Raw genomic sequence first — 135,019 nt, forward strand, 5'->3', positions numbered from 1 at the left:
TCTGCCTCCGGGCACCTACATGCCAGGTGGGAAGAGGGGGAAAGTCCAAACATGATACTCTCTCTTTTATCAGCAAAACAAAAACTTCCCGGGAAAATCCAGTTGCTAGTTTTCAGCTTCTGTCTTACTGCTTAAAATTGGGTCACGTGGCCACCCAGAGGTAGGATGAACGTCCTTACTTGGGTCATGTGCCATGCCGTGGCAACACAGGGTCTCAGGTGGTGATGCGGTACAGAGAGTGACGCCCACCTCTTCGCCTTCTGTCTTCTGGCCCACACACTTCCCCTCTGATCTCCTGCTGACTCTGGAGTCTAAATCCATTCAGGACGTCTCCGGGTTCTACCATCAGCAGAAAGAAGAATGCGGATGGGGTGGGTGGAGAATCAAAGCACACAGCTTCTCCTAAACTCTTTTTACCATCTTTTTTTTTTTCAATTTTGGGGGCGTAATATTTATTTATTTGGCTGCACCGGGTCTTAGTTGCGGCGTGTGGATTTATTTCCCTGACCAGGGATGTGGGGAGGGCCGAGTCTTAGCCACTGGACCAACAGGCAAGCCCAACAGATGTTACATCAGGAAAAAGGTAAGCTGTTTAAAACTGCTGAAGAACCTAGAAACTACTCCAATACTTATCCAAAGTAAAAACGAGTAAGTTGAAGCACGTTTACACGATAACCTACAGGGCAACGGTGAGAAGGAAACGTTCACATCTGTAGACAAAAATCTGGGTGAACTGAGAGCAAATACAGTATTGAAGTCTGGATTCTGAAGACCAAAACTCCTGTCCCCAGATGTGTCTGTTTCCTCGACCGCCACACCCTGAAGCCTTCTCAGGGGCACTACCCCATGGGTTGCTGCTGAAGGTTGGGTGATGCATTGCTTGGCCCGTACTAGTTGGCCCCACCTCCTTAACCATAGCTGATTGGATCCAGAGTCAGCACCTGACCCAAGAGCAGCCAATCAGATTTTTTCCTCTCTGTTGACTGAACTAAGACACCCAATCACTGGAGCCAGTTGTCCCAGAAGTGATGAGAAAACAGAGGAGGCCCCTTGCAGAGAATGAGAAGAGACCATGAGAGCAAGATGCATGGGGAAAGAGTGAGCCGTCCTAGAGCTCACTATCCGTCCCATCGTTTTCCAACTGCAAGTCATGGACATTCTGTTGATAACGCACCTCCCTTTTTAACTTTGGCCAATAAGTTTTGTTTTCCACCAATATCTGGAATGAACTGCTTAGCATTGTCACCAGCCGGCCTTAAAACCTCTGGTGGCTTCCCAACCTTTTAGGGAAACAAACAAACCAGCTTCCAGGTATATTGGTCTTCTTTGCGTTCTCAGAAATACCCATCCTATCACCATCTTGCAGCCCGTGCACTTATCCTTTTATCTGGAATTCCAGGTCCCAGACATTCACGGGGCTGGTCACTTTTCATCTCGCATGCTGTTGTTAAGTCGCTGAGTCGTGTCTGACTCTTTGGGACCCCATGGACTGTAGCCCACCAGCCTCTTTGGTCCATGGGATTTTCCAGATAAGAATACTGGAGTGGGCTGCCATTTCCTTCTCAGGGGATCTTCCCAACACAGGGATAGAACCTGCTTCTCCTGTGTTAGCAGACGGGTTCTTTACCATTGAGCCACCAGAAAAACACTTCATCTTGCAGATCTCAGCTCAAATGCCTCCTCCTCTGAGAGGCCCTTTACATTAGTTTCTTGTTGCTGATGTAACAAATGATCACAAACTTAGTAGCATACAACAGAAATTACTGTCTTACGGTTCTGGAGGTCAGATGTTCACAGTGTTGTCTCACTGGGCTAAAATCAAGGCACTGGCAGACAGGACTGAATTCCTTTTGGGAGCTCTCAGGGAGAATCCGTTTCTGAGCCTTTTTCATTATCAGCATTCCTAGGCTCATGGCCCCTTCCTTCATCTTCAAAGCCATCAGTAGCCATGAAATTAAAAAACGCTTACTTCTTGGAAGGAAGGTTATGACCAACCTAGACATCATATTAAAAAGCAGAGACATTACTTTGCCAACAAAAGTCTGTCTAGTCAAGGCTATGGTTTTTCCAGTGGTCATGTATGGATGTGAGAGTTGGACTATAGAGAAAGCTGAGTGCCGAAGAACTGATGCTTTTGAATTGTGGTGTTGGAGAAGACTCTTGAGAGTCTCTTGGACTGCAAGGAGATCCAACCAGTCCATCCTAAAAGAAATCAGTCTTGGGTGTTCATTGCAAGGACTGATGTTGAAGCTGAAGCTCCAATACTTTGGCCACCTGATGTGAAGAGCTGACTCATTTGAAAAGACCCTGATGCTGGGAAAGATTGAGGGCAGAAAGAGAAGGGGACGACAGAGGAGATGGTTGGATGGCATCACCGACTCGATGAACATGGGTTTGGGTGAACTCCGAGAGTTGGTGATGGACAGGGAGGCCTTGTGTGCTGAGGTTCGTGGGGTTGCAAAGAGTCGGACATGACTGAGTGACTGAACTGAACTGATTCCTAGGCTCACGGCTCCTTCCTTCATCTTCAAAACCATCAGCATAGCATCGTCCAGTCTCTCTCTCATTTTGACTCCCTACCCTGCTTCCTTCTTATAAGGGCCCTTTGGATTGTATTGGCCTCGCCCTCTCAAAATCCTTGGAGAAGGCAATGGCACCCCACTCCAGTACTCTTGCCTGGAAAATCCTATGGATGGAGGAGCCTGGTAGGCTGCAGTCCATGGGGTCACTAAGAGTTGGACACGACTGAGCGACGTCACTTTCACTTTTCACTTTCGTGCACTGGAGAAGGAAATGGCAACCCACTCCAGTGTTCTTGCCTGGAGAATCCCAGGGATGGGGGAGCATGGTGGGCTGCGTCTATGGGGTCGCACAGAGTCGGACACGACTGAAGTGACTTAGCAGCAACAGCAGCAACATCCTTTCCCATGTAAAGTCATGAAGCTCCCCTGGTGGCTCAGACAGTAAAGAACCTACCCGCAATGCTGGAGACCTGGGTTCGATTCCTGGGTCGTGAAGAACCCCTGAAGAAGGAAATGGCAACACACTCCAGTATCCTTGCCTGGAGAATCTCATGGACAGAGGAGCCTGGTGTGCTTCATGCAGTCCATGGGTCGCAAAGAGTCGGACACGACTGAGCAAACTGACACACACATGAAGTCACATATTCACAGATTCCAAGGATTAGGATGTGGACACCTTGGGACGAGGGTGGGGGTGGCTACTGCTCCCCCACACCCTTCCGACCATCCGGTATAAATACGCCCCTCCCCCAACATTCCTTTTCTTCCCCCAGGCCTGTTCTCCTTATACTCATATCACTTACACACTTATTAGAGTACAAAATGTGTTTGTCTATCTTTTCTGTTCTGCCCGCTGTAGTATCCGCAGCATGTGGACCCATTCCTGGCAGGAAATCGTCAGTTGATCCGCATTTGTGAATAAACTGAAAAGCTGATTGAAAGAATCTCTGTTTCCTGCAGTCTCGAAGATGACCCAACAGAGCAAACAGCAGTGCAGAGGGGCCAGTGACTTGTTCCTGGCCGCCCGTCCATTCAAGGAAGAGACTACACACGGAGCCCGCTTCTCAGATGCTTTATTTCTGGGATCAAATCCGGGTCACAGCTGCAGAGAAGGTGGACTCTGGACTTGAGGAAGGAAGCGCTGGGGAGACTGAGGTGCAGCCTTCACCCTGGGTGTTATGGGGACTGAATTCAGGATCCGACCAGAAGGACTGGTCTCTCCACTGCCCGAGAAGGGGGATCTTGACTCCAGGTGGAGGGCAGCGCTGGAGGGATGAGCAACCTCAACATTTTAGGGAAGGAACTGGGGTGTGGAAGGGGACTTGTGGGGGGATCGGGGGGGGGACGAGGGGAGTCCAGAATGCCCGGTCCAGGAATGAATCACGAATTGCACTTGATAGTGTCCTGGATCCACTTGGTGAAGCGACAGAGGTTGGTGTAGACGCCGGGTCTGTTGGGCTGGGCGCAGGGGAAGTCTCCCCAGGACACGAGGCCCTGCAGGGACCCGTTGCAGACCACGGGGCCCCCGGAATCACCCTGTGGAGGAGAGAGGGAGGCACAGAGAGGCAGCGATGCGGGGAGGTGGAGGGGGGGTCACACAGATGAGGAAGGCACCAGAGGGCGGGACACAGGTAAAGAGACACACGGAGAGCATATTACTCTTTCACCCCCAAGCCCACCCTTCAGAAACCCCCTTTGTCCCTCTCTGGGCTTCCCAGGTGGCTCAGATGGTATAGAATCTGCATGCAATGCAGGAGACCTGGGTTTGATTACCTGGATCAGGAAGACCCCCTGGAGAAGGGAATGGCTACCCACTCCAGTATACTTGCCTGGAGAATCCCATGGACAGAGGAGCCTGGCGGGCTATAGTCCATGGGGTCGCAGAGAGCCGGACATGACTGAGTGACTAATACGCGCTGACCCTTTGTCCCGCTCTACCCAAAGCCCAACCTCTTTTCTGTCTCCCTCACGGCCTGTCTCTGTGTTTCCTTCTATTTCTTTCTCCCTCTTCCCTCCAACCTTGGAATCCTGAGTTTCTCCTCCTGGACACGCCTTCCTTTCCCTTCCTCACTCTTCACCCATCCTCGACACCAATCCGCCTTGTACCTATACCCCACTTTTGCAGAGGAGCAGTCGTTAACCCCTGGGTGAAGCTTTTTCAGCCTGGCACTGCTAACATTCTGCAGGCTTGCTCAGTCATGTAGTCGTGTCTGACTCTTTGCGATCCCATGGCCTGTGGCCCGCCAGGCTCTTCTGTCCATGACATTCTCCTGGCAAGAATACTGGAGTGGGTTGTTATTTCCTCCTCCAAGGGACCTTCCTGACTCAGGGATGGAACCTGGGTCCCCGGTGGCACCAGGGACCTGCCGGTGCATTCTTTACCACTGAGCCACGTGGGAAACCCACTGGGACCAGACAGTTCTTCACTGTGGGCGGCTGTCCTGTGCATTGTAAGACCTTTAGCAGCAGCCCTCCAGCCACTACACATCAGGAGCTCCCTCCCTCCCCAGACACATTGAGCCGACCAAAAACATCTCCAGGCATTGTCACACATTCCCCGGGGGTTCAGAATTGAGGATCGCTCTCGTGGACTAATTTGGTTTGCCTGTGCATAATTCCCTTAGCTCCCTGTAATTACCCTTCCTATTACTCGGCATTTTTCCTGTCACTTCTTGTTTATGTTTATGCAAAATCCCTCCGACCTGACTTCTTCTCGTATTATAATGCAGATGCTGTTTTCTAGGCAAAAAAAGCTCTGCTGCCCCAATTGCTAAATTTCCACTTATTTTGTGGTTTAATTTCTCTTTTTCTTGTTCGCTCTTTCTTAATATCCCTGTAGAGTTCCTTTCGCTCTGCAGTGAGTTAACTGCTCTGAGCCTTGGCTCCTTGTCTGTAAAACAGAGTTAATAATAGTGATTAAATGGGTTAATTGAGCTGATGCTTCTGAACCACTTAAAAAGGGTGTCTGGCAATTAATTAGCTCCTATTATTATAGTATTAGTATGATTGTTATTACTTCTTGCTTTTAGCGGCCACGCCCAGACCGCATTCGGGTATGAAAAAGCCACTTGAGGTTTAGGAAAGAAAAAAAAAAAAAACCAAGGTACTACCCTTGGCTACAGAAAGGCTACGTATTTTACGATGTTGACATCTGGATACTGAGTGAAGTAAGACAGACAGAGGAGTAACATCTCTTTTATGTGGAATCTAAAAAGAAATGATACACAGGATCTTATTTACAAAACAGAAAGAGAGTCACAGGCTTAGAGAACAATTTTCGCATGCCAAGAGGAACGGATAGTTAGGGAGTTTGGGATGGACATGTACATGCTGCTTTATTTCAAACGGGTAACCAATAAGGACCTATGGGAGAGAATGCGGAACCCAATGTCATGTGGTAGCCTGGATGGGAGGGGAGTTTGGGGGGAGAGTGGATACATGTACGTGTGTGACTGGGTCCCTTTGCTGTTCACCAGAAACTGTCACAACATTGTTGATTGGCTCCACCCCAATACAAAATTTAAAGCTTTTTTTTTTTTTAAGATTTTGGTATCTGAATCAGATGTGCTTTCTTCTCATAAAAACCCCTCCATCCAGATGTGTGTGCTTCTAGGGTTAACTGGGAACAGAGCTTAAGCTGTTGGACCCGGGCAGTTTTTGCAATTGTTACATTTGTAAGATTTTTGGGGTAGGGGAGCTTTCCCCAGACATCAGAATGGGTCTGGAGTGCTGTCTGAGCCCACAGCTTACTAAACACCAGTATTACTGAACATACATCCTGCCAGCAGAGAGCTTGTTAATTTACATTCCTTTAGAGGGAGGAGGGCTCCTTTGGAGGGGGGTTTCCCAGGAGGCACTAGTGGTAAAGAACCCACCTGCCAAGTTCAGGAGACAAAAGAGATCCAGGTTTGATCCCTGGGGTGGGAAGATACCCTGGAGAAGGAAATGGCAAGCCACTCCATTATTCTTGGCCTGGAGAATCCCATGGACAGAGAAGCCTGGCGGGCTACAGTCCATGGGATCACACAGAGTCAGACTAGACTGAAGCAACTTAGCACGCATCCAGACCCTTTGGGGACCTGACTACAGGGAAGGGTCCTGAGCTGTAACATTAATTTCTGTCATCCTCAACAAATAGAGTGGCCATGAGAACATAAAGAAGCTGCGTCCTGGGAATCAAGGAGTATTTGCTGAACACTGGGTTCCACTCATCCTTCCACTCTCAACCTCTGTCCCCTAAACATGCTGGCTCTTTTTTTTATTCTTTGAATCAGTAGAACTCCCGCCTGCCTCAGGGCCTTTGCACATGCTTTTCTTGCCATTAACTTGTGGAAGGCTGGTTCCTGTGTGTCATTCAATCTCTGCTCAGATGTCACCTCTTCAAGGTCCTTCCAAAAACCCTTCCGTATGTCGCTCCTCCATCACTTGCTGTCATAAAACTACATTTTATTTTCTTCATGGTCCTTACCACTTTCTGAAATTACGCTGTTTATGCAGTTTCTTGACCATAGAACTGTTTTTAAAAATTTATTGACTACACCAATAACTTTGTGATCACTCTTGTCTATTAAATACTGCCTTTAAAAAAATACCCCTAGTTCCTGTTTTCCGTTTTTGAGATGTTTTATGAGCATCTGTCAGAAAACATTCCTGCTACAGATTTTGTGGGGATAAGACTCTTAAGACTGCACTTGCCTGAAAAGTGCCAACATAAATAAGACAAACCTGTGGTGTTTATCAGGGCTTCCCTGGTGGCTCAGATGGTAAAGAATCTGTCTGCTGTGCAGGTGACCCGGGTTCAATCCCTGGGTGGGGAAGATCCCCTGGAGGAGGGTGTGGCAGCCCACTCTAGGATTCTTGTCTGGGAAATCCCATAGACAGAGGAGCCTGGCAGGCTACATACAGCCCATGGGGTCGCAAAGAGTCAGACACGACTGAGCAACTGAACACACGTGATATATGTGGTACGAATGGGATGTGGGATCGTTTTTCTGGGCACACCCTGCCTGTCCATACAACACAAGCTTGATCTCTCCCTTGAGACGAGTGCTGTCTGACGCAGTGGCCACTAGCTAGCTACATGGTGTTCTTGAGCACTTGAGACATGGCTAGCCCCGACTGAGATATGCTGTCAGTGGAAAAGGACACACTGGTGCAAACAAAAAACAAACAAGAAAAAAAAAAAAAAAACAGGAAAAAGAAAAACCATTGAAAAACATCCAAACTAGCTTTCAAAGACTTACTATGAGACTCAAAGGATGTAAAACACCTTATTCCTAATTCTTACATATTAATTACACTTTGAAATGGTGGTACTTAGGATAGATACATAGGAGAAGGCAATGGCACCCCACTCCAGTACTCTTGCCTGGAAAATCCCATGGACAGAGGATGGTAGGCTGCAGTCCATGGGGTCGCAAAGAGTCTAAGCAACTTCACTTTCACTTTTCACTTTCAAGCATTGGAGAAGGAAATAGCAACCCACTCCAGTGTTCTTGCCTGGAGAATCCCAGGAACGGTGGAGCCTGGTGGGCTGCCGTCTACTGGGTCGCACAGAGTCAGGCACAACTGAAGTGACTTAGCAGCAGCAGCAGGGTACATGGGATGAAATAGGGTACATTATTATTGCACGTGGCCCACCAGGCTCCTCTGTCCATGGGATTCTCCAGGCAGGAATACTGGAGTGGGTTGCTATTTCCTTCTCCAAGGAATCTTCCCCACCCAGGGATCAAACTTTTGTGTCCTCACTGACAGGCGCATCTTTACCACTGAGCCACCATTATTATTATTATCGTCATTATCATTATTATTATTTGCTGGGTCTTCATTGCAGCATGAGGGCTTAGTTGTCCCTCAGCATGTGAGAGTTTATTTCCCGAACCAGGGATCAAACCCATGTCCCCTGTGATGCAAGGCAGATTCTCAACTACTGGGCCACCAGGGAAATCCCAAACTATATTATTAAAATAGTTAATTTCACCTGTTTGTTTTTACTATTTTTTTTTACATGTAACTATGGGTGAAAGCGTTACTCATTCAGTTGTGTCTGACTGTGTGTGTGACCCCATGGACTGTATCCCATCAGGCTCCTCTGTCCATGGGAGTCTCCAGGCAAGAATACTGCAGTGGATTGCCATGCCTTCCTCCAGGGAATCTTCCTGACCCAGGGATTAAACCTGGGTCTCCTGCACTGGACGCAGATTCTTTACTGTCTGAGCCACCAGGGAAGCCCAGGAAGTTACATGTAATTACCGGAATGTTTAAAATTACCCGTAAGGCTCGCATGATGTTTTACTTGAAAGCGTTGCTCCAGAATATGAGCTCTGTGGCAACAGAGGGTCTCACTGATTTGATCATCACGGGGTCCCCAGGACACAGCAAGGTTCCAGGTACATAGGTGGTTTCGGTGTGTATCACCTGAATGAATGGGGAAGTCTCCAGCCTTACCTGGCAAGAGTCTCTGCCCGCCTGGTCCCCAGCGCAGAACATGGTGTTATCTATTTGATTTGGATAGGCCTTCTTGCATTGCTCGTCACTCAGCACCGTGATGTTCAGGCACTGGAGGGCTTTGGGGAAGGTAACTGTGGAAAAGAGAGACCGCAGAGTGGAGGCAGGTGGTGAGGAAGACGGGGGAGGGGCAGAGTGCTCAGAGATGGAGAAGGGGAGAAGGCAGACATAGGTGGACATTGAGAGAGAGACCCGAACACTCACCCTGGGGACTGCTGGTTGTTCCCCAGCCAGACACCAGGCAGCTGGTCCCGGCAGAGGGGCAATGGGAGGCGATGTTGATGGGCCTGACATACGGAGTCTCGTGGATCCTCTTGTTCAGTTTGATGAGCATGAGGTCGTTAGAATGGCCGGGGTGGGAGTAGCCAGGGTGGGGGATGGATTTGATGCCCTGGAACAGCTGCTGCCCGGACTCATACATGGGTGACAGCGAGTGGTGGCCAAGACGGACTCTGAAAAATCTGAGGAAGGTGGGTGCTGATCACCCCACCGACTCTGATCCCGACTCCCATATGCAATACCAAATCCCATGCCAAACCTACCCCCAACTTCACAGCCATCCGCAATCCATCCCCAACACCATCTTTGCCTCCGACCCTTTGCCTAACCCCGCCCCAGTCACAATGGCCAACGCATCTCCAGCCTGTCCCCAGCACTAACTCTAATCTTTTCCCCACAGAAAGTGAAATGAAAGTCCCTTAGTTGTGTCCGACTCTTTGCGACCCATGGACTGTAGCCCACCAGGCTCCACTGTCCATGGGATTCTCCAGGCCAGAATACTGGAATGGGTGGCCTTTCTCTTCTCCAGGGGGTCTTCCCAACCCAGGGATCAAACCCAGGTCTCCCGCATTGCAGGAGGATTCTTTACCAGTTGAGCCACAATGGAAGCCCCCCACAAAAACCATGAACAAACGCATTCTCAACCCCTAATACAGCCATCCTCAACCTCACATCTAACCATTCATGCTAAGCTGCTCAGTCACGTCCAACGATTTGCAGCCCCATGGACTGTAGCCCACCAGGCTCCTCTGTCCATGGGATTCTCCAGGCAAGAATACTGGAGTGGGTTGCCATTTCCTCCTCCAGGGGATTTTCCCTACCCTGGGATAGAACCCACGTCTCCTGTGTCTCTTGCTTTGCATTCATAACCATCCAGCGCTTGCATTTCTAGCCTTAAATCCAGCTCATCCCTAACTCCCATCCCCTACCACAACCCCCTCCCAGTCTAACGTCATCCCCGCCCCACTCTCCTCCCCAGCTCCATTCTAAATCCCATCCCCAACTCTGCCACCTCCTGCTCCCTCAACCCCATCCCATCCTCACCGGACCCCCCATGCCCCTCCCCCAGCCCTCCTCTTGGAGCCCCCACTCACTGCTTGTGGCAGTGGGCAGCCGTGAGCAGCCACTGCGGGTCCACCAGCACGGCCCCACAGTAGAGCTTGTTGAATCTCAACAACAGCGCACCCTGCCACGGCTGGCTGTTCCTCTCGCAGTCGGTCCCATTCACAATGCGGCTGCTGCTCTCATCCGCCCGGGTGTCCTCTGTCGCCCAGGGCCTGAGGTCCTGGGTGCTCCCAGAGGGCCCGATGGCAGACGGGTTGTCGCAAGAAGCCACATCGTTTGCAAGAACCGGGTCTGGGGGCAGAAAGTGGGCGTGATGGAGCTCGGGGGCGGGGCCAGTCGACGGATGAGGGGCGGGGCTAGGGCCCTAAGGGGTGGGGCCTAGTTTCCAAAAGTGAGGAAGTCAAGCCTTCGAGAGAGCCAGGTCTGGGCTTGTGTGGGCAGGGCCTGAAATGTGGATGGGGCTTGGAATCGATTTGGGCGAGGCCAAGGCCAGGGTCACGTGAAGGAGTGATTCTATAAAGAGTCCTGACGTTGGAGGAACAGGCCAGGGCTGGGTTCTAGGAACTGTGGCCAGGACTGGAGGTGGAACCTGGCCCAAGGAGGTAAACCCAAAGAAGCTGGGGCTTTCTTGGTGAAGGGGAACAGCCAGAGTGTGGATAAAGTCTGGACCAGGGGTATGGTTGAGGAAAAGGGGCAGAGCTAGGAAAAGTGCTCAGACTGGGGCAGGGGGAAAGGGTTCATCGGAGTGGGGCGGTGGAGAGCAGGGCTGTTTTGTGAATTCAAAAACACAAATGTGCACCCTTCTTCCTCACACAAACCTGCACGAAGAGACCCAGATACCTTACTCCATCACCGGTCATCCATCGCCTGTCTGTGACGGCTGTCACAGACATGCACACACACAGCGACATGAATCATCCCCACACGCAGCTCTGCCTCGTGGTGCCCACGCTCCCCAAGTACACTCATTCCGGGGAGGCTGACACTTTGCCAGTGGTCATGTACGGATGTGAGAGTTGGACTATAAAGAAAGCTGAGCGCCGAAGAATCGATGCTTTTGAACTGTGCTGTTGGAGAAGATTCTTGAGAGGCCCTCGGACTGCAAGGAGATCCAACCAGTCCATCCTAAAGGAGATCAGTCCTGAATATTCACTGGAGCTGGATATTCATGCTGAAGCTGAAGCTTCAATACGTTGGCCACCTGTTGCGAAGAACTGACTTATTGGAATAGACCCTGATGCTGGGAAAGATTGAAGGTGGGAGAAGGGGACGACAGAGGATGAAATGGTTGGATGGTATCACCGACTTGATGGACATGAGTTTGCGTAAGCTCCGGGAATTGGTGATAGACAGGGAAGCCAGGTGTGCTGTAGTCCATGGCATTGCAAAGAGTCGGACACGACTGAGTGACTGAAATGAACTCACACCATCTCACTCACCCACACACAGTACCTTAGTGACCTGTATATATATATATATATTTACCCTGTGCACAGACATGTAGAGACTGCCCCTCACTTCTGCACACAGCACATTAGTATAGTGACAAGGTTAGACGGGCTCTGTGGACCAAGCATGACACAGGGCAAGTCACCCAGCCTCATTCACTGTCACACAGCCACTCTCTCACGGTGACAGCCTCTTCTGCACACTCGGTCTGTCACAGGAGGGATGGGAACTCCACACACACCACTGTGTGGTCACACATACAACCCCTATAAACATGCAGTCATGGGGACTTCCCTGGTGGTCCAGTGGCTAAGACTCTGAGCTCCCGATGCAGGGGGCCCAGTTCGATCCATGGTCAGGGAGCTAGATCCTACAAACACACGGCCACATACAGTCATCCATACATGGAGCCTTAATCAGCCACACAAACTTGTTGTTGTTCAGTCACTCAGTCTGGTCTGACTCTTTGCGACCCTATGGGCTGCAGCATGCCAGGCCTCCCTGTCTCTTACCCTCTCCTGAAGTTTGCCCAAGTTCATGTCCATTGCATCAATGATGCCATCCAGCCATCTCATCCTCTGTCATCCCCTTCTCCTCTTGCCCTGAATCTTTCCCAGCATCAGCGTCTTTTCCAATGAGTTGGCTCTTCGCATCAGGTGACCAAAATACTGAAGCTTCAGCTTCAGCATCAGTCCTTCCAATGAGTGTTTCAGGGTTGATTTCCCTTAAGATCGACTGGTTTGATCTCCTTGCTGTCAAACCAGTGAGCAATACCTGTAGCCATCACAAAGAGAGCCACCCATAACCACCCATAACCTTGCACCCAGCCACAATCACACAATCACAGATGGCTACCTGAAGGCCCCTAGCCACACATTTTCACGGCGCCAAGCACTTTTGTCAGACACAATCCTGTGATGCAGGGACAGAAACCAGCTGGCATCCATACAGCCGAACAGCCACACACAGCCACGCACGCAGTAGCTCTCACAGCGCACACACAGCCACGCACACAATCACTGAGACACACACATCGTCTTAGATGCACGCACTCAGTCACACGATCACATGTACAGTCTCAAAGGGTAGTCCCACCTGTCACAGAGAGTCACTTGATATGGGAAAAGGCAACACACACACACACTTACACTCACACACATACACACACACACACACACACGCACGTACGTAGCAGTCCCACCGCCACACACAATCACAAATGCAGATTTGCAGTCACCCGACCCTGGGGCCATAACTAGTCACACGGAGTCCCCCTGGGTCACAGAGTCCCTGACAGCTCCCCACCCCGCCCCAGCACAGTTGGCCTGTGTGCACACACTGGGGTCCTGGTTACCTGTCGCCCCCAGAATCAGGGCTGCGATTAGGGCAGGGACCATCCAGGACCGGGGGGCTCCTGCTGCGGCCATGGTCTTTGCACCTGATGGAGGTGGGTGGGGGAGAAGAGGGTGGGCAGGTGATTCTGGGACCACTTATCCCACCCCCATCTCCTTCTGCACCCTGTTGCTCAGAGCAGAGACGGGCCATGAGCACGTGGTCCACCCAGCGTGCTGAGTTGAGGCCAGGGGGAAATTCTAGACTTCGGAGCATCCTCCCGTCCCCGGTCTCCAAGAGAGGATACACATGGGATGGAGAGGACCCGGACTCATCCTTCCCAGACCAGAGCCCACCCGAAGCCGTCTCTGCGTCCCTTCGCCCCTCCCCAGGGCTCACCTGCCGCGTCCCCCAGGTGGGGGGTGGGGGGTGGGGACCCGGCTCCCGGCTCAGCCGCAGACTCTCAGGCCGCCGCCGCCGCCGCGGTCCTGCAGCCGCCACCTCCTCCTCCTCCTCGGCTCCTGGCACCGGCCTGGGTTATAACCACCCACTGATCCCCGGGGCGCATTCCCGGGTAGTGAGGCGCCCTACCGGGCTTTAGCAACCACTCCTCCGGCCTTGCCCCCACCTCCGCCCCCAGAGCATTCCCCCCACCCAGTCCCAAAAGCCACTCCCTGCCTCCCTGGCCCCGGGATGGGGAGGGGTCTCCAGAGTTTTGGCCCCGGGGCCTCCCCGAGCCTCAAACCCAGCGCCTCGCCCTCTCGGAGGCGCGCTGGGCTCGGTTTTCCGTCTTCCCCGCGCCTTCTCTCGTTCGGTTTCCCCTGCTCTCCTCCCTCTGCTCTAGGCTTCTCTCTGTGTTCCGCTTGCCTTGGAATCTTTCTGAGCCCCTTTCAGTATTAAGGCGCCCAACCAGTGTCCCTTTCTGCTTTATTTCGTACAGCTTTATTGAGGTACGACGGAGCTACAATAAAGTGCTCATGTTCAATATGTACAACGTGATGCGTTCTGACCCACATTCATCCAACCATCACCCCAACCAGGATAACAAATGTGTCCATCACCTCCAAAATTTGTTCATGCCCTTTTATGTGTTTCTGTGCTTCTCAATTAACCTCTCTTTCTCCACATCCTGGGTCTCTTTCTGTGTCTTTTCTGTTACCTCTCTCTTTTCTGACTCTACCCTTCCCTGTCTCCTATCTCTATTTCTGTCTCTGCATCTTCTTCATCTTCTTCTTCCCCTTCCCCTTCTTCTTTCCCTCCTTCCCTCTCTCTCTCTGTCACTGAGTGCATATATCTCCGCATCTCTCTGTCCCCCTGTCTCCCTCGCTGTCCATCTGGGGCCAGGAAGACTCCGGCCACGTTACCGAGGGACCCCCTCAACGCCTCCTCCTGACCCGCATCCAGGACCTGGTGCCTTGGGGGCAGAAAGGGGCAGGGATCTGGTCTAGGGGCCCCCGCAGATGCCTTCCACAGACTGCTGTCTACAGCCAGGTGTGGGTGAGAGTTGGGCAGGGCCACCTGCCGATGGGGAAGGAAGCCAAGAGGCTGGGAGAAGGGGTGGGTGGCTCCTGGCCCCTCAGGAAATGGGGCGCTGGGTGGGGACCTGAAGGGTGCCTACTCCCTCCCTGGTTCCAGGCCATCCGGGGCTGCCTCTCCTGGCCTCTTACCATCCAGGCTCTTCTTTCGGTCTGCCCCCCAGCTCTCTGCATCTGTCTTTAACTGTGTCTCCGAGTCTCTGTCTCTGCCAAGGACTCATCCAACACCTACTTCCTGAGCACCTACTGTGTGCCAACTCAGGTCTCTCTGTGAACAAAACCAGACAAGGGCGTCTGGAGATGCTGCTTTTGCAGAGCTCACGTTCCTTGAGCTGTCTTGTCCACCTCTGTAATCCAGAACCGTTGACTGGGAGGATTTAGAGCCCGAAGCTGGTTTCAGTGTGTAGGGGGAAAAAAAGTCAAAACATAAGAGTCTGAGGCTTATTTTGCCTATTGCAATGAATATTTCTTGCATTAACATGACAAATCCTGCATCCTACTTCTTTCTTAGTCACTTAAGCTTAGCTCACTCGCCTTTTTAATTCCAAATTCCAGAAAGGTTTTTTGTTTGTTTGCTCTGGTTTGAGGGGAGTTCTTTTTTTTGCATTTTAATTTATTATTGAAGTAGAGTTGATTTACCATGTTGTGCTAATTTCAAATTTTGCCTTGATAAAATTTCACCTTCCTTTGGTTCTTGAGACATCTGAGTGTGCTTTTTCTCAGCTCTAAAGATCTTTAGGATCTAGAGACTGTCTGGAATGGCCACTCTGATGATTTCTGACATCATTCTACTCTGCAGGGCAAAACTAAGGTTGCCATTCATGTTGGCGAAGCAGATGGACCATGGTTTCTGACCCTCCCTCTGATCCTAACTTCTGCTCCAAACTTCAGCTCCCATATTGGACCCTCGTTTCCCTTTTTCTGGGGACCCACTTACTGTTCCGTTCAGCTTCCCGGGAGGATTGCTGGCTTAGATGGCCTTTTGTCTTTCTCAGAGCTCATGCAGTGGGCCTAAGTGAGGAGGGTCTTTCTGAGGACAGGGCGTGAACGTCAGTGTGGGGTCGTGCGCAGTGCCTGCGGGTGGAAGAAGCCCAGCAGGCACATGCAAGCCTGGGTCCTCACCCAGCTCTGCCTGTCTGCTCCCGTCATTTGGGGGGAGCGTCTCTGGTCTCTCCACTTCCCTGCGCATCCCCCTCCTCTCCCCTCAACTGGACTGCAGCGCGATCTTTCGCATATCTGCCTCCCGATCCTGTCTGTCCTTTTCTCAAGGCCCTCAGGATCAAGGTCAAGTTCTTCCGCCTGACACTCAGGACCCAGCGCCATCTTCCACTGACCTACATTCCCAGCCCCATCACCCACTTCTCCAGCCTCAAACCCCAGCCCCTACCATCCTGGATAATTTACCATGTGAAGGACACATCGGAAGTTCTCACCGCTGCCTCCCTGCCCTGCCCAGATTTTTCTACAGGTCGTTAGCATCCTGAGAATTGCTCCCGACCCAAGCACCTCCATACTGCATACTCAAATTCAGCCTCCCTTCTCCAGCCCTCCCAGCCCCAGCCCCTGCTCACCCCGCATCATCTCTCCCTTCTGGTCCATCCTGCATGTGGTCCCAGAGCTGCTCGTACTCACACTCTTTCCATGGCTCCCCACTACCCTCAGGAGAAGCCCCAGACTCCCAACCTGGGGTCTGAGGTCCTCTGGGATCTGGTCCCTGCGCTCTCCTCTCATCTCCCATCACTCTCATCCACTCACAGTGGGCTCCCAGCCCTCTCATCTCCCTACTTATGCTGCTACAAGGGGAGTTTGTGGAGAAAGCCACCTTCGGGCAGGGCTGGCACAAGGTGGAGGAATCAAGGACATCTCCCCTGAGGGGGAGGAAGATCAAGTTGGGTTGTGAAAGAGAACTAAGGATATCCGAGCTTCAGAGGGGCAGATGAGGCATAAAAGCAAAAAAGCACCGCAAATAATACATTTCACTCTTTTATTGTTCACGTGGGTGTGCCAGGCACTGTTGTTTGTGTTTCACACTTTCACAACCTTCAATCTCCCCCACCACAGCCACTGCCTTATGAGGCATGTATGATTCTTGTCCTCATTTTTACAGGGGAGAAAACCTACACAGTGAAGGAAGGCAGTTCCTGTGGGTACATGGCTAACAAGTGGGGGAGCTGGGACCCCCCAACTCGACTTTGGCCAGAAAAGAGACCACTTCTCTGTAGGAAGAAATTGATCCCATGGGGTCATCAAGGGAGGGAGAGATCACTGGAAGGGAATTGTTTGTATTCTGTTAGCGGCGGGGGTAAGACCTTAGCCCGTGTCCACCATTCCCCCTAGTGATGAGAGGGTGGGGCTGGGGTAGCATCAGGAAGGGTTTGCACTGTGGTGTCACGGCTTTTTATTAAGCATTAGGATCGGGTGTGGGGAGGAGAGGGGGAAGAGGTCAAGAGGTGGAGGTCACAGGTCAGGATCAGTTGGCCTGAATGACTCTTTGGATCCAGTGACCGTATCTGCAGACATCAGTGTAGACGCCCGGCTTCTCCTTGGAGCCGCAGGGGACATTACCCCAAGACACGAGGCCTCGGAGGCGGTCGCCACACACCAGCGGACCCCCAGAGTCGCCCTGTGGGTGAAGAGGGGGACAGAGTCAGACACAGACCCGCAGGAGAAAGAAAAAGAGATGGCGACTTCCCTGGGGGTACAGTCGACCAGGAATCCTCCTGTGCAGGGGATGTGGGTGCAGTCCCTGTTCTGGGAAGAGTCCATGTGCCACGGAGCCGCTAAGGCTCTGCTGCAACTAGTGAGCCTGCGTGCTGCCACTCCTGAAGCCCGTGTGCCCAGAGTCCGTGCTCCACAGCGAGAGAAGCCACCGCAATAAAAAGCCCAACCACAATGAGAGAGCAGCCCCCGCTCACTGCAACTAGAGAAAGCCCCAACGAAGACCCAGCGCAACCATAAACAAATAAATAACTTTAAAAATCTACTCTAAAAAAAAAAAGAAAAACAGACAGAAGGAGACACAGAGAGACATACAGGGGGGTGGGGGGGAAGATACTCAGAGATGGAGAGAATGACTCATATACAAAGAAAGAGAGACAGACAGACACAAAGTCACAGTCAGGGGAATAGAGACTGAGGGAGACTCAGAAACACAGACATCTCTAAAGGGAGGATGGACAGTCTCAGAAATGCGACTTCTCTTCCTGCCCTTTCCTTGCATCCAAGTCACTGGGCATCACCTTTCTCTAGCTTTGTCTCCTTCTCCCTCTTGGGTGGTCTCTGCAGATCCTCCGACGCAGAGGGGTCAGTTTGGGCATTGGAAAGAGAGATCCAATGGACGATGTGGCAGGAACCCAAGTTAAAGGTATCTGGGAGAGAGGATGGGGCCCCTTTGCTCCCTGGCTACGGTCTCCCTTCTGCACAGCTTGGCTGTTTCCAAGCAGGATGGTGGGGGCTCTGTTGGAGGAGGGACAGTCTCCTGGCACCATCTGCCTCCTGACTGTGTCTGTCTGGTTCTTGATCTCTTCATCTCCATCCTTGTCTCTGCACTTCCTGTCTCTGTTAATTGGCTTTTTGTCTCTGCCTGTCCCTGTCTGTGTTTCTGTGTATGGAATTGAATCTCTCTCTCTCTTTTCATGCCTCTGATTCTCACCCAACCTGGCTCTATGTGTGTCTGTCCCTTCCATTTGGTCTATGTGTCTGTCTCTTCCTGCCTGTCTACGTCCTTGGCCGTGTAGCCGATGGGTCCTGGCGTCCTCACCTGGCAGGAGTCCTTCCCATGCTTCTCATCCCCGGCACACACCATGTTTTGGGTGATCTGGCCAGGGTAGGCATGTTCACACTCCTCACGGGACACTAGGTGGATGTACGCACATTGGATGGTGTTGGGGTATTCACCTGCAAAGAAAGATGGGCCATGATTACTTCACAGTCCACCCTTCTCATTGATCCTCCAACATCTATAAATCCTCCCTCCCCTAATGGTTCCTATTTCCCACTGGTTCCATTATTCCTGTTTGTCACTCATGCTCAACACCCACTTCCACTGCCTGACTCCTGACTAGTCCTTCTTTCCATCACTCTTCTCTCCCATTGGCCTGTCTTCCTCACTAATTACCCTTCTCTCAGTCAGGTTAGCCGCTCAGTCATGTCTGACTATTTGCAACCCCATGGACTGCAGCATGCCAGGCTTCCCTGTCCATCACCAACTCCCGGAGCATGCTCAAACTCATGTGCATTGAGCCAGTAATGCCATCCAACCATCTCATCCTCTGTCGTCCCCTTCTTCTCCTGCCTTTAGTCTTTCCCAGCATCAGGGTCTTTTTCAGTGAGTCAGTTCTTTGCATCAGATGGTGAAAGTATTGGAGCTTCAGCTTCAGCATCAGTCCTTCCAATGAATATTCAGGATTGATTGCCTTTAGAATTGACTGGTTCGATCTACTTGAAGCCCAAGGCATTCTTAAGAATCTTTTCCAGCACTACAGTTCAGTCTTCATTTCCTATTGGTTTTTCCTTTCTCTTAGGTCCCGCCTCCACGTGTCACTTTTCCACTGGCCCCGCCTTCTTCAGTATTCTCTTCCTCTATTAGTCGCTCCTCTGTTATATCCTTTCCTCCTTCACTGGACCTGTTCTCCCATTGGCTCATCCTGATTGGTCACCACTTGACTGTGTGCCTTTCCTAATTGGTCCCGTCTTTCCTCGTTAGTTCTCCCTTCCTATTGGCCCTTTATTCAAAGCTGTGCTCCCTCATTGGTCGTTTCCTAAATGGCCTCGTGTTCCCCTGTTGATTCCCCCTTCTGTTTTGGCTCTTCATTCCCGGGCCCACCCTCTATGGTTCCTGGTGATCTATTGGGTTTATTTCTGCCTCTAGTCCTTTATCTACTGACCCCTCTTGACCTTTGACTCTTCTCTTCTCTCCTCCACCATCAGTTTTCTCTACACTGTTCGCTTTCTTGATCAACATCCTTCAGCTGGCTTCCCTGCTTTATTGATCTCTCTCCTTCCATTAGTCCCTCCTCTGTTTATCCTTTCTTGATCATCCTGATCAGTCCTTTTTGACACTTGGCCCCCTTCCTGATTGATATCTCTGCACCGACCTTCCCTCCTCACTGACCCTTCATGGCATGTCCCACAACTCCATTTCAACCAGCTGTTGGTCTGCTCTCTTCGCTGACTGTTCACTTGTTAGCCCAGCTCTCATATTTGCCCTCCCTCCCCATTGAACTTTCACCCACTGATTCACTCTCCCACTGACTCTCACCATGAACAACCACCCCCCCCCCGCCCCCATCACGACCCATCACCCAGTGATGACAGCTCACTGCATCATTCTCCCCCTACTGACCGTCTGCCATCTTGCCCCAGCCTAGGATGTGGCAGCTCGTGTGGTTGGCTGAGCAGTCTCTTTCCAGGGCCAGAGGCTGGATGTGTTCAGAGAACCTGGCTGGCTGTGACAGACGCAGCAGCATGATGTCCTGGTCGTGGGTGGCGGCGTTGTAGCCCGGGTGGACCACGGTCCGGATGACAGGGCTCTCCTCCTGGAAAAGCTCCCTTTGCTGAAGGTTGTGCTTTCCCAGGTAGACCTGCAGATTCCTGGGAGAGGAAAGGCTGGGGTCTCACCTGGAGCCCTTTGGACTGCAGCTGAGACTCCAGAGGGGGCTACGGTGGGAGATGGGGTAGCCTGGTGCACGAACCATCTGGCCTGCTGCTTGCCTCACAGTCTTCCCAGCTCAGCAAATGACAAATCCATCCTTTCAGAATAACCCTGGAGGCTATTTGCGACCCTTTATGTGTTGCTTCATATCCAAGCTGTCCAGAAATCTTTTTGTCTCACCAAAGCATATCCAGAAACTGACCACTTCTCTCCTCCCCCACTGCTTGGTCTGAGCCACCATAATCTCTTACCTGGACTGCAGCCTCAATGGACTCCTGGTTTCTACCTTTGGTCCTCTCTAGTCTCTCTTCCACAAAGCAGCCAGGGCTATTTTAACAATACAAGCCAGCCGTGTACTTCCTGTGCTCAGCACCCTCCCATGACTCCCATCTTGTTCAGAATAAAGGCCAAAATGCCCACTGTGGCCCATAAAGTTCTGCACAATCCGTCCCCATTATCTGTCAGCTGTGTCCCACTCTTGTTCTCTTTCTGCTCCAGCCACACAGGCTTCCCAGCCTTTCCTTGGACACAATAGTCATCCTCCCCCCCCAGGACCTTTGCACTGGTTGTTCCACCTGCCAGCAACTCTTTCTCCCAGATACCTGCATGCCTCACTCCCTCACCTCCTTCAAATGTCACCTTCTCAGTGCAGCCTTCCCTGGAGACTCAATCACAGGGCAAATATTCAGACTTCCCTGGTGGTCCGGTGGTTAAGAATTCATCTGCCAGTGCAGGGGACACGGGTTCGATCCCTGGTCTGGGAAGATCCTACATGCTGCGGAGCGACCAAGCCCATGCACCACAATTACTGAGCCCACAGCCACAACTAACATCTGAAGCCCTCACGCGCTACAGCCTGTGCTCTGCAACAAGAGAAATGGTAGCAGTGAGAAGCCTTCCCACCGCAGCTGGAAAGTAGCTCTCACTTGTGCAGCAATGAGGACTCAGTACGGCCAAAAATAAAAAACATATATATTATGTTTTTAAAAGATGAGATTTTTGTTTTAGTCAGATATATCCTCCTTAGCACCTAGACCAGTGTCTGGCCTATGACAGACATTGAAAAAAATATTTGTGAAATGGATCAAAGCGTTGCTCCCTTGCTCAGAAACTTTCTGTAGTTCCCTATTACCCTCGGAATAAAGCTCACGTGCCTAATCCCGCTATTCTCTGACCCTCAGTGAACCGGTCATTTTCCTTAGAGCTCTCTTCAGAGTGTTGCCACCTCGGGTCTTTGGGCCTTCATTTCTTCCGCCCGGGATGCCCAGCCTGCTTCCTCATTTGGTCCCCCTTTCTCGTTCATTTTCTGTGCCTCCGCTTAAATTTTATCTCATCAGAAAGTCCTTCCTGATACCCTCTTCAGTCTAAAGCAGGTACTTCTGTTCTTTTCTCTCATGGAGCCACCCCTGTTTTCCCCTTTCATTGGGCTTAGAGTAATTTGTGATTATATATTTCTCCAAGGATTCGACAACTGTCTTCCGGTGCCTTTCTACTCCAGCGTCCCGAAGGGCAGAGACTCTGGGTAGCTCGCTCCATCTTTGCTGGGTCCTCATGGCCCAGCTCAAATCTCGCATTTGTGGCTGCCCTTGGTCAACGTGCACTGAATGAATGAATGAGGATGGTGAGAGTGAAGGTAGGTTTCCCTGTGTTTGGGGGAGACCACCCTGGAGGTCCTTGAGTCCTGCAAGGGGGGGAGACAGGTGTCCCCGTGACGCCACTGGGGCACGACACCTCTTGGTTTATCACTTGTTACTTCTCTGAGCTTCAGCTTCTACATCTGCAAAATGGGTCTGAAAAGTCTGTTACTGGGCTTCCTTGATGGCCTAGATGGTAAAGTGTCTGCCTGCAATGCGGGAGACCCGGGTTTGATCCCTGGGTCGGGAAGATCCCCTGGAGAAGGAAATGGTAACCCACTTCAGTATTCTTGCCTGGAAAATTCCGTGGACGGAAAAGCCTGGTAGGCTACAGTCCACTGGGTCGCAAAGAGTCGGACACGACTGAGCGACTTCAATTTCTTTCTTTCACTGTGCGGGATTCCATGTGCCTAACTAGACGCATGGTCCATAGTTAGCACTGAAAAAAATGGAGGCTGTTGTTCCTCTAACTACTGATTATTAGTGTCCTGAGGATTGGTCCTGGGCCTGTGGTTGTTTAGTTGCTAAGTTGTGTCTGACTCTTACGACTCTACGGACTGTGTAGCCCGCCAGGCTCCTCCGTCAACGGGATTCTCCAGGAATGCATGCTGGAACGGGTTACGTTTCCTTCTCCAGGGGATGTTTCTGAGCCAGGGATTGAACCTGTGTCTCTTGCGTCTCTTGCACTGGCAGGCGGGTTCTTTACCACTAGTGCCACCTGGGCAGCCCTTTCCAGGATGCTCCTAAAACTGTAAACCGGAACTTGCTGCTTCCCTGATGAAAACCCTAGGCGGCTTCCCCCTGCACTTGGAGTTAAATCCACCCCTCCCTACAGGGCCCGGTAAGGTCCTCCTTCCCCATTTAGAAGGTCGGTTTATTAAAGCAGGAGTTTTGCTTGTTTTCCTCACCGCTCTGTCCCCCCCACCCCCCCGCCGCCCCCAGGGCCCCAGACACTGCCTGGCACGGATACTGTACTCAATTAAATACTGGCCAGTTGAGCTGCCGTCTATGGGGTCGCACAGGGTCGGACACAACTGAAGCAACTTAGCAGCAGCAGCAGCAGTAGTTGAGCCTGGTTATCAGACAGCGTCATGACATGGGAGTCACGCAATTCTGCAAGAACCCCGCGGGGCCTAGCGGCAGCGAGGACACTCACGGTTTTTTGCAGTGGGCAGCGGTGAGGACCCACAGCGGGTGAATGAGGACGCCTCCGCAGAGCAAGTGGCCCGACGTGTAGAGGGCAGCTTGGTAGGGGTGAGACGTCTGCTCACAGGGTCCACCGTGGAGCACCTTGTTCTGCTCCTCTGCTTGGGCTGAGGGAGGGTCTGAGTGAGAGGGGAGGTCTGGAGGTGTCGGCAACAGCCCCCCAAGCTGAACCCCATTGCTGCCTTGATCATCAACTTCATCTCCATCCCCACCGCCAGAGCCAAACCCATCCCTAAACTTTCCTGTCTTTAAACCTGTGCGTGCCTGCTAAGTCGCTTCAGTTGTGTCTGACTCTGCAACCCCATGGACTATAGCGCACCAGGCTCCTCTGTCCTTGGGATTCTCCAGGCGAGAATACTGGAGTGGGTTGCCCCACCCTCTTCCAGGGGGTCTTCCTGACCCAGGGACCAAAGCTGTGTCTCTTATGTCTCCTGCATTGGCAGGCAAGTTCTCTACCACTAGCGGCCACCTGGGAAGCTCATCTTTAAACCCACCTCCGACCAATTTCCCCATGTCCCAAACCAACCTCAACCTCTTCCGCATCTTGAAGCCCACTTCCTACCCCTTCCCCACCTGCATCCCTCATCCCTAACTTAAACTCCCCAATGTCTTCCTCATTCTAAGCCCCCTCCCCGGCATACCCGTATGTGTCCCCATCCCCAATTCCAATCGTTTCCCCCATCAACCACCCCCCAGCCCCCGCCCAACCTGACTCCCTCACACCACCGCCCTTTTGCCCACCTGCAGCGACCAGAACCAGCGCTACGACCAGCATCTTCACGGCCATTCCTGAGAAGGGAAGCCGGATGCTGCATTAGCCCCAGCCTCAGAGTTCGCCCAGGCTCCTCCCTCCCCATCCTCCCCATCCTCCCCATCCTCCCCATCCTCCCCATCCTCCCCCGCTGGCCGTGCTCTTCTGCCCCTTGGCTTCCGTCCTTCCCATTTAGCCTCCCTGTTTCTTATCTTCCCAACCCTCGCCTTCCCTCTGAGGGTCCCGCGAAGGCGGGTGCCAGGAGGCCCCAGGACCTGCCCTTCACTCTGCCCTTCTCCTTATGTTTCTGCACTCGTTCTGTTTCTCCTCTTGGCTCTAGTTCGCCTGTTCAGTAAACAGGACGGAGGGCCCCTGACGCTCTTCCCTTGCCCTGGGGTTTCTCCCTCTCCCCTTGGCTCTGAGCTTACCTGTCACTCGCCTCCACACCTGGGGCTTCTGCTGGGGCCGGCTGCGGGGGGCCGGGGTTGGGATGGGCTGGTTCTTGGGTTGGGGTCAGGGACAGGAGGTGTCCCGAATGGATGGATGGACAGGGAGACGGAAAGAGTCAGAAGTGCAGGGAGCTGGGCAGAGAGAAGGCACGCTGAAAGCAGAGGCAGGCAGAGATAGAGGGCTGAAAGCAGAAAATGTGGGTGCCCAGGGCCTGGCGGACAGACACCCCAGCACCCTGGCCTGCCTGGAAGAGGCCCGTCCTGTCCTCAGATGCTCCCATGCTTCCTTTTAACCCCTCCCGCCCCGGGCCCCTGGAGCAGGAGGCGGCCCCGCCCTTTCCTCCTTCCCGGGGCCTCCCACACACATTCCTCCCACCCCCACAGAGCTGCTCCTGCTAACCCTTGATCCCGGGTTCAAGGGAGGGGGGTGCAGGTGCCTGAGTGCACCAGGGGGGCGATTCCCCGACTCCTGGGTGGAGGAAGGAGGGCCTGGGGGCTGAGAATTCTGGACCTCCAAGGAGAAAGGGGCTGGAAGTCTGCACACCTGGATCTAAAGGCAGGAAGGGCAGGAGCTTGTCCTCAGTTCCTAGACTTCTAGGTCCTCTAGCACGACAGGGTAGGAGGACCCCAGAAGGCCTGCATCCCCGGCAAGCACGCAGTACCCCCTGCCTCCAGAACTCCCACCGCTCCTGTGAGCGCTCTGGGGCTTGCGGGCCGTCAGTGCCCCAGGGCTCGGGCCACCAGGCGGCAAGGGTTCAGTAGGGTTGGGGTGATTCACCCACCTGCCCTTAAGTCGCCTCTGTGGGTGTTCAAGAGCCTCCGTGTCCCCGCAAGACAGAGCAAGCCGACCAGCAAGAGAGTGTGTGTCACCAAGCCGGTCCCCACCCTGGCCCCAGGCTGGGGTGCAGAGCCAGGCGCTGTGCGGGAAGGGCCTTCGAACAATCGGGCTTTGTCCACCCCCAGCACCCTGTGCCATGCTCCTAGCACCTCCATTTCTCAAGCTTTCTTCCGGGCAGGCGGACAGACGGCTTCATCAATAACTTCCCTTTGTCCCTCTCCGACTGTGCTTTGATTGTCCGTCCACCTCTGGCCGGATACCAGGGCTCTTGACCCTCCTGGTCCCCCTCTTCCATGCCTCTGTCTGTGCATCTCTCTCCCTGGCGGTGGTGGCGGTGCCTCCATCTCTTTTTCTCTGTCTGCTTGTGTCTCAGCATCCTTTGCTCTTTATCTTTTTCTCGGTATCGCTGTCTTCCCCCTCGATTTTCTGTGTTTCCACTGACATGCTAAATCTCTCTTCTTACCTCTCCTAGCTTCCCCCCTGCGTTGCCAGGAGAAGCGTGTGTATGCACAGAGGGGTGTTAACTCCTGGAGAAGCGGCAACCTGGAGGTGGGAGCCCCAGGGGAGCTAGTGGGACCCAGGGGGACTTCAAGACTTGATTCACATGTCTGTGGAAATAAGCATGGGCCATGGAAATAGGCAGGGACACAGGAACATTGGGGAGCCACGTGGGAACGTGATAAGTAATGGGGATTCAGGAAGCCATGGAGGCGTCCAGGGAAGATTTGAGGAGGTGTCTTTGAACTTGAACTTGGGATCAGGAAGAGAATGGGGGTAGTTCAAGGATCTGGCCCAGGTGGGGAAGCAACTGACTGGTGATGAGCTGGAGCCCTGAGGGTGTGTGTGGCCACGTGGCGGGAAATGGGTGTGGTGATCAGATGGGAAGGGTGGGATGGAAAATGGAAGCTTTGGGGAAAGTCATTGGGTAGTAAGTCCAACTGATATGAATAATGTCTACCTCAGAAACCAGCGTGGGCCTGGCAGTACAGGTTAACATTTAATTCTTGCATTAAATCAAATTGTCACCACCTTTGCTCGGGCCCCGTCACCTCTGGGATGAAAACCGATTTGGCATTTGATATGCTCTCTCTTGCCTGGAGAATCCCCAGGGACGGAGGAGCCTGGAGAGCTATGGTCCATAGGGTCGCAAAGAGTCGGACAAGGTGGAAAGCAACGGAGCAAGCAGGCATGCTCTCCAGGGAAGCTCCTCCCACCCCCACACGCAACCTCCCCCAGCCTCACCCAGCCCTTCTCACTCACCTCCCCACTGAACTCAGCATCTTCTTCTGAGGACCCCCCCATCCTCCCAAATATCAGGCTGGACCATTCACAGCCACTGATCCCCAAGCACTGTCCCCCCGCCTCCTCTCTCTGTGTGATCCCCTCTCTCCATCCCCATGTCCCTGGTCCCAGGTCAAACCTGCTCCTCTCCCATCTGGACCATTATCGCAAATTCTTTCCTTTCTCTGTATCCTTCATGTGACCTCAGAGGCATCTCCCTGTGTCCAGAGCTGACCTTGCCTCTGTCCTGCTCGCACCCCTGGCGTGGGTCCCCCAGCATCACCAGGACAAAAGTCCCAGTCCTTCAGCATTCAGGGCAGCTTTGGCCAATAGGAATATAATGCCAGGGACACGTGCACTCTTAAATATTCTAGCAGCCACCACAATTTTTTTTTAAGTAAAATATTCATTTTAATATCTCATTTAGCTCAGTGCATCCAAAACAATACCATTTCAATGTGACATCAAAATACGATTTTAAGGAGGTGGTTTGCTTTCTTATTTTTTGCGTAGTAAGTGTTTGAATCCCACGTGTCTTTTACACATATGTGCATGCTAAGTTGCTTCAGTCATGTCTGACTCTTTGCGACCCCATGGACCGTAGCCCGCCAGGCTTCTCTGTCTACGGGATTCTCCAGGCAAGAACCCTGGAATGGGTTGCTGTGTCCTCCTCCAGGGGATCTTCCTGACTCAGGGATCAAACCCGGGTCTCCTGTATTGGCAGGTGGATTCTTTACCCTTTGAGCCACCAGGGATGCCCCCTTTACGCTTACAGCACCCCTCAATTGGAACTTGCCACATTTCACGAGTCTGGAGACACCGAGGTGAGTGGCTGCCTTATGGCCTGGAGCAGCTCCGCTCCACTTGTCTGCTAGGGCTGCAGCCATGGAGACTAGCAGTGTTCCTGAACCATTCATTACATGTCTTCCAGCCTCTAAGCCTTCGCTTATGCTAGTCCCTTCTCCCACAATGCTCTTCCCACCTCCTCCTGGCAACAACTTGCCATTGCTTCATCATCACCTCCTTCAGGAAGGCGTCCCTGAACACCACCCAACTTCCAGCCCCTTGCAGGTGGGTTAGTCACTCTCATCGGAGTTCCTAGAGCAGGTGGCTCCTTCCTATCACCATCTGGGTCCATCTCCCACACTTGGACCACGAGCTCCTTGAGGGCAGACCCTAGGGCTGACTCATCCCTGTGTCCCAAGTACCAGCACAGGACTTGGCCCAGAGGAAGCCTTAGGAAATGTTGACCAAGTGATTAAATGATTTCATTACACCCACTCCTGTTTTACAGAAAAGAAAACTGAGGCTCAGAGAAGGGAATTTAGTTGCTCAACCTCGAACACCCAGAAAATGATGGAGCCCGAACTGCAACTCAACTTCCAACATGGCCGTGGACACAGCCCATCTCTTGGGTGCCACCTCTGGATCCCCCTTACTACTCCATGGGATGGGCGGATTTTTGAGGAGCTGCAGAGAACCCCTTAGGAAAGGAGGGAGGTGGTCCACAGTGGGGAGTGGAAGAAGCTCTAACAGAGAGTGAAGTGCCCACCTCTAGGCATTTGCCAGTGGCCCTCATGGTTCTGCCATCCCCACACGCCATGCATGCTCATCCTCTGCAAAAGTCTTCAATGAAGAAAATGTCTGGGACTTCCCTGGTGGCCCAGCGGTTAAGATGCCACCTTCCAGTGCAGGGGGTTAGGGCTCAGTTCTTGGTCAGGGAGCTGAGATCCCTCATGCCTTGGGGCCAAAAAACCAAAAACATAAAGCAGAAGTAATATTGTGACAAATTCAAGAGAAGATTTTAAAAATAGTCCACGTTACAAAAAAACGCTTGAAAAAAAGAAAGTGTTTTATTAGAAAACTTTATGAAAGTAGAAGCAAGAAGAAGAGCCAGAAGTCACAAACTGTAAAAATCAACCCTCACTGCAGGCTGACTCTGTGCCAGACACTGTTCATGCACCTTCTGAATATTAAATTTATGCTTTGTAACAGCCATGGGAAACAGATGCTCTTTCCCTCATTTCTGGGGTGAACAGGGGACTTCCCTGGTGGTTAAGACTTTGCCCTCCCAATGTGGGTTCAACTCCTGGTCAGAGAGCTAAGGTCCCACACACTGGGGGATGTGGCCAAAAATTTAAAGAAAAATTAAAAAAAAAAAAAAAAAGGATGAAAGAATTTGAGAAGGAGGGGACGTATGTATACCTGTGGCTGATCCATGTTTATGCATGGCAGAAACCAACACAGTACTGTAAAGCAATCACCATTCAACTAAAAATAAATTAATTTTTTTTAAAAAAGCACAATACCAGAAAAAAAAAAACAAAAACAGAAACAACAACTACTTCTGTAAACCCTTCGTGGAAACACCAAATCTTATAATAAATTCTTCTGAACGTCCCTTTCCTGAGATACCACGATTCCCATTGTGTGCAGTTTCTTCCGTTCCAAGAAGCAATAAAGTTGATTTATTCTACTTCAAAAAAAAAAAAAAGATGAAAGAACAGAGGTGGGGGAGTGATGCACTCAAAGGCAAATAGCTCACAACTGCCACAATGGGACTGGCATCGAAAAGCCATTTCTAGAGTCAGTGTCTTTAATGAATACAGTGTACTGTCTGCCCAGAGAAAAAAGAAGTTGTTTTTTTAAAAAAAATTCAACAAGAGAGACCTCTCAAGTCATTGCAAAATAACCCACCTTCAGATTTGCATAAAGATCCGCCTAGAGGCACAGTCAACTATCCCCAGGCTGACCTAGTGAAACTGCGATGTTTTGTTCTTTTAAAAATGTTTAGATTGAATATGGATTTACAGAGAGGGGATGTTGATGGGGCTTCACAAAGGTAGTGGCCAAATACTCTGTTTGATTTTGGCCACATAGCGTGGCAGGGGAGATCTTAGTTCCCCGATCAGGGGTTGAACCTTTGCTTCCTGCAGTCGAAGTGCAGATTCTTAACCACTGACCCACCAAGGAAAGTCCCTCAAAGCCTTTTGACATTCCTTAAGCTTGACACTTAAACGTGCCAGTAAATTTGGAATGTGAGCAAATTTGGAAAACTCAGCGGTGGCCACAGGACGGGCAAAGGTCATTTTTCATTCTAGTCCCAAAGAAAGGCAAGGCCAATGAATGCTCAAACTACCACACAATTGCACTCATCTCACATGCTAGTAAAGTAATGCTCAAAATTCTCCAAGCCAGGCTTCAGCAATACGTAAACTGTGAAATTCCAGATGTTCAAGCTGGTTTTAGAAAAGGCAGAGGAACCAGAGCTCAAATTGCCAACATCTGCTGGATCATCGAAAAAGCAAGAGAGTTCCAGAAGAGCATCTATTTCTGCCTTATTGACTATGCCAAAGCCTTTGACTGTGTGGATCACAATAAACTGTGGAAAATTCTGACAGAGATGGGAATACCAAACCACCTGACTGCCTCTTGAGAAATCTGTATGCAGGTCAGGAAGCAACAGTTAGAACGGGACATGGAACAACAGACTGGTTCCAAATAAGAAAAGGAGTACGTCAAGGCTGTATATTGTCACCCTGCTTGTTTAATTTATATGCAGAGTACATCATGAGAAACGCTGGGCTGGATGAAGCACAAGCTGGAATCAAGATTGCCGGAAGAAATATCAATAACCTCAGATATGCAGATGACACCGCCCTTATGGCAGAAAGTGAAGAACTAAAGAGCCTCTTGATGAAAGAGGAGAGTGAAAAAGTTGGCTTAAAGCTCAACATTCAGAAAACTAAGATCATGGCATCTGGTCTCATCACGTCATGGCAAATAGATGGGAAACAATGGAAACAGTGGCTGACTTAATTTTTTGGGCTCCAAAATCACTGCAGATGGTGACTGTAGCCATGAAATTAAAAGACGCTTACTCCTTGGAAGGAAAGCTATGACCAACCTGGACAGAGATATTACTTTGCCAGCAAAGGTTTGTCTAGTTAAGGCTATAGTTTTTCCAGTAGTCATGTATGGATGTGAGAGTTGGACTATAAAGAAAGCTGAGTGCTGAAGAATTGATGCTTTTGAACTGTGGTCCAACTGTTGGAGAAGAGTCTTGAGAGTCCCTTGGACTGCCAGGAGATGCAACCAGTCCATCCTAAAGGAAATCAGTGCTGAATATTCATTGGAAGGACTGATGCTGAAGGTGAAGCTCCAATATGTTGGCCACCCGATTTGAAGAGCTGACTCATTTGAAAAGACTGTGATGCTGGGAAAGATTGAAGGCAGGAGGAGAAGGGGACAACAGAGGATGAGATGGTTGGATGGCATCACTGACTCAACAGACATGAGTTTGAGTAAACTCTGGGAGTTGGTGATGGACAGGGAGGCCTGGCGTGCTGCAGTCCATGGAGTCACATAGAGTTGGACACGACTGAGCGACTGAACTGAACTGAACTGAAACTTGACGCAGATTCAGAGGCCGGAAGAGATTGGGTGTCTGAACTCTGGTCTGAGGGAGGAGGGGGCTTTGCGCTGGAACGCCAGAGGAAGTTAAGACATTCTGCAGGGACAGTGGAACTCCTGCAATACGCAGAGGGGTGGGAGAGTGGGAGGTGAGGAGAGAAGGAAAGTGGATGGAGCCTCCACAAGAGGAGAATGCTGACTGGGAGGGAGTTCTGGAGGAGCAACTGGAAAGACTGGCAGGAGAGGATCCCTTTGTCAGCAGCTTCTGATGTGTGACTCCCCCGGGGAGCCTCTGATGGCAGCAGCAGGGGTGTGGCCAGGCTGAGTCACTGGGGCTTCTCCCTCCTCCCTTTGTGAGGCCCCTTCTTGAGGATAGGAGCCCACCTACCGGGTTCCCAGCCCCCCATCTCCCCTGACACCCTGGAGGCTGCGTGTTCACTTTCGGTCACACAGCCCCTTGCGTGACCCAAGGGTCCTGTCTTCCTGCCAGCCTTCTGTTTCCACCTTGTACTCCTAATACATCACCTGTGGAATGCCTAGAAACACTTCCACATCCCTCTACACCCTGATGAAGTGGCATATTCTCTAATGCTGCCCTTTTACTCTCTCTGCCTTATTATTCTTTCTCTCTCCCATTTTACAGATGAGGAAAACTGAGACCTGGAAAATGGAAAAAAATATGCCACTGGGCATGGAGGCAGGACAAGGGGCCAAACATCAGATATATTTTTCTTTCCCATCTCCCTCTCTTCAGGGTGACTTCTCCTCCACTTTGGAGCTCCAGAGCTTCTCCACCTTTGTTTTCCAGGCTATTAAAGTGCACACCCACAGAAAAGTAAGTGGAAGGAAGCAGGCGTCCCGTGACTACCACCGTATGCAGGCTGGTACACGTCCTTTCAGGCTTTATTTTGTGAATATTTTCATTTTACACAGTGAGAACCACATACACATATTTCTGTATATTCCTTCCTTCATTTAACATCATACCACATAAACATGCTCACATGATACTAAGAATTCTGTGTAATTATTATCCTTAACAGCTTCAGAATATCTTTGCCTCAAACCAGCCTACTGTTTGAACAACCCACTGTTTCTAGACACCTTCTGTGTTTCCACTATTTTGTTATGAAAAATAACATTGTGATAAATTCAAACTTTGCTCCGCATTTTGCATTTTTTTTTTAAAGTAGACAACTAGAATTACTAGTCAAAGGTGGAGGACAAAACAAATGTCCTCACTGCCAAATCACCTTCTGTAAAAACTGTATGAATTTACAGTTTCAGTGGCAGAGAGGGCTGGTCTCATTGCATCCTTACCAACATCAAGGTTTTTGTATTTGTTTGGCTTTTAGGTCCTTACTGATTTGATTGGCTTACACACATATTGTTGAGGTTTTGACACGCCTCTGAGGAAAGATAAAGTCAAGTAGGACTGTAGGTCACTGAGGTCCTTATTTCTGTCAATTTCCTGTTCCAGAGCGTAGGGATGGAGAGATGGGAGTGGAGAGATTAGTGATATCTTCTCATGGTCTCTTTTATCCAGTCGACATACTTGCAGACTTGGGTATAGACACCTGGGTCGTTGGGTTGGCCGCAAGGGAAACTGCCCCAGGACACCACGCCTTGCAAGGTACCTTTGCACGTGAGTGGTCCCCCTGAATCACCCTGGAAGGGATAAAGCAAATTAGCTTCAGCTTCGGAGGGAAGATCCTGCCCCCGCCTCAGGTGTCAGTCTTTGTCAGGCGGACCCTGGATTTCCACCACGACTAACTAACGGGGAGAGATTCATTGTTTCTGGGGACCAATGGAAGAGCAGAAATTATGGCCATCGAGGAGAAGAGAAACCACGTTCTCTAAAGACATTGGCTTGAGCCCCAGCCCATGGGACCAATCACAGGGAAAGGGCGGGGCTTCTGGCGGTCAAAGCCCCAATTCTTCCTTATCTTTGGGGATTCTGGCACCAAGCCAAGGGAGGGAAGTGTAATGTCTCCAGGGGATGGATAGATGTGCGAAAGGGGGATGGGGTGGCCCTGGAACCCAGGGGCCAAACTGATGACATAATTCACAAGGCCCAGTGCAAATTGGAAATGCAAAGAATTCCCTGGCGGTCCATTGGTTAGGACTTGGCGCTTTCACTGCCGCGGCCTGGGTTTCAGCTCTGGTGAGAGAGCTAAGATCTCCCAAGTGATTTGGCATTGCCAAAAAAAAAAAAAAAAGAAAGAAAATGTGGGCTCCATAGCTCAAAAAGTATTAAGAATTTCAAAACAGCAACAGGAATGTGTTAAACCAAGCGTGGGGCGCTCCCGAGTGTGGGACCCTGTGTCACAGGACGACTCTCACATTCAAGAAGCTGGCGGTCACTAGGGGAGGAACAGGATGCCTTACTCTTTGGGACACACATTCCTGTCCCATCACCCCATCCCTCACACATATGGTGCCCCCATTCCTGACAGCTGAGGGTGCGGGTGAGAGGCAAAGGAGTAGGGGCAGGGAGGTATGGGGAGAGAGACAAGGAAAGGCAAAGAGTCACAGAGAAAAGGACCTCCGTGGTGGTCAAGTGGCTAAGAATCCACTTTTCAGTGTGGGGGGACATGGGAGCTCAGGGAACTAAGATCCCACATGCTGTGGGACAATGGAGAGAAAAAAAAAAAAAGGAAGAGAAGTATAGCAAAGGATGAAGAAGAGGTTGCCAGTGGGAGTGGAGGGGGCAACACAGATGGAAAGAATGAAATGAAATGCAGTGAAAAGAGAGATGTGGGAAGATGGTGTTCAGAGACAGAGTGAAAGCGAAGGTCACTCAGTCGCGTCTGACTCTTTGTGACCCCATGGACTGTATAGAATTCTCTAGGCCAGGTACTGGAGTGGGTAGCCTTTCCTTCTCCAGGGGATCTTCCCAACCCAGGGATCGAACCTAGGTCTCCCACTCTGCAGGCAGATTCTTTACCAGCTGAGCCACTAGGGAAGCCCAAGAATACTGGAGTGGGTAGCCTATCCCTTCTCCAGGGGATTTTCCCAACCCAGGGATCGAACTGGGGTCTCCTGCATTGTAGGTGGATTCTTTACCAACTGAGCTATCACAGAGAGGGGGTTACAAAGAAGAAGGGAGAGAGAATTCCTGGCTTAAGACTGGGTCCCAAGGGAGGGGAGCGAGACCTTAACTTCAAGCACCCAATCTCAGTAATTGCAATAAATACTATTTTAATGCAATACCTTAAAAATTGAATTTAATGTGAAAAAGTTCATGATGAACACTGTATCCCAATTTCAGAGAAAGGGTCAGGTACCAGGCTGTGCTGAGACTCACTGAAGCCTGAGGTAGATGAGAAATTCAGTAAGACTGAGGCCTCTTTATTGAAAATTCTGATATTTTGTTCATCGTGGACTTTTGCATGAATTGACAAAATATTGCATTAGAAAGTGATTTATCTCGATTCCTGAGTTTTGGGCGCCTCTTCCCCTGTAAAGTTTGTGTTTGGGGGCTGCACGGGTGACTCAGTCAGTAAAGAATCCGCCTGCAATGCAGGACACCTAGGTTTGATCCCTGGGTCAGGAAGATCCCTTTGACAAGAAAATGGCAACCCACTCCAGTGTTCTTGCCTGGAGAATCCCATGGACAGAGGAGCCTGGTGGGCTACAGTCCATGGAGCTGCAAAGAGCCAGACACGACTGAATGACTAAACCACCACCGCTGTGTTCATGGGTTGCGATACTGAACAAAGATGTCAATTTAAAAATAAATACAGTTTGTGTTTGAAGCCAAGGCCACACATGCCTACCCTTTGGCCCACAGGTTCCCCATCCCCAGACCCTCCTGTTCATTTTTCTGCCTCATCCTCAGGGGCACATCAGCCCGCAGTGGGCTCCCACTACTGACCTGAGCAGAGAATGGGGTGGTGAGAGCTAGGAAAGCTGAGCCCGGGGCGGGGAGTGCAGGAGTGATGGAGAAGGCCCCGCACCAAGGTCACGTGCAGAGATTCTGGGTGAAGGGGGACAACGGGGGCTCTGTGCTCAGACGAAGCAGCCAGGGACCCGGGGCGGGGGAGGAGGGGGTCTCACGTTGCAGGCGTTGGTGCTGGAGTTGGGGATGCCAGCACAGAGCATGGAGTCTCCCAGCAAGTCCTTGTAAACCTTCCTGCAGTCTTGTGGGGAGATGAGCTTGACGTCTGTGCACATAAGCTGTGCTGGAAAGGTCACTGCGGGATGGGGAGGGGTGCCAGTCAGAGGTCTGGGGTCTGGATGGGGAGAGGATGGGGGTCCAGGATTCTGGACCCTGAAGGACGAGGGGAGGAGGGGTGGGGGGAGGAGCTCCACATTCGGATTATGAAAAAGGGGCTGACTCCTGTTCTCCTGGGTCTGGGGGAGGAAGGGTCAGGGTCTGGGGCCCCTGGGTCTCCCAGGCAGCCTCACCATCAGGACTGGTGGTGGTGCCCCAGCCGGAAACGGTGCACATGGTTCCGGGGGGATCACAGCGGGAAGGCAGGTTGACTTTCTTCACACTGGACGACAGCTTGGCCCGGCCATTCAGCTTCACCAGCATGATGTCGTTGGCGTGGGTCTGTGTGGAGTATCCCGGGTGGCGGAAGGACCGTGTGGCCTTGATCTTCTGGCCACCTACCAGCCGATCACTGCCCATGTGCACGGTGTACTCACTGCAGGAGGGAGCAGTGCTCAGAGAGACGCTGGGAGTGAGACGGGGGGGGCAGGGACCCAGAGAGAGGGGGACGGGGACCAGAGAGGGGGGACAGGGACCCAGAGAGAGAGAGGAATGGGAACCCAGAGAGAGAGGGGGATGGGGACCCAGAGGAAGGGCTGGAAGTGCTCGCACGTACTTCATCATGCAGTGGGCAGCAGTGAGCACCCACTTCTCGTTGAGCAGCATGCCTCCGCAGTGGAGCTGACTGCCCTTGAGCAGGGCCACCTGCCAGGGCTGGGAGCCTCTGGGACACGGGACTCCATCAATAATCTTCTCCCCACTCTTGTCGCCCTGGTCTGGACAGAGACATGGAGGAACAAGTGGGCAGCAAGCCTTAGAGGAAGACTGAGTCAGCTGCTAAGGGATTTGGAGACAGATGGAGACAGACAGACAGACAAGGAGATAGGCAGAAAAGGAGAACAGTGCAGAAAGAGCAGGAGATGGAGACGGAGACGGAGACAGCCCGCTCAGAAACCCAGGAGGAGCATCTCGTCTGGGGGGCCACTGCCAAAGCTGAAGGGAGAGACGCTGCGTGCGGGAGACAGGGTCTGGGGGGCACAGAGACCCCGGGAGGCAGAAGGAAGCAGGAAGGAAGGAGGCAGAAGGCAGAGGAGTCTTGTCTTCCAAAGGAGGAAGCTGCTGGAGCCGGGGGAGGCCCTGAGCAGGCACAGCCCAGAGAGGAGCCCCTGAGGAGGGTCAACGGGGCTGAAGATGAGAGGTCGGGGGTGAGTGCAGCCCCCACCCCCACTCCCGGGCTGGTCCCCACCTTCCTGTGCAGCAGATCCCAGGGCGAAGGTCAGCAGCAGGATTAGCAAGGGTGTCGTCATGGTGACCCCTCTGAGCCTCTCAGGGGCTGCCAGGCAGGGAGGTGTCTCTTCTGATGCGATGAGGACAGAGTTGGGGAAGCAGGAGTCCTGGCCCCCAGCCCCTCCTCCCTCTGACCCAGGACTCCAGGCCCCCAGACGCCCTTCCCCTGGGGACCCAGGAATCTGGGCTCCCATCCCTCCCCATCCACCAATCTGTATTCCTAGTTCCTTTTCCCATGAGACCTCAAATTCCAGACCTCCAGCCCCTCGACCGTCAGAACCAGGCGTCCAGGTTTCCCTCTGCCCCCTTCCCTCAGGAACAGGAGTCAGGGGTCCAGCCAGCCTCAACCGCCCCCTCTCCCCCTACCGTAGATGAAGCCCCTTCTCAGCTCGGGGAGGTCAGCTCGGGGAGGTCAGCTCGGGGAGGTCAGATCCGACCCGGGCGCCAGACTCGCCTGGGAGCCGGGCGTCTCCAGCCCGGCGCACAGCGGCTGTCTTATACCGAGTCCACCCCTGCACCCGCCCTCGGCGCCCTGGGGTGCAGGTGGGGCCGGCTCTGGGACGCCCCCTCCCGCGTTCGCGGTTATCTCGAACCCCTGCGGCAGCCCAGGCGCTTGCAATCGGCTCTCTCCACCCTCTCACCCCCGCGCCTTCGGCCGGCATCCCGGGTGCAGCTGCAGAGGGAGGACCCAGACGCTCCGGCCCCAAGGGCTGGGGGCGGAGTTCAGGGGGCAGCAGGGCTCAGGAAATGGGCTCTGGCTGGGCCCTCCTCTGGGGCCATTTTCTTGCACCCATCCCCTCTCAGAGATGCCCTAGACCCTACACCCTAATTCTCACCAGTTTGGAAGAATTCGTTCAGGCTGGAACTCGGTCGTCTTTGAACCTGAACCCATTCCCAACCCTCATATAGTGTTAGTGGCTCAGTGGTGTCTGACTCTTTGCCACCCCATGGACTGTAGCCCCACCAGGCTCCTCTGTCCATGGGATTTTCCAGGCAAGGGTACTGCGGTGGGTTGCCATTCCTTTCTCCAGGGGATCTTCCCGACCCAGGGATCGAACCCAGGTCTCCTGAATTACAGGCAGATTCTTTTTAATTTAACCCTCATATAGGGTATGAATTTAAAAAAAAGAGACTCTTTCTTGACTGGATAAATGCTTACTGTTATCAGTATCATCTGTGTTTTCATATTATACCCAGATTTCTATACTGTGTATTTATAACAAAAGCGTCTGTACTAAACATTATCTACTTAATATCACCTCTTTCTTTATAAATTACCTTGAAGAATTTTTCCTCTTAGTATGTTTAGATGGGTTCCCCTTCCTTCTTAAGGGTTGCATAATAATATTCCATATTATAGTTGTATCATGATTTATGCAATCTGTTTCAAATTAGAGTATGTTTGGATAGTTTTAATTGTAATAATGCTGGGTTGCGCTTCCTTGTACATTCATCTTTGCTAATTATGTTCATTCAAGAAATATTTACTGAGCATCTGTTTTGTGCCAGAAATTATTCTGACTCCTGGGGACATTGTGGTCAGCATTCCTTCATACAGGCTCTTGTTCTAGTGGGTGGAGACTGTGAATACTAAAATAAGTGTATAAAATACATGCTTTGTTTGTGAGATGTTGGTTAAGTACTGAAGAGAAAAATAAAAGCAGGGAAGAGGGACAGGGAGATACTGGTTTCCCCCACTGGTTGTATTATTAGGAAGATTCCACATGAAAATGACATTTGAACAAAATCTTAAAGGAGTTGGTGGATGGGTCCATGTGGCTCCTTGGAGGGGGTGAGTTCTAGGCGGAGCAAATGGGCTGCTAAGTTAGGCAAGAGGCATGGATAGAATGTTCTAGCAGGGGAGCCCTTTCGGAAATTTCCATTTATTTCTTTTTGTCTGTGCTGGGTCTCCGTGGCTGTGCAAGGGCCTTCTCTGGCTGCGGTGGACAGGGGCTGCTTTCTGTTGCGGGGCTCCAGCTTCTCATTGCAGTGGCTTCTCTTGCCGCACAGTGCAGGCTTTAGGCGTGGGGGCTTCACTAGTGGTGGCTCGTGGGCTCTACAGAGTGAGCTCAGAAGTTGTGGGCTCCTAGGCACGTGGAACCTTCCCTGACCAGGGATCGAACCCATGTCCCCTGCATTGAAAGGCAGACTCTTATCCACTGCGCCACAAGAGAAGTCCAGGGGAGCCCTTTGACTGGAGCTGAATGAGCAGGAGCACAGGGCAGGTGACAAGGTGATGAGGTAACAGGACTCGGATGACATAGGACCTTGAAAATCAGTGTAGGACTTTGGCACTTACCTTGAGTAAGATGGGAACCATTATACCTGAAGGCCAGTTCCTAAAAGTGGAATTGACCCCAGCTTCTAAATCAGACCCCCAAAATGTGATCTGGTCCTCAACCCTGAGCCTAAATCTTACCTCAATTCTGACCCCCAACCAAACTCTAGGTTTGTCCCACATAGATATTACTGTTGCCTGCTTAAGCATTTACTCCTTTTGCCTTTCTATCAGAACTCCAATTTTGTTTGCTTTATCCTCATCCTGACTATGAAGTTTACCGCACCGAGCAGGAGAACCATATCCTACCCACCAGGGATTGGTTTAGAAATGAACATGTGATGCAGGCCTGGCCAATGAGGAGTGAGGAGGAGACCCCTGGATCTTTCTTACTTTCAAAAAGAGACACTGGCAGAATTCTCTTTTCTTTCTTCTAGATAGTACCCCCTCTGGATGTAAGTTTTGGAAGCATGGCAGCCTTCCTGGGACTGGGGAGAGAAGTGGCTGGTGGACCAAGCCAAAATACCGCAGATGGCCAAGCAGAGGGATGGAGTGATGTAACAGGATTTGTACTTTCCAAATCCACTCTGGCTGCTATATGAAGGATGGATTTTAAGGGGTGTGGAGACATGAGAAAACTATTATTGTTCCAATGAGAGATGATGATGACTTGGATATAAGCCATTTGGGAGGTGGGGATGGTGATAAGTGGAGAGATTCAAGGTGCATGTAGAGGAATCAACAGGTCTTGGCAATGGATTAAATGGAAGCTGGGGAGAGGGAGACAGATGTTAAGGCTTCAAAGTCTCTTGCTTGATGGATGGGACTGCCATTCACTGAGAAGACACAGTCGGATACGATCAAGTGCTCAAGAGAGAGTGGAAAAGACTTCACTCTTTTTCACAGAATGCTGAGGAGGCTGAAGAGAAATCCAGGGACTTCGTGCACAATCCTTACTTTGACACAATTCTTAACGCCAGTCTTGTTTTTTGTTTCTTAATAATGCAATTACTTTATTATAAATAAATCTCACCTAACTCATATTCTAAAATGTTGTATGGGAAACAGGACAAGTAAGCATATTAAAAGGTGGTAGTCCACCTTCTTCTTCACCTCTAGCACTGATGAAGGATACGGTCAAATTATAGACATTTTAAAAGGCAACACACAGATTTCACTTTGAATTCTGACCAAGCTTGGAGCGTGGTATCTGATGGTAGAAGATACAGTTACTAAAGGCTTGTTGCGGAGCACAGGTTCTAGGCGCCTGGGCTTCAGTAGTTGTGGCTCATAGACGCTAGAGAGCGGGCTCAGAGGTCGTGGGAGTTGCCCAAGGCTTGTGGAATCTCCCCGGGCCAGGGACTGAGCCCTGAGTTCCTGTGTGCTGCCTTGCCCCATCCTCCCAGGAAAGAAGCAGCGTCTATTTCTTGTGCACCTACTATGTGCTGTGTTAGGTGCCTTGTGAACCTCATCTCTGTTCCTCTCACGGGTCCAAGCGAGGACTGTCTTCCCCACTTTATAGATGAGAAAAGGGAGGTTTAGAAGAAGTTAGAGGGCTTCCCTGGTGGCTCGGTGGTGAAGAATCCGCCTGCCAATGCAGGAGACATGGGTTAGATCCCTGAAGGTCCCACATACCGTGTGGCAACTAAGCCCACGCGCACAACTACCAAGCCCGGCCTCTACAGCCCAAGGGCCACACCGACTGAAGCCCTCGAGCCGAGAGCCCGTGCTCCACAACGAGAGAAGTCACTCCGGTGAGAGGCCTGCGCACTGCGCCTGGAGAGGAGCCCCCACTCGCCGCAACTGGAGAAAAGTCTGTGCAGCAACGAAGACCCAGCACCGCCAAACAAATAAATAATATATTAAAGAAAGAAGTTAGAACTGAGGCCTCCCTGGTGGTGCACTGGTTAAGACGTTGAGGAAGTTCCACATGCCATGAGGTGCTGCCAAAGGAAAAAATAAGTTAGAATCCTTGTGGGAAAGCAATAGCTAAGGAGTCAGAAGGGTCAGAATTGGAATGCTGAGGATTGCCCAAGGTATCCTAGGTGGTGCTAGTGGTAAAGAACCCGCCTGCTGACGCAGGAGACGGAAGAGACAGGCTTGATCCCTGGGTCGGGAAGGTCCCCTGGAGGAGGGCGTGGCAACCCGCTCCGGTACTCTTACCTGGAGAATCTCGTGGACAGAGGAGCCTGGCGGGCTACGGTCCAGGGAGTCGAAAAGAGTCGGACACGACTGAGCGACTTAGCACACATGCAGCCATCACCGTCACACAGACCCAGTCTGACAAGGAAATTTCCCTGGGACACCATCATCTATGCTCAGAACCTCTCTTGGCTCAAAATGAACTGGGAAACCCATGGACTTATTCACGATGCTCGTCCCCACATTGTCCAGAGCCCGAAATCCCAGCCCTCTGGTGCGTGCCCTTTGTACTTAGTCCTGCTCTTCAGTCCCACCCAGACACCCAGCTCCGTGCTCCCCTTGTCCTGAGACTCATGTCCTGGCCTTCTGCCTGAAGACTCATCGTCCGGCTCACCGTCACACGTGAGCACTGGAACCTTGCTGTCCTGAAGCTGTGCCTTGCCCTAAGGCATCCCGGACATTGTCATCCTCGAACTTTCTGATTCAGCTTCTTAGGTTCTGAAAGCCCATTGTTTCTGAATTCCGGGATTCCCTTCCCTGCTTTTTTCAACATCAGCCCCCCACTTCTTTTGGAAAGCTGCCCCCACATGCATATAGTTCTGGTGAAACCGTCAATCCTAGTTTTCCAAAACCCTCCCACCCATTGGTATAGACACATGGCCCAGTTAAGTCAAGATCATGGTTTCCTCCCTAGAAATAATGATCGATCCATTGGGTGGGCTCAGCTCAAGCTGGACCAATCAGAGTTCTTCCCTGGGATTCATATTAAGATGTTGGAAGAAAAGAGATCTTTGTTTCTGCCGGGTTTGCTGAACTGGGGCTGTCTGAGGCTACTATGTTCCCTGAGTGTGAAGACATTTGTCTATAGAGGCTGAAATGAGATCCACGGGAGAAGAAAAGAGATGAGCCGAGATGAGAAACAGTCCACACGTATGAGAGAGAGAGACAGAGACAGAGACAGCAGGGAGAGAGACAGAGAAATCGTCACAGTGAGACAGAGAGATGGTTGACTTAACTCACCAATTCAGGTGGGCTTCCCAGGTGGCGCTGGCGGTAAAGAACCCACCTGCCAATGCAGGAGACGCAAAAGACGTGGGTTCGAACCCTACGTTGGAAAGATATCCTGGAGTAGGAAATAATAGCCCACTCCAGTATTCTTGCCATGGATAATTCCATGGACGGAGAAGGCTGGTGGTGTTACAGTTCATGGGGTCACAAAGAGTCGGATGTTACTGAGCACATAGACACACACGTCAACTCAGATACTTGAGACTCTGATATCCATGTCACTTCCTCTAATACTGTGAATCATCTCCAAGGCCCTCCTAAGCACCTAAACCAGCCAATCCCCCTGTATGCATACAGCCAGTTTGAATTGTGGCTTAGCCACTTGTATGCAAAAGCTCCTTGACATAAATAGGTCCTTCCAGCTTTTGTGCTGCCTCAGTCTCATGGATGCTCATGGGGGCATATGTTAGCTATTCATATATTTCCTGGACCCTACTTTGCATATCTCACAGTTTATAAGGATAAATCTCCCCATAGTCAGAGCTATGGTTTTTCCAGTAGTCATGTACAGATGTGAGAGTTGGACCCTAAAGAAGGCTGAGCACCAAAGAATTGATGCTTTCAAGCTGTGGTGTTGGAGAAGACTCTTGACAGTCCCTTGGACTGCAAGGAGATCAAACCAGTCAATCCTAAAGGAGATCAGTCCTGAATATTCATTGGAAGGACTGGAGCTCCAGTACTTTGGCCTCCTTATGGGAAGAGCTGACTCACTGGAAAAGACCCTGATGCTGGGAAAGACTGGGGACAAGAGAAGGGGATGACAGAGGATGAGATGGTTGGATGGCATCACCAACTCACTGGACATGAATCTGAGCAAACTCCAGGAGACAGCAAAAGAAAGGGGAGCATGGCATACTGCACTCCATGGGGTCGCAAAGAGTCAGGCAAGACTGAATGACTGGACAACAACAGCATCTCCCCCCAGAGCTTAGTAAGTTTAGCTGCTCAGAAAAACCGAACAGAAACTCTTTTAATGGTCTTTTTCAGGCCAGTCCATTGGACATCTGAAAATCCTTACATCTTCTCTCTCCTCTGAAACTAACCTCCCATTTCTCCAAGTCCTCCCAGAAAAAAAAAAAAAAAAAAAGGGGCAGGGGGGAGGGGAACAATTTTGGACAGTGGTGATGGGCGGAATGACCATGGGGATTCTGATCTCTCCATCTCCAGGGTGCAGACCCTCTGCCCCTCCACCCCTCCCAGGAAGGCCAAAGCACAGACAGGCAGGGAGCCAGGCTGATGCTGTGAGTTTATTGAGGGAGGTTTAGAGCTTGTCTGGGGATCAGCCCCTGCTGCCTATGGTCTTCTTAATCCAGTCCAAGGAGTGGCAGACTTTGCTGTAGACACCAGGTTTCTCAGGCCGCCCACAGGGGTCTGAGCCCCACGATGTGATGCCCTGGAGAACGCCATTGCACACCAGCGGGCCCCCAGAATCTCCCTAGAAGGGGAGAATAGAAGATTTTCACCTAAGTTGCTCAACTGTTACCAGCATATCATGGGTTTCCCTGGTGACTCAGATGGTAAAGAATCTGCCCACAATGTGGGAGACCTGGGTTCAATTCCTGGGTCTGGAAGATCCCAGAAGGGGATCACTACCCACTCCAGCATGCTTGCCTGGTGAATCCCCTGGACAGAGGAGGCTGGCGGGGCTACAGCCCACGGGATCACAAAGAGTCGGACTGACTGAGCAACTAATGGAAACACACACACCAGCATTTGTACCAGCTCTCTCACGTGATTGGTTCCCCGGACGTAAGATCACTGTATCCTGGGACCAATGGTGAGAGAGAGGGGTGGGGCTTCCACGTGTGGGGATACAGACAGGATGTCTAAAGGCAATGGAGGAAATCGTGATCAACGCGGGAAGAGAATGCTCTCTGGAGGGTCCAATCCACAGAGCAGAGAGTAGCAATTGCATCGGGGAGACTGAGCTCCTCCATACTTTGGCCTCCTTATGAGAAGAGCTGACTCACTGGAAAAGACCCTGATGCTGGGAAAGACTGACATCAGGAGAAGGGGATGATAGAGGATGAGATGGTTGGATGGCATCACCGACTCAGTACACATGAGTTTGAGCAAACTCTGGGAGATAGTGAAGGACAGGGGAGCCTGACATGCTGCAGTCCATGGGGTCGCAAAGAGTGGGACATGGCTGAGCGACTGAACAGTAACAACAACAATTCCTGGCCAATCTGGAAGAGATCGTCTAGTTACAAAACACAGGAGAAAGGAGCTGGGTTCTTGTGGATATACACACACCCAAGGGGAAAAGGTGAGTATGTGGGAAGACATTATTGTCTCTAAAGAATCAGCCAGAAAAGACTAGCTTCCACAGCAGCATCTAATGGAAATGATTCTATTCTCGGCCAATAGGAAAGGGAATGATTCTATTCCTGGCCCATAGGAAAGGGAGCACTGAAGCACTGTCTTCAGGGACCAATCCTTAGCAGAAGGGGTGGGGACAAATCCAAGTGGAGCCGTGAGGACTGAACTTGAAGCCAGTAGGCTAGAGAGTTCTGTATCAATGGCAAAGCCCAAGATGTGTCATCTTGAGGATGGGGAGCCCATTGAGGGAGCCCTGAAATCAACGGTGCCATCTTCTGGCCAGTTGGGAGGACAGCATTGCTCCCCAAGGTACCAGTCATAGGAGAAGGTAGCCATGCTAGGGAACCCAGTCAGGACCTGGAGAAAAGTAGCTCACTCTACGCTCATCTAAAGTCTGCACAAACTCCAAGTGCTAACAGTAGGAAGGAGGGCAGGGAGCTTATCCCTCAAGGACTTAGCTTCTCCCTCCCTTTAATCCCCTACCCCTCCCTGCACCTTCCCCGGCTGGCAAGCGTTCCCAAGGAAACAGCAAGGCCGATTCAATTATTCTGATTCCTGCGCTGTGCAGCCTGCAGGGAGAGTGTGCCTCTTCTGAACTCGCTTCCCACTCTGTAGAGACAGGGGTGCTGACTCTTTGGGATCACCCCACTGCCAAGCCTCACATCTCTGCAAGGTGAGTGAGGGAAGAAGGAAGTTTCAGGACTTCCCCAGTGCCCCAGTGGATAAGAATCTGCCTGCCAATGCAGGGGACTCGGGTTTGATCCCTGGCCCGGGAAGATCCCACATGCTGCAGAGGAACTAAGCCTGGGCGCCACAACTACTGAGTTCACGCGCCTAGAGTCTGTGCTCGGCAACAAGAGAGCAATGAGAGGCTCTTGCGCCTCAGTGAAGAGGAACCCACGCCCCCCCCCCCCCACACACACACCCCATCCAGTTCGCTGCAACTGGAGAAAGCCCGAGCAAAGCCACGGAGACCCAGCACAGCCGAAAATAAATAAATAAAAGAGGGAGTTTCCGAAGGCACTCACCTGGCATGTGTCAGCCCCACTGCTGTCGCTGGCACAGACCATGCTATCCGTGACTTGCCCTGGGTAGGCTTTCTCACACTGATGCTGCGAAATGATTTTTACTTCTGCACAGTTGAGAGTGTCAGGAAAATTCTCTGAGGGAGCAGAGGTTGTAAGTTGCCAGAGACAGCAATCCTTTCCCTCCATCCCTGTCGGGATCTAACCTCCCATCTGTACACCCATAGCTGCACAGGGCTTTCTGAGACATCTCACAGGAGGGCACGTTCTCCTCTCATCACAGGAAACAAAGCCATGGCCCCTGCTGTTTCTTTTTCTCCACCCAGAGAAGGACCTTTGGACCCTACTGTTTGTTTCTTGCCTTTCAAATGAGGGGTCGGATGACAGGGGGACCTGGAAGCACCCCTCTGTGACACCTCTGAATCTTTCCAATCTTCCCACTCCCAGACCAGCAAGTCCTCCATCTCAGCTAGGTCCTACTTCTTCCAAATATCACCTCTTCCTAGAAGCCTTCCCTGATTATTCTAACTACAACACCACATCTCCATCACTCCCTTTCCTCTCACCTCCCCCCTACAATATTCCATTATAGCACTTGGCTCCACCTAATATTTCATTTTATATGTATTTGTTTATCGTCTATTCCTCAACCTAGCATGCAACTCCACAAGGCTTTGTATGGTACAATACCTGGGGCATATCAGATGCTCACAAAATAAGTGCTGAATTAGATGATGGGCAGTGGAACTAGTTTTTCTTATTAACCTTTGAAAAACAGACTTCAGAGGGAAAAATTCTACCTGGTACTTCTATGTACCAGAAGCTATATGCCCAGAATCTCATTTAATCCTCACATGAGCTCTTGGAAGAAGAGCCATTCATTCTTTCACCCATGCATTCCCTCAACAAATGTTTGCCGAAGACATACTGTATCCCGGTCACCACCCTGAACACTAGGAACATACAATGAAGAAAACAGATATAATCTGAGTCCTCGTGGAGCTTAGAAACCCATTGAATAATTATGCCCATTTTGTAGCTGAGCAAACTGAGGTCAAGAGATGGGAAGGGACTTGCCCAGAGAAAAGGGGCAGAACCATGGTTTGAACTGACTTGCCTGATTCATGAGCAGGTAGCTTTCCACAGCAGCCCATTGTTTTCTTAGGAGTCAGACAGGCAGGGACCTGAATCCTGATTTTTGCTTTCCTAGCAAATCGCTTCACCTCTGAGCTGAGCCCCAATCTCTTCATTGTGAAGCAGCGCTAAGGGCTCCCTGAACTCTGAAGCCCCAGAGGAAGGACCTCAGTGGAGTCCAGACTTGAGTCAAGAAACAGGAGGGAGCTGAGGATCTAGACTGAGCGTCCTGGGGGAGAAAAGGCCCGTACCCCTGGGTGTGGCGGGATCTGGGGCCAGAATCTTGGGTTCAGGATGGAGAAGAGGGAGCCTATTTTCCTGGGCCACTGAGTCCCTGTATCCCAAGTCTGTTGTGAAGGTTACATAAAACTCTGAACAACAAAATAGGGCTTCCCTGGTGGTTCAGATGGTAAAGTATTTGCCTGCCAGTGCATGAATCCCAGGTTCAATCTCTGGGTCAGAAAGATCCCCTGGAGAAGGGAATGGCTACTCACTCCAGTATTCTTGCCTGGAGAACTCCACGGACACTGGAGCCTGGTGGGCTACAGTCCATGGGGTCACAAAGAGTCAGGCTCGACTAGCAACGAACACTTTGACTTTCTGTACAACAGAAAGTCTCATAACTCTCTAACTTAAAGGTGGAGGGACGCATTCACTCATCCACTATTCATCCCTCCATCCATCCACTTTTCTGAGCCCTATTAAACAATCTGTTTCCTTTTCCCCCATCATGCCTGTCAGTATTCTGGTCCTGAAGGTTTCTAACGTGGACCGCCCATGACTGTCAACCTCACAATCATGTTCCCTTCCTCATCTGCTCTAGAGGCTAAGTGTCGCCAACGGCTTGGGGTCCACTGGGCCAACCAGCTCCTCCTTTCCTTCCCACTACCTCGGGGGCTGGTGACAGTGCCCCAGCCTGAGATGGTGCACTTCTGGCCAACTTGAGGGCAGTGATCCGCCAGCTTGATGGGCTTCACTTTGGGCCCCAGGGGTACCCGGCCACGTAGTTGAATGAGCATCAGGTCATAGCTGTGGTCGTTGTTGCTGCTGTTGTAGCAGGGGTGCGGGATGGACTGAGCCACGGCCCTCTCTTGTTCTGACTCATCCTTATTCTTCAGGCTGTGCTCTCCCACGCGGACTGTGTATTTCCTGTGATGATGGGGGTGGTTGGGCACCCAGGCAGGAATCTGGGCTCCCAGCCCCCTCCTCTCTGAGACCCAGGTCCCCTCTTCTCTCAGACTTCCATTCTCAGAGACCCGCTCCCCAGCTCGCCCTTTCTCAAGAGGAGCCCCAGCCCGCTCTTTCTCCACCACCTCTGCTGCAGGAATCCACTCACTTTTTTTGACAGTGGGCTGCTGTAAGAACCCAGTTGTCGTCTATAAGAACACCCCCGCAGATGAGCCGGACACCCTGGAACAAGGCCGTCTGCCATGGCTGAGAGTGAGGCTTGCACTCCTTCCCTTCCAGCACCTTGCTCTCCTGTGCCCTCAAGTGTCCTGGAGGCAGGAGGGAAAAGTTTGGGGCAGGAAAACACGGTGGGTTCAAACGGATACACACACACACACCCTCCTCCGGCATCTGCCACCCGGCTTGCACTTGCTGCTGCACAGATGCACACGTACACTCGTGGAAGGCCGTGAGTCACCAAACACGGAGCCACACGCCTGAGCCTGCGTGCACCCGCCCCATAGACTCTCGTGAATAACTGCGCCCTTCAGCAGGCAGCCTCGCTGGCTTTGGTGTGCTCCTGCATACCCAGCAGAAACGAACACATTCCTACCAGCTGCCACGTGTACCAGGCCTCCACCCTCTGGACACCCCACAGGAACTCCCACATGTCATCTCACGCTTCCCATCTCCCCACAGGCCGCCGCAGGCACCCACGTAGCCACCATCACGGTGTTCCCCCAGGCTCATGTGCTCCACCGATGCCTTCTGGGCCCCCTCACCTGCCCGGGATTCCGACAGCAAGAGCAGGAGCATCCAGATCCAAACTGCAGCAGGTGAGGGACGTCCCATGGTGGGGCCTGGGAGACAAGAGGACAGGGCTGAGCGGAGGAGGAAAGAGGAGACCAAAACCCTAGTACTCTCAGGATTGGGGTGGGGAGAAGCAAGATCCTGGACCATCCTTCTGGGTCTTGCAGGAAGCAGGAGCTGAGGACCCAGAGTCTTGGTTCTGAAGAAGAGTGAGATGGGGCTCCAGATTGCTGAATCTGAGTTGCTGGGAGCCCAAGGGGTTGGATTCCCACATTCCAAGGAAGGAGGCAGTCAGGGTCTCCGACTCCTGAGTCTGAAGGAAGAGCCAATTGGGAGCTGAGACTCCTAAGTCTTGGAGAGCATGGGGCTGGGGTGCTGATTGCTGGGTCTCCAAGGAGGAAGGGAGCTGAGGCTCTGGGGTAGGGGACGGGGGTCTGATACCCTGTGCCTGAGAACTTTGGCATCTCACCTTATAGAATTCAGGGGGCGGGGTCACCTACTGATTTGGACCCAGAGGAAGAGCTCCCAGTACTTCAGCTCTGCGTGCCTGGTACAAGATCCTGGAGCCTTTTAACTGGAACGGCCCGCCTCCAGCTCCGACTCCTCCCACCCGGAGCCGGCAGAGCACCGAGGAACTGGAACCCTGGGTACGGCTGAGGAGAGGCTGGGGGCCTAAACGGGAAATCTTGAGGGAGGAGGGGCTGGAATCTCCAACTCTTGAGGTCTGGGAGGGAAGGAGGTTAGTACTGTGACTCCTGGATCTGAATCAGAAAGGAATGGGAGCCCAGACTCCTGGAGCTGAGGGAGGAGCGGCTGGAGGCTGAATTCTTACTGTTAATTTTTTTGGAAGGAGAGATTCGGAGACTGGGTTTTTGTGGGAGGAGGGTGCACCCGAATGGGAGTCAAGCCCGTTTTCTGGGTCCCAACTTCTGAGGGCGGAGCGCCCCGCCCGCTGGCTGCCCCCTGCGAGGTCCAGATTCCGGGAAGGCAGGTTTGGGAGGCGCTGTGACCTGGTTTCCCCTTCCCCTGGGGGCGACGGGACCGGCCCAAGCAGAGCCCAGGAGCCTTGCTGCAATAGCGCTGATGGAGCTAGACTTAGGCAGGACCTACTCCGGGCAGCCATGAAATTAAAAGACGCTTACTCCTTGGAAGGAAAGTTATGACCAACCTAGACAGCATACTAGAAAGCAGAGACATTACTTTGCCAACAAAGGTCCGTCTAGTCAAGGCTATGGTTTTCCAGTAGTCATGTATGTGAGAGTTGGACTGTGAAGAAAGCTGAGCACCCAAGAATTGATGCTTTTGAACTGTGGTGTTGGAGAAGACTCTTGAGAGTCCTTTGGACTGCAAGGAGATCCAACCAGTCCATCCTAAAGGAGACCAGTCCTGGGTGTTCATTGGAAGGACTGATGCTGAAGCTGAAACTCCAATACTTTGGCCACCTCATGCGAAGAGTTGACTCATTGGAAAAGACCCTGCTGCTGGGAAGGATTGGGGGCAGGAGGAGAAGCGGACAACAGAGGATGAGATGGCTGGGTGGCATCACTGACTCGATGGACATGAGTTTGAGTGAACTCTGGGAGTTGGTGATGGACAGGGAGGCCTGGTGTGCTGCGATTCATGGGGTCGCAAAGAGTCGGACACAACTGAGCAACTGAACTGAACTGAACTCAGGGCTTATGGGGAATCGCAACGCAGCGGCCGTGTTCCCTCTCTGCCGTCCATCGCCCACCCGATGCCCATCTTTTATCCTACAAAACCGGCAGAAGGAAGGCCGGACTCCGCACGTTTAATGCAAAATTGTCCCTTAGATCGGCGGGGACTGAGAGCCTCTCCCAGCTTCTCTCCTCTCGGTCGGTCCCCGCCAGGATGAACACCCTGGACACGCCCAGGAAGGGGCCATGGTGCAGGATGGTGGGAGTAGGCAGAGACTGACCCACTGCTTGAGTTCCACGTGGGGAAGGGACCCTCCAGTAAGGCGGGGTCGCTAGCGAAGGAGGTGGGGCCGTAAGGGGAAATCTCATTGGACAAAGCTCTGGAGGGAGACGCTATTTATTAATTAACTTATTTATTTGGGGCTGTGCTGGATTCTCCTTGCTGCCTGGGCTTTTCTCCTGTTGTGGAGCCCGGGCTCTCGGTGCCCCAGCTTCTGTAGCTGCAGTGGACGCAGTGGGCTCAGCAGTTGTAGGCCCTGGACTCCAGAGCGCAGGCGCAGTAGTTGTGGTTCCGGAACTTTGGTTAATCCCGGGCACGTGGGATTCTTCTTACCAGGGTAGGGATCGAACCCGCGTCTCCCGCATTGGCAGGCAGATTCTCTACTACTGAGCCACCAGGAAAGCACCTGAAGCTGTTTAGTAGATGTCTTTCCCGAGGTAGACCGCAGGGAACGCTATTTTATGGGGGCGGTGCCAGTTCCTGGTAACTCAGAGATGCGGCCAAGAAGGGCGGAAGTGTCTTCCCGCTCCTTTCAACTGGGGGGCAGCTATACAGTTCACGCGGAAACCCAGGTCTGAATATCCAGAAACTGGGAACTTGAATATCCAGAAGTCGTCTCCAGGCCAGCAGAGGCCAGGGGCTTAGACCGTTGAGACTGGAGTCTTGCAAATCCACCTGCCCTGCCCCACCCTCCTCTTCCGGTCATCCAAGGCGCGAGGGCTCAGTTGTCCTCCATGGTTTCTTGAATCCAGTCCAGGTAGTGGCACACACTTGTATAGACGGCAGGGCGCCGGGGCCTGGAGCAGGGTTCCGAGCCCCCAGACACTACACCGGCCAGGGTCCCGTTGCAAACCAGGGGGCCCCCAGAGTCACCCTGCACGCGGAACAAGAGCAGAGAAACTGTTAGGCCGATCTACTCAGGACCTGACACAAGGCATTTGCTCCCTCCGAGGAAGCTTCCAGTTCCCTTCTCCTCCAGTACCCAGGCATCCTGGTCTCCAGTCCCTCCTCCCTCAGTCTTGTCCAACCGCTTTGTGACCCCATGGGCTGTAGCCCGCCAGGCTCCTCTGTACATGGAATTTTCCCAGCAAGAATACTGGAGCGGGTTGCCATTTCCTCCTGGAGGGGATCTTCCCCACCCAGGGATGGAACCCACGTCTCCTGTGTCTTCTGCTTTGACAGGCAGATTCTTTACGCTGAACCACCCGGGAAGGCCGTAGACGCAGGAGTAAAATCTCATGGCCTCCACCTCCCCCAAGGACCTAGCATCGTGGATCCTAACCCTCTTCTCCCAGGACATAGAGTCCAACCCCCAGTGCCTTCCTCTTTTAGGCCCAGGAATCCTGGCAGGACTGGCCACCCCCCACTGCCCTTCTCAGGACCCAGGTATCCCAGATCCTTCCATGCTCGGTTCTAGGAAGTCTGGGGCTCCAACTGCCTTCTCCACCAGGACCCTAGAGCTGCTGCAGGATGCCCACCGCTGTCCTTCCCAGAGCAGTCTCACCTGGCAGGAGCCCCGGCCCCCCTCCCACAGGCCTGCACAGAGCATGCTGTCGGAGATGTGGCCTGGATACGCCCGGCGGCAGAGTCGGGGCTCCAGGATGCTGATGTTGGCACACCGCAGCGTCAGTGGGTACTCCACTGTGGGGAAAGCAGGTCCGTGAAAGGTCAGCAGCTGTTTCCATCTCAACTCAGCACCGCCCCCCTCCCCCGATTTCCCAAGGCAGACCCACCGTGCCACAGCCCGAGACTCTCCAAGACAGGAACAAGTGAGAAAGCAACAGAATCACAGCGTGGAGGAGAAACAGATGGAGACCAAGTGGAGAGGGCCGAAGAGAGAGAAAGAAAGAAAGAAAGACGCAGAGAGCCAAGAGATAAGAGATATGTATAAAACTCACACAGAGAAAAAGAGGGACCTTGATGGGAAGATAGACCACTGAAGGGGAAAGAGGATTCTCAGAGGAGGCAATGAAGAAATAGGGAGAAACAGACTCAGAGGTGGGAATTCCCTGGTGGTCCAGTTGGCTGAGACTTCACATTCCCAGTTCAGGGGGCCCAGGGTCTATCCCTGCAGGGAACTAGATCCCGCATGCTGCAACTACTGAAGACCACAGGCTCTGGAGCCCAGGCTTTGCCTGGATCAGCCACCACAATCAGAAGCCTGAACACCATAGCTGCAGGGTAACTAACTCCCCTCTCTCTGAAACCAGAGAACGCCCACATGCAGCGACAGAAACAAATAGAATAAAAAGATTTCTTTAATAAAGAAAGAAAGAGACCAAGAGACATCCAGCGAGAAAGTAGTGAGATCAAGGGGAGGAGACATTTACAGTGAGATGGCTGTCGCTGGAGACTGAGACAAAGACGCGGAGAGACTAGAGATGGGGAAGTGGGGTAGGGGCTGTCTAGGGAAACAGCGGTTCTTGGGGGAGAAACGTGTTGTCTGAAGGGCACAGCCTCCACTGAATTCTGCCGAATTCTGCCCAACAGCGGTCGTTATTTTAGAAATACGGACCCAGCATTGTCAGTTTTGAATTTTTCAAGCAAATCAAGAAACTTGGCTTTTATATCACATTGCTCAGGTTTTAACTGTTAGCAGCCACAAACCGACGTTTTTGTTTTTGTTTATTTTCACGGCCCTTTGAAAGCCAGTACTGCCGTGGGAAGCCAAATTTGACTAATGGATGTGCTGATTTCTGACTCTGAGTGACATAGACCTTATTTCAGTTCTGAGATGCACGTATTTTCACAAGTAAACATCTCTGAAATCAGGATGTGCCTTCCAGTAAATGATGTCATACAGGGATGGATGGGGACTTCCCTGGTGGTCCACTGGTTATGAACCCATCTGCCAGTGCAGGGAACACGGGTTTGATCCCTGCTCTGGGAAGATTCCACTTGTTGTGGGGCAGCCAAGCCCATGCACTACAACTTCTGGGCTGGCTCTCTAGAGCCTGCGAGCCGCAGTCACTGAACCCACGTGCCCGAGAGCCTGCGCTTCGCAACAAGAGAAGCCTGCACAGCACAGTTAGAGAGGAGCCCCAGCTCGCCACAACTAGAGAAAGCCCTGGCACAGCAAGAAAAACCAAGTGCTGCCAAAAATAAATAAGAAGGAATAAAATTTTTTAAAAAAGAAGATAAGTGAAAAAAATTGCAAGCAGGCCCTTTCAGTTATAGGTACTTCCGTGTATTTTGTAGGAAAAGGATGGCTGAAACCTGTTTTTCTTTTTCTCATTCCTGGTGGGTTGTAAGATAATGGTGCATCTTATCATTCATAGCATTTAGATCTGATGAAATAAATGGATGCATAGATAGATGATAGAACATAGAGGTGAAAAAGCAGAGACAGGCAGAGAGGGGCTTCAGACCCCTGGCATGAGACATCAGGGTGTCTTCAGTGGGCAAGGCTGTACCCTTAGGACTAGACACGGCCCCCCAGCCTGAGATGAGGCACTGGGTGCCTGGGGAGACGCAGGTCTGGCTGAGGTTGAGGGGCTGCACGGCAGGGCCTAGATGTGCCTTCCGGGGCAGACGAACCAACATGATGTCATTGTTGTGGTCCTGGGCAGTGAGGTCCTGGTTGAACCCAGGGTGAGGGAAGAAGTCTGTGGCCCGGAACAGCTGCTCCGGACCCTCCCATTTCCAGAGGTGGTGCTCCCCGAGGCGGACCCACAGATACCTGTTGGACAGGTGTCAGAGGTCAAGGTGGGAGAAGGCGAGGTGTCTTCTCGGCCCTGATCCTCTTTATTCTGACCACCAGGATGCTGTGTGACTCCGCAAGCCACACACCCTCTCTGGGTCCCTGTCACCTGTCGGTGACCCACAGGGCTGTGTGACTTTAAGCAAGGCACACACCCTCTCTGGGCCCCTGCTTCCCACTCCAACCCTTTGCCTCTACCTTCGTAGCTTTCCGCCAAAGCTCACACCTCTTCCTAGCCCCATGTCAAGTAAACCACCTTCCTCTCTGCCCCACCTGGAGCCTCAGTGGTGACCTGGGTCCCCTGGAACCATGGAGGCAGGTGAGGCCTCCGCCCACCACACAACCACAGCCCCACAACCTGCACCCACAGGTCTGGTGGCTTCTGTGGGGAGTGGCGCTGTGTGTGTATGTGGAAAGGGTGGGATATGGAAAATCCCCAAGCTAGGCTCATTTGCGGCCTCAGACTTTTCCTGTCGGCTACATCCCTGATCTCTCAATGCACTTCTTCCTGAAATCTGGTCTCAGACCCTCTCCCTGCAATGGCAGAACCCACTTGCTCTGCTCTGGGTTCCTGCCCTGAACAGCCAGGGACCCTCAGGGTGTCTACATGTCCATCGCCCAATGCCTGACCTCTGACATTAGGGACCAGGCTAATGACTGAGAACTCAGGCTTTGAGGAACGTAAGGTGTTAGTTCTGCCTTCTCCCTCTCTGTCACACTGTGGCCTTGGTTTCTGTGTCTGGGAAGTCAGTCCCGACCCCATCCTGCAGCCCCGACTTGTCCCTGCTCCTGAATCTCCTGCTCCTCCATGTTTCTGCTTCTCCCCTCTGTCTCTGGTACTGAAATGTGGCCCTTGTTTTCCTAGCCTGATGTACAGGCCTGAGCTAAAGAGGCTCCAGCATGGAGTGATGTATGATGGGAAATTCTCACAGAGCAGCCTCGGTGGCGCCTAGGCTTCATTCTAGAGGGAAAATATCCAACAGGAGTCACGGCTCCTTTCCCCAGATAATATAAAAAGGATTTCTGCATCAGGTAGATTCCAGAATTCTATCAGAATGCCCAGAATCTAAGATTCTAAAACTCTAAGGTTCTAATACCCTGGAAACCCACAGTTTTAGAATTCTATGAGGCTCAAGCCCTAGTATCTTAAGAATTTGTGATTCTAATGCTTTTGATTTCCCTGAATCAAAAAGTCTAAGATTTTTAAATTATCTGAATTAAATCTAGGACATAAAAACCTAGGGTTCTAATATTCTGGGACAGTAAAACTAGAATTTCATCATTCTAGAAATCTAGAAATCTTTGATTTTTACAAGTGTAAGAATTTAGGTTTCAAATAGTTTGAAACTCTAGAATTCTCTTGGTTAACACGTTGGGGAGTTTAGAAATCTTGAATGATAGCATGCAGGAATAGTAAATCCACCAGATTCTAGACATGTATAAACATAAGTTTCTAGAATTCTCTTGGTTCAAGATTCTAGAATTTACAAGCCACAGTATTCTAGGACACTGTAATTCAGACTATAAGCTTCCCTACTCCATGAACCTAGCTAGCTAGAACACTTTGAATCTAAGATCCTAGGGTTGTGCTATCTGACACAGTGATTGAGTGCTTAAATGCGACTAGTCCAAACGGAGATGCAACATACTTGTAAAATGCAAGCCTGGTTTCAAAGACTTAGTATTAAAAAAAAAAAAAAGACTAAACTATGTCCTTCATAAGTATTTAAAATTGATTACATGTTGAAATAACATTTTGAGTATGGCAAGTTAAATCTATTATTAAAATTAGTTTTACTCTTTTTTTTTTTTGGTGTGTCTGCTAGAAAACTTAAACTTTCCTACATGGTTAGGGTTCTATTTCCATTGGATAGTGCTGCTCCAAACTACTCAGCTTCTACCTGTCCCTGAATCTACGTTTCTCCAATTCAGCAACATCACTAATGTAATTACTTACGTACATGAGTGTAAAATCTGGATGCAAGATTTTAGGAATGTACAGCTCTGGATTTCTCCAGGTCAGAGTCTAGGCGTCTAGGAGTCTGAGTGAGTGAAGATGATCAGTAATGTCCAACTCTGCAACCCCATGGACTGTAGCCCACCAGGCTCCTCTGTCCATGGAATTCTCCAGGCAAGAATACTGGAGTGGGTTGCCTTCCCTTCTCCAGGGGATCTTCCCGACCCAGGGATCGAACCAGGTCTCCTGCTTTGCAGGCAGATTCTTTACCGTGTGAGCCTTCAGGGAAGCTCATCTAAAAGTCAAAGTTTCAAAATCTACACCCTGAGGACCAGGTTCTTTGGGATGCTAGGATTCAGAGTCAGCTCTGTGTCATTCGAGGAGTTGAACTTTGGGGAACAGAAGTGGAGGCTTGGCCCTTCCTGCCCATGGCTCCCTCCCTCCTCTACAGAGGTCGCCAGCCCTCTCTCTCTTTCCTGACCTCCAGCCCCCTCTGGGTTACTCACCGTTTGCGGCAGTGGGCAGCTGTGAGCAGCCAGCGGTCACTGATGAGGGTCGCCCCGCAGAAGAGATGGGTGAGGTGGAACAGCCCAGCCTGCCAGGGCTGCGAGTTGGGGCGACATTCCTTGGCCCCGATGGCTCGGGTGTCTGCCCAGCCCTGCCCTGGGGTGGGGATGGGAGGCAGAAGGGTTATCGGAGAGCCAGGTGGGAGGGCTCGGGGAGAGACGCTGGACAGAGGGCCTGATGGAAGGGTCCCGGGGGGGGGGTGGGCCACGGAGGGGAGCATGATGGAGGGAACCTCACCTCCCAGGAGTGAAAGCAGAGCACAGAGGAATGCCAGCCTCATGGCCTCTGCGGTGCCTGGATCTTCGAGCCTGTGCTCAGTGGCCCTGCTTCTTTATGGTAAGCCATGCTGTCTTCCTCCTTGGGGCCGCCCCATGATTAATCTGGGTTGGGACATGTCCCGGGAAGGAGGGGGAAGCCCAGGGGCCTTGACTGGGGGCCGTGGGGAGGCAGACCGCACCGGTAGACCCTTCGTCAGGATGAGCCAGGGGCTGGCAGCATCAGGGGTCTGGCGCAATGGGGGAGGGGCCCTGGGTGAGACTGTCCTTCTCAAGTGGGCTTTCCAGAAAGGGCAGCCCTGATTCACCCTGACTTCAGGGTGGCAGCATCTGGTTGCAGGATATTCTGTGGCCTGGAGGAGGAAGAGAGAAAGGAGGAAGGTCCCTAAGGCGGAGTCCTAGGGTGGAAGCAAGTTCATTTTGAATGAAGTTGCAGTGGGCTAGGACCAATGCACTGGGCAGGCTGGAGCATTCCCTAGCAGGACCTCCCAAGAATCAGGCTAGGAGTGGGAGAAAGAATCAGGACTCAGAGGGAAGAAGGCAAACCACCCGGCAGGATGGGGGTGAGGTAGGGAAAGAGGGAGAAAGAAAAAACAAAAAAACAAAAAAAAACAGGGAGACAAAGACACTGAAGGATGCAGGTGAGAAAAAGAAAAAGAGACAGAAACACTGCCTGGCCTGGCAGAGACTACAAAGGGACCTGCACACCCACAGAACCCTCCCTGCCACGGGGACCTGGGCCCCTTCCCGCGAGGATAGAGGCCTCTCCCAGGAGGTTGAGCAATATGATCCCGTCTGGGTTGACCTACTCTTGTCATAACCTACTTCCGCTTCCACATCTCTACCACCCCAAGGATCCAGGTGCCCAACCCAGCTGGTACTAAGCACTTTTCCCATTAATACCACCAGCTCTTGGCTAAGTCCTGAGAACATGGTCTTGTTTCTTTTCCACCCATCTCCATCTTTCCAGTGTTCTTCATGTCACCCCGTGTGCCTTGCCTCTCTCCCCATCCCTCCTTCTCACCAGATGAGCAGTCCCTTGAGAGCCAAGCCCAGATCCGACTCATCTCTGTGTTCCCCGCATCACCCTGTTCAGGAGTGGGCTCATGGGAGGCCTCAGGAGATGTTAATTGAGTGAGTGAATGTCTTTCTCCATATCCTTGTTAGTAGTGAGCTCCTACTCATCCTTCACAACCCAACCTAAATGCCCCCTCCTCCAGGAAGCCTTCTCTGATTCCTCCAGGCAGAGTACATCTTTTCCACACTGGGCACTTCCCCCCTGGCCCTTCGACTTTCTGTTGGTGTAAGACTGATTATCAAACTGGGTCTGGGCTCCCTCGAATGTGTATACTTCATCATGATGTAGTGGTTTGGAGCATGGACTCTGGAACTGGACCATTTGGGTCCAAACCTCAGTGATGGTAATTGTTAAGTGTGTGATCTTGGGCAAGTCACTGAACCTCTCTCAGTTGCTCCATCTACTAAGTAGCAATAATAACTGGGGTTGTGGGAGGATTAACATATATGAAGCACAACAGTGGTAGGCATTCAAAAAACATGCCTGTCCCCTTTCTACAGAGCCCTGCGCTGCCTCCATCACGACTGCAGTTGCCTTTATTCTCTGCAGGCTGGGAGGTCCTTGAGACCAGAGACTGAATACCTACTATGTGCTAAGTGCCATACTAACTGCTTTATAGAATATTTTGATAGCTAGCTTTTTTTTTGACTATTTACTCTTTGCTGGCAGCTGGGTCAACATTTCACGTATGTTTTCTCACTACATTCTCGCAAGAGTCTAACCAATCTCTATTTCACAGTGGAGATAGCTGAGGTAGAGACAGCACTCAAGAATTTTGCTCAAGTCACACAGTCAGTGAGTTACAGAAATATATTTCCTTCTCTACCTGGTGAACTCCTACTTATCCTTTAAAACCCCATGCATATGTCCCCTCATCTGAGAAGCCTTCCCTGATTCCTTCAGAAGGAGTCTTCAGGCCCTCTTGGGAAACCCTGGGCCTTCTTCTGTTACAGCATTGATCATTTTATGTTATTTGTTTATTTGGTGATGTGTTGAGTGCCTTCTATGTGTCAGGCATCAGACAATCACAGTGAATAAATCAGAGTCCCTGCCCGAATTGACTGGGTGAGGGGAAGGAGACAGACCATTATGGAGTAAACAGATACTGAGATCATTTTTGCTATAACAAGGGCTGCAAAAGAAATAAACGATGGATTAGTGACCAGTGTAGAAGAGTACAGTGGGGAGAAGCTTTCAGCCAGGGAGATCCTGGAAGGCCTGCTTGAGGAAGTGACTTTGAGTAGGGACCTGAATGACAGGAATGTAAGGCTTGCCTGTCTCCTGGACCAGACTAGCAGCTCCTTGAGGGTAGAGCCTAGTCTGATTCACCTCCAGGACCTGGCATGGCACACAGCTCAATAGACACTTATGATGTGACTAAACGAATGGGTGAACTGCCTTTAAAAATGAATCGAGTTTTTGAGTTCCCACCTACTTTGCTCCGATTCTTGCATAATAAGCTCAGCTGATATGCTTCATTGGCGTTTCCTGGGTGTGCTAATAGGGCTGGGGAAACAGTGGAAGAGAGCTGTGTAGACTCTGCTCAAACGCTGTGCCCCAATCTTCCATGGGCTCTGTTGGGGGGGCAGGGACCTTTTGGTCACCACTGGGTTCCCAGCACGCAGTAGTGAGCCTGCCATACAACTGGTGCTCAATAAATTGATGTTGGAAAGAGAAAACAAAATAACCTGTGCAGGTTAGAAAATTTCTATCGTGCACGTGTTCCGCTTGCGTTGCCACTCTAAAGTCCAGGCTCAGTGGAGGAGACACCCAGACTTCTGTTAGCTTTGCTTGGATTCTGTGTATAATAGCCCCTGTTCTGTGTGCTCAGTTATGTCCAACTCCCTGTGGCCCCATGGACTGTAGTGCCCCAGGCTCCTCTGTCTGTGGGATTTCCCAGGCAAGAATATTGGAGTGGGTTGCCATCTCCTCCTCCAGGGGATCTTCCTGCTTTGGCAGGTGGATTCTTTGCCACTAGTGCCACCAGGGAAGTTCCATTTAGCCCCTAGCATGGGAATATTTACACTGTAACAGTTTCAGGGAGAGGACAAGAACCCCTTCGTCCCAAATTTTCAGGGCAAAAAGCTCAAAGCCCATTTAGGTGAGGGGAGGGGATGGAGTTGGAGTGTCTGGTTGTCAGGTCGGCCAATGAGAATGGATTTGTGCTAGAGATGGAATTGGATGGGGATGGATCTAGCCAAGAAACCAAAACATTTCCCTTAAATGTCAGAGGGTTTCTTTGCGTAAACTTAGCAACTGAGGTAGGGAGAGGTCCTCTCATCTTAGAGGCTAAGATGGCTGTAATTGAGGTCCCTTGAGTTTCAGTGGCCCTAGCCAGGCATGGAAGGTACCAGATGACTCAGAGACAGCCCAGTTCCTGGGACAGGAGGAACAGGTGTTGGGTGGACCCCAACATGGGAAACAGTGGGAGGGAAGAAGGAAGTGGTTAAGAGGTGCTCTACAGAACTTGACAGGAAGAAAGAAATGCGATTCTCCCATCATTCCTGATGGACGGGGCTGGGAATGCAAAGGGTGGTTAGGATTAGAGGCTACCCCTGCGCTTTTCTCCCCAGGTCACAAAAATCACACACATGCCCACCAGGACCTGGGGCCATTTAGTCAGAGTTCACCACCCACCATGTTAATACTCGACGTGGCAATTTCCATGACAATCTACACACGCATGTTATAGTCTCCTCGTGACATGTTTTATGAGGTAAGCACTTCATTGTTCCGGCTTTCCAAGTGAGGCTAAACTGAGGCTCAGAGAAGGTACTTGGCTTGCCCAAGGTCACACAGCAGGCAGCGGTGAAGAAAGCCAGGTCAGGTGATGGATAACTTCTCTCAGAGACTAGTGACTACCAGCTTCATTTCTCGTGAACAAAACTTGGCGACCGCTTTCTGCATCTCAGCTTCAGCATGGGCAAAGAGCAGCATTGGGCAAGGGGTGTGAGGAAAGAGGGGAGATGTTAGCAGGTGTGCATGGGCGGCAGAAATTTGAGTGGGGCGGGGGAGAGCCCAGCCCAGCTGGAGGAAGGAGGGGAAGTTGGAGGAAGAGGGCAGGTGGAGAGGGGGTTGCGGGGCAGCTCCTGCATCAGTTGGAGCGGATGGTCTTCTCTATCCAAGAGCGGTACTTGCAGATCTGAGTGTAGACGGCTGGATGCTGGGCCGAGCCGCAGGGGTAAACGCCCCATGAAAGGATGCCCTGCAGGGTCTCGTCACAGACCAGAGGGCCACCAGAGTCACTCTGGGAGTGGGAGGAAGGAGAGATCAAATAAATTCACCAACGGAAAGGCTGCCACTTGGGGGTCTCGGGTACTGATGAGGAAGGGAGGGGTCGGGTAGGCCTTGGGATAAAGCTGAGGTTGGGGTCGGGTTGAGGTGGGATGGGGTGAGGATGAAGCTGGAGATAGGATGGCGCTGAGACTGTCATTCATGGTAGGTGAGGGATGGAGCAGGCTCTAGAGATAAGGATGCGGTCACGCTTTAGGAGGGCTTCCCCGGTGGCACTGCTGGTAAAGAACCCGCCTGCCAATGCGGGAGACGTAAGAGATGTGGGTTCGATCCCTGGGTTGGGAAGATCCCCTGGAGGAGGGCATGGCAACCCACTCTGGTATGAGAATCCCATGGACAGAGGAGCCAGGCAGGCTACAGACCACAGGGTTGCAAAGAGACAGACACGACTGAAGCCACTTGGCACGTGGGCGTTTAGGAATGGCTTGAGGATGGGGATGTGGTTTAGGATGGGGTAGGAAGGGGTTGGGAGAAGAAAATGGCAACTGGCTCCGATATTCTTGCCTTGGAAATTGCGTGGACAGAGGAGCCTGGAGAGCTACGGCCCATGGGGTCGCACAGAGTCAGACACGACTGAGCAACGCACACAGGATGGGGAGATGGGCTTGGGAGTGGAGTTGGAGACAGGGTTGGGCGTGAGAAGGAAGCAGAAAGGAAGGGCATAAGGAAGTAGAGTTGAACAGGGGTTGATGCTGGGGGTAGAAGCGGGATAGTGCTGGACGTGGGGAGGAAACTGGGCTGGGAGTTGGGGGTGTCTGTTTTCCCATAGCCTCCCTGTCCTGCTCCCACCAGTCAGAGATCTCTCCTGGTCAGTCTGTACCTGGCAGGGGTCCTGGCCCTGATCCAGGCCTGCACACATCATGTTGCTGGTGATCACACCGGGATAGAAGACTTCACACTCCTTAGGGCTCAGGATAGTGACCCTGGAGCAACTCAGGCCCTTGTTGTACTTCACTGGTGGGAGAAAGCATCGAGTAACCCTGGGCCCCGGTCCCCCAACCCCCGAGGCCCCAGGAGTCCCGACACCCAGACCATGCCCCTCCCAGGCCCCAGGCTCCCAACCTCTTCTCCGTCGAGGAGTCCCGGTCCCTCATACTCCTTCCCCGAGATCCAGGCCCCACCCCGGGACCCCTGGCTCTTGCCTCTCCGGGAGGATGTTGTGGCCCAGCCAGCGATCTGGCACTGGTCCCCGGGCTGCGTGCAGCGGAAGGGCAGGCGCAGGGGCCGCACTCGAGGTCCCGGCACCACGGGCCTGCCGAGCTTCAGCAGCATGAGGTCGTGCTCGTCCGTGCGCCTCGGCAGGATGGGGCCCGAGCCCTGCTGGTACTTGGGGTGGACGATAGGACGAGAGGTCCGGCGCAGCTGTTCGCCCTGCAGCAGCAGCAGGTGGTCATCCCCAACTCGAGCCCACAGGGGCCTGGGGAGGGAAGAGCCATAGAGGAGGCCAAACGTTCATCGGGACTGAACCCCGAGTCCCTGGGAAGGAGGGTTCAGGCATGGGGTCGGGTGGACTCGGGTCCTGGCAAGGGAGGGGGCTGGGGTTGGGACTCCAGGGTCTGAGGGAGAAGGCGCTGGAGGCCTAGATTCCTGGGTCTGATGGTGGAGGGGGCTGGGACTCCTAGGTTTGAGGAAGCAGTGTGTAGGGGAGAAGGGAGCTGCAGACCTGAGGTGGGGGGCATGGGGAGGTGTGATCACAGGTTTGGGTCCCTAAGTTCTGCAGGATTTGAGGGCAGAGGGTCTCCAGGGGTAAACCTACTCTTTTTTTCCTCCTTCAGTGAGGACTCACAAGGTGAACAACTTCTTTTCGTTTTAAAGTCCTAATCACACTAGACCCCAACTTCTGTCTGTTGCACACAACTGTCTACACCTAAATGGAAAACCCTGATGTTGGAAAAGATTTGAGGACAGGAGGAGAAAGGGGCAACAGAGGATGAGATGATTGGATGGCACCATCAACTCAATGGACACGAGTTTGAGCAAACTCCAGGAAATAGCGAAGAACAGGGAAGCCTGGTATGCTGCAGTCCACGGGGTCACAGAGTCCGACATGACTTAGCAATTGAACAACAAAAACAAGACAAATGGAACCCTAAGAGGTTCCGCTAGGCAGTGACTCTGGATGGGCCTAGAAACGCTGAGGAAGACCACACTGCCCCCTCGTGGCCACAGCACAACCCCACCTCTCCTCGTGCAGGAAGCCCTCGAGGACTGCCCCCACGTGGAGCTGGCAGGTCCATACCATCACGTGCTCCCGCCCTCTCGCTCGGTCCCCAGGGCCTGTCTCCCCAGCCCCTCCATAGCGCCCCAGAGGAGCTCCCCCTACTTATTGTTCCCGCAGTGTGCAGCGGTGAGCACCCAACTCCTGTCCACCAGGACGCCGGCGCAGTGGAACGAAAGGCCATTGAAGAGGGACACCTGCCAGGGCTGCGAGCCGTGAGCGCACGGGGCGCCGGAGGCCACGAAGTTGGTGCTTGTGTCGTTTGCGGGGAGAAGCAGAGCCTCCGAGACTGGAGAAAGAAAGCAGGTGGGGGTCAGAGCAGGCAGGACAGTATGGCAAGCACTGGGTTTGGGATCCGAGTGGGGCCATAGGACGGAGCTTTTTGGAGGGTGGTGGGCACAGCCTGAACCCGACGGTGTGTGTGGGAATTGGGGGTCCCGAAGCAACCTAATGGAAGTGGGCGGGGAACGGCGTGAGAGGCGAAAGGAGGCCTAAGGGGCTTCCCCTGGTGGCTCAGACAGAAACGAATCTGCCTGCAAGGCCGGAGACTCGCGTTCGGTCCCTGGGTCGGGAAAATCCCCCGGAGGACTCAATGGCAACCCAGTCCAGGATTCATGCCTGGGAAATCCCGTGGACAGAGGAGCCTGGCGGGCTACAGTGCCTGATGAGTGAGCGACTGACACTTTCACTTTCACTTGCAAGGAGACCCAAGAGGCTGATTCTGGAGGAGTGAGGACTGAACCGAGTACTGGAAGGTCAGGAATACAAGGGAGGAGGCGGGGGTGTGGGGGCGTGGCGAAGGGCGGGGATAGAACCCCGGGCTGGGCGGGTGACAGTTAGGGTTGGGAATAACGCTACTGCGTTAGCAGAAGGGGAGAGGGCAAAGGCCTGGGATAGGGACCGCCCCGCCCCCGCCCCCGTGGGTCCGGTGACTGAGACTCCACACTCCCAATGCACAGGGCGTAGGAGTTCAATCTCTGGAGGGAACTAGATTCCACAGGCTTCAACGAAGAGTTGGCCGGCAGCGACTGAAGATCCCACACGTCGAAGCTAAAAAGATGCCCCAACTAAAAGTTGCAGCTGTGTGCTGCAACTAAGCTCCGGCGCAGCCAAATAAATAAATACATGTTTTAAAAAAAGAAAAGACTTGGGATTAAAATAGGGCAGAGTAAGAAGGGGCGGGGAAGGGAAAGGCGAGGACAAAGTCGGGGGTGTACTGATCCTAGCGGAGTGAAGAGGGCTGGGATAGCTAGGGCGGAGTGAGAAGAGAGGCGGGTCTGACTTGGGGCCGGCCTTTCCGAACCTGTGGGTGAGGGCTGGGGGTCCCAAGGGGAGGAGAAGTGAGCGGCAGGCTTGGTAATAACAGCCCATTCCCCCATCGCCTCCCCTTCCCCGGCCCGCCGCCCGCCCCGTTCCCCGCCTCACCCCAGAATTGCGCCATCAGTAGCGGCAGCAGCAGCAGCTTCCCCAGGCCGCCCTGAGCGCCAGAGGCGGCGGAGAGGTGGAGATGCGGAGGTCTCATGGCCAGGACCTATGCTGGGGAGGAGCAGCGACGGGGGCAGTTCAAAACACTTGCCGGGCCGAGACCCCCACCTTGCCTGCCCGTCCGCGCATCCTGGACCACCCCAACCGCTGGGGACCCGTTTAACCTGTGGCCGGCTGGCGCAGGGGTGGGTAGCCTGGCAATTCGGGCCTGAACCGTCAGTGATGGGCGCAATTACCCTAATGACGCCCCTCTGGCGTCCTCCCGCACTCCCCTTCCCACGCCCGAGGGCAGCGCCCTCCCGGCCCGGGCTGGCCGGGGTGCCAGCCTCTGGGCGCTTCAGGTTCCTGTCCTCCTTCATATAAATGGGCTGGAGCTTCGAGGCTCAGAGGATAAAGAGGATAAAGAAGCTGAGTCTTCAACAAGTCTCCTACCCGCCGCCCGAAGGTGCCCACCTGGGCTCTGGCGACCCACCCCCACCAAGGTGAGGAGCGTGCCGCTCACCTGGGAGCCGTCGAGGGGAGAGGGGAAGACGTGCCTCAGCCCTGCCGTGTGGGCCGCTGGACTCCTCTGCCAAGGGACCCCTGGGCAGGCCTCCCCTTTTAACCCCGAAGAGCCTGTTTCCCCACCCTCCCCCCAGGGAGGTACCCGCTCCCTTTCCCTCTCCCTAATTATGCCGTGGGTGAGGCTGGGCCCCAGATTCCTGCTCTGGGAGGGGCCAGGAATACAGGCTTCTCCCAGTGCCTGAAACACCCTTTCTGAACTTGGATTTCGTGGGATTTCCCCAGGTCCAGTGTTTCCAGAAGCCTTCTTAGGTGAGGAGAGAGGGGGGGCCACATCCCCAGGAGTTTCCCGGGGGTCACCGGCATACTGTTGGAGACGGATGACTGTAAGCAGAGAGAGGGGGAAATAAATAAACAGGGGAATGCATACCTATAGTGACGTAATGGGAAAAGCCGGAGTGCTAACCTGAAAAGTGGGAAGGAGAGAGATAAGACAGACTGAAGGAAAAAGAGTGGGAGCAAGAGACACACACACAAGGAAAAGAAAACACAGAGAGGCAGGTGCAGACACAGAGGGATGCTCTGTGCTCGGGTGCGCATCCGTCCACAGCCAGAACAGTGTCTTTGTGTGTCCTGGCCCCTGTGTGTAGGGGGAGGTTCCGCATCCAGTGCGGTCACTTCCCGTCCTTCCTGCCACCTGTGGGTCTCCAGGTGACACACGAGCCTGTGAGTCACAGGAGGCCGAAAGCGGCAAGGGGCATCGCACGGCACTTCAGCCAACTCCCTCATTTCGGGTGAGGAGTGGGAGGCTCAGAGAGGGCAGTGACTCACAGGAGGTCACACAGCAAGGTCCACGTAACCACCCAGAGGCCCCAGTTCCAGCTCTGGGCTCTTACTCATGCCAACTACCTCCCCTGCCAGCTGAGCAGAATGTGAGGAAAGATCTAGTTCTGGACTATTTGTGACGCATCTTCTCCAGCAAGAAGTGGGTTAATTCCAGAGGTTTGTCCGGCTCTTGTGCCATCCAATTGAACTTTCGGCTGTGATGAAGAGGCTCCGTATTTGCTATCCAAGGCTACAGGGGTTTTGACATGCGACGAGTATGACTCAAGGATTACATTTCTGATTTTAGGCTATTTAAATTTAATTTTAAATAGCCACATGTGTCTAGTAGCTATTGTATTGACCTGCACAGGTCCTGATGAACTACCTATTATGAAGGTTGGAAAGAAAACAATGATCCCTTCCTTTTACTGGGTCTCAGCTATGTGCAGGCTGACTGACGTAGTGTGCATACTTCTGTGTGCATGATTTTACAGATAAGGAAAGGAGTCTTCATCAAGGCAGTTTTGTTAAGAAATGATCCCTTGCTCCTGTTACTTGCTGGCTGTGTGACTGTGAATAGGCAACTTCCTATCTCTGTGCCTTAGTTTTCCTCATCTGCAAAATGGGTGTAATAATAACAGCACCAACCTCATATGGTTTTGTGAAGATTGTGTTGGTCAACATATTTAAAAGCCCTGGGACCGGGGTCACTGGCACACAGGGAACATTCAAAAGATTCATTCGTTTAGTAAATATTTATTGAAACGTTAGTGTGTGCCAGGAATTGGGTTTGCAGCTGGAGGTACAACAGTGAACCAGACAGCTATTTTCACTTCCAGAGTCACAAGTTAGAATGATGTAGGAATAGAACCCAAGTCTCCCAATCCAGACCTCACATTGATTACCAAGTTAACAGCATCTCTTGTGGTCAAGAAGCGCCCCCCACCCCCACCAAAGTACATAAAGGGGGTCCTGGCTCAGGCTTCCTTATTAACAGAATGAACAGGAAACCACAGCCCCAAGTAGGGATTAGGGGATTGGGCTGTGATCAGCCGGTCCTAGCTAATTGTTCTCCATGGTCTTCTGGATCCAGTCCACATATTTGCAGACCTTTGTGTAAACACCAGGCTTTTTGGAGACAGCACATGGATCCTGGCCCCAGGAGATGATGCCTTGAAGAGACCCGTTACAGACCAGAGGGCCCCCAGAGTCACCCTGGAGATGGGGAAAAGAGAACCAGTTAGAGAGGAGGCGAGAGGGGAAAGTGTTCATGGTTTTTGAGAGGAGGTGGGGATGGTGTTGGAAGAGAGGTGGAGATTGAAGATGGGATTGGCTGTGGGATTGAGGATGAGGTTAGAGTTATAGGTGAGAACAAAGATAGTATAGAAAACTGATTGGGGGGACTTCCTTGGTGGTCCAGTGGATAAGAATGCGCCTTCCAATGTAGGGGACTTGGGTTCAATCTCTGGTCAGGAAACTAAAATCCCACATGCAGTTAAGCCTGTGGTCCACAACTAGAGAAAGAATGATCTGTGGATGGTTGGGGTTGGAAATAGGGATGGGGATGGGAGTGGAGCTGGGGATTGTGTTTAGGGTAGAAATGGGAACCAGGAGTGGAGTGGGATTGGGGGGTTGCCGGGGAAAGTTGGGGAATGAGGTTCTGGTTGCTGATGAAGATGCAACTGCGGTGGGAGTTGGCAATGGGAATGCGGTCAGAGACCCAGGCCCTGCCCTCTGACCTGGCAGGAGTCTTTGCCCTCTTTGCGGACACTGGCACACACCATGGTGTCTGTGATGTTGCCAGGGTAGGCGTCCTCACACTCCCCGTGCTTGATGATGGTGACGTTGGCACACCGCAAGTTACGGGGCAGGTGCACTGTAGAGACGACATGAGGGGCGGAGAGAATGAGAACCCCTCGTCCCCTTCCCCACTCTGCGGGGCTGCCTCTAACCCCAGCAGAGAACCAAGGCCCTTTCTCTGCACCCAGCTCCCATCCTTCTTGCTTGCAGCCAACTCACCTCTCTGCTTGTAGCGACAGTAACAGTAATGCCATTAAGTAAAATTCTTTATGCCCGTTGCTCTATAAACATTATCTATTGTGATTATTCTCATCTCATAGAGAAGCCGTTCGCCTAAGGACCTACAATTCTGCAGGTCGTGGATCTGAAACTGCACATCCGATCTGCTGAATCCAGGCCCCAAACGTTTGTCTCTGCCCTCCCCAGCCCTTACTTTTCCACTCTTCCTTTCGGCTTATCCCACTATTGACACCCCCGCATGGCTGCCTCTTGTATTACTGCAAGTGCTCGCCTTTGAAGGTTCCTCTGGCTCCCGCTGTCCTTCTGCGATTTTAACCACCGTGCCCCCCCCAACTCCCCATCACGTTCCCCTCTGGAGCCCCTACACTGGGGGCTGGACATGGTGCCCCAGCCGGAAATGAGGCAGTTGGCCCCAGCGGCGACACAGCATGGTGACACGGTGAGGGGTCGCACGGCCCAGGTGAGGTGGGCCGGGGTCCTCATCTTCACCAGCATGATGTCGTTGCGGTGGTCTCTGTTGGGGAGGCTGTTGTTGAAGTCTGGGTGGGGGAAGGACTCGGTGGCAGTTCGGGTCTGCTCACAGCCTTCCTGCCGCTGGAGGCTGTGCGCTCCCAGGCGAACCACGTATCGGCTGAAGTGGGAGACACGCAGCGGTCAGAGATGGAAGGGGAGGGAGACACAGGAGATGGAGAGAGGCGTGGGGGTGGGGGGGAGGGACGGAGAGAATGAGGAAGCGCGGCTCCACCTCCAACCTCGCCCCCATCGCCCACCACGACCTTATCCTCAGCACGACATCCGACCCCCGAGCCCAGCGCCATCCCGGCTTCCGAAATCCTTCCTCCTCCTCCCACCGTCGATCCCTGACCCCACCGGCCCCACCCGAGCCCCGTCCTCCCTGGCCTCGAGCCCCTCTCCACCCATCTCTCCATCTCCAGCCGCCTCCCCTCCCGGCCCCGCCCCGGCCCCCGCACCCACGGCTTGCGGCAGTGGGCTGCTGTCAGGAGCCATCTGGGGGCGATGAGCGTGGCCCCGCAGAGCAGCCTCGTCTTCTGGAAGAGAGCGGCCTGCCAGGGCTGAGAATGAGGGGGGCACTCGTAGCCCTTGATGATTCTGGTCTCTCCCCCGACGTGCCCTAGAAGGGGGTGGGGAAGCAAAGGAGGGGGCCCAGGCATGAGAGGACTCCCAGAAATGGCGGGAAGAGGATCATAACCCTGGGGACGCACTGTGTGGACAGGCTGGGTATCAGATGAAATCCTTCCATACCAGTTGCTCAGGAGCCACTGTCCTGAGCTCTCTGAGTATCTCCCACACCCCCTCAGCCGCCCCAGCCCCTCCTCTGGGACCCTCTTTGCCCTCTCCCTATTCTAGCTCTAAAGGGAATACACCTTTAGGTGGCAGGGGGCATCCGGGCAGGGCTCATCTACTCTTTCAGATGCCTTGTTATTCTGTATTTTTAATATCCGCTCCATCAGTGTCTACACACAGAGGGCTGGGAATCCTAGAGACTTGGGAGGCCCCTGCCCGTGCCCCCCGCCCCCACTGCTACTGTACCTGTCACCAGAGCAAACATGATTAATTGCAGAGTCATCATGGCCTGGAGCGGGGAGGGCAGGCCCCAGGTTCTTCTGGGGACAAGAGGGACAAGGGGTCAAATCACTTCCTGGGGAGATGGAGGGCTGGTCCACGACCCTCTCACCCCCTCGCCTGCTCCCCCAGCGAGAAACAGCCAGGTTTGCAGAATTCCCTGGTTCTCACAGCACCCCAACCTCCAAATTTTTAAAATAAATCTCTACTATGGAGGGTGGCTTTGCAGGGGCCCAATCCCAGTTGGGGGCTTCTGCAGTAGCTCAGCAGTAAAGAATCCGCCTGCCAATGCAGGAGACCTGGGTTCCATCCCTGGGTGGGGAAGATCCCCTGGAGAAGAAAATGGCAATGCACTCTAGTATTCTTGCCTGAAAAATGCCATGGACAAAGGAGCCTGACGGGCTACGGTCCATGGGGTCGCAAAGAGTTGGACATGACTGAAGCGACTGAGGACACACGCACGTGATCCCAGCTGGAACCTCCAGAAGCTAGGGGAAGGCTTTGCCCAGGGCAAGGGATGGGCTGACCCTGTGTAGTCAGCCATGGGACCTCGGAGGCCCTTCTTGCCCACCTGAGACTTAGGGTCCAGCCAGCTGGAGATGGGGGGATAAAAGGAACCAGGCTCCATTCAGAACCCACCCCAGAGCTATCTGTGGTGTAAGAGGGAGCTCAGCCTGGGACAGCATTCTGACCCCCAACCCTGCTGAACCCCTGCCCCTTGGGAGAACAGCTAGACGACAGGGCAGAGTGGGGCAGGTCACCTGGCCAGGGGGGGTGGGGGTGGAGGGTTGGACTTGGTGATGGAAGCTGGGGTCAGAGGACACTGAGATTGGGGTGGGGGGCAGCCTGCTGGAGATACAGATCAAGGCAGACAGACACAATCCCTCCACCCCGAGAAGGACGGAGCAGGAGGAATGATGCCAGGCGAGGCCTGGCACCCTCAGCAAGGTACCTTCCCTCTGCCCTCCCACCCCACCCCCAGACTCACGGGTGCTGGGGCTGGGGCTCGGGGGGCAGCAGCGTGGCTGAGGCAGCAGGTCTTGGAGCGGGAGGCACCAGGAAGGTGAGCAGGCAGGGCAGCCCAGGGCGGGCCCAGGATGACTGGCCTCCCAGCCCTGCCTCAGCGCCCGGGGGGCAGGGTGTGGGGGCACTCCCCATCCTGGCCCGGGCCCTTCATGTGTTGCCCACCTGCCACTGTCGTGTCCCCAGGTCTGTCTGCTCTGTGCCTGTGTCCCCTCACACGCCTGCATCCATCTGTCTGCTTCCTTCCCAGTCACTGTGAATCCGCCTTCATCTCTTCCACTTTCCTATAATTCTCTGTGTGTGTGTGATTTTTCTTCCTGATCCTTTCTCTCTCTTTATCCAGCGCTGTTTTTCCCTCCCAGTCCCTGCACATCTCCTGTAATTCTTTCCGTCTTTCTGTGCCTCTCTCTCGTCCCTGCCTCCCTCCATCCCTGTCCTTCCATCTCTCCCCACATCCATGTCTAAATCCCTCTCAGTCCTCCTCCTCTCCCAGTCTGGCTGTGTCTCCTGTCCTTGTTCCTCCCTTCCCACAGCCCCCAAGCCCAGGGGTGGCCCTGGCCCCTTCCTTCACCATTCCAAGGAGTGGGGTGGGGGGACTCGGGCATCACACAGGTGGGGCTGCTGCCAGGTGGAGGGGCAGGCAGGAGGGTGGGGGAGGCAGGTTGGGGCCTGTGGGATTCCAGGCCCAGGAGAGGGAAGTCCGCCCTGGGCTGGCACCCCTCCCCATCAGGGCTCCTCCGGGGCTTCACTTCCCTGCCCACCCTTCTCCCAGGGTCCTCGGGAGCCAGCTGTGGCCCTTACTCACTCTGTGACGTAGGTCCGATGACTTCTGGAATCTGAGCCAGCTCAGCTTCCCCCCTGCAAAACTCAAGTGCCGATCCCTACTTCTGCAGGCTTGTTTATTATCACTTAGATCTCCCTCTGTCTTGCCCTCCTCTCTCCCCTAATGAGATGTGAAGCAAGACTAGGGGATAGGCTTGGGTTCTGACAGCAGCCAGCCTTGGCCCCAAATCTGGGCACTGCCTCTTCCTACCACAGTGACGTGGGATGAAGGACTCCACCCGGCTGAGGCTCAGTTTCTTCATCTGTGAGGTGGGGGTGACAGCTCTGCCTCAGGGGGTTGGGATGAAGACTTAAGGAGAGCCGGGTACAGTAGGCATCCAGCAAAATGTTGCCACGGCTGTCCTGATTGCCCCTCTCCCTCTCCCATCTCAAGTGTCCCTTCCATTCACTGGGGAGAAGAAATTCTCTTTCTAACTTCTGGAGAGGTTATGAAGACTGACCCTAAGAGGTGGGCAGAACTATTTTAAGACTAAGGCTGGGTCCTTTTGCTTTCTAGGGCTACACCCCCTCCTCTAGCATCACAGACATCAAAACAGACCTGCACCCCACATTAAACATAACACATGCTCAACTCCGGGTGAGCCAAGTTGCGATTGGCTTGTGGGAAGAACATTATGTTTTATAGACATTTAATTAAATGGTAGTGAATTTTGATCTTGCAGCTTTCATTTGCTATTTTGGAGCTGACAACCCTGTCCCTCCCCCCCCACCTCCAGCATGCACATACACACACACACACACACACACACACACACACCGCCCCATGTCAGGTACACACACACACACACACCGCCCCATGTCAGGTCCTTCATGGCCCTTTGAAAAGTTTATAAGCTCTAAACTTATAAGTTCCTCTTGTGGCAGATGGAGAAAAATGGCCTTAATTTCTAATGTAATTTTCTCTAGTGCATTCACGTGAGGCTCCTGAGGGAAAACCCTTAACCTCTCTCATCTTTATTTCAACACCTGTGGGTAAGGTAACTGATGAGCCCTCCCTCTAATCTCAACAAGCAGAGGTTTTCAAATAGACACAGTCTCTCCTCCAGGTTTATTCCAGACAGTCACACACTTCTTCTGCTTCAACCGTGGGTCTTAGGAGGGCTGGCTGAAGTTGGGAGTTCTGCCAGGAAGAGTCCCAGCTCAAGAAGAGTGGGAGCTAGAGGTGACGATGGAGACGGTGTTGGCGCTCTGCGGGTCAGAGTGGCCCCCAAGCTGAGATATGACGATGCAGACAGCAGGTCAGTTGCTCCTCATGACTGTCTGGATCCAGTCCACGTACTTGCAAATATTGGTGTAGACCCCTGGGATGCCTTCTTGTCCGCAAGGCCCCACGGATCCCCAGGACACCAGACCCTGAAGGACCCCGCCACACACCAGGGGACCCCCGGAGTCTCCCTGGAAGACAAGAGGTGAAGGAGCATGGTGTGAACATGGGGAAACCCTGTTCCAGTTTGCCTCCTGCCCCTTCACCCATTTCTTGGGCCTTGAGGACGGTGGCTCCAAGCCTTATCATCAGAGAAAACAAGCATAGCCAGGTTCCCAGAGGACAACAGGGACTAAATAGAGAACACACTGTCCCTAGGGGCCAATCCCAGGGAAGGAGGGCGGGCCTCTATGCCAGTGTAGAGGGTTCTCTGAGACAATGCCTGAGCCCTGACCAATGAGGGAAGAGAGTGCAGGCACCAATGACCAATCCCAGTGGGGGAGGGCGGGACTCCATGCGGGCTCAAGGAACATGGCTGGGGCCCTGACCAATGAGGGAAGTGGACACCGGTACCAGTGACCAATGGTAGAGAAGGAGGACTGGACATCTCAAGAGTCCTCTCAAGGACTCTGGCTGGGGCCCCGGCCAGTAGGGAGGTGCAGCCTTCTAGCTGGAGGACCAACAGGACAAGCTAGTGGAATTACAGAATGAGAGAGCCCTCCAGCCCCTCTCTCCTGCTCCATCCAGGAATCGTTCTCACCTGGGCCAGCACCAACAGGAGGATGGATGATACTGGGAAGACTCAGGACTGGAGAGACATGCGGTCACCTGCCTGAGCTCCGAATGTCAGCTATCTTTTGCTCTCCCCCCCTTTGTGCCCCACCCCAAATCTCTCCTGCTCTGTACCTGCGCTCCCTGTCTCTGCCCTCCACTCCCTGGGCTCTCTCCCTGGCGCTTTCTGTGCCTCTCCTTCTTTCTGACCTCATCTCTCTCCCCGTCTCCTCTCTCTGACTTGCCCTCTCCGCCCCCCACCCTCACCCCACCCCGTTCTCCCTCCCCTTCCTCCCATCCTGGGTGTTGCCTGCAAGTCGCTCACCTGGCAGGCATCCTCCCCAGCTTCGCCGCCAGCACACACCATGTTGTCAGTGATTCTCCCAGGGAACACTGCCCGGCAGGTGGCATTGGAGACGATGGAGAGGCTGAGGCACTGGAGTCGGTCTGGGAACGGGCCTGGAGATGGAAGATGGATGCTGGAGGATCCCCCAGTGCTTCCCTCATCCTGCACCCCTCTCCCCCAAAGAGGCCACATGGAAGCCCGATACAGGTTTATCCTCCACTCCCTCCCTGTGATCTCCAAGACAATCCTCAGGCCTTTAAATTTCAGATGATTTGATTACATAGTGGCTCTTGATTTCAATTCATTGGCCCAGTCCCCCCGACCTTTAGCCTGTGACTCAGATATAGTAACTCCAGACCTGACCTTCTCCTTCAATCCCAGCTACTGTGACTTTTGACCTCCAGTCTTTTTAAATAACCCTTTGAGCCCATCTTGGCCTCGTGTCTTCTCTCCATCTTCTGTGTCTTCACCTTAACCTCTGACCTCGGCTCTGCATCCTCTAAACCACTGGTTCCTACTCCAAAGTGGCCTCTGATCCTAGTTTACTTGACCCCAGACTCCATGACCTCTAACCCTTGGCTCCACACACCAAACCCTATGGCTTCCAGTCCTGGACTAGTGACGCTTGATGGAACCCCAGTTTCCGTCCTCAGATTGCGGCCGACATCTGGGTCCCATAACCTCAACTCCACAGTGACTGACACCAGAGCCCATGACCCATGACCCCAAGATCCTATTATCTATGCCTTCTGCTCTTGTCTAATGACCCTTGATATCTCTCCACCTCTGACCTCATCCCTGACCCATGACTTCCGACTCCATATTCAACCACTGAAACACTTTGATTCCCAAGGCCCTTGATGCACCATATTCTTAGACCCCAGGGCATGATCCTGATGGGGGACCGTTTATCCATCCTTCCTCTGAGAAGGCAAGACCCTTGACCTCTCACCCTATACCCCCAGCTCTGTCCCTCCTGACCCCAAGACCCCCTTACTCCATGGGTGGTTGGTGGTGCCCCAGCCTGAGATGTGGCACTCGGTGCCAGCTGTTGCACAGGTCGTGGGCAAGGGCAGGGGCTGGACGCTGGTGGTCAGCCGGACAGGGGTGCCCAGTCGCAGAAGCCGGAGGTCATTGTCATGGTTCCCCAGGTTGCCTCGGTAGCTGGGGTGGGTCACCGAGAGGCCACTGCGTCGGATCTGTTCTGTCCAGTCCAGTTTGCTCAGGCTGTGTTCCCCCAGGCGCACCCAGTACCTGCTAGGGGGGCATGGCGGGTGGTAGGTGGGCTGTCCCAGTGCTCCCAGCCCCCCTGCCCCTCTCTGCCGCTCTGCACCTTGCTGGCTGTTCTCTCGCTCCTTCATTCCCTTGCCCTCGCTCGCTCTGTCTCTTCCCATCTCTCGGTCTCCATTCACACTGCCATCTCTCCTTCTCCAGCGTTTGTCCTGTGTGTCCTCTCCAAGCCCCTGTGTCACTTTCTGACTCTGATCCTCTTAGCTGGTGATGCCCACAGAGGCAGGGACATCTGTTAGTCCTGTTCACTGCCCCGGAATGGGGCACCTTCTGCCACCCAGCAGAAGGCCTGGGTCATCACTATTGTCAACTAAATGAAGGGGGAAATAATGAGTAGATTCTGTTTGTCTTGCTGGTGTCCCTCCCTGTCCCCACATCTCTCTGTCTCTCCATCCATATCTGAGAGCGTCAGACTTATAAAGCCCAATCCCCTCATTTTACAGATGGGACCACTGAGGCCCAGAGAGGTACCAGGTATAGCCTTTGACATTGCACAGAGAGTTTGGGTTAGACATGGGTCCACGGCTCAGACTGGGCCAGGGGACACTAGACTGGTGACACACACCGTGTGGGAAGGAAATGAGCCATGAGGGAATATAGGGGTGGGGTGGGCAGGTTGCAAGGCCCCTGCCCTCCACCCCACAGTTCCCCACCCAGGTCCACTGTAAGGAAGTCCTACTTCCGGTCTAACCTCAGGCTCTCTTGTTGCAGGACCATCTCCTTACTCCTGTGAGCCCCTCCCCTCCCCATCATGCTCCCTTTGACCACCCGGAGTAGGGAGGCTCCCAGGTGGGGGCTTACCTGCCGCTGCAGTGAGCAGCTGTGAGAACCCACCTGCGGTCAATGAGGACCCCCCCGCAGCGCAGACGGGTGCCCTCAAACAGCCCCACCTGCCAAGGCTGAGAGTGAGGAATGCACTCTGTGCCATTAGTGATCTTCTCTTTGGCCTCGTGGCTGAACCCTGAGGACAGGGACACAGGGCAGAGAGATGGGGGTCAGAGGCTTAGAGACTATGGATCAGATAGAAAGAGGAGTACGCAGCTCTGGTGCACACAAGCCACAGCTGGGAAGTCTGCGTGCCTCAATGAAGGATCCCACATGAGCCACGAAGATCCCACGTGCTGCAACTAAGATCCAATGCGGGCAAATAAATAAATTTGAAAAAAAAAATAAAGAGGGATACAGAATGGGTAAGAGAAAGGTGAGAGAAAGAAACAAACTGAGAGACAGCGGGGGCCGGGGGCCGGGTCAAAGGCAGGGAGACACACTGAAACACTCAGAGAGAAAGAGAGAGGAGAGTGATGCTTCAAGACAGAAATAGAGATTCAGAGAGAGAAAGGACAGAGACGTGGTGACAGGGACAGAGCGGAGAGGATGGAGGGGAGAGAGAGGCACATGACCCCGGGAGATGGAAATGAATGGAGACATCGACCTGCCAGCCACCCTCCCCTCCTCAGTGCTCGGCATTCTCATGAGGGAGGGACCCACCTTCCCTCTGGGGGACTCACCAACGAAACACAGGAGCAAAAAGATGCTGGCCCTCATGGTGGACCACTTCCAGGTTCTGGGGGGGACGAGATGCAGCATCTCAGAGATGGCAAGGGGACCCTCCCGTTCCCATCCCTTCCACCAGCAACTCCACGAGGAGGGGACGGTCCACACGCCCATCCCCTCAAGGGTCCCCTCCCCACCCTGCCTCCCACCGGTGTCTGCCTGCCTCCTTCTCACCTGGTCTCTTGGCGTGCCGATTCCTCCAGGTGTCTGTCGCAATCAGCCTGTCCGTCTCTCTCTCTCTCTGCTATCTCTACCCACCCACCAGCTTGTCCTTTCATCTGCCGGCTACCCTGCCAGTCCACGCTCCCGCTGTCCACATGTCATGCTGTCCACCTGTCTCCCTCCTTCTGTCTGTCTGTCCCAGACCAGCGGCTGACACAGCTTTTAACTCTCTTTGTCCCAGCCCATGCTGTTTTTCCGGGTTGAGGGAAGGGGCAAGGAAGTCATGGGGTGGGGCGCCCTCTAATCCCGGGAAAACTCTTCTAGGCTAATGACACTTGACTGAGATTTACAGTTAAATGGAGGGGGGAGGAGGCCCGGATGACTCTGGAGGGAAGACCCAGCCCCTCTCCTTCTCCCCTCCTCTCCAGACCAGCCAGCAGCCACTGACTCACGGCCAGCTGGGAGCCGAGTTCTAATCCTGACTCCAGTGACAAGCCTCAGGGAGGGTTGGGGAGGTGGATCCCTGGGACTCAGGGAAGGGTAGAAATGGGAGTCAGGGAAACTGAGGGCAGAGAGAGCCCGAGAAAGAAGAGGTAGAAAGGGAAGAGATTTCAAAATAGGTGAGATAGGAATTTCCAAACCGGGATCTAAGGAAGTCTGGTTCTAACGGAAGTCTTAAAATGCAAACAATTCTTTTCCTGGCTTTCAGAGCACAGGTCTTATGATATCAGGTTGATTTATCTAATTCCATGAAAATTGTTTTGCATGGGTACTTCCACTGAGAAAGAAATGGAATAGGGAACAGAGAGGGAGGATGAAAGAGATTTAGGGCAGAGTCCTTCTCTCTCATTCTCTTTCTGCCATCATCTTTTTTTTTCTTAATTAAAATTCACATGACATAAAATCTAGATTTTGGGGATTTCTGTGGTGGTCGAGTCCCCAATGCAGGAGACATGGGCTCGATCCCTGGTCAGGGAGCTAAGATTCCACAATCTTCAGAGAAACTAAGCCCACTATGAAAGATCCCGCGTGCTGGAACTAAGACCCAACATAGCCAAATACATAAATATTTTTTAAAAATCCAGCCTTTGAACCAGTTTAAAGTCTACCATGCAGTGAATTTTCCTGTACTCAGAATGTTTTGCAACCATCACCACCATCTAATTCCAGAATATTTTCATCACCCCCAAAGAACACCCTCTACCTGTTAAGCTGATGCCTATCCACTGATGAGTGGACAAATAAAATGTCTGTCCCTACTATGGCGTTTATGGGTGTTAAGTCACTTCAGTTATGTCTGACTCTTAGCGACCCCATGGACTGTAGCCCACCAGGCTCCTCTGTCCATGGGATTCTCCAGGCAAGAATACTGGAGTGGGTAGCCCTGTCTCCCTCCAGGGGATCTTCCCCACCCAGGGGGTCGAACCTGCGTCTCTTGCGTCTCCTGCACTGGCAGGCTGGTTAGCACCACTTGGGAAGCCCACTATATATTCAACTATTAATATTAAAGGAACAAGTACCGATGTTTGCTATCCATGGAGAAGGGCTTCCCTGGTGCCTCAGTCGGTAACGAATCTGCCTGCAGTGCAGGAGACCCAGGTTAGATCCCTCAGTGGGGAAGATGCCCTGGAGAAGGAAATGGCAACCCACTCCAGTATTCTTGCGTGGAAAATCCCATGGACAGAGGAGGCTGGCGGGGGACAGTCCATGCGGTTGCAAAGAGTCGGACAGAACATAGAGACTAAACCAGCATCATCCGTGGGTGGAACCTTGATAACACTGTGGAGGGTGAAAGAAGTCAGTCACGAAGGACCACAAACCATACGATCTCGTTTATTTGAAATGCCCAGAAAAGGCAAACTGGTGGAGATGGAAGGAAAGTGGTTCAGTGGTCGCCTGGGGCCGCGGGGAGTCGGGATGGGGAGTGAGTGCTTGGTGGTTCTCTTTGACACACAGATTTGCAGCTTGTGACCTCCACATAAAGCCAATTCCTTTCTGTAGCTGGAGGCTCAAAGAGGACAGACCTCCTGCTTTCAAGAAAAGCGCCGAGAGCCTTTGTCACCTCTCCCAGGGAGCCCCCCAGAGCTCTCAAGTCCCCGTGCCTCACACTTTCCTCTTGGGCATCATCATAAGCTCACTATGCAGCCCATTTATAGGGAGAACTCAGGGGTGACATCCCCGAGCACGGAGACCACCATAGGTGAGGAAACTGAGAGGCAACTGAATGAAGCCACTTGCTCACAGCCCCACAGCTGAGAAGAGGCAAAATTGGAGTTAGAGCCCAGGCAGACGGGCTCCAGAACTTGTATTGTTAATCATTTCCCAAGTGTGTGAATGAACAAAAGCATGACTAACTGAAGAAATATACGTGTGAATAGATGAGTGTAGAGATGTTGCTGTGGGTTTCAAAGAAAGAGAGTGAGCTTTTGGAAATGTACAGACTGGGTTGAAACCTCAGTTCATCTCGTGACTCACTGGGGACCATGGGACACTCTCTTGTCTTGTCCTCTATTTGTCCGTCAGACAAATGCGTCTGGGAGGAAGCTAAGTGTTTACCCACCACTTCCCCTTGGGGTCAGCAAACAAGGCAACAAAAGATGGATGGGAGGGGAGAAAATAAATGAGGAGTTTGGGATTAACATAAACACATTACTATATATAAAATAGGAAAAAAACCAACCAAAGAAGGACTACTGTATAGCACAGGGAACTATATTCAGTATCTTGTAATAACCTACAATGGATAAGAATCTGAAAAAGTATATATGAATATATATATATATGAAACACTTTGCTGTATACTTCAAACTAACATAACAATGTAAACCACACTTCAAGAAAAAAGTGAAAACAGACATTAAAGATGTTTGCGGGGACTTTCCTGGTGGTCCAGGAGTTAAGAATCCGTCTGCCAATCCAGGGGACATGGGTTCGATCCCTTGCCGGGAAGATCCCACACCCGGGAAGATCCCACATATCTCGGGACAGCTAAGTCCGTGTGCCTGACTACGGAAGCCTGCGGGCCCTACAGCTCAAAGCTCTGCAGCAGCAAGAGAAGCCTCCGCGATGAGAAGCCTGAGCTCTGTGACTAGAGAGTATGACCCAGCTCGCTGCAACTAGAGAAAGCCCACACACAGCAACAACAAAGACCCAGCACAGCCACAAATGAAAAAAAATTTCAATAATGATGGATGGGGTATCATGTATTCTAAATGCAGACATGAGTAAGATTGCCCCATCCATTCATTTCTTTTTATAAAGAAGGTTTCAAAGCTGACATGACAGAATCTTTCTGCAGTCTTCAGTTTATCCTTACACTTCTCATTCTATTTCTGGCTCATTGATTCACTCAACAAACATTCCGCGGTTGCCCTGTGTACCTACCTGACCCTCTGCTGGGTGATGCTGGGGTCACAGAGTTTAATCAGAACCCACAGCCCCACACCCCCTCCCAGGTATTGCCCTGTTTTTCTAGCATCCTTCCCAGCAAAACTTCTCCATGGAGATCTACTCACTGTTTGCACCCTACAGCCACAGTCTTTCTTGGGTCTCCAGAGATTTCCATGTTGAGCAATCCAAAGGTCACCTGTCTGTCCCTGTCTTACTCAAGCTTCGGGCAGTGTTCAAAACACGGCCAGCCCCTCCTCTCCCGGCTTCCTCCTGGGACACCGTGCATTTCTGGTTTCCCTCCTACTCCTGACTCTCCTTCCCAGCCTCCCTCATGAATAGGACCTTTTTCCTCCATCAGTGTCAGTACAAACAAGGGTGTTCCCAGGGCTCTGTCCTAAGCCGTGTCCTCTGCACCTGAGTGTGTACAGCTGACAGTCTCACCCATCACCTGGGGCAGGCTGGTTCTCAGGTCTCTCCCCAGCTTTGTTCCTGAGCATCCGACAGCCCTCTGGACAAGCTAAACCTACCTCGCCATCTCTCCCCACCGACCTGTTCTCAGACCCTACATTATCCATCTTTGTGGTTGGCTCCACCATCCCCCCGGTCCCCTGCCCAGACTCTTCTCTCTGGAACCCAGCTTCTTTTCTCTCACTCTCTTCGCAGACCACCGCTTGTAGTTTTTCTGTTTTTGCATTACAGAAAGAACAATGCACAGAAGACAGTGGGCTACAGGACTGCCAGACCCAATCACCACCCGACTACTGGGCTGCCTGATGCCAGCCCATGGCTGTTTTTGAAATAAGGCAAGAGGAAGAAGACAAGATCTTTCCACCTTTGTTCCCCATCACCTACCCCTGACTGCGAGCCCTCCTCTTACAGAATCCCCCACATTCCTCACGGAAGGTGGGGGTGGGAGGGCACAGTTCTTGAGGCACAAGCCTACTTGTTCTCCCGTCCAACAGCTGAGGATTAAAGCCACATTTCTATTCCCTCCGAACTCTGTTATTTTCTTTTCTGACTTTTCGGCAGGGAGAGAAAGGGAAGATTTTGAAGGCATCATCCTCCCCAAAGAGGGCTTCGAACACTTCCTCCTCTGCATCTTTGAAACCTGGCTCCTGAGCTCTGGCCCTCTGCAGCCATGGCCCTCAGGCATGCTCACAGCCCATCTCCCTCTGTGTCCCCCAGGAGCTCTGCGTCTTATCTCAAGGAGGTCCCGCCACCTACCGATTAACTAGGCTGAATCCAGACACTGCCCTTCTTACCCCTCCTCACACTGTTCCTCTTGTCTCCGATTCTCTCAAACCCTAACTTGGCCCCAGCTGGCCTTGTTCCCTCCTCCTAGACCCTCACCCAAGCCATCTACCTGGATTCTCAGCCTCTGACTGCCCCTCCCCACCTAGTCCACCACTCAGAAAGCCCTGGAGGGATCTTTCTACATCTAGAGACTTCTCTGGTCCAGCTCACACCCCTCCTGTGGGTTCCTGGTATGCATTTGATTTTCCTCCTGGATTCTGGTCATGGAGGTTTTAAAATTTTTTGGAATTTCCCAAGTGGTAGGGGAAGGAGGCTGAGCGGTGAAGAACTGATGCTTTTGAACTGTGGTACTTTTGAGAGTCCCTTGGACAGCAAGGCGATCAAACCAGTCAATCCTAAAGGAAGTCAACCCTGAATAATCATTGGAAAGATTGATGCTGAAGCTGAAGCTCCAATACTTTGGCCATCTGATGCGAAGAACTGGCTCATTGGAAAAGACCCTGATGCTGGGAAAGATTGAGGGCAGGATGAGAAGGGGACAACAGAGGATGAGATGGTTGGATGACATCACCGACTCTATAGACATGAACATGAGCAAACTCCAGGGGACAGTGAAGGGAAGGGAAGCCTGGCGTGCTGCAGTCTATGGGGTTACAGAGTCGGACACAACTTAGTAACTAAACAGCAACATACATAGAAAAGCAAGAAATTCACTAACTGGGGATATTTGTTTTTCTTTAATAGTAATCTCTTGATGTTCCAACTACCTGGTTTTTGTTGCAAAAACTGCTGTGTATCCTGGCTCCTCCCTTATCTCTTGGAAAGTCCCCTGGAGCTCTCTGAGAGGCTGTCTTCTGGGGTTAAGTCCTCAGTATATTTGTCAAATAAAACTTAATTCTCAGCTTTGAGGTTGTGCGGTTTTTTTGTTTTTTTTTTTTCAGTTGACAAGGTGGTGGCCCTAGCTAGGCTCCCACTTACAGTGCCAACTGTGGTCACCCCCTCGGAGGTGGAAATGACCCTTTGGTGCATGTGCAGCATCATGAATCATGGCATCTGAACCAACCCTTGGATGAGGAAGTCCATCCTACTTCTGCGGGAGCGACTACATTATCCTTCATTATCCCTTCCTCCTGGGCTTCCCAGGTGGCGCTGGTGGTAAAGAACCCTGCCTGCCAATGATATAAGAACCCCGCCTGCAGGTGATATAAGAGACTCAGGTTCAATCCCTGGGTCAGGAAGATCCTCTGGTGGAGGAAATGGCAACCCACTCCAGTATTCTTGCCTGGAGAATCCTCAGGGACAGAGGAGCCTGGTGGGCTACAGTCCACAGGGTTGCAACGAGTCGGACACAACTGAAGTGACTTAGCATGAATGCGTGCTTCCCTTCCTCCAAAAAGCCTGACTTGAGTGTCCAACCTCCTCAACCTGCTCACAACCCATCTGCTTCTTTTATCTTAACATTGAATTTGTTAGGATGAAATTGTGGGCTCATATGCCCATTGCTCCCATTCACCTGGTGAGTCCAGCCTAGTCCCTTAAACAAGGCCTCACATAGACTTCCCCGGTGGTCCAGTGGTTAAGAATCCGCCTGCCAATGCAGGGCACACGAGTTCAATCCCTGGTCTGGGAAGATCCCACATGTGATGGGGCAACTAAGCCCGAGCACATACCTACTGAAGCCTGCGCATCCTTGCGCCCGTGGCCCGCAACAAGAGAAGCCGCCGCAGGGAGAAGCCCGTTCACCACAGCCAGAGAGTAGTCCCCTCCACTCAGCAAAGCTAGAGACAAGCCCGAGCAGCAATGAAGACCAAGTACAGCCAAACAATTAATTAATTTAGCAAAAAGTGAAACCAAACAGGGCCTCACAAGTGGGGCAGTGGCTCAGCTTGGTCTGGACCGGCGTCCTTCCAGACTTGCAGGGGGGCGGGGGTGGCGCAGAGGTGAGTGGTGGGTGGTAAGGAATGTCCCTGGGGATGTTCTCAGAGGAGAAATACAGGAAGGTGTCTCCATCAGCCTGGAGGGATTCGACTCACTGCTGGATTGTCTATAGGTCCACATGGCTGTAAAATGGGGGAACTGATATTTCCCCAACTGAGGCCTCAAGAGAAAGATCTGAGAGGGTATTATCTGCTGGACTGATGACAGGAAGTGTGTTCTCTTTTTGCTTTGGTCTCCCCCTTCCCCACCACCCATCTTTTCACCTCCTCTCTCCCTCCACAGGCCTCCAAATTCCTTCTTGCACAGGATCTCATTGTTATTAAAAATCCCCCTGGGGCAGAACAGGAAGGAGCGGGCAAGTGATTACAGAGTCCCTGGGAGATGCCAGGGAGGCAGGCGGTCTGAACAGCCTGCCACCTGGCTAGCCTTCTCGAATTAAAGTCCTGTTGGCAATCGGAGCCTCCTGTTCAGGTATGTCATTATTTTCTGTTCCGCAGGAAGGATTGGGCCGCCGCCTCCCGTTCTCAGATCTGCAGCTGCCACCCAAGGCGACCTGCTCGGGGCTGGAGCCTTGGAGACACGGCACCATAACAATGACATCAATAATAACAATAATACTCGTGACAGCTGCCACTTAGGGAGCATTCACTCAGTACCAGGTGTTCTTCTGAGTGCTTTCACGTATGAAATCAATCCTCGCAAGAGTCCTCTGAAGCAGGTGATGTTCTCTTTAACTTTATTAACACACTGAGACGGTTCTTCATCCTCAGATGGGGAGAAGTGAACTCGTTGGTGGCACATTATTGTTAATGATCTGTACAAGCCTCTGCTTTTGCTTTCCTTCTTTCCTTTTGCCCTCATTTCCTTCTGTCGTGACCTTTATTATTGTATATCTTTCGCCAGTATTTCCGTCACTCCGTATCCTTTGTGATCGCTTTTTATTATTGTTATTTTTATTTATTTTTATTATTGCTAATGCAGGCTTCCCACCCCACCCCCACCCCCGCCCCCGCCCCCCGCTGTGGCTCAGCGGTAAAGAATCTGCCTGCCAAATGTGAAGATGCAGGAGACATGGGTTCCATCCCCGGGTCAGAAGATGTCCTGCAAAAGGAAATGGCAACCCACTCCAGTATTCTTGCCTGGGAAATTCCAGGGACAGAGGAGCCTCTGGCTACAATCCATGGGGTCGCAAAGAGTCGGACACTACTGAGCGACTGAATAACAACAATCACGATTTGCAGTTATTTAGTTTGTGTTGTTTATTTCCTGTGAAACCGCTGAGGGCAGAGTTTACGGCTGCTTGGTTATCTGATACACAGTTTGAAACCAAAACTCCTGGCCTTTCCCTGCAAAACTGTTCCTTCAGCTTCCTCCTATTTCAGTAAATGGCAGCTCCATCCTTCCGGTTGCTCAGGCCAGAGTCTTGGAGTCATCTTCGACCCTCCTCTTTTTTTTTTTTTTTTTTAATGTTGAACATTAAAAAAATATTTTATTTTATATTGGAGTATAGTTGATTTACAATGTTGAGATAGTTTCTGGTGTACAGCAAAGTGATTCAGTTAAACATATGCAGATATCCATTCTTTTTCAGATTCTTTTCCCATATAGGTTATTACAGAGTACTGAGCAGGCTTCCCTGTGCTATACAGTAGGTCCTTGTTGATCATCTCCTCTATATATAGTAGTGTGTTTACATCGATCCCAAGCGCCTAATTTATCCCTCCTGCCCCCTCGACCCTCCTCTTTTTCTCACATTCTCTGGCTGAAGTCAACAGACGCTGTGTAACAATCCCCTCAAACAGATCTAAAATCTGACCCCTGAACTCCTCCGAGGATGTCACCCTGGTCCAAGCACCATCGGCTGTCACCTGGCCCATGGTAGTCGTTGCACACCAACCTCGGCACCCTCTTCTCCAGCACATCAGGCGGGCTCCTGCCTCATGGTCTTTGCCTTTGTTATACTTTCCACTTGGGCATTGAACCACGCCCTTGAGGGTCACAGACAAAGATGTAACAGCCCAGGGTACTGAACAAAGATTGTGGGTAAAAGAACCGAAGATTTGGTGGACAACAGCTGCTAGGAGACCAAACCTGAGTTGATCCTCAAGGAAATCAACCCCGAATATCCACTGGAAGGACTGATGCCGAAGCTGAAGCTCCAGTACTCTGGCCACCTGATGTGAAGAGCCCAGCTCGTTGGAAAAGACCCTGATGTTGGGAAAGATTGAAGGCAAGAGGAGAAGGGGGCGGGCAGGAGATGAGATGGTTGGATGGTATCCCTGACTCAACGGACATGAATCTGAGCAAATTCAGGGAGATAGTGAAGGACAGAGGAATCTATTGTGCTGCGGTCCATGGGGTCACAAAGAGTCAGACAGACTTAGCAACTGAACAGCAACATCAGCAAAGGAGCCACGGAGGCCTCTTGGAACAGTCAACACCAGCACCCTAGAATTTAGAGCACTGTTGATACTGAATGCACATGGGGTTCAGAGACAGGGAATATTGGCAGAACACGGACTGTAGGTAGGAATGGGACAACTGGGGAGACCCAGAACTGTCTCCAGGAATTTCCCCAGGTTCGTTTGAATGAACGAACCATCATGCGGCTCCAACGTTAGCTGTGATGAATCAGAGGTGCACATAATGTTGTCAGGGCAGAAGATGCTGCAGACGAAAGAATATTTTCAGGAAGAAATGTCTTGGGAGTCTAGAACCTTCTTGAGTACAAAACATAGAAGGATCTAGAATATTGGCAGTGAATTAATACTTGAAGGGGTATAGGATGTTGTCAAGGAAGTTCCATTCACAGAAGATAGAATATCGTTGAGATGGGCAGACGGAGGCATCCAAGTGTTCCACAGATTGCACATTCAGATGGTGATCTAGGTTTTATGTTGAAACAGTTGGGACATCTGGAATGTTGTCTTCGTTGGGACGTTCAGGGGACTGGGATGTTTCAGTGATGCAGCGTCTGGGAGAGCATGATGCTGACAATGACTGAATGCTTTTGAAACATGCAATGTCAGCTGGGATCGGAAGTTTGGAGAATATAGGTTGGTAGTGCAAGTGGAACACTTTGGGAGGGACAGAGAAGGGCTGGGCAAACCGAGTAAGGGGGCAGGGACGCCAACCCGACTTTCATTGTGGGCCTTTTGCCCATTCTTGTTGCCAAGTTTTCCCCTTTCGGATTGTTTCTTGGATCCACGGAACATACTGAGAAACTCGGGTGTAGACACCAGGCCGGTTGGGCTGCCCACATGGGAAGTCTCCCCAGGAGATGATGCCGTGAAGTTTTCCGTTACAGACCAGGGGACCCCCGGAGTCACCCTAAGTGGGAGAAAGAGAGAGAGGCGGGGTGTCCTAAACAAAGGCAGAGACGCACATAGAGGCAGAGACAGAGAGAGACGGGAATACAGAGAGAGGGTGAGAGAGGGAAACAGAGAAGCTGACAGACACAGAGAGACAGACAGACAGACATTTCTGTGTCTCTCCCTGTTTTTCTGGTCTTCAGTCCGTTAAAATGGTGATGGCGTACCTCACACCACTGTTCTTGGTTCTCTGGCCCCACATCTCACCTGCTACCGCTCCCCACCCCCCAACCCTGCGTCGGCTTTATGGCTCCTTGGTATCGTCTTACTATTGAGTTAACCCAGCCGTGCTCCTGGTAGGGTATGCAATACACCTGAAGGACCACTTCTCCCTCTGGGCCCAGGGCAGACGTTACTAACTGATAAGGCTCATATTACTACTTCATTCTCATACCCTTTCCCATGAAACCAAAACTCAATCTTAAGAAGACCCTCTCTCTTGGGAATAGGTTTTTTTTAAATTTAGTTTTGCCTGTGTGATACCCATTTCCCCTTATTTTGATGACAGCCTCCTGATTTTTTCATCTGGAGACTGCCTTCTCTCCCACTTTCAATCCATACAACTTGTCCATGCCTCTGTCTGCCCCCAAGGCTAGTCACACGACTTAGACTTGGTCCATCAGAGAACCCCACAGCTCTGGCTAGAGTGGTGCCTCAGGACACAATACAGCCGACCCTCGAATGGCACAAGGGTTAAGGGCACGGACTCTCTGCACAGTAAAACTCCCCCTATAACTTGTAATTAGCCCTCTCTATATATGCTGTTCCTCAGCGTCTGAGGTTCTGCATCTGCAGATTCAATCAGCCTTGAATTGTGTATTTACTGTAGGACTTACTATTGAAATAAACTTCATGTATAAGTGAACCCATGCAGTCCCAACCCCTGTTGTTCAAGGGTCAGATGTGCTAAGTCAGCCTAGTAAGAGAATCATGCTCAGAGATTATGTACACAGTTGGAAAGGAGACACTCTCTCTTTCAAAGATGGTTCCTTAGAGGGTAAGATTTAAGACCAAAGCTGCTGGGGCCAATATGCTATATGGCATGGGGAAAGTTTAGCTGAGAATGAAACCAAAACAGAAGAGCTGAGAGTTAGAGAGAGACAGATTCTTAAACATCATGTGGGCACCTGGATCCACCCATGCCTGAAATAAAACATCCTGGACTTTTCAGTCACAAAAGCCAAGGTTTTGCTTAAGCTAGTTTGTGTTGGGTTTCTGTCACTCACAACCAAAGGAGATCCAACATTTATATATCTCAACACAAGGATCTGGGTAGCCACTGCCAGTCAAAGCCCAGGCTGAAGATGAATTCTGTTTGCCAGCTGTGGGTACCCTCTTTTTATCCTGACCCTCTATGCTAAGAGACATCTCACCTTGCAAAAGACTGGTTTGCCCAAGGCTGGAAGCAAATCCTTCCCCCCAAGCATCAGTCCCCACCTCCTGGCTTGTGGCAACCCACCACCCCCTTGGCCTCACCTCACAGGAGTCATTGCCACCCTCTTTTGTGCCGGCACAGAGCATGTTGGGTGTGATCTTCCCCGGGTAGACTCGATGACACTCTTCATCTGAGCGAAGCTCGATGTTGGCACATTGGAGGGTTTGGGGGTAAGTCACTGAGGAGGAGAGAGAGAGGAAGGTCTAAGGATGTCTATTCTCAACAGCTTAATGGGGTGGAAGTTGGATGGGCAGGAAGTCTGTAGAAAATAATGATGGGAAGACAAAACTGGGAGGAGAGATGGGATATGTATTTGGGTAAAGTGGTGGAAGACAGAAATGTGGAGAGAAGGTGGGGGAGAGCTGGAAGAAAGGATGAGAAGTAGAGAGAATGATGGAGAGGAATGGTACAGGGGTAAATAAATACATCTCAGCAAGAGATATGAGAGGGGAGGTAGGTGAGGACAGAGGTGGAGCAAGTGATGCAGAAAGATGGAGAGAAGGTGGTGGGGAGAGACAGAGAGGCAGCGGTGATGAGAGAGAGCCGGAGATGGGGAAAACACAGGGAAGAGGAGAGACGGAAGGAGACGCCGGAGAGCAGGAAAGAGTGGTGGGAAGAAGGGTGGGGCACGCTGGGAAGAGAGACATGGGGATGAGATGAGGGGAGAGCGGGGAAGGCTAAGGAGGTGCAAAAGGCTCTTGCTGCTATAGAGCTCAACTTACAGTCATATATATATATATACTTATATCCAAAAGATGTATTTATTTATATTTTATTATACTTAATAACCAATATATTAAATTTAGTTTCTAAATTATAAATGATACATATATATTTAAATACACACTTATATATAATATATATTATTTGAATACAATGTATTTAAATAAACATATCATTTATAGCTTAGGAAATAAATCTAATTTCTATAATTTACATATTTATATACAGATGTTTTACTATGTCAATCCATATAAATATGATCCAAATAAATATGTACACATACTATATATTATATATTTTACATAGAAGTTTATATATATTTATATAAAGGAAACATAACTTTATATATGGTATATAACATATGTAATTATAGCTCTGTATTGGTAAATTTATGCATATTTATAAAAGGAAATATAACTAATCATTTACATGATATGACATTATATATAGCTATATATATTTATACATTTAGATTTGCATATTCTTTCTCAACATGGACTATAAATATAACGATATATACTTATACATTTATATTTATACATTCTTTATAAATAAAACTTTACATTTAAGTATTCTTTACATAGACTATAAATATAACCTTATATATACAATTATATTTATATATTCTTTATAAATATAGAATATAAATATAACTTGATATATATTCACCCATTTGCATATTCTTTATAAATATACATTTGTGTTTATATATATTCATATATGCTATTTATATATTCTATAAAGGATATACAAAACTATACATTATATGTAACATTATATAACTTCATATTTATATTTTTATATATTGACACTTTAAAATTTACATGAAGGATAGATACACCTTTATATATCACTATGTGATTCATGACTTATCCCATGTCTAATAAATCTAGTTTTATCTATGAAGACTCCTGCTCCGACCTGCCCTCCCGTATCTGCCCCAGTCTCCCCGGCAGCTCCGTGCGGCCGCCGGCCACCCATGCGGGTGCGTACCCTGGGGGCTGGTGGTGGTGCCCCAGCCAGACACCCGGCAGCAGGTGCCGGGGGGCAGGCAGTGCTGGCGGGAGAGGGGCAGGGTCTGGATGTGCCTGGTGAGCTGCACGGAGGACTTCAGTTCCAGAAGCATGATGTCGTGGTCATGGTTCAGGTGGGTGGGACTGCTCTGGTACTGAGGGTGGGGGATAGCTCGAGCCACCTCGCGCACCTGCTCCCCAGCCTCCACATGCGCCAGGACATGCTTGCCCAGGTACACTCTGTACCCTCTGTGAGTGCAAGAAGCAGGTGGTCAGAGGGGTCCAGGAGCTTGCCTCCATTCCCATCCCCAGTCTCAGCCTTGCCCACCCCACTTCCTTATTTCCAAAGGCGTCTGCTCCCACATCCTTGACTCCAGTTCCCTCCAAATCCTCTGCTGGGACTCCCTTTCCATACCCACACCTCCACGTCTCCACCAAACCTCGCACTCACCCCATGCCCATCACACAGCCCAACTCCAACCTCATCCTCCAATTCAGCTCCGCCCACGCACCACACCAGTTACAGTCTCATCCCCACCCCTCACTCCCCCAGGCCCCACATACTCCTTTAGGCAGTGCGCTGCAGTGAGGACCCATCTGGGGTGCACCAGGACCCCCCCGCAGAGCAGCCGCCCGTGCACCTGTAGGGCTGCCTGCCAGGGCTGAGAGTGGGGGGTACAGGTGTAGCCACCAGGGAGGAACCCGTTGGTCCCATTGGTGCCATTGAGAATCTTGGGATACTCCCGAGAGATGCCTGGTAGAGGAGAGAACGTGTTAGAGAATTGGGGTTCACAGGGAAAGGAGGCCAGGCGTTATGGTTCTTGGGCTTGGGGAGCGAGTCAAAATTTTGCTCTGGGTGGCCAGGAATTGATGATTCATGTGTCGGTCTCTGGGTGTTGCCATTTTCTACACAGTGGAGATGAGCCAGGGTGAAGAGGTTGATGTCTCTTCGTTCTAGAAGCACCAAACCCTCCACTGGAGGTTAAAAGAAGTGTGTGGGGAATGAGGAAGCTTCTGATACGTAAGCAGAAGCCTGATTTCTTCCCACCTGAATTTTCTCTCTTGGTCCACCATAGGGATTGATTTCCAGGAGTAGAGGTGAGCCTACCCTACCTATCTACCTAGGCAGTACCCATCCATCCATTCCTCCATGCTTTCTAAACACATTTACGGAGTGCCTTCATGACCTTAAATACCATTCATAACCTCTGTGAAGGGAACTTTCCTGGTGGTTCAGATGGTAAAGAATCTGCCTGCAATACAGGAGACCCAGGTTGGAGGCACAGCAGTCCACAGAGAGACAAAGAAGGTCTAATCCTGGGGCTTCCCTGGTGGTCCAGTGGTTAAGAATCCACCTGTCAACGTAGGGGACACAGGTTTGATCCCTGGTCCCAGAAGATCCCTCATGCTGAGGGGTAACTAAGCCTGTGGACTGCAGCCACTGAAGCCTGCATGCTCTAGAGTCCCTGCAACGAGATGCCACCACATTGAGAAAGCTGAGCACCACAAGGAAACATAGCCCCTGCTTGCCACAACTGGGGAAAGCCCAGTGCACCAACCAAGACCCAGTGCAGTCAAGACAAATAAAATAAGCAAAGAAATTGAAAAAAAATAAAAAAAAAGGACGTCTAATCCTGAATGTGCCACTTCCTGGCTGGGTACAAGTCTCAGTTTTCTCTGCTGTAAAGGAGGGAAAGTTATAGTTCGTCTCTCATCGGACAGTCGTAGGTTCCATAAGATCCTACGTTCAAGACACACACAGGACCTGGTGTGGAGCAAGCACTCAGGAAGCAGGGAGTGCTATTAATTGCACACTCAGAAACTGAGTCATCATCACTTCTCTTTCAAACCTGATTTTGACAGGAGAAAGTTTTCATGATGGTGCTCATATCCTTTTAACATCTCTCTTGTCTTGCTGAGGTCACCTTTTCAAACCAGGAGGAAGCAGAAGGTTGCCTTTGGCTGGCAACCCCCTAAATTAAGTAGAACCAGCTGCCTTTCCTATTATGGGGGAGGTCAGAAAGGGAAACTGCCTATTATTGATGGAGGTCAGAAAGGGAAATTGCCTATCATCAACAGACAATTCAATAAACATTATAATTGAAAACAATATTGGTCCAATTCAATAAATACTGCTTTTGTTCATTGTGCGGAACTGGTTTTCTTTTCCATTGTTGTTCTTCAGTCGCTATGTCCCGTCTGACTCTTTGCGACCCCATGGACTGCAGCACACCAAGCTTCCCTGTCTTTCACTATCTCCTGGAGTTTGCTCAGATTCATGTTAACTGAGTTGGTGATGCCATCCAAACGTCTCCTGTCTTCCTTTTCCTTTACCTTTATTTATAGCAAAAGATGCTATTTTCCACTTAGAATAGTGATATTAACTTCAAATATGCTCTAAGTAAAAAAAAAAAAAAAAAAAAAAAAGTTGCCTCTAACCAGTCCATTCTGAAGGAGATCAACCCTGGGATTTCTTTGGAAGGAATGATGCTAAAGCTGAAGCTCCAGTACTTTGGCCACCTCACACGAACAGTTGACTCATTGGAAAAGACTCTGATGCTGGGAGGGATTGGGGGCAGGAGGAGAAGGGGACGACCGAGGATGAGATGGCTGGATGGCATCACTGACTCGATGGACGTGAGTCTGAGTGAACTCCGGAAGTTGGTTATAGACAGGGAGGCCTGGCGTGCTGCTATTCATGGGGTCGCAAAGAGTCGGACATGACTGAGCGACTGAACTGAACTGAACTGAACTGATGAAGACCATTAGGTTGAAAATAATAAAGATGGTTTGTGTGAAGTCCCTTCAGTCGTGTCCAACTCTTTCGTGACCCCGCAGATTGTAGTTCGGCAGGCTCCTCCAGCATGGGATTCTCTAGGCAGGAATCCTGGCAGGGGTTGCCATTTTCTACTCTAGAGATGGTTTGCCAGAGCATAAAGTCCAGGGTGTGGAGGACAGGGTGGGCCACATGGATTAAGGTCCTGACTCAGGCACTGCTGGTTACTTTGGGGCAGGACCCTGCTGTCTGAGAGCTTTGAGTTTTTCAGCTATGACACTGGAGTAATTACCATGCACCTACCTCCCCAGGCTGTTAAGGGCTCCATCAGCCTTGCCTGTGGAGCTCCTAGCTCCGGGGCATGGCACCCAGGAGGGGATACGGGAGTCCTAGGAGTGTCACCACAAGAGAGAAGCTACCCTGCCTTCAGCCCAAGAGTGGTGATGGGTGCCTGAGGACCTCCCCTCCTTCAGGTCCCAGCTCAGGCATCAAGTCCTTTGGGGGCCCCGGTTCTGGGCCAGGAACTGCCATTACATCTCTGGGCTTCCAGGTTGGCTCCTTGAAACCATCACCTCGCATCACAGTTTTAACTAACTATTAGGGGAATTGTCTGAATGATGTCAGCATCCATCTCTGCTAGGTTCTGGGCGCTGAACACAGGAACTCTGTCTACGCGTACAGCACCCAGCACAGTGCCTGGTGCTCAGCTGTCTGTTGAATGAATGGATGAATGGGGTTTCCAGACAACTTGCCTGCCAAGGCAGGGAAAGGGGACTTAAATGGGAGGAGAGGAATATCTGGGGACCAGCTCTGCATGGAATCAGGTTTGGGGTCTCCTTCCTGGTGGCTCAGATAGGAAAGAATCTGCCTGCCAGTTAGAAGATGCAGGAGACATGGGTTAGATGCCTGGATCAGGAAGATCCCTTGGAGAAGGGAATGTTAACCCACTGCAGTATTCTTGCCTGGAGAAATCCCATGGACAGAGGAGCCTGGCAGGTTACAGTCCGTGAGGTTGCAAAGAGTCAGACACGACTGAGCAACTAACACTGTAATGATTATCAAGGACTAAAGAACAGTCTAGGTTCTGGAAGGGCCTGAGACTAGAGACAGAATACTACCAATAAAGCAGTGTGCGTGTGTGTGTGTGTGTGTGTATGTACGCTCATACACATGCTCACTCAGTCATCCCACTGTGACCCCAAGGACTGTAGCCCCCCAGGGTGCCCTGTCCATGGGGATTCTCCAGGCAAGAATACTGGGGTGGGCTGCCATGCCCTCCTCCAGGGGATCTTCCCCACCCAGGGATGGAACCCTTGTGTCTCCTGCATCGGCAGGTGAATGAATTCTTTACCACTAGGGCCACGGGGAAGCCAATAAAGCTAGTAATGAGTTAGTAATGACGACTAACTTCCCAGTCCCTTCTATCTTTCAATATTTACAACCACCCTTTGTGGTCATGTTTCCATGTTACAGATGAAAGAAAGAAGCTAAGTTACTTGCTCAGTGTGGCAGTGTCGGGATTTGAACCCCTGTCTATGTCTTCTAACTCTTGAACTTGGGAAGGTCTTGGGGATGGACTTTCCGGTACAGAGTAGGACAGCCAGTGAGAGGGCTGGTGTGGAAGGTCTCCAAGGCTTAACAATAGGGCAAGCCCAGCTGAACCTGGATACCCCAGGGAGAGGTCTGGGGTAGGTGGGGAGCATGGACTGACCCCAGCTGGGTCACCAGGTCACACAGGGACACGCAGGAAGCAAGGACTCGCCCCGCCCCCGCCAGCGGGCTGGGGGCGGAGCTTGCGGCTCCCTGCCGCTCCCGCCTCCTACCATTGTTTGCAGCGGCCACCCCGCCTCCGCCCCCGCGCATTGCATTCTTACCTCCTGACCAGGCCACCGTCAGGAAAGAGATCGCGGCGGCCAGGGGCCACATGGTGACTTTGTGGTGGGGGGCAGGGCGGGCGGAGCCTGCGAAGTTGAAAGGGAGTAAGAGAGGGCCAGAACCCTCCATCTCTGGATACTCCCTACCCTCTGGATACTCCCTGCTCTCTCTGCTCTGCGGGTTTCCCAGTCTTGAGTGTCCTCTCCTTTTCTCTGAAAACCTTGACCCTGGAAGCTGCACCGAACCGCCATCTCCCAGTTCCATTCTTGGTGTGTGTGTGGGGGTGGGGGTGGGGTGGGGGTCCCGGTAACGCAATGGGAGGGGCAGCTTACACATCCCTCCCTGGGGCTGCAGCTCTCTGGCCTGCGCTTCACCTTGGGTGGCCAGTCCCCCTACCCCAGCCCTCCAGCCGGCTGGATCCTTGGTGCACTCTCCTGCCCCTCTCTGACCTTTGCAGGCGCCTTTCCCCTCTCGGATGTCTGGTGTAAAACTGAGCATCTTATCTTTCCTCTGCTTCACCTCTCAAACCTCTGCAGATTTCTGTCTGGAACCCTGCCTCTGGCCTCTGCCTCCATCTCCCTGACTCAGCTGTCTCCGGCTCTCTCCGACCCTCCTCCCTCCCAGTGCTCCTGCCCCTGCCATAGGCGGACCCTACCTGGGTCGGGCCCGCGTGACTTCTGCTGCCAGCTGCCTCCAATTTCAGCCTCAACCCATGGCTTTTAACCCCTGAACTCCCTCCCCCAGCGCCTTCAGCGTTTCCCTGTTGCTGGCCTTCCCTTCTCCACCCCCAATGGCTCAGCAGGCTGTCCCCGGACACCCCCAGCCTGGGCTTGGCCCTTCTCAGTGAGGCGGAGCTTCCAGGACAAGCTAGGACCCAGATCTGGTTCCACCCAAGTTGAACCCACTGTGAACTTTCAGGCAGCAGGACCCATCTGGGAGAGAAGGGAAGAGCCTGGTTCCTTCCCCAGATCCACCTTAAATCTCCTGGGGTGGGGGTGGGGGGTCTTCTCCAACATCAACCCAATTTTCCATCCCACTTTCTTATCTCCCCTCCAACCTTGTTGCCGTTCAGTCGTGTCTCACTCTTTGTGACCCCATGGACTGTGTGTAACCTTCCAGGTTCCTCTGTGCCACTGGACCACCAGGGAGGTCCCTCCCACCCAACCCTACCCATATTCTTAATATACATCAGTTCCCGGCCATTTTCCATCCTCTTCCCACCTCCCTACCTAATTTTAACCATTCTCCGCACTTACCATCAGCCCATCCCTCAGACCCATCCCCAAAAGCAACATTTTGGATAAACATGGCCTTTTAGGAGCAGGGATGAGGCAGTCCACGGGGGCGTAGGTGAGGAGGGAGAAGCAGGAATCAGAGAGCTCTGGGGCGTCTGGGGGCTGGATGAGAGGGAAGAGGAAGGAGGAAGAGACGAGGTTTTAGGTGTTTGAGGAATGAGAAGGCGTCTCCTGGAACTGGGCCTGGGTGGATCCCATGAGCTAATCCCAGGGGGTGGAGGAGGCAGGATTAGGGATTAGAGAGGACAGATTAGTGGGGTCAGAATTTGAAAGAAAGCCAGAGATGGGGATCAGATGCAGTCTGGAGAGACAGTGGTGGTGTCATGGGGATGAGGAACTGAGATGGATGGAGTAAGCCTTCATCTCAAAACTGGTGTGAGCCATATTGAGAGCTTAAAGGTTTGTATATAAGGGTCAAATCTAGTGGTAAAAGATTTTTAAAACAAAAACAGAGGCTCTAATCATGACACCCCTGCGTCTATAAAATGAACATATGTCAAAGATGTTATTTGGATTCATTAATGAGTGATGGAGCTAGTAAGGTGTTACAAAGAACCACACACATCTGGGCAACAAGAAGTGCTGAAGTGAACTAACAAAGAGATGCAAAAGTGGCTTATTCTGTGTTGTTGTTGAATCGCTAAGTCGTGTCCAACTTTCTGCCACCCTATGGACCGTAGCCCACCAAGTTCCTCTGTCCACGGGCGTTCCCAGGCAAGAACACTGGAGTGGGTTGCCATTCCCCTCTCCAGGGGATCTTCACGGCCCAGGGATGGAACCCGCGTCTCCTGCATTGGCAGGCAGATTCTTTACCACTGCACCACCTAGGAAGCCCTATTCTATATGGGGGGGGGGGGGTGCGTTGTACTTCCACCTGACAAAAGTCATCCACTTGGTTATGGACGAGAATTATTTGCCCTGCTATCAACTGTTTATCACTCACAGGGTGGTAAAGTAGCTCAGACAGTAAAAGAAGTTGGGACCCCACCCAATCATAACTCGTCTAGTGTTCCATTGATGGTATCATTGGGTCCATGTTAAGGCATTTCACAAATTTTCCCTACACTAGGACGAAAAGTTTGCTGTCAGGTTTAGGATGGTAGGGGGTGTAATTGGGGGTGGGGGGGATCTGATGCTAGCCTGCAAGTTTGGGGAAGAGAATGGATGTGGGGTGAAGGTGGGGTTGGAGTTGGTTTGGGGGATAGGATTGAGTTGTAGATGGGATGGGTCTGGGAATAATGTTGTTGATGGAGTCCAGTTGGGTTGGGGCTGGAGAAGAGGCCAAGACTGAGTGTTTGGATATGGAAGTGTTGAAATACGGTTGAGCTGATATTGTGCGTTGACACTGATAATGAGCACTAGACGTGTCTGTGTTGGGATCAGGTTTTGGTGGGAGTGGGCTGGGTCATAGCTGTGAATGCCTCTCAAGGTGACAGAGAGGTCCCTGTCTTTCCCCACCTTGGAATTAGCCCACCTCCCTGGACTGGGCCCAGAGTAGAGACTGAGTTCAGTACCCCCCTCTTTTTTGGTTGCACTGGGATCTTAAGTTCCCTGACCAGGGATCAAACCTGCATCCCCTGCATTGGAAGCACAGAGTCTTAACCACTGGACCACCAGGGAAGTCCCCGAGTTCACTCTTTTCCAATCAGTTTGGGTTCAGGGTGAGTGCCAGGAGGGAAGATGTGGGGTTAAGTGAGGTGACAGGCTTGCCTGGGAAGTCGGGGTACCTGTGCCCTCTGGTGGCCTGGGTTCACATTTCCAGAAAAAAGCTCTCTCACTTGGGAAGAGCTGGAACTTGGAGTGGGGGTGGCTGGTTTTGGTATTTGCTGAGGGGGTGAGTACCAGGTCAACACTGACATTACGGCTTATGACTGGCTGACTCTTGCTGAAGTGAGGTCATGGACCCCACTAAGGACTAGGAGTATTCCACCCCCTCACTGGATGAATCTGAGCCCATGGAGGGCAGTGAGCTGCTGACAGGCACTTACCAATTAGACTGAATCCAGGAGGGTCTCATGGATCAGAGAAAGAAAGGGAAAGATCTAGAAGAAGAGACAGTGTTCCTAGTGGTTCAGAGTTGGGTTCAAGTGACTCGGCCATTCTGTGACTCAGGGTCCCATTTGTAAAACGGTGCTCTCAGTAGCACCTGCCTCATAGAGAAGGAGTAAATGAGTTAATAATGTTTGAAGATGCTTAGACCAGAGTTTGATATGAACCAAAGGCCACAAACGTGACTTGTTATATAAGTAAACCTGGAGATGGAGGCAGCCCAAGGTTCCCGGGATGGGGGGTGGGGGGTGCCCCACCCTAGCTTGGCTTCAAAATGAGATTCTTTGTCAAGCAGGAACTGGAAGTTCTGGTTGGAAGTGCTGGCTGGGGTGAGAAAGTTGGCCCCACACCCAGGCCTGGAGCAGAGGCCCCGGTGGTGCAAACGCTAAGGGAAGGGGAGACAGAGAAAGACATGGAGAATACACAGAGGTAGAAAAACAAAGTGGATGGGAGAGGGCAGGCAGAGGAAATGCAAGGAGAGACCAAAAAAAAAAAAAAAGGCAAGACATTTAAGAGGGAGAAAGATGTGCCTGTGGAGAAACCAGACTCGGGCTTTTGGAGAGAGAGATGCCCAGGAAATTCAGGCCCGTGAATTCTTTCTTTAGAGCTGGATCCGTGTTATTAAGGATGTTGGCCCAGGTCACCATCTTTCTCCCTAGCAACAAAATAACACTTTTCATCCATCGAAACAGCAAAAACTAGAAGTGTCAGTCTTGCCATCTACCTGCTTCTGTGCCCCCATCCTCTGCTTCCTCTCCCATTTCTACAGATGAGCAATCTTCACCCCCTTCTAAGATAGACCCCTCCACCTGCGCCAGGTACCCCATCCCCTCTCACCTCGTTGAGGACACTGTTCCAGCCGGCAGTTCTCTGCTCCCTCGCTGGCATCATCAGTTTTTTTCCTTCCCCATTATCATACGAACACACTACAATTTCTCCCATGTTCCATGGAAAAGAATTTTTTTTTTTTTTTCAAAAGCCTTCTCTCAGCCTTCATGCTGTCCTCCCAGTTTTGGCTCCCCTTGACTGCAAGTCTCCAAAACATTGGCTACACGTCTTGTCTGGCATTTCTCTTCTCCTGTTCTCTTGAGCCCACTCCCTGCAGGCTTCCTCCCCTGCTAAACTTTACCAACTGTGCCCCTTTGATGGGCACCAGTGATGTCTGTGTTACTGAAGCCAGTGGCTGGCTCTTTGGGGTTCAGCTTACTTGATGCATTTAATGAGCGGATCACTTCCTGCTCCTTTGAAGTCTTTCCTCGACTTCTGAGACACTACCCTCTCCTGGCCCTTCTCTTAACTCATTGACTGCTTCTCCTTCCGGGCCTGGTGCTATTTATTTCTGTGAACCTCTACATGATCGAGCATCTGGCCCTCTTCTTTTCCTCTGTCTACTCTCACTCCCTTGGTGATCTCATCGTGGCTTTAAATACCATCGACATGTTGACGACTCCCACATTTCATGTCTCCAGCCAGATCTGACTCTTAAATTCCCCACTTCACGTCCGACTGCCTACTCAACAAATTCAGCCTCAAAACCAAGCTCCTGACCTCCACCCCTCTCTCATTCCAGAGGAGCTCCTTTTAGAGTCCCGGTCTTCTCAGTAAAGAGTCTCTTTGCCTGTTCCACCCCTCCGCCCCGACCTCAGTCTTGCCTTTGAATTTCTTTTCTCTCACGCGCCATGCATCTGTTTTGCTACCAAACCCTGCCCGCTTCAAAACAGATCTGGAATCGAGACCATTTCTCAACACTTCTCATCCTCACCACCCCAGTCCCTCCCAGCCACCCTTATCTCTCACCCGAATTGTCACAACTTTCTTATCTGGTCTCCACGCTTTCGCCCCTGTCTGCCTACACTTTGTTTACCACACACAGCCGCCAGCGTGACCCTTTAAAGATGTAAGTCAAGGCAGGTCGCTCCTCTTCTCAACCGCCTGCAGTGCCTCCCGCCTCATTCAGAGTGAAGGTGTCCTCGTGGTGGCCGAGAAGGCTCTGGAACCTCTGCTCCCAGCAGTCCTCCGATATCACCTACCCCTTCCTCTTTTCCCGCCCTTCCTATGCCATGCACAATCCCATCTCAGAACCTTAGTAGTTACTGCCTTCCCTGGTGATCCGGTGGTTGAGTATCTGCCTGCCAACGCGGGGGACATGGGTTCGATCCCTGGTCCGGGATGATTCCACATGCCGCGGAGCAACTAAGCCCATGGACCACAATGACTGAAGCCTGCACGCTCTAGAGTCCATTCTGCTGCAATAAGAGAAGCCACTGCAATGAGAAGCCCGCTGGTCACAGCTAGAGAGAGCCCGTGTGCAGCAGTGAAGACCCAGTGCAGCCCAAAATAATAAATAACAGAAAAGAACTTCAGTACTCCCGGAGTCCTCTTCCCCACCAGATGTCTGCCTGACTTCTTCCCTTCTTGCTGTCTTCCATGAAGACTTCCTTCATTGCTGTAGCTGGAGATCCCTGAGACGAGGTCCAGGAATCACTAAGGAGGACTCACAGAGCTCGGAAAAGCTCCTCTACTCAGGATGTTGGTTTATTCCAGCGAGACAGAATGGCGCACGGGGCCAGGTCCAGGGCTGACCAGGCCTCTGCTTCCAACTGCCTTCTCCCGTGGAGTCATATAGACAGACAGTGCTTACGTTGCCCAGCACCAATGTGTGAAAGTACAGAGTACTTTCAGAGTACTCTGAAAGTACGTACAGAGTATGGCCCCCCAGGAGAGGCCCCCTGAGCCTTGGTCTCTCTGTTGCTTTTATTGGGTGTTGGTCACGTGACTATCTGCCTGCACTGCCAGCTTTAGTCTTCAGCTCCTCTGCAGGTCCAGCCCGCCCCCAGACCTCCACCACGAATCACCTTATTAAGATAGACTATCTGACGTGGCCCAAGGCCCTTGGGTAAAGAAAGACACTGTTATTAGGCAGAATACTCCAAGGGCTTACAGGTAATCTTCCAGAGAATGGGCAAGGGCTAAACTTTTCTTTGTAAGGTAAACACCAGTCCTGCTGAATTAACCACTCAGTGCATGACCCACTTACAATTATAATGTTCCTCCGATATTCTCTGCGTTCTCTATCCCCTCGCTCTGCCTTGAAAATGAAAGTGTTAGTGGCTCAGTTGTGTGCCAGTCGTTATGATCCCATGGACTGTAGCCTGCCAGGCTCCTCTGTCCGTGGAATTCTCCAGGCAAGAATGCTGGAGTGGGTTGCCATTTCCTTCTCCAGAGGATCTTCTTGATTCAGGGATTGAACCCATGTCTCCCGCACTGCGAGCAGATTCTTAACTCTCTGAGCCACCAGGGAAGCTAACTCTACCTTAACTGTGCCTCCTCTGCCTTACTTTTCTCCAAAGCACTTACTCCCATCTGTAATATATATACTTCCCTGGAGGTACTTCCCTGATGGCTCAGACGGTTAAAGCGTCTGCCTGCAAGGCAGGAGACCTGGGTTCAATTCCTGGGTTGGGAAGATCTCCTGGAGAAGGAAATGGCAACCCACTCCAGTACTCTTGCCTGGAAAATCCCATGGACGGAGGAGCCTGGTAGGCTACAGTCCATGAGCTCACAGAGTCAGACACAACTGAGCGACTTCACTTTCACTTTTCACTTTTCATATATATATATATTTTTGGCCACTCTGTGAGGTTTGTGGAATCTTACTTCCAGAACCAGGGATGGAACCTGGGCCCTGGCATTGAACGTGCCGAGTCCTAGCCATTGGACCACCAGGGAGCTCCCAATGTTTCATGTTCTACTTATTTATCTGTCCCTTGTTTGCCCCTCTTCCCGAAGTGAGTTCCCTGAGGGCGACAGTATTGTGTGCTTTGTTCCTAGAGCAGTAACTGGCACCTAATAAGATTCGGTGAATATTTGCTGGATGAGTGAATGAGCTGCAGGCATTTCTGAGGGTGTGGTGAGATATGAATCCTTCTTATCTGAGCAAAAGCTTGCCAGTACTTGGTGAAATCGATGAAGAGGAAGACTTTTGGTCCAGTGATCCTGCTTCTGTGAGTATTCCAGAGAAGCCTTCTGTAGATATTTAAGGGGCCTGCCCCACAGAGGCCATTACTCTATAGCCTGGGTGTCCATCACTGGGGAACTGGGTCATTAAACGTGGTGGGTGTATACCTTGAGTGCTGCTTCTCAAACTGATAAGCATTGAATCCCCTGGATTGAGGGGTGGGGCAGGGTGGGGCGGGGGTGTTGGAGGGGGCGCTGGTGGCTCGGGCAGGGGATCTTGTTATAATGCAGATTCTGGTTCAGTTGGTCTGGGATGGAGTCCAAGACTCCGACTTCGGTTCTTTTCAATATTTATTTACTTTTAGCTGTGCTGGGTCTCCGTTGCTAAGAGGGCTTTTCCCTAGTTGCAGCCTAGTGGGGGCTCCTCTTCGTTTTGGTGCCCTTGCGTCTCATTCCGCTGGCTTCTCTGGTTGCCTAGCATAGGCTCTAGTTACTCGGACTTCAGTGACTGGGGTACATGGGTGTGGTCGCCCTCCAGCATGGGGAATCTTCCCAGACCAGGGATCAGACCTGTGTCCCTTGGATCAGCAGGCGGATTCTTATCCACTGCACCCCCAGGGAAGTCCTGATTCACAATCTTAAAGGTTATGCTGCCTTTACAGTTTTTGTAAAGCGTTGACTCTATTCTCCCTGAGCAGTCTTATGAGCTGTTGTAGCCAGGCAGGTCCCAGGCTGCCCCCTCAGCACTCTCTGATCCTGGGTTGTCCCCCACGGCCGAGCAGCTGGACACATGTGGCCACGCAGGCTTCTACTGTATCTGAGTTCTGCAGTGTCCAAGCACAGACCCTCGAGAGGATGGAGATGGAATTGGGAAGGGCCGCCCAGGTGCTTGGGGCTTCCCAGGTGGCACTAGTGGTAAAGAACCTGCCTGCTAAATCAGGAGACAGAAGAGACGTGGGTTGGACCCCTGGATCGGGAAGGTCCCCTGGAGGAGGGCACAGCCACCCACTCCAGTATTCTTGCCTGGGAAATCCCATGGACAGAGGAGCCTGGCAGGCTACAGGCCATGGGGTCGCAAAGAGTCAGACACGACTGAAGTGACTTGGTATGCACGCATGTCCAGATGCTCACCGTTACAGACATAACATGACAGGCATAAACAGCCTAGAAGCATAGATATCGGCAAGGATAATTAGGAATTGAATTTTGAGTACCGACTTTTCAAAAGTGTACCTTATTTAATTGCAAGTTTCTGTGATTTAATTTTCTGTTATGGCTGTGTTGAGCAACTGGCGCTCCAAATCCCTGAAGATTTGCCAAGAGGCTCTTATGGGCTGGTGTGAGCTGGCTCTGGCGTGCACACAGGGCCTGCCACCCAGCCCAGGTTTAATGACCTTTTTGTTCCTAGCGACTCTCTACCTTTAAATGATGTTTACTGCTTCTTGTCTGGCACCTCCTGGTAGGATGTAAGCTCTGTGATGAGAAGCGTTTACGTTAGTCTGGCTTGTTCGTGGGCCTATTTCCAGTGCCTAGAACCATGCCCAGCGCATAGTAGGTGCCCAGTAAATAGCGGTTCTTGAATGAAAATAAGAAAGAGGATGAGGTTCATAACACAAGGATGTTGTGCAAATTAGAAGCAACACGTTGTGACAACCGATGTGTGCCAAGGAGGCACGTTATCGCAGGCCAACTGGGCTGGTGCCTGTGGGAAAGGAGGGTATTTGGAGTCAGGGGGTGATAAGTAGAAATAAGTAAATAAAATGAGTTCAGGACCTGAACTCAAGGGTGTGATTAACTCAACTCTCCTCACCTAACATCTGATCAGGAAAAAGAGGACCTCTTTATTTGCACCGTGTTTTCCCAGGAAAACAAGGCTGGGCTTTGCCCTGCTTGTCCTGGGCCTCAGCAGGCCCTACTCACAGGACCCCAAGATGAGGCTGGGAGAGGGGTGGTCCTGCTCAGGGGGTCACACTGCAAGGCTGGGGAGTTTTCTTCCACCGCACCAGGTATGGTGGATGGCACGGGGGCGGACCCCCTGGGGGATACTATGCGCCTTGGGACATGGCTCCTGGCTGGCCGTGATCAGACCTCTATGCATGTCTCTGTTGAGTGCGTTAAATGAATGGGTGAATGGAATTTAAGATTGTTAAAAAATTTTCTTTGAGCTTTTTATTTTGTATTGGCGTATCGCCGGTTAGGGTCCCTGGTGGCTCTGCGAGTAAAGAATCCACCTGCCAATGAAGGAGACTCGGGTTCAATCCCTGAGCTGGGAAGATTCCCTGGAGGAGAAATGGCAACCCACTCCAGTATTCTTGCCTGGAGAATCCCCTGGACAGAGGAGCCTGGAAGGCTACAGCCCAAAGGATCGCAAAGAATTGGACGTGACTGGGCGGCTAAGCACGTAGTTGTAGCCGATTAACAAACAATGTTGTGATAATTTCAGGTGAACAGCAAAGGGACTCAGCCACACTATATACGTGTATTCTTTCTCTCTCAAACTCCCCTCCCATCCAGGCTGCCACATAACATTGAGCAGAGTCCCCTGTGATATACAGTAGGTCCTTGTTGCAGGATTGTTAAAATTTTATTCGTAGCATTTATCTGGTTTTTAGAGACGCTGAGAGCTTTGAAAATTGTCTTCTTCAGAATGTGGTGCCATTCAATGCCTTTGTGTTCATGCTCCTGCTCTGGTGTCTTGGGGTACCCTGCATAACGAGGGGGAGGATGTAGGGGTACAGAGAGAACCCCTGAAGGAACTGCTCTGGGAGAGGGGAGTTCTGAGCCAGGGGTCAGGATCAGGATGCTGGGGGTCTGAGGGAGGAGGAGCTGGGGGCTGGGGTCCCTAGGTCTTGAGTGGGAAGGGCAGGGTCTGGGGAGCATGTGGGCAGGTGATGTTCTGTCCCGCCAGCTATGATCCTCTCTGGATGGTTCTCTGGATCCAGGTGTGATATTTGCACAGGTTGGTGTAGACGCCGGGGTAACCAGGCTGGGCACAGCGCTCCATCCCCCAGGACACAAGGCCCTGGAGCTGCCCTCCACACACCAGGGGTCCCCCGGAGTCACCCTGATGGGGAGAGGCAGAGATGGAGACATCCATGGACTGATAGCCAGAGCCCTGGCCGCGGGGAACCCGAGAGGCAAAGATGTGGGCGGTGGGCTGAGACCCCTGGAGATCTCAGCCCCTTGTCCCGTGTGTCTCGTGGGCTCCTCTTCATCTTAGCTCTGCATCTAGAACACCGCATATGTGTTTCCGCACCGCGTGTCTCTGGAGCCATTGCTCAGGGATGGATTAAGACCCCCAGACCCTGAGCACAGCTTTCCAGGGCCCCATATGTAAAGATGGCAGTGACAGCAGCGATTAGAGCTCTGCACTCTTGCCGGGGACGAGCTCATCCCATTCCACCCAGTCCCGCTGACCCCACGGGACAGGAGAGGAAGCCGAAGCCGGAAGGCTAGGTCCATACCCAAGGGTGAGCAGCTAGGAGACCGCCTGGCTGTGACAACCTCTCTTGGTCTCTGGGGGTGGGAGGGGGGCCTCCCCTGATCTTCCTGCTCCTGAGGTCCTCTGGTACCTAAGTCCCAGCCTGGAACAAGCTCCCTCCCCAGGCTTACTCCCTGGGGCTCACCTGACAGGAGTCCTTCCGGCCTTGGGGGACCCCTGCACAGACCATGCCCGGGGTGATGGCGCTAGAGTAGGCCCGCCGACACTCCTGATCCGAGAAGATGTTGATGTCCACGCATTGCAGAGAGTTGGGGTACCTGGCTGGGGGAGGCACTGAGGTGTTAAAATGAGGTCTACTCTCCAATACGACCCAGAAGTCAGGACCTGAGACCCTCCTCCTGCAGACCCAGGAGTCCTGACCCTCAGCCCCTCCTCCATCAGACCCCAGGGTCCAGGCGCCCAGCCCCTCCTCCCACAGACCCAGGGGTCCAGATAGCAGCCCCTCCTCCCTCAGACCCAGGGGTCCAGATCCCAGACCCTTCTCCCTCAGACCCGGGGGTCCAGATGCCAGCCCCTCCTCCCTCAGACCCCAGGGTTCAGGCCCTCAGACCCGGGGGTCCAGACCCTAGCTCCTCCTCCCTCAGACCCAGGGGTCCAGACCCCAGCCCCTCCTCCCTCAGACCCTGGGGTCCAGGCCCCCACCCCTCCTCCCTCAGACCTGGGGGTCCAGACCGCAGCCCCTCCTCCCTCAGACCCAGGAGTCCTGACCCCCAGACCCTCCCGACTCAGACCCAGGGGTCTGGACCTCAGCCCCTCCTCCCTCAGACCCTGGAGTCCAGACCCCAGCCCCTCCTCCAGCAGACCCAGGGGTCCAGACCCCAGCCCCTCCTCCCTCAGACCCGGGGGTCCAGGCCCCCAGCCCCTCCTCCCTCAGACCCGGGGTCCAGACCCCAGTTCCTCCTCCTGCAGACCGAGGGGTCCAGACCCCCGGCCCCGCATTCCCGTTGCAAGACCCCTCACCAATAGGACTGGAGGTGGTGCCCCAGCCTGACACAAGGCAGGAGGTGCCGGCGCCGGCGCAGGAGCTGGCCACGGAGATGGGCCGCACCCCCGGCCCCAGCCGGGCGGGCCGCTCCAGCTGCAGCAGCATCAGGTCGTTGTCGTTGGTCCGCGAGTTGTACTGGGGGTGTGGCACCTGACGGACCACGCGCAGCACCTGCTGTGTGGCCTCCGGGATCTTCAGGTTGTGCTTGCCCAGGGCGACTCGAAGGATCCTGGCCCGCGACCCCCAAGGGTAGTGCTCTTCAGGATGCGAGCTGGAGACCCCGCCCCACCCTCCAGCCATGCTCCCTCCCCAGGAGTTTTCCTCCAGGTTAACTCTCCCCCTGGGCTTCCCAGGCGGCTCAGCGGTAACGAATCGCCCTGCCACGGCAGGAGACACCAGAGACGCGGGTTCCAGCCCTGGGTCGGGAGGATCCCCTGGAGGAGGGCATGGCAACTCACTCCAGTATTTTTGCCTGGAGAATCCCCATGGACAGAGAGGCCTGGTGGGCTACAGTCCAGGTTCACAAAGAGTTGGACCCTGCTGAGCACACACACAACCCTCCCTCTAACTGCAGGCAGAAGTGTTTCCTGGAATCTTGGACCCTTGCCTCCAGCCTGGACACTCTCTCTGGGCCCAGTCTTATATCTGCCCCTTCCCCTGGTGGGCTGTGGTCTGCCTTCTGAGGTTTGGGGCTTGCTGGCTCTGCCCTAGAGTATGCGCCTGGGTCAATACTCTGTGTTCTAAAGTGAGGCTCTGAGCTGTGGCTCTAGGCTCTAAATCAAATTGATCTTCTGGAGTAGGAGCCAGGCAGGCTCTGCAGTTCCAGCCTGGCTTTTGGGCTCTAGACATCCTAAACTTTTGACTCGAAGCTAAGAGTTGCGTTATAGATTAAATCTAGATGCTAGCATACTTTCTAGATACTGGTGTGAGCTCCAGTTTCTAGGTTGAGTTCTGGGTTCTTGATGAAACTCTGGTTTAGGATGTGGGTTGTAGACAGTGGCTTGAGCTCTGTGGTCCAGCTGGACTCGGGGTTCTAAACATCAACCTGCATTCTTGATATTAGGTTGGGCTCTGCTTTAGATCAAATTACAGGTGATAGTCCGGATTCTTGGTTCAAGATTCTGGTCTGAGCCTTTGACCTCAGGTTGGGCTCTAGGTTCTGGAAGGAGCTCCAGACCATGGTCAGAATCCCAGGTTCTAGGTGTTGGTTCCATCCTGGGCTTTATGTTCTTGACTCTGGGGCCTCGGTTCTACACTGAACTTCAGTTTATGGCATTAGATCTGGTTTATGAGCACTGGGTGAGCTTTTGTCTGGACTTTGACTTCTAGTGTGGGGTCCAGGTTTAGGTCTAGAAACTGGGAAGGGCTCTGGGCTCTCTATGAATCTTTAGCTTATGGTCTTCATTCTGGGATGGAGAGAGCAGGTTGAGGTCTGGGTTCTAGGCTGCTCAAAGAAGAGCTATAGACTAGACTCTGGATTAAATGTTGGATCTAGAACAAGCTCCAGGTTCTTTATCCCGTGCTCTGAGCTGCAAGCAGGTTTCCAGATTCATGGCTGGACGGTGGGCTCTGAACCTGACTCTGGATTCCAGGCAGTGTTCTGAGAGGGGGTCCTGAGTGTCTGAAGGTAGCTGTGTCCTGAGTTCAACCACCACTCCCAGTCTTAGCCTCTGTGTGGAGCTTGGCCTCTGGATGGATGTCACGTTTTGTGTTAGGTTTTAGATTCCATGCAGGACTCTAAGCTGGTGTATGGGTTCCAGCTGGCTTCCCAGGTGGCTCAGTGGTAAAGAATCCACCTGCCAATGTATGAGACGCAGGTTTGATCCTTGGATCAGGAAGATCTCCTGGAGGAGGAAATGGCAACCCACTCCAGTATTCTTGCCTAGAAAAATCCTATGGATAGAGCAGCCTGTTGGATCACTGTCCACGGAGACCCGAAGAGTCAGATGTGACTGAATGACTGAGCACATGATCATGGTTTCTAAACAGCTGATCTGCTTTTAGAATCTAAAAGCAGATTCTAGATTTATGGCTGGCTTCCATGTTCTGGGTCTGTGGTTCTAGGCTCTTATCTAGATCCCAAACTAGGATCCAGCTAGTACCCTGGGTTGTACACAGGGCTAGACTCTAGAATTCACGTGGCAGAAGAATTAGGAAGGAACCACTCACAGGCGGGCGCAGTGAGCAGCGGTGATGACCCACTGGTCGGACAGCAGGGACCCTCCACAGAGGAAACGACGCTGGGGGCCTTGCAGGAGGGCTGCCTGCCACGGTTGGGAGCTCCGGATGCATGTGTAGCCACCGATGATCTTCTCATCCCCTTGGTTCTGGGCCACAGCTAGGAGAAGGCAAGGGTGAGCTGGAGTGGGGGAAAGCAGGTAAACAAAAGCTCTCCCACCCTGCCCCTAGCTCTCTAGGATGTCCCCCACAAGTCCTCCCTATGTTGCCTAATCCTTAACCCACTCATCTTTATCTACCCCACCCTGAATGAGATATGCCCAACAGTGCCCCCAGTATTGTCCCGACACAACCCGGGAGTTTTCTGACACCCTCTCACCCCCAGGCACCTGCATAGCATCTATTATGAGGTCCCAGAACCACCTCATCCTCGGCCCTGAGACTACCGCTCCTGACTCTGCTTTCCCATGCATGCTTCCTACGATCACTTAATGCAATATGCCACAGCTCTGCTCAGCAATCCTCTAACACCTTCAGGGAGCCCCCTGTCCCTTCCCCAGACTTCTCACTCTGTGTGTGGTCCCCCAGGATCACACAGGGCCTCCAGGTTACCCCTTTCTCCCTACACCCGCTCTGTATACCACACCACTGCCCCGCCAGGAGCCCACCACCCCATCATCATTTCTGCCGTCACTTAATTCTTCCCTAATACAATCAACAGGGCTTCCCAGGTGACTCTGTGGTAGAGACTCTGCCTGCCATTTAGGAGACAAAGGTTCGATCCCTGGGTCGGGAAGATCCCCTGGAGGATGAAATGGCAACCCAGTCTAGTATTCTTGCCTGGGAAATCCCATGGACAGAGGAGCCTGGTGGGCTACAGTCCATGGGGTCGCAAAGAGGTGGACACGACTGAGCGGCTAGAGAGCAACGCAGTCAGCAAGTGTCCCGCTGGTACTTTCTCATAAGACTCGGTCAAGACCTGATTGTTTTGCTCAATTCCTCCCTTGATTTCTCACTATCTCTTGATGTTGTTGTTCAGTTGCTCAGTCGTGTCCAACTCTTCACTATCTCCTACAAGTCTCTGGACCCTGCGATACTCTAACACCTTCACCACTTAGAACTTGGGCCTTCCTCTAGCATGCTCCTCAACCATGGGCCCCAGACTACCCCCCACCCCTTCTTGCCAGGTGAGCATCTCAGGTCCCCAGGGCCCTTCCCCATCTCCCAGTCTCTTCTCAGAGTCCAGCTCCCCGCCCACCCACTGTCTTACCTACAGCCAAGATCTGAAGAGCCATCAGCATGAGGAACATTCTGAGAGCTGGTGGCTGGATCCTGGCAAATGCAGAGAGAACGTGAGGGCCAAGGAAGCTGCAAGAGACCTAGAGGTTATAGGTTATAGGCGAGAGAGCCTCTTAGAGACTGAGACCCTTAGGGACACGGGTTGTGGGACAGAATAGAGGCCAGAGACCAGGAGGGCAGGGTCTGGGCCGTGGGTGGGGGGTGGGGCTCCTTGTTGGCTGGAGAGGATGCTGAAAAAGGCTCAGGGCTTGCCTTGATGTCTCCTGTCTGGGGGAGTGGGGGTGGCATCTGGCTTCCTTGTCACTCTCCGAGGCCTTTTATCCCTGGTCTGAGTAGCTGGCCCTGCTCCTTCCTCCACCCTTCTGAGTTTTTTTTTTTTCTCTCTCTCTTTTTTTTTAATTGCCTATTTCCCACTCCAGGATCCCTGTCCCATCTCCTCCCATCTCACCTCTGGCCGGAGATCAGCCACAATTGTTCATGAGAACCTGCCTACCTGGCGGGGGAAGGTGTTATAATCTGGGAGGAACCTAGGGAGGGGGAGACTCTGGGGCAGGGTGGACGGGGTGGGGTGGGGTGGGGTGGGGGGACTCGGGGGAAGGTGCTGGGAAGGGCCGGGAGAGGGAGGGACAGAGGCAGAGACAGAGGCAGAGAGAGAGACAGGCTGCCCCGGCAGCAGAGAGGCAAGGATTTGTGAGAGAAGTAGCAATAGGAAGAGGGAGAGGAATATGGGCCAGAGAGACGTGTGAGAGGTGGAGAGAATTTAGGGAGATGGAGACTAGAGACGGGGAAGGAGGAGGCAGACAGAAAAAGACAAGATGGGTTGGGGTGGGGCGCAGGGACAGGGATTCACGGAGAGATGAGTGTGGGAAGAGTGACAGACAGAGGCAGAGAAACAGAAGGAAGGAGGGGAAGACAGAACAGAAACAGGCAGAGAAAAGGAGAAAAAAGCACACAGAGAGAAAGGAAGCAGAGGCGCCCCACCCTTCAAACACACACGTGAGAGATGGCAGCAGAGACGAGGGGAGGAGACCCAGAGAGGACAAGGAGGGACGCAAAGACCCCGAGGAGAGACCAGGCGGAGCCGGGGGAGAGGGAGCAGGGGCACAGGGGGCACTTGAGAGAAAGGGGAGACGGGGAGGCAGAGAGGAGAGATGACGGCCACAGAGGGGTGGGGCTGGGAGCTGCAGGAGACGGGAGGTGCTGGGGGCACCAAGGTTCTGGGTGTCCTGTCTCCCACACGTTCTCATTCTGTGGTTTTCGCTGTCCTGAAAGGTGGGGGAGCAGGGGCCCTGGCAAGGAGTCGGGGAGGGAGGATCAGGGCAAAACGGGTGCCCCCCAACTCAGGCTCTGCAGAGAGGTCAGGGAGAGTGGGATAGAAGGACCCAGAGAGAAGGGGAAGGGACCCAGAGAGAGTGGGGACAGAGACCCAGGGAGAGCAGGAGAGACAGAGTGATGAGATGGGGGATGGGCCTGGGGACCCATCCTAACTGTTGGGCAGGGCCCCGCCACCCTCAGCTCCTCCCCCAGGCTCTTAAATTCCCTAATGACTGCAGTTTGTCTCAGGGCAGTCAGTCGGGTCTGGACCACCTCAGGGTGACTCAGGAGGTCAGCTGTCTGCACTCTCCCCACTGCCCCCCAGCGCCCCCTCTCCCGGGGGTCTGGCTCCCAAACCACTTTCCTCCCCTTTCCACCTGGACTGCTGCTCCCCCACCCCCTTGCAGAGGCACTCAGCGCCCCCTTTCAACTGTTTTCCCTTCAACTGGCTTTGCAGAGAGGCCACACTGCTTCAGGCTGAAAACCTTGGTTCAGGCCCTGGTAGACCAGAAGGGTGAAATGCACAAATAGAAGCCCTTCTGCCGAGAGAGAATTCTCTGTGGACAAGGCGGGGGTGGGGAGGGGTGGGGAGGGGTGCTGTGGAACAGGCAGCTGCTCTGTGAGGGCTCAGATGCTATAGTGCGTTTTATTTTTGTTTTGGCATGCAGAATCGTAGTTCCTCGACCAGGGATTGAACCCCTGTCCCTCCCTGCCTCGAGAGCATGGAGGTTTTTTGTTTATAATTCATTTTAATTTTTAAAATTTTAATTTCACTGAATGTTTGACATTCCATTTTATAATTTATTTTTAATTGGAGGATAATTGCTTTACAGCGTGTTAGTTTCTGCCTGTATAACAACGTGAGTCAGCCTTATGTATAAGTATATCCCCTCTCTCCTGAGCTTCCCTCCCGCCCGCGTCCCACCCCTCTAGGTCATCGCAGAGCACTGAGCTGAGCTCTCTGTGCTATAAAGCAGCTTCCCACTAGCTAGTTTACACGCGTGCTCAGTCGTGTCTGACTCCTGGTGGCCCCATGGACTGTAGCTCACCAGGCTCCTTTGTCCTCAGCATTCTCCAGGCAAGAATACTGGAGTGGGTTGCTGTGCCCTCCTTCAGGGAATCTTCCCAACCCAGGGATCGGACCCCTGTCCCCAGCACTGGCAGGTGGATTCCTCATTGCTGTACTGCCAGGGAGGTCCCAGAGGGTTGTAACTTGAAGGACTCACAGGGATCCCCTGCTGAGCTGGAAGATAAAGCCGAGATCTCTTCCTAGAAAGAATACTCGGCTAAAGCAGAAGGTCTCAGTGAAACCCAGGGAGCCCAGGAAAAAAGTGCCGGGGATGTGGCCACAAACAGGGCTCCTCCGTTAACTGGGTTACCCCCCACCTGTCCCAGCCCCTAGATACCTCAACGTCACTGCCAGGTTATTCATTCCCTTCCAGCCACACTCCATTCTTGGTTGCCTTGCTCCCACTCCACCCATTATGGAGGTCCTCAAAAAATATTTGATGACTGAATGACTGGACACACGGCCACAGTCCTTGCCTCCCGGGAGCTCACAGTCTGGCAGGAAAGGTCAAAGAGGCAACAGGAAACAGTCTGGTGTGATGTGTGTTCTGATTGGATGGCGGGGACTATCGAAGGTTCTGATGAAGCCCCAGGAGTAGGGAAAGGGCTCCTAGAGGGTGGGCTTTCAAGTCAGCACTGCGGATGAGTAGGAGTTCACCAGGGGGATGGACAGAGTGAAGAGAGCAACTCTGAGTAGAGCTCTTCAGATGGGAGGGCGGTGCAAAGCTCAGAGTGCTAGAGGGAGAAGTGATCCCCCAGTGATTCTGAGCAGGGGAGAGAAGAGCCCTTAGGGTCCTCACTGCAGACCTGGGCTGCCTCTTAGGGGAGCTTTCATGTTGGAGACAGCGGTGGGGTGTCGCTAGCACCAGTGGAAGGTGCTGGAAACCAGACCACTGTCCCACTCATGTGGGGAGACTGAGTAGAGTGAAAAGACCCGGGGCGTCTGCTCAAGACCCCACGGAAGATCCTCAGCTTAGGGGGCGAAGGGCCAAGAAGGAGAACTGGAAGAGCTAAGAAGGAAACCAGGAGAGGATGGCGTCAGGGAAGTTAAGATGAATTTGAAGAAGAGAGTGGCACGAGGGTTGGACCCAGCTGCGGGGGACGACCCGTGAAGGGTTAAGTCTTGGGAGCTCCCTGGCAGGTATGCCGGGCCCTAGGACACGTGCCTAAGCTCCCTGTCCCGCCACCCTCGAGAGTTTTTATAACCCTTAAGGCTCCAAGATGTTTGGTTTCGGCAACATTTCATAGAAGATAGATTATCTTATTGTGTATATTTCATAGAAGATAGATATTCTGATTGTGTTCTGTATACAATGGTAAGGGTCTGGTGATTGTATCCTGAGATTAAAAAACAACCTTGTGAGTGCCTTAAGTCACGTACTTTACCCTATATATACCGCAGCACAATAAAGCAAGGCATCAGCCATTTTGGTCTGATCCTCTCAACCCCATCTTTTGTCTCTCTCTTATTTTCTTAGCGGGGACGCTCCGTTCTCTCCCTGTGCAGGTGCGACTCTTGCTTGTGCTGGCCGCGGCAGGTGGCGCCCACCCAGCGAGGTGGCCACTGGGACTGGGAACTTGTTTTGTTTCTTGTTTTTTCTTTTGGCCTTGTGTCATGTGGCATCTTACTTCCCCGGCCAGGGATCGAACCCGGGTGCCCTGCACTGCAAGGTAGATTCTAACCACTGGACCACCAGGAAAGTCATTACATCACCAAGTGTACAGTCCAGTGGCAGAAATACTTCCACTCGGCTGTGCAACCATTACCATCATCTGTCTCCAAAACCTTTCCATCTCCTCTGACGGCATGTCTGTCCCCATGAAAACAGCAGCTTCCCAACCTCCCTGGCCCAGGCCCTGGTAGACTCCATTCTACTTTCTGTCTCTGTGAATTCGACACATTTCAGTGAGCACAATGTCTTCAAGGTTCACGTGACATGCTGTAATGCATCAGAATTTCCTTGCTTTCTAATAATCTGGTAATTTTCTTTTTGGCAGTGCTGGGTCTTCATTGCTGCACGCAGGCTTTCTCTCGTTGCGGCGAGTGGGGGCTCCTCTCTCGATGCGGCGAGTGGGGGCTCCTCTCTCCTTGTGGCGAGTGGGGGCTCTTCTCTAGTTTCGGCGAGTGGGCCTCTCCCTGTGGTGGTTTCTCTTGTTGCAGAGCATGGGCTCAGGTGCTCTGTGGTGTGTGGAATCTTCCCGGACCAGGGATCGAACCCGTGTCGCCTTAACCACTGGACCACCCGGGAAGTCTTCCTTTCTCTTTCTTTTCTCCTTCCTTTCAAAGGCTGGATCATACATCTTTGTATGGATGGGCCACATTTTGTGTGTCCTATTTTTTAAGAGTTATTTTGGGCACAGGCTAGACATTTTAGGGACGAGTGTTTGTTTGTATTTTCTGGCCGTGCTGGGTCTTTGCTGCAGTGCCTGGGCTTCTCACTGCGGTGGCTTCTCTCGCTGCGGAGCACAGGCTCTAGGCACGTGGGCTCAGTGGTTGCAGTTCCCACGGTCCACAGCACAGGCTCAGCAGTTATGGCATGGGCTTAGTTTCTCCGTGTCATGTGGGATTTCCTGGTGGTCCAGTGGTTAAGAATCCACCTTGCAATGCAGGGGATACTGGCTCGATCCCTGGTCCGGGAAGATCCCAGGTAACTTTCTTAATGTGGGCTAGATTCTTTCATTCCTCCTTCCCTGCCCCCGCCTTCCTATCTCCCTTTCTTCCTCTCCCTCCTTCCCTTCAACAAGTATTTCTTGAGTACCTATTATACATCAGTCACGGTTCTAAGTGCTGGAAAGTGGAAAGTGTGTTCAACTCTTTGCGACGCCAGGAACTATACAGTCCATGGAATTCTCCAGGCCAGAATACTGGAGTGGGTAGCCTTTCCCTTCTCCAGTGGATCTTCCCGACCCAGGGATCGAACCGGGGTCCCCTGCATTGCAGGGGAATTCTTTACCAGCTGAGCTATCAGGGAAGCCTTCTGAGCGCTGAGGATATGGCAGTAAACAAAGCAGACAGACATCTCTGCCTCACTGATACTTAAACCCTGGAAGCAAAAGAAAGTTAAATATAATATATAATATCACAAGTCATGAGTCCTAAGAAGAAGAAAGCAGGGAGGGGACTTCCCTGGTAGTCTAGTGGTTAAGACTTCACCACTATCTGTAGGGGGCATGGGTTCGATCCCTGATCAGGGAAGAGCTAAGATCCCACATGCCACACAGGCAAAAAACAAAACCAGAAAACAGAAACAATATTGTAACAAATTCAATAAAGACTTATAAAAGGGTCCACATCAAAAAAGAAAATTCTTAAAAAGAGAAAGCAGGGAGGAGGTCAGGGGGAAGGCGCTCTTTGAGGAAAGACCTACAGGTTGGAGGGACATGGGGGTGGGGGGGCGCTGGGGGTGATGGCCGCATCTGCAAAGGTTCTGGGGTGCAAGGGGGTCTGATGTGCCTCGGGACCAGCGAGGAGGCCAGCGTAGCTGGAGAAGCTGAGCCAGGGGAGAGAAGAAAGGGGATGAGTGCAGTGAAGTCGTGGAAAGTCCACCTTCGCTGGGCTAGGTACTCTCCTGAGCCGGTTTCACAGCCAGACGAAGGAGGCTGGGGGAGTGGGGAGTGGCCCGTCCAAGGTCAATCGGCGGGTAAGCCCCGGAGGACGGGCGGCGCACTGGGCTCCCCGACCCTCTGAACCCTCTCTATTGTCTCCGTGATTTGAGCGTCAGTTTCATCTGAACCCTTACTTGTGTGTCCAACGCCGTTTTAACGCATGTTTCGTCAATTACCTCGCCGAACCCTTCCCACGGCCTCATGAGAAGGGTGCTCTTATTATCCTCCGCGCGCAGGTGGGGAAGGGGAGTCGCCCGACCACGGTTACGCAAAGTGGTGCGGTGGCCCCGTCGTCCAAACCCGGACGGCGGGCTCTTCCCCACCGCAGGGAGCCGGATGCCTGAGAACACAGGGGCGGAGGGTGAGCCGCCCCGGCGGGGGATTAGCTCCAGACAGAAGGAAGGAAGCCTCTCCCATTGTTGGGGAAGGAAGCAGGAAGGGGTGGGGGTCAGGTGGCCGGGACGCTAGGGCCAGCTCATCCCGTCTCCAGGGGGCACGAGCTTGGGGAGGTAAGGGTGGCGGGTAGGTTCCCAGGTGAGGTTGGCGACCAGGAATTTAACAGCGGCCTCTTCTGAGCAGCTGAATGGTTCTTGTTCGTTTGCCTCCAGCAAAGAGCAGGCGCGTGCAGGGCTGGGTGATTGGGAGGAGGGATGCTGAGAGCGGGGAGATTAAGACAGTGGAGGGCCAGAGGGCGGGGGGCCGTTAAGAGGGCGGACTGTGAGTGTACAGGAGGTGCAGAGAGAAGGGGCTCGGTTGGTGGAGCTGCCGGAGTGTCTTGGAGGTAGACAAACAGGTCCGGCAGAGCTCTGGAAGCATGGGAGGGAGGCTGTGGTCAGGGAGTGGGATGTGGGATTTTGTGGGGTTTTAGAGGTGGAGCTCCTCTGGATGCAGATATAGGCTAGGGCGTGACCTTGGGAATAAATGGCGGGACAGGTAGACTCTGGCCGCCTCCAGGGACTGTGAAACCCCGCGGGCGGGGTGGGGGGCCCTCTCTCCAGGAGGCTTCTGACTCCCGGTCAGCAAATGCCTGTCTTGACCTCCACTTATAACTACAAATCTGGCAGGTTGTCTAGGACTTTGCCTGCGTTATCACCTTTAATTCTTGCAGGAGCTGTATGAAGTTGGGGTTAGGGCTAGTCTTAGGATGATGTGAGAGATGAGGAAACCGGGTTCTCAGACAGAAGTCCCTTGTGCAAATGGCGTTAGCTGGGGTCAGAATTTGGGTCATCTGGCTGTTAAACGCTCTGACATTCAGTCTCCAAATCTGTCTCCATGCCTCCATGGGCAAGGAGTTCTCAGCTGCATCCTTATCTCCTGGTACAGCCCCAAAGAGTGCCTGGTCTGGAGTGTGCAAATCGACCTTGGGACTTCCCTGGTGGTCCAGTGGTTAGGACTTGACTCTTTGGTTTCAGGGGGAGTGGGTTTGATCCTGGGTCAGGGAACTAAGATCTTCTTGTTCAGTCACCAAGTCGTGTCCCACTCTTTGTGACCCCATGGACTGCAGCCCGTCAGGTCTCCCTGTCCTTCCCCAGCTCCCGGAGTTTACTCAAACTCATATCCATTGGGTCTGTGATACCATCCAACCATCTCATCCTCTGCCGCTCCCTTTTCCTCCTGCCCTCAATCTTTCCAGCATCAGGGTCTTTTCCAATGAGTCGCCTCTTCGAATCAGGTGGCCAAAGTATTGGAGCTTCAGCATCAATCCGTCTAAGATCTGCACACTGCCAAACAGACAAACGAGCCAGTCCCTCACCTTTGCCTTCTGTCCCCCATCAGCTCTTGGTTGACAGTTTCTCTAGTGCCATCCAAGCTCCACATCTCACTTCTCCCCTGCACCAGCCCTAGCGGTGCATAGAATCACTCCCATTCTACAGATGAGGAAACTGAGAGAAAAGAAGGTCAATTGCCCAACAAGCAAGAGGTGGAGCTGGGACTTGAACCCCAGCCTGTCTGGCTCCATAGCCCTCTGCTTCTGACCTCACGTGTCCCTAGGATTACCCAAAGTCTCTCTGGATAATCCCTTAGATGGCTCTGAGTCAGCACCTGTATCTGCTACGTGCCAGGCCACTTCTGCGTGCACGCCTGGGCGCCCCTGATGCTCCATCAACAACCAGCGAGCGTCTCTGCCCCGCCTCCCTCTCCTGTCTCCATCATCAAGCACTTGTTTCCCTCTGTAGGTGACGACACCACCCTCTCCCTAGTTGCTTCCGTCAAAAGCTGGGAGTGGTCCTTGATCCCGGCACTCCCACTTCCCACTTTGGCAATTCCTGTCACCTTAGCGCCAAAACAGACATCAAACCCACCCACTGACTTCCTCTCACTCACCCTCATCCAGGCTGCCCTTATCTCTCACCTGGACAGGTTCCGTAGGCTCCAAACTCGTCTCTCTGCTTCCAAATTTGAACCCCGTTTCCACCTCCCCCCCACGCCCACCCCACACTAAGTCCATTCTCCACTTGGCAGGCAGTGTGTTCTTAAAATATAAAACGGTATCATGTTAGAATCTGCTTAAAACCCATCTGTGATTTCCCACTGCAGTTATAATAAAACCTCCACACTTCCAAGGCACTCTGTTGTCTGGCTTTCTGTCCATCCCTCCAGCCTCACCATTCTACCATGCACTGTGCCTCAGGCCCCCCTGGGCTTCTTTGATTTTCCTGACATGGCAGGGGGCCCCCCACCTCACTGCCTGGCTTTGCTGTTCCCTCCACCTGGGACACACTTCCCATCACTCTGCCCACGGTCACTTTCTCTGGAGTTGACATTCCCTTCTGGTTTCGGTCTCAGCCCCTTGCTGGTTTTCCTGTCCTGTCCTTCTGTGTCTGCTGCCTTGTTTATTGTTGCTGTTGTTTTCTTCTTGATGGCTTTTATCACCGTCCGATGTCCCTCATCTTTTATTTACTTCCTTCTCTGTGTAGTCGGTCTCCCACAGTTTGAGTGCCCCCTCTGACAGGGAAGGGGGGTTCGCCTGCTTTCTCTGTTTCTTTTTCCTGGCACGTAGTATGTGTTCAGCAAACTTTTATGGACTGAAGGAACATTTCTCTCATTCAAACCAAGGCTTCATGAAGGCAGGGACCCTGTCTAACATGTTCACCGCTGAATTCTTAGAGCCCACTCTGGCCCCTGGCATGTGCAGCGGCTCTGTGAAAACAGGCTGGATGAGATTAAGGGTATTGAGAGACTTCTCCCCAGAATCTCTGCACCTGATGCCTCTACATCTTCAGACCTGACAGTAGTCTCCAGTTACACAGCCCTGGGAGGGCACACACAGTGGGGAAGATGGGGAAGCCCATCTTTCTGAGGTTGGGCCCCATCCTTGCAGGAAAGAATGCTTCTGACTCCAGGTGGTGGTACCTTAGGGCATGGGGATTTCTGGCTCATCAACTTGGGTCCTTTCCCAGACATTCAATAAGTATAAAGGACCCCTTGTGTTTATGTAGGAACTGCCTTCTCCAAGGTCTTCCCTGGTAGGCTAGCTGGTAAAGAATCTGCCTGCCCTGCAGGAGACCCAGTTTCATTCCTGGGTTGGGAAGATCCTCTGAAGAAGGGTTAGGCTACCCAGTCCAGTATTCTTGGGCTTCCCTGGTGGCTCAGACTGTAGGGAATCCACCTGCAGTGTGGGAGACCTGGGTTTGATCCCTGGGTTGGGAAGATCCCCTGGAGGAGGGCACGGCAACCCACTTCGGTATTCCTGCCTGGAGAATCCCATGGACGGAGGAGCCTGGTGGGCTACAGTGCGTGGGGTGGTAACACACAGCACAGGCTTCTCCAAGGCCATAGATCTCGGAAGAGCCCTGCTTCATGGTGACTCGCGCTTCTTGCCTCAGCAGCACTGTGCCCCGCCCTCCATGCTGACCACGGCTTTCCCTCTCAGCCGGACTCTACTGTGATCACCACTGCCATCTGCCTAAGTGGCAAACATCTTTATTTCTGTTTAGGAGAAGCTTCTTTTTTATTTACTGGGTTTTGTTTTTTTTTTTTTTTTTTTTGAGGGGTGGTGTGCATGGAGCGGTTATGCAGGAGCTCTTACACTTATAAAACAACACCTTAGACTTGAGCAGGATTTCCAGGCTTCTGATATCGCCCTCATATCTCTTCCCACCGTTTCCACCTCCTTATGGTTTTGGCTTCTTCCTGGCCTCCTTGCTTTTAAGTATCTTCCTTCCCCACAGTCCTCCTAGAGGCAGCCACAGAAGGCTTAAAAAAAATTTTTTTTTTTTTTTAGGTTTTGGCCCTGGCCTGAGGCATGTGGGATCCTGGCTCCTCGACCAGGGAATGAACCTGTGCCCCTCTGCCTAGGAAGCACCAAGTCTTAACCCACAGGAGCGGCAGGGAAGTCCCCAGAAGGGTCTTTTTGACACTCTTTTTGAACAAGCCTTGTCAGCTCTAAGCCCTTCTGCCTTGTGCAATGGCATTCTGACCCTAGGGAGTGGGGGGTCGCCGCCCACCCCCACCGGCCCTTCCCGGGGCGTCCGGCACCAGAAGCAGCCATTCTTGCGCCGGGCTCAGGGGTTCATGGAGTGCCCTGGCCTGCAGGCCTTTCCACCGGCTGTTTTCTCCGCCACAGGTGCAGTCGTCCCCCTCCCACCCTGTTCCCGCGCTCATTCTTACTCATCTGGATTCTGGTTTAAACACTGCCTCTTTCAGAAAGCATTCCGTGACGCCCCACGCTGAGTTAGCCGCACCACCTCAGGGCTCCCCTGGGCCCTTACTGATCTCCGCCTCGACACCGATCCCTCTGGGTCTTGATTTGCCAGAGTTGGTGCGCACTGCCTCCCCATCAGACAGGGAGCCCGTTGAGGGAAGGGACTGGGGCCGATTCAGCTGTATCCCCACGAACCCCCTGCAGGGCCCGGCTCCTGCGAGGCGCCTGGGCAGATGTTTGTCTCCTGAATAAAGGATGATCCTTGTCACTCTTCTGTTCCCAAATCTCCGTGGCTCCCTGCGACCTGGCCCCTCCTTCAACTCTCCTGCGCTCACTTGCCTCCACCACTCCCCTGCTCCCTTGGAGCTTTTTTTTTTGGGGGGGGGGGTGCATACAATTTTATATAAAGATACATAGAGATATATTCATACCTATATCTAGATATATTCATACCTATCTATACCTATATCCATTAGATCCATTATATCTATATATCCATTATATCTATGTATGTTTATAGAAATAGTCAGAGATCTAAAAATGGTTCCATTTATATAAAATGCTTAAAACAGTAACTATCATGTAGTAAGTAGTCAGTACTGTTGTTGCTGTTCTATTATCAATATCATGTATACACATAGATATATCAACCATCAGTTCAGTTCAGTTGCTCAGTCGTGTCTGACTCTTTGTGACCCCATGAACTGCAGCACGCCAGGCCTCCCTGTCCATCACCAACTCCCGGAGTTTACCCAATCTCATGTCGAGTCGGTGGTGCCCTCCAACCATCTCATCCTCTGTCTTCCCCTCCTCCTCCTGCCCTCAGTCTTTCCCTTGGAGACTGTACGCGCGGTTTTGCAGCCAGCAGAGGTCTTCCCTGTCCACCCTACTTAAATGTTTGACATGACTGATCGATCAATTTATCACCATCTGAAATACTACATATTCTACTTATTTTCTTCCTTTTTGGGCCTCTCCCGTGAGGGCAGGCTTTTGTTTTGTTCATTGCTGTCACAAATTGAGTGGTCTATAAATATTTACAGGATGAATGAATGGATGGACAGACACATGAGTCTTCAGGTCATGGCATTTTTCCAGTGTTCATATGGGACCTTTAGGTTTCTGCCAGACTGTTTCTCTCACCCTTGGATCCAGGCTGGCTGGGGCCAGAGGGACCGGTGCGTGTGTGCGTGTGTGCGTGCGTGTGTGTGTCGGGGAGGGGGCAGGCGGGGAGAGGGAGAAGGAGACTGCGGAGTTCACCAAGGCTGCGGGAAGGAAACAGATCGGTTCTAAGGGGCCGGCCACCTATGCACGGTGTGGTCACAGTGACCTCTTGTGGCTGGAGCTGAGAACAGCGTCTTCCTCAGCTCCTAGAGGCCCTCTGGTCCCACTGGCGACAGAACTGTGGTTGAGTCTCAATGGAGATGGACTGTAAGCGTAACATACACACAGGATTTTGAATCCTTAGTATATAAAAAAAAAAGGTTAAAGGTTAAATTTCTCAAGGTTTAGGGATTAGATTTGATAGAGTGCCTGAAGAACTACAGATGGAGGTTCGTGACATTGTACAGGAGGCAGGGATCAAGACCATCCCCAAGAAAAAGAAACGTAAAAAGGCAAAATGATTGTCAGAGGAGGCCTTACAAATAGCTGTGAAGAGCTAAAGGCACAGGAGAAAAGGAAAGATATACCCATTTGAGTGCAGAGTTCCAAAGAACAGCAAGGAAGAGATAAGAAAGCCTTCCTCAGTGATCAATGCAAAGAAATAGAGGAAAACAATAGAATGGGAAAGACTAGAGAGCTCTTCAAGAAAATTGGAGATACCAAGGAAACATTTCATGCAAAGATGGGCACAATAAAGGACAGAATAGTGTGGACCTAACAGAAACAGAGGATATTAAGAAGAGGTGGCAAGAATACACAGAAGAACTATACAGAAAAGCTCTTCATGACCAAGATAATCATGATGGTGTGATCACTCACCTAGAGCCAGACATCCTGGAATGCGAAGTCAAGTGGGCCTTAGGAACTATCGCTATGAACAGAGCTAGCGGATGTGATGCAATTCCAGTAGAGCTATTTCGAATCTTGTGAAAGTGCTGCACTCAATATGTCAGCAAATTTGGAAAACTCAACAGTGGCCACAGGACTGGAAAAGGTCAGTTTTCATTCAAATCCCAAAGAAAGGCAATGCCAAAGAATGCTCAAACTACCGCACAATTGCACTCATCTCACACGCTAGTAAAGTAATGCTCAAAATTCTCCAAGTCAGGCTTCAACAGTATGTGAACTGTGAACTTCCAGATATCAAGCTAGATTTAGAAAAGGCAGAGGAACCAGAGATGAAATTGCCAACATCTGTTGGATCATCGAAAAAGCAAGAGAATTCCAGAAAAACATTTACTTCTGCTTTATTGACTATGCCAAAGCCTTTGACTATGTGGATCACAATAAACTGTGGAAAATTCTGATAGAGATGGCAATACCAGATCTACCTCCTGAGGAATCTGTATGCAGGTCAGGAAGCAACAGTTAGAACTGGACACAGAACAACAGACTGGTTCCAAATAGGAAAAGGCTGTATATTGTCACCCTGCTTAGTTAACTTATATGCAGAGTACATCATGAAAAATGCTGGGCTGGATGAAGCAAAAGCTGGAATCAAGATTGCTGGGAGAAATATCAATAACCTCAGATATGCAGATGACACCGCCTTTTATGGCAGAAAGCGAAGAAGAACTAAAGAGCCTCTTGATGAAAGTGAAAGATGAGAGTGAAAAAGTTGGTTTAAAACTCAACATTGAGAAAACTAAGATCATGGCATATGGTCCTGTCAGGAAGCATTTAACAGGAGGCTTCCTGTGTGCTATTTTGGATCTGTCAGGAATTCTCTGTTCCTTATTAATTCCTGAATATTCAGGAATTAAGAGGAGAGGCAAGCCTCTCCCTGGGGCTGAGGAATCCAGGCATTTCCTTCATTAGTTTTTCTATATGGTGATAAGTACCCTCTTCCTTTTTATAAACCATATGGTAAAAGTATTATTTACAACTCTCTCTCTCTTTAATATGGATCGCCTATGTTTTCTAAGTCTGGAATTTTAACCTTTATCTTTGCTGAGAATAACTACAGTATATATGCCCACACCATGTTGATGAAAACACCTTTGCTCCATCAGAGCTTTGGTCCCCACGTCTTGCTTTCTCCCTCTCTCTCTCAGGCTATTTCTTTGGAGCGCAGAGGCTCTTTCAGTTCACTTTCCTGCCTGGGCTTCTAAGACCCTCTTGAGAAGGTGCCCTGTGGCTTCAGCCCATCGAGGGAGGCGGGGGGCCTGAGGTGCCTGTGAACAGAGCAAGCCCCGTGCAGGGGCTTTATTGGCTTTCTGCGTAAACCAAGGAATACCAGCCTCTTTCTCTCTCCCTTACTTTCTTATCAGTCAACTCCGGACCACCAGGTTCTGGTCCATTAAAGTGGTGGTCCCATCACTTTATGGTAAATAGATGGGGAAACAGTGGCAGACTTTATTTTTGGGGGCTCCAAAGTCACTGCAGATGGTAACTGCAGCCATGAAATTAAAAGACGCTTGCTCCTTGGAAGAAAAGTTATGACCCACCTAGACAGCATATTAAAAAGCAGAGACACTCCTTTGCCAACAAAGGTCCATCTAGTCAAGACTATGGTTTTTCTAGTAGTCATGTATGGATGTGAGAGTTGGACCATAAAGAAAGCTGAGCACCGAAGAATTAATGCTTTGGAACTGTGGTGTTGGAGAATAATCTTGAGAGTCCCTTGGACAGTCCTTCCCTTCATTGGAAGGACAGATGCGGAAGGTTAAACTTCAATACTTTGGCCACCTGATGTGAAGAACTGACTCATCTGAAAATACCCTGATGGCCGGAGAAGGGGACGACAGAGGATGAGATGGTTGGATGGCATCACCGACTCCAGGAGCTGGTGATGGATAGGGAGGTCTGGCGTACTGCAGTCCATGGGGTCGCAAAGAGTCAGACACGACTGAGTGACTGAACTGACACATTAAAATGGTAATATTTTGGATATTTGTTGTTGTTCAGTTGCTAAGTCATGTATGACTCTTTATGACCGCATGGACTACATCACACCAGGCCCCCCTGTCCATCACCATCTCCCAGACTTTGCTCAAACTCACGTCCATTGAGTTGGTGATGCCATCCAACCACCTCATCCTCTGTTACCCTCCTTCTCCTCCTGCCCTCAATTTTTTCCAGCATCAGGGTCTTTTCCCGTGAGTCAGCTCTTCATATCATGTGGCCAAAGTATTGGAGCTTCAGCTTCAGCACCAGACCTTCCAATGAATATTCAGGACTGATTTCCTTTAGGATGGACTGGTTTGATCTCCTTGCAGTCCAAGGGACTCTCAAGAGTCTTCAACACCACGTTCAAAAATATCAGTTCTTCAGTGCTCAGCCTTCTTTATGGTCCAACTCTCACATCTATACATGACCACTGGAAAAACCATAGCTTTGATTCCATGGACTTATGTCAGCAAAGTGATGTCTCTACTTTTTAATACACCGTAATAAAATATATTATTAACATTTCACCTGTTTCCTCCCCTCCTTAAAAATATGGCTACACAAAATCTTTAAATTACATATATGGCTCATATTATTAATTATTAATTTCTGTTGGTTAGTGTTGCTCTAAACTACAACATAAGTCTAATCAACCACCCACTTCCTGATGTGAAGGGGGTAACTCGATTAAAGAAAAGTCCCTTGCCCAAAACCACAAGGTGAACCAGTGGCTGATCTGCAACAAGGGCCCAAGTCCCCTGGCTTCCAGCAGGCGGCACAGCAAAAAAGGTGAATAGCCCCAGCTTCTTCACTGATTTACTGCTGTGTGACCTTGGGAAGTCACTTCACATCTCTGAGCCCAAAATTCACCATTTGTAAAATTAGGGATCAAAACACAGTCTATCCTATCACTGAGCTTAATGCAAGGAAGGAGTGCTCCGCAAGGGCCTGGCAAACGACAACTGGGAAATGGGCTCCTGCCTAAGCGAGACGTGGCAGGACCTGTGCTGGCTACTACTGCATCTCAACTCTTGCTGTTCTCCTCCCTGCCCACTCTGCTCTGGCCACGCCACCTGGCTGTTGTTTCCTGGACTTACCAACTTTATTCCCACCCTTGGGCTCTTGTATCAGCAGTTCCTTCTGCCTGGAAAGTTCTTTCCCAAGATAGCTTTATGATTTCTTTTTTTGGCTGCCTTCAGTCTTAGTTAATTAGGATCTTTTGTTGCAGCCCAAAGACTCTCTAGTTGTGGTGGGTGGGCTCAGTAGTTGCAGTGCGGGTAGATCTTAGTTCCCACACGAGGGGTCAAACCTGTGTCTCCTGCATTGGAAGGCAGAGTCTTAACCACTGGACCACCAGGAAAGTCCCGATAGCTTTATGATTCACTCCTTTGCTTCACTCAGGTCTCTGCTCTAATGCAACCTCCTCAAAAGGCCATGCCCTGACCCCTATGGACACTGGCGCTCTCTCTCTCTCTCTCTCTAATCCTGCTTTATTTTTATTTGTTGTGTTAATCACTGTCTAACATTATATATTCACTGGCTTACTGTCTGTTTCTCCCAGACTGTGAACCTCATGGCAGCCGGGGGTTTTGTCCTTTGCTCACTGCAGTATTCCTAGCCCTTGGCACATGGGGCACAGATGAAGCGCTCAATACGTGTTTGTTGAACGAATAATTAACCTAATGCTCGATTAATTCACAGGGGACTCCGAGCATGTGTTCCCGGCCCTCCAGCCCAATCTAAATAGGAAAAGAGAGACCCAAAGAGTGAGGATGGCCAGAGGACAGGACCCAGCGGCTGGGGTTTGGGAGACTCCCAACGTCCTGGGCTGGGCAGGGTGGGAGGAGATTCAGGAACGCTTCCAGGAGGCCCCTGGAGGATGTGAGCAGAAAGATGGGAAAGGAGGGCATTTCTAAAAAAGGAGCAGTCCAGCAAAACTTGGAGGTGGGACTGAGGACACCAAGCCTCCTCAGGAGTCAGGCAGGCAGTTTCCGAGCCTCACGCCTGTCTGGATCCGCAGGGCAGCAACCCCGAAATCGAGCGCCCCCTGGTGGCCAGACGTTAGTGTGAACAGCCAAGTCGGACACATTTATTGAGCGCTTTATCATTCACAACAGTGCTTTGATGGGAGGCCTTGATTCCATTTTCAGGGGAGCAAATGGAAGATTCGAGAGGTTAAGTCACTGACCCAAGCTCACTCAGCTCTGCCTCTGGAACCTGAAGTCTGGAGAGCCGCCCCAGTTGCTCTTCATCCATCAGAGATTCAGGTGGTAGTGGGGATAAGGACTAATTCCACCGTCTTGAAGAGCCCCAGGTGGACCTGGGCGTGAGTCCCCAGGTGGGGCTCCAGAGAGGTGACCTCAGGCCAGTTATGGGCCTCGGGCTACAGCCAATGAGATCGTGGTGCGAGTGAAATGAGATGGCCCAGCGCCTGCAGGACACACAGCGCTCACACAGAAACACCACGAGTGCTGTAACTGACATGTTCATCCAGCTGCCTGGTTGTGCTTAGCCTACTACAGGCAAACACGAACATCAGGCGGGAAGTAGGCGATCGAGAAGGGTTAGGGCTATTTGAGCACGTCCAGAACCCCACAGAGGTACAGGCAAGCAGCCCCCTAATTCCCACTCGCTCAGGAATGGAAGGTCGTTTAGTGCTGCCCTCCCTGAGGCGCAGGAGTCCCCGGCCCCCAGCCCCAGGCCCCCAGAGCCCCAGCTTCTGCAGGATCGCAGGTAACAGGTTCCGTCTCTCTCCCAGCTGCACACGAAGCCCGGGCTCAGGTAACGCGGGTTCATTCCGTGTCATTTACAGGCGGTCCGCGCCCCCATGGCGCCAGATCCCCGCGGGGAACTGGAGTCTCTAGAAGTCGGGGACCGGCTCGGAAGTTGTCAGTCGGGACGGCTGCGGCTCCCGCGGCGGCCCCTCCTCGTCCAGCCCCCGGCGGCCCTTGCCGATGGCCAGGCGGGGCCGGCCGCGGTTCAGGCCGTCCAGGAGCGCGCAGGCCTGGCAGAGCGCGCGGCTGGCCAGCGCCCCGCAGCGGGAGCAGGCGCCGGGCGGCGGGGGCCGCGCGGCCGGGGCCAGCGCCAGGCGCTCGGCCGAGTGCACCAGGTCCAGCACCGCCGACGGCCGCGCCGCCTCCAGCATCTTGAGCAGGTCGCGCGCGTGGCCGCGGAAGGCCTCGGGCGCGTACACGCACTCCTCGGAGAAGTAGTCGAGGCGGCGGAAGTGCGCGTACAGCACCACCTCCTTCTGCGAGGCCAGCTGCAGCGGGCGGCAGCGCGGCAGGGCGCCCCCCTCGCCCGGGGAGCCCAGGCCCCCGCCCCGCGCCAGCCGGCCCGCGTCGCCCCGCAGGAAGTTCATGAGCACCGTCTCCGCCATGTCGTCCGCGTTGTGTCCTGGGAGAGGGGAGACAGGAGCCGTGAGGAGGGGGCCGGGGCCGGCGGGGCCGCGGGAGGAGACCCCGGGGCACCGCGGGACGGCCTCGGGGAGGCTGCGGGGGAACCCGGCGAGAAACGAGAGGACGACGCACCCAGGCTCCCGTGGAGCAACCCGGGGTGCCTCACTTAACCCCTACTTATCGCAGACCAGGCCCTCTGCTAGCAAGTGAAAGTCCTTTAGGCTACAACTATCATTTCAGAGCCTCCCTCCTGGCACAGTAGGTAAAGAATCTGCATGCAGGGCGGGAGACCTGGGTTTGATCCCTGTGTCGGGAAGACTGTCATTTCAGCCTCAATTAAAAGTGTACTTCAGGGAATTCCCTGGTGGTCCAGTAGTTAGGACCCTGTGCTTTGGATGCTGAGAGACGAGGTTCAATCCTTAGTTGGAGAACCAAGATCCCACAGGCCCAAGACACCCCCCCCCCCAACCAAAACATGTACTTCAGACTACACGGAAGTCATTTAACGGAGATGGGAAAGAGGACTGTTGTAGTAAGCAGAATCCCCCACCCCCTCAACCCGAAAATATATTGGGTCCCATGGTGAAAGAGATAAAGATTGCGCATAGAATGAGGGTTACTAATCAGCTGATGTTAATATAGGGAGAGCAGCCTAGCTTTGCCAAGTGGGCCCCAGGGTAATGACAGGGGTCTTTAAAGGTAAAGAGTCAGGATGGAAGATGTGGGAACACAAGCAAGGTCAGACAATGCAAGATGAGGACTCAGCTGCTGGCTTTGAAGCTGGGGGAAGGAGGCCTCCAAGAGGTAGCCTCTAAAAACTGGAAGAGGCAAGAAAATGGACTTTTCAGTAGATTCTTCAGAGGAATGCCAACCAGTGAGACTTCTGCCTGAACTTTAATCTCCAGAACTGCAACCTAATACATTTGGGTTGTTGTTTTTTTCTCATTTGTGTTGTTTTAAGCCATTGGATTTGTGGTGATTTGCTACAGCAGCCATAGAAAACTCATGGTTGTTGACACAAGTGCCTTTGATGGCACAGACTGCAATGTTTTGGTGTTGTCTTTGTTTAGAGGGACCAGGGAGAAAGTAAGGGAATATTTACACAGCATTAAAAAAAAAAAAAGCACTGATTCTCACAACCATTCTCTCATCTGGACCACCTGCAGCTGCCACCCTCCAGGCTCATCTCCTTTGCTCCGCCCTTGCCTCTCCAACCCAGGCTCCTCACCCCTGCCCTACCCACCCATTTCCCCATTGCTCAAAGGATCAGATGTTAACGCCTCACCATCAAAAGGGGAAAGTGGATCTGAACTCCGCCCACTGCTCTGGTCTTCCTGGGGCCCCTCAAACTGGCCTGCGCACAGATGGTTCCCTCTGCCTGGAACAACCTCCACCCCGCTCAAACATCACCCCTCTTCACCTCCTCACCAGAGCCCCCGATCTCAAAAGCCCTCCCTCATCCCCTCTCTCCACACCATAAGGTCCTCTTTTTACTCCATGTAATTTTCCCCAATGGCATTTATGATCGTTTATCATTTTATATTTGGACTGTGCAAAAGGGCAGGCTTAGGTCTGTCCCGGGCATCGCTGTATTCTCAGCCATAGCCCGATGAGGATGTGAGCATATATAATATAAATGTGTGTAGTGCATACTCTATATATTAATAACAGCTTGGAGCTGGCATTTAGTAGAAACCCAGTGGTTGTTTGTTGAAGGAATGGATGAGAGCGAGAGAAGAAAAGATAGTTGTGGAAAAGAAGAGGTGCCAACAAGAAAAAGAAGTTACGAGGCAGACAGAGACTTTCCAGCGATAGAGATGGATTCTGAAGAGAGACAGCTGGGGGCCATGAGACCAAGAGTATTCGAGACGATTAAAGATAAGCAAAGACTCAAAGACCTGATACCCAGAGACTAACTCCTGCCACTCGCTTCTCCCACCTCCCACCCTCCTTGCCAAGCTGTGCAGACCAAGAGAGCGGCCAAGACCCAAAGTCTTTGTGATGCCCAGCTTATCCCGTTTCCTCCTGCCCCCACCACCCTGGCAGTAACCTTCTGTACTTTCGGGCCCCATGCTAGAGCATGCACACATCCCCTTCTCCACGTTCGGTTCTTTCCTCTAGGCCATTCATAGTCCCCATTACCACCCAGGCATGCACTCCAGCGCCCTTAAGGTGCCCTATACTACGCATGCGCCCCTCCCACCACGCCCCCTCTGGGCCGCGCCTGCGCTCACCGGTCACGACGTGCGTGGCTCCCACGAGGCGCGCCCCTTCCTCCAGCGCGCGGCGCCGCAGCACCCCGCAGAAGGTGCAGCAGGCTCTGCTGCGGCCGGAGCCAGCCGTGCTGCGGGCCACGGCGTCCATCGTCCAGCCCCCGAAGAGGTCCGCGTAGGCCACGACGGTGAGCGGGAGGTCCCAGCGCGCCGCCTGCCGCCGCACAGCCGCCAGCGCCGCGTCCCGGTAGCCGCCGATGCCCTCGTCCACCGCCACGAGGTGCAGCGAGATGCCCAGGCGCGGGGCCAGCTCGCGCAGCACGTGCGCCAGCACCGTGGAGTCCTTGCCGCCCGAGGCGCCCACGGCCACCACGGCGCCGGGAGGCAGCAGGCGGCCCGCGACGACCGTGTGCAGCACCTCGGCCTCGAAGGCGGCGCAGAAGCAGGCGCCGCACAGCGCCTGGCCCGAGCGCGGACGGCGGAGGGCGGCGCGCGCCGTGTGGCAAGAGGCGCACTGCGGGGCGGGCATCGTGGGGTCCTGGAGAGGCAGGAGGGGTCGGCTTCTCCTGGATGGGTGGAGAGGGGAGGCGGGTTACACGTGGATTCCGGATTGCGGGGGTCGTTGCTTGCAGAGGGTAGTGTCCCTGCCGAGAATAGTGGCGACCAGGTAGGCTTCTTCCAGAGTAGTTGTAGTAGTTGGTAGTTTAGTCGCTAAGTCGTGTCCGACCCTTGCGACCCCTTGGACAGTAGCCTGCCAGGCTCCTCTGTCCATGGGATTCTCCAGGCAAGAATACTGGAGTGGGTTGCCATTTCCTTCTCCATCTTCCAGAGTAAGGGAGGGTTATATGTATACAGTTGACCCTTGAACAACGCGAAGATTGGGAGTACAACCAAATTCCACATAACTTTGCAGTTGGCCTTCCATATCTTCCCTGTTCCAAGTCCAAGGATTCAACTAAACTGTGGACGGTGTAGTATTGTATGTATTTATTGGGAAAAAAAAAGTCTGAGTCTCAGTGGAGCAGTTCAAACTCATGTTGTTCAAGGGTCAACTGTTTGACCCTGGAAGGTTTAAGGAGGCTAGTGCCTCCAGGAAGGCTTCTTGGATTACATCCATTACACACCAAGGAGAGAGAAGTAGCTGGTTGGGGGTAAGGGGTGGAGGGGAGAGGGAGAGATAGGCAAGTTAGGTCAGATTCTGTTTGGAGGGATGGAGGTGCATATTAAGGACCCGTTTCACAGTCTCCAGGGAAGCCACCCCTCTTATAACCCTAATCAGAAGGACAGGTCGCTGACCTGGGCTTCCAGGGCTGCTCAGAGAGCTTGGGGAGGGTCAGTGATCTAAGAACAGAAGGAGGCAAGGGGACTGCCAGCTGTTCTGTTAGGGGAAGGGGGATAAACAGGAAAGACCAACTGAATTTCACTTTGGTGGGGGTGGGATGCTGTCTCTAGGAATGGGTCCCGATTGTATCCTCTGAAAGGCAGGGCAGGTATCCTCTTGATAAAGCTTCTGTGGCTTTATCAAGAGATGGATCAGCCCATCTTTGACTCCTTCTGTTCCCCCCACCTCATTTCTCCCCACCCAGCCACGATTCCCTCTCTTCTTGGACCCACCTGCCAGGGGAACCCATAAGAACCCACCAGACTGAGTCCCTCCCCTCCAGGGCACCATCATCTCTGGGCTGGACTATCATAGTGCAGTAGCTTCTGAGCAGTTCATCCTGTTTCCAGGATTTCCCATAAAGTGTGGAATCATTTTATGTGACTCCCATGCTTACTGTCTATAACACCAGTTAGGTGCCAGTGCAACTCAGCTGTCTGACAGGCATCGCAGAACCCAGATTCCTGATTCCCCTTCCCAAACCTGCTTCTCTCAGCTCTGTCCCTCCAGCTACTCAGGGCAGGAACTTTGTGTCCCAGGACACTGGGCTGCTTTCTCCATCCCTCTTAACTCTCCCTGTAGGTGATTCCAAATTGCAATGTAAGGTCCCAACCTTTCCTCCAAATGCCCCACTGAGAATGCACCTGGGGCATGTCCTCAAACCTCAAACCCCATACATCCAACTAGAACGGAGCAAATCCTGTTTGTAGCTTCAAAACAGACCCAGAAGCCCAACACTCCTTAGCATCTCCACAGCTGCGACCCTGGTCTGAACCATGTCTCTCTCCTGGATACTGCAGGAGGCTCCTCCTTAGTCTCCCTCCCCTCCCCTCCCCTCCTCTACACACGAAATTGTCCACAAAACTGCCCAGGGTCTTCTCTACATCCTCCCATGCATTTCACCTCACCCCTGCCTCCAGCTTGATTCTCCCTCGCTCTCCTCGTTTGCCTCCTGCTCAGCCTCTTTTGGAGACGCACCTTCATGGTTCCCAGGTCCTGCCCAACTAGTTTTCCTTGTGGGTGACTGAATCATGATGTCCATCAGGCTCGTCCCACTGAAGATACCCACTGGATCTCCAGAATCCTAGGTACCCAAACTCACCAGTCCCCTTCTCCCCACGGAGAAACCTGTTCTTGCCCAGTTGTTCACTGCTTGCTGAGAGTACCACATCTCCACCCAGCTCCTCCATAGGACAGACATAAAGTCACTCTGGACTCATCTCTCTTCTCCCCCTAAATCTACGATCACTAGGGCCCAGGAACCTGCCTCCTGAATGAGGAAGACCCTGCCAGGGAACGAGTCTGCAGATTTTCAGCAGCTCATAGGCCACGACACAGCTTTAATTTTAATTCTGAGAGAGATGGGAGTCATGGGAGGGTTCTGGGCAAAGGAGGCAAATGATCTGATTTAAGTTTTAAAAGTTTCCCTTTGGCTGCTGTATGGGGAACAGACTGTGGCAGGGAGGGAGACCAGAGAGGAGGCTATGGCGATAGTCAGTGAGATGATGTTGGCCTGGACTGGGGTGCTGGCAGTGGTGATGACAAGAAAAGGTGGGGTTTTGGATCTGTTTTGATGGTATGGTCCATAGGACTTGCACAAGACTTGGATTGGGGTGGGGTCATGAGAAAAGAGAGGACTGAAGAATGATTTGGAGGCTTGGGCCTGAGCACCTGGGAGGATGATTGGAACATTTAGTTGTGGAGGAGGCTGACTAGAATTCCATTTTGGACACGTCAGATTTGAAATGTGTATTAAGCATCTTCCCTCGCAGATTTTATAGACCCCAGGCTGGCTCAGGCGCCCCCTCTGGGGTCGCAGAGCCCCTTGTATGACTCGATCCCAACTGGATCACGACGCTACCCTTCGTGGTGACAGGCCTGTCTCCCTTCCCCTGTCCTGTGAGCTCTACAGGCAGGGAGGGATAGGGTCTGCCTCAGCCACCACTGACTCCCCCTGCCTTCCAAGGGATTTGGCAAAGGATCGGGGTTCAGTAAAGATCTGTATGCTGAGGGAATAAGCGCTCCCAGAAGGCGGGGCCCAGACCCCAAGTGTGCCTCCGGATCGCAGCTTTGTCAGAATGATGGGTAGTGTGTAACATCATTCTATCAAGACAGGTTTCAGGACAGTGCAGGGACCTCCTGGAAGTATCCAGTTGGGGGTGAGGGCAGGAAAATGGTCGAATTTCCCCGAGCCCACCCGGGGGAGAGGGGTGGGCGGGCCAGAGACAGGCTGGACGGCACAGCCCACAGTGAGGATTCCGGTCAGTAGGCCTCTGGGATACAAGCATTGGGACGTCAGAGGCGAATGTTATCACCCCCGGAGAGTTCCTCAACCTTCGCACGGCACCGCAACAAAGAGCGGGCGCCCAGGGGCCGACCAGCTCCCGGAGGAAATAACTTACCTGAGTAGAACGCGGTGCTGGATCGTCCAAACTGCCTAACACGCGGAACTCCTGTACGGAAGTGGCTCCGAGACTACGACTCCCACAAGGATTTGGGAGCTGTCTTGCCTACGGCTCCCATAGCCCCACGCGACGGCTCCACCTGAAGCAGCGGTGGTTACTGAGGCCCTCGGCCTACAACTCCCAGCAGTCCTTGCGGCCCCTTATTTTAATCTGCCCACTACTCCCAAAATCCACTGCGCTGTTCCTTCTGCGCCTGCGCATGGGCAACGGACGCGGCGCGCGTACTGTTAACTAGGGTAGTGAGCTGTCACCGTGCCGGACGCTTAAAAGGCGAAGTGGCTGCATTCGGATTATCTGCTTTTGTGGGATTACGATAGGCTTTTAGAAGGATTGTAGTGCACATTGGACTTGCCTGGTGGCTCAGACAGTAAAGCGTCTGCCTACAATGCGGGAGACCCGGTTTCAGTCCCTGGGTGGGGAAGATGCCCTGGAGAAGGAAATGGCAACCCAATCCAGTATTCTTGCCTGGAAAATCCCATGGACGGAGAAGCCTCGTAGGCTACAGTACACGGGGTCGCAAAGAGTCGGACACGACTGAGCGACTTCACTTTCACTTTCTTTCACAGAGCACATTATTTTTGCCCTTTGAATTTGGGTCGCAGCCGTGTGAATCTCGTCCTCCACATTTTATTGGTAAAAGCAGTAATGAGCTCAATCCAGATTAAAGAGGAAGACGTAATAAATTTCATTGTGTAATAAATGAAGTTTATTACTATTTTGCCTTAAGGAAGTGGTGGGATTGTTTGGAGCTCTTTGGAAACTTGTACCTACAGCTGCTCGTCTGTCTGTCAGCTGCTCCCTCTATTTGATGATGGCGATTA

At 52.3% G+C, this 135,019-nt stretch overlaps 11 protein-coding genes, 1 long non-coding RNA gene and 1 other non-coding gene across 28 annotated transcripts; 1 reads left to right on the plus strand and 12 right to left on the minus strand.

Annotated features, from left to right (window-relative positions):
- Positions 1-3,584: 3,584 nt before the first annotated feature.
- On the minus strand, positions 3,585-13,249 carry KLK5 (kallikrein related peptidase 5). The gene is made up of 5 exons (XM_015100284.4): positions 13,177-13,249; positions 10,403-10,664; positions 9,234-9,490; positions 8,970-9,103; positions 3,585-4,058 (listed from the first exon to the last, which is right to left on the minus strand). Exons 1-5 carry the CDS (start codon positions 13,247-13,249, stop codon positions 3,903-3,905), a joined length of 882 nt encoding a protein of 293 aa, XP_014955770.4. The 3' UTR covers positions 3,585-3,902.
- A 3,410-nt stretch (positions 13,250-16,659) lies between these two features.
- On the minus strand, positions 16,660-25,247 carry KLK6 (kallikrein related peptidase 6). 3 transcript variants are annotated; one of them, XM_015100060.3, is made up of 7 exons: positions 25,165-25,247; positions 24,362-24,514; positions 23,924-23,971; positions 23,133-23,289; positions 20,034-20,281; positions 18,450-18,586; positions 16,660-17,312 (listed from the first exon to the last, which is right to left on the minus strand). In XM_015100060.3, exons 3-7 carry the CDS (start codon positions 23,967-23,969, stop codon positions 17,160-17,162), a joined length of 741 nt encoding a protein of 246 aa, XP_014955546.1. In that variant the 5' UTR covers positions 23,970-23,971; positions 24,362-24,514; positions 25,165-25,247; the 3' UTR covers positions 16,660-17,159. The 3 variants fall into 3 exon arrangements, with proteins under 3 accessions (XP_014955546.1, XP_012046140.1, XP_014955547.1); XM_012190750.4 differs by having other exon boundaries at positions 24,362-24,534; XM_015100061.3 differs by having other exon boundaries at positions 24,362-24,564.
- Positions 25,248-31,789: 6,542 nt separating this feature from the next.
- KLK7 (kallikrein related peptidase 7) lies at positions 31,790-36,887 on the minus strand. Its single transcript, XM_004023371.5, has 6 exons — positions 36,784-36,887; positions 36,377-36,487; positions 35,747-35,906; positions 35,325-35,566; positions 34,974-35,110; positions 31,790-32,582 (listed from the first exon to the last, which is right to left on the minus strand). Exons 2-6 carry the CDS (start codon positions 36,435-36,437, stop codon positions 32,427-32,429), a joined length of 756 nt encoding a protein of 251 aa, XP_004023420.3. The 5' UTR covers positions 36,438-36,487; positions 36,784-36,887; the 3' UTR covers positions 31,790-32,426.
- A 6,245-nt stretch (positions 36,888-43,132) lies between these two features.
- Positions 43,133-48,908, minus strand: KLK8 (kallikrein related peptidase 8). The gene is made up of 6 exons (XM_004015397.5): positions 48,833-48,908; positions 48,336-48,413; positions 47,723-47,882; positions 47,276-47,535; positions 45,256-45,389; positions 43,133-43,340 (listed from the first exon to the last, which is right to left on the minus strand). The coding sequence occupies exons 2-6, from the start codon at positions 48,403-48,405 to the stop codon at positions 43,185-43,187; spliced, it is 780 nt and encodes a 259-aa protein (XP_004015446.1). The 5' UTR covers positions 48,406-48,413; positions 48,833-48,908; the 3' UTR covers positions 43,133-43,184.
- Positions 48,909-50,414: 1,506 nt separating this feature from the next.
- KLK9 (kallikrein related peptidase 9) lies at positions 50,415-56,826 on the minus strand. The gene is made up of 5 exons (XM_012094666.4): positions 56,760-56,826; positions 56,462-56,618; positions 53,712-53,977; positions 51,803-51,939; positions 50,415-51,172 (listed from the first exon to the last, which is right to left on the minus strand). Exons 1-5 carry the CDS (start codon positions 56,800-56,802, stop codon positions 51,020-51,022), a joined length of 756 nt encoding a protein of 251 aa, XP_011950056.2. The 5' UTR covers positions 56,803-56,826; the 3' UTR covers positions 50,415-51,019.
- A 3,735-nt stretch (positions 56,827-60,561) lies between these two features.
- KLK10 (kallikrein related peptidase 10) lies at positions 60,562-65,445 on the minus strand. 2 transcript variants are annotated; one of them, XM_004015395.4, is made up of 6 exons: positions 65,375-65,445; positions 64,813-64,923; positions 63,493-63,676; positions 62,312-62,586; positions 61,990-62,123; positions 60,562-61,122 (listed from the first exon to the last, which is right to left on the minus strand). In XM_004015395.4, the coding sequence occupies exons 2-6, from the start codon at positions 64,907-64,909 to the stop codon at positions 60,970-60,972; spliced, it is 843 nt and encodes a 280-aa protein (XP_004015444.2). In that variant the 5' UTR covers positions 64,910-64,923; positions 65,375-65,445; the 3' UTR covers positions 60,562-60,969. The 2 variants fall into 2 exon arrangements, with proteins under 2 accessions (XP_004015444.2, XP_011950055.2); XM_012094665.4 differs by having other exon boundaries at positions 65,326-65,445.
- On the plus strand, positions 63,581-64,542 carry LOC105601974 (uncharacterized). Its single transcript, XR_001020569.5, has 3 exons — positions 63,581-63,693; positions 64,090-64,142; positions 64,347-64,542. It is a non-coding gene; the product is annotated as an uncharacterized LOC105601974 (long non-coding RNA).
- Positions 65,446-66,938: 1,493 nt separating the features above from the next.
- KLK11 (kallikrein related peptidase 11) lies at positions 66,939-72,510 on the minus strand. 2 transcript variants are annotated; one of them, XM_042231099.2, is made up of 6 exons: positions 71,651-72,510; positions 69,790-69,863; positions 69,214-69,370; positions 68,604-68,869; positions 67,938-68,074; positions 66,939-67,413 (listed from the first exon to the last, which is right to left on the minus strand). In XM_042231099.2, the coding sequence occupies exons 2-6, from the start codon at positions 69,827-69,829 to the stop codon at positions 67,261-67,263; spliced, it is 753 nt and encodes a 250-aa protein (XP_042087033.1). In that variant the 5' UTR covers positions 69,830-69,863; positions 71,651-72,510; the 3' UTR covers positions 66,939-67,260. The 2 variants fall into 2 exon arrangements, with proteins under 2 accessions (XP_042087033.1, XP_060254836.1); XM_060398853.1 differs by having other exon boundaries at positions 69,790-72,510.
- A 116-nt stretch (positions 72,511-72,626) lies between these two features.
- On the minus strand, positions 72,627-77,215 carry KLK12 (kallikrein related peptidase 12). Of its 2 annotated transcripts, XM_004015398.6 has the most exons (6): positions 77,028-77,215; positions 76,808-76,863; positions 76,101-76,260; positions 75,007-75,266; positions 73,989-74,122; positions 72,627-73,083 (listed from the first exon to the last, which is right to left on the minus strand). In XM_004015398.6, the coding sequence occupies exons 1-6, from the start codon at positions 77,129-77,131 to the stop codon at positions 72,928-72,930; spliced, it is 870 nt and encodes a 289-aa protein (XP_004015447.3). In that variant the 5' UTR covers positions 77,132-77,215; the 3' UTR covers positions 72,627-72,927. The 2 variants fall into 2 exon arrangements, with proteins under 2 accessions (XP_004015447.3, XP_060254834.1); XM_060398851.1 differs by lacking the exon at positions 75,007-75,266 and having other exon boundaries at positions 77,028-77,086.
- A 7,616-nt stretch (positions 77,216-84,831) lies between these two features.
- KLK13 (kallikrein related peptidase 13) lies at positions 84,832-96,064 on the minus strand. 5 transcript variants are annotated; one of them, XM_027977525.3, is made up of 6 exons: positions 95,446-95,485; positions 94,790-94,876; positions 90,704-90,893; positions 90,120-90,388; positions 88,445-88,581; positions 84,832-86,927 (listed from the first exon to the last, which is right to left on the minus strand). In XM_027977525.3, the coding sequence occupies exons 2-6, from the start codon at positions 94,839-94,841 to the stop codon at positions 86,739-86,741; spliced, it is 837 nt and encodes a 278-aa protein (XP_027833326.1). In that variant the 5' UTR covers positions 94,842-94,876; positions 95,446-95,485; the 3' UTR covers positions 84,832-86,738. The 5 variants fall into 5 exon arrangements, with proteins under 5 accessions (XP_027833326.1, XP_042087009.1, XP_060254833.1 ...); XM_042231075.2 differs by having other exon boundaries at positions 95,240-95,485; XM_060398850.1 differs by lacking the exons at positions 90,120-90,388; positions 90,704-90,893; positions 95,446-95,485 and adding an exon at positions 96,047-96,064.
- A 1,568-nt stretch (positions 96,065-97,632) lies between these two features.
- TRNAG-UCC (transfer RNA glycine (anticodon UCC)) lies at positions 97,633-97,705 on the minus strand. Its single transcript has one exon. It is a non-coding gene; the product is annotated as a tRNA-Gly (tRNA).
- Positions 97,706-104,641: 6,936 nt separating this feature from the next.
- KLK14 (kallikrein related peptidase 14) lies at positions 104,642-111,127 on the minus strand. 7 transcript variants are annotated; one of them, XM_042231089.2, is made up of 6 exons: positions 110,504-111,127; positions 110,027-110,088; positions 108,748-108,916; positions 106,554-106,807; positions 105,718-105,854; positions 104,642-105,155 (listed from the first exon to the last, which is right to left on the minus strand). In XM_042231089.2, the coding sequence occupies exons 2-6, from the start codon at positions 110,064-110,066 to the stop codon at positions 105,000-105,002; spliced, it is 756 nt and encodes a 251-aa protein (XP_042087023.1). In that variant the 5' UTR covers positions 110,067-110,088; positions 110,504-111,127; the 3' UTR covers positions 104,642-104,999. The 7 variants fall into 7 exon arrangements, with proteins under 7 accessions (XP_042087023.1, XP_042087022.1, XP_042087025.1 ...); XM_042231088.2 differs by having other exon boundaries at positions 108,748-108,937; XM_042231091.2 differs by having other exon boundaries at positions 110,027-110,124.
- Positions 111,128-126,802: 15,675 nt separating this feature from the next.
- On the minus strand, positions 126,803-134,201 carry LOC105602080 (cytoplasmic tRNA 2-thiolation protein 1). The gene is made up of 3 exons (XM_027977514.3): positions 134,136-134,201; positions 130,374-130,918; positions 126,803-128,137 (listed from the first exon to the last, which is right to left on the minus strand). The coding sequence occupies exons 2-3, from the start codon at positions 130,879-130,881 to the stop codon at positions 127,602-127,604; spliced, it is 1,044 nt and encodes a 347-aa protein (XP_027833315.2). The 5' UTR covers positions 130,882-130,918; positions 134,136-134,201; the 3' UTR covers positions 126,803-127,601.
- Between the last annotated feature and the right edge of the window lie 818 nt (positions 134,202-135,019).

This window comes from Ovis aries, chromosome 14, assembly GCF_016772045.2.
Source record: "Ovis aries strain OAR_USU_Benz2616 breed Rambouillet chromosome 14, ARS-UI_Ramb_v3.0, whole genome shotgun sequence".
NCBI classification, from domain to species: Eukaryota; Metazoa; Chordata; class Mammalia; order Artiodactyla; family Bovidae; genus Ovis; species Ovis aries.

What these genes read in the sequence shown, in the direction of transcription:
- KLK5 (XM_015100284.4), bottom strand. Translation starts at nt 13,249, where the DNA reads ATGGCCGCAGCAGGAGCCCCCCGGTCCTGGATGGTCCCTGCCCTAATC. An exon ending in CCTGATTCTGGGGGCGACAG is followed by an intron (nt 10,665 to 13,176) that starts GTAACCAGGACC and finishes TTCTGCCCCCAG; the next exon opens with ACCCGGTTCTTGCAAACGAT. An exon ending in AACAACCAGCAGTCCCCAGG is followed by an intron (nt 9,104 to 9,233) that starts GTGAGTGTTCGG and finishes TCTTTTCCACAG; the next exon opens with TTACCTTCCCCAAAGCCCTC.
- KLK6 (XM_015100060.3), bottom strand. Translation starts at nt 23,969, where the DNA reads ATGGCCGTGAAGATGCTGGTCGTAGCGCTGGTTCTGGTCGCTGCAG. An exon ending in GCTGCCCACTGCAAAAAACC is followed by an intron (nt 20,282 to 23,132) that starts GTGAGTGTCCTC and finishes TTCCTCTCCCAG; the next exon opens with GAATCTGCAGGTCTACCTGG. An exon ending in ATGGGAAGGACTCCTGCCAG is followed by an intron (nt 17,313 to 18,449) that starts GTGAGGACGCCA and finishes CTTCACCCACAG; the next exon opens with GGCGACTCTGGGGGTCCGCT.
- KLK7 (XM_004023371.5), bottom strand. Translation starts at nt 36,437, where the DNA reads ATGACGACACCCTTGCTAATCCTGCTGCTGACCTTCGCCCTGGGATCT. An exon ending in GGGATCTGCTGCACAGGAAG is followed by an intron (nt 35,907 to 36,376) that starts GTGGGGACCAGC and finishes GTCTCTGTCCAG; the next exon opens with ACCAGGGCGACAAGAGTGGG. An exon ending in CACCACCACCAGTCCTGATG is followed by an intron (nt 35,111 to 35,324) that starts GTGAGGCTGCCT and finishes CCCATCCCGCAG; the next exon opens with TGACCTTTCCAGCACAGCTT.
- KLK8 (XM_004015397.5), bottom strand. Translation starts at nt 48,405, where the DNA reads ATGGGACGTCCCTCACCTGCTGCAGTTTGGATCTGGATGCTCCTGCTC. An exon ending in GCAGCCCACTGTCAAAAAAA is followed by an intron (nt 47,536 to 47,722) that starts GTGAGTGGATTC and finishes CCATCATCACAG; the next exon opens with GAAATACACAGTCCGCGTGG. An exon ending in GTGGGGCTGACACATGCCAG is followed by an intron (nt 43,341 to 45,255) that starts GTGAGTGCCTTC and finishes CTCCCCTTCTAG; the next exon opens with GGAGATTCTGGGGGCCCGCT.
- KLK9 (XM_012094666.4), bottom strand. Translation starts at nt 56,802, where the DNA reads ATGAGGCTGGCATTCCTCTGTGCTCTGCTTTCACTCCTGGGAG. An exon ending in TCTGCTTTCACTCCTGGGAG is followed by an intron (nt 56,619 to 56,759) that starts GTGAGGTTCCCT and finishes TCCCCACCCCAG; the next exon opens with GGCAGGGCTGGGCAGACACC. An exon ending in GGGGCCGGGGCTCCTGCCAG is followed by an intron (nt 51,173 to 51,802) that starts GTGAGACTGCTC and finishes TTCCGCGTGCAG; the next exon opens with GGTGACTCTGGGGGCCCCCT.
- KLK10 (XM_004015395.4), bottom strand. Translation starts at nt 64,909, where the DNA reads ATGAGACCTCCGCATCTCCACCTCTCCGCCGCCTCTGGCGCTCAGGGC. An exon ending in GCACACTGCGGGAACAATAA is followed by an intron (nt 62,587 to 63,492) that starts GTAGGGGGAGCT and finishes TTCCCTCCCCAG; the next exon opens with GCCCCTGTGGGCTCGAGTTG. An exon ending in AGGGCCAGGACCCCTGCCAG is followed by an intron (nt 61,123 to 61,989) that starts GTACAGACTGAC and finishes TCCCACTCCCAG; the next exon opens with AGTGACTCTGGTGGCCCTCT.
- KLK11 (XM_042231099.2), bottom strand. Translation starts at nt 69,829, where the DNA reads ATGATGACTCTGCAATTAATCATGTTTGCTCTGGTGACAG. An exon ending in GCAGCCCACTGCCGCAAGCC is followed by an intron (nt 68,870 to 69,213) that starts GTGGGTGCGGGG and finishes CTCCCACTTCAG; the next exon opens with CCGATACGTGGTTCGCCTGG. An exon ending in CACCATGTCCAGCCCCCAGT is followed by an intron (nt 68,075 to 68,603) that starts GTAGGGGCTCCA and finishes TCGTCTCTACAG; the next exon opens with TGCACCTGCCCCGTAACTTG.
- KLK12 (XM_004015398.6), bottom strand. Translation starts at nt 77,131, where the DNA reads ATGAAAGGACAAGCTGGTGGGTGGGTAGAGATAGCAGAGAGAGAGAGA. An exon ending in TCGGCACGCCAAGAGACCAG is followed by an intron (nt 76,864 to 77,027) that starts GTGAGAAGGAGG and finishes CGTCCCCCCCAG; the next exon opens with AACCTGGAAGTGGTCCACCA. An exon ending in CTGGGGAGGATGCCTGCCAG is followed by an intron (nt 73,084 to 73,988) that starts GTGAGCGACTTG and finishes CTTGTCTTCCAG; the next exon opens with GGAGACTCCGGGGGTCCCCT.
- KLK13 (XM_042231075.2), bottom strand. Translation starts at nt 95,288, where the DNA reads ATGCTCAGTTTTACACCAGACATCCGAGAGGGGAAAGGCGCCTGCAAA. An exon ending in GACGGTGGCCTGGTCAGGAG is followed by an intron (nt 90,894 to 94,789) that starts GTAAGAATGCAA and finishes CTCCTCTACCAG; the next exon opens with GCATCTCTCGGGAGTATCCC. An exon ending in CACCACCACCAGCCCCCAGG is followed by an intron (nt 88,582 to 90,119) that starts GTACGCACCCGC and finishes TCTCCTCCTCAG; the next exon opens with TGACTTACCCCCAAACCCTC.
- KLK14 (XM_042231088.2), bottom strand. Translation starts at nt 110,066, where the DNA reads ATGTTCCTCATGCTGATGGCTCTTCAGATCTTGGCTGTAG. An exon ending in GCTGCTCACTGCGCCCGCCT is followed by an intron (nt 106,808 to 108,747) that starts GTGAGTGGTTCC and finishes GTCGCGGGCCAG; the next exon opens with GATCCTTCGAGTCGCCCTGG. An exon ending in CACCACCTCCAGTCCTATTG is followed by an intron (nt 105,855 to 106,553) that starts GTGAGGGGTCTT and finishes TGCCTCCCCCAG; the next exon opens with CCAGGTACCCCAACTCTCTG.
- LOC105602080 (XM_027977514.3), bottom strand. Translation starts at nt 130,881, where the DNA reads ATGCCCGCCCCGCAGTGCGCCTCTTGCCACACGGCGCGCGCCGCCCTC. An exon ending in AGCCACGCACGTCGTGACCG is followed by an intron (nt 128,138 to 130,373) that starts GTGAGCGCAGGC and finishes CCCCTCTCCCAG; the next exon opens with GACACAACGCGGACGACATG.